The 144,179-nt window shown below is 39.2% G+C and overlaps 2 protein-coding genes across 2 annotated transcripts; both read right to left on the bottom strand.

Moving 5' to 3' along the window:
- Positions 1-47,489: 47,489 nt before the first annotated feature.
- On the bottom strand, positions 47,490-49,716 carry SLC35D3 (solute carrier family 35 member D3). Its single transcript, XM_054568946.1, has 2 exons — positions 49,278-49,716; positions 47,490-48,295 (listed from the first exon to the last, which is right to left on the bottom strand). The coding sequence occupies exons 1-2, from the start codon at positions 49,714-49,716 to the stop codon at positions 47,490-47,492; spliced, it is 1,245 nt and encodes a 414-aa protein (XP_054424921.1).
- A 6,890-nt stretch (positions 49,717-56,606) lies between these two features.
- Positions 56,607-128,338, bottom strand: PEX7 (peroxisomal biogenesis factor 7). The gene is made up of 10 exons (XM_054570021.1): positions 128,122-128,338; positions 126,263-126,320; positions 125,268-125,418; positions 111,917-111,994; positions 111,418-111,526; positions 102,677-102,783; positions 100,924-101,037; positions 99,408-99,463; positions 78,586-78,685; positions 56,607-57,708 (listed from the first exon to the last, which is right to left on the bottom strand). The coding sequence occupies exons 1-10, from the start codon at positions 128,249-128,251 to the stop codon at positions 57,640-57,642; spliced, it is 972 nt and encodes a 323-aa protein (XP_054425996.1). The 5' UTR covers positions 128,252-128,338; the 3' UTR covers positions 56,607-57,639.
- Between the last annotated feature and the right edge of the window lie 15,841 nt (positions 128,339-144,179).

The following is a 144,179-nucleotide window of genomic DNA, read 5'->3' as shown; positions in this document are numbered from 1 at the left end:
CTCTAAGGGTCTGAATTCTGAGAAGTTAGAGACGTCCGCTGAGAGTGGGGAAGAATCGTGAGCAGCTGCAGCCTCTGCCGCCTCCCACCCCCAACCCTGTGGATCTGCTTCAACGGAGGTGGGTGGTTCAGTGCAGGGAGAGGAGTGGAGGGAGGCAGCACACAGCAATTATGTCGTCTTTGAACTGCTGCAGGCAAAGCCACTGACATTTATATCCAAAAATGGCTCTTTCTGATCCCACAGTCTACCCAGAGGAATGTCTGTCATGTCTTAATCACCTTCCACTAAGGGCAAGGATCTGTTCTTAACAGGAGAAAACCTTATCAGTGGTCTGCCTTGCATTCGGAAATAGGAGAGGGTTAGTCACTGCGCCTGGCACTTGCCCACCCAGATCCTGCTGCCCCCCACATACCTCCTTTGCTGCCTCTCTTCAGGGCACTCCTGCACCGAACTCCCAGGGACGGCTTTGCACTGACCCAGTCTTCTCATGGTCTCATGGCACGTGAGTGGGGCCAGGAAGACTAGGAAATGGTGAGAAATGCCCCATCTCTCCATGGCCCTCCCTCTGCCCCCAGGAGCTAGGCTAGGCCCCCCTCCCAGCTAAATTCTCCCAGAATGATCTCTCCACAAAGAGGTGGCTGAAGTAGGAACCAACTAGCCAGTACCACTTCCTGAAAAACTTTCAGGTTTGCAGAAACTACGGATGCTTCAGAAGGATTCAGATGGAATAAGAAAACATGGCTCCTCCAAGCAACAGTTGTCACCTTGGACCAGGAACACCCAGTGCAGTTTTAGTTCTTGGACCACGAACACCCTTGTAACAGGATGTTCATCAAACCAGAGATTTTGTAATGACAAAATCTGCTATTTGAACTCACAAATTTGGCAATCTGATCTAGTAAGTTATGTTTCACATGCAAGGATGAACATTCTTGGAAGTGTTTTGGAAGCTGGTTTAGCTTGTGCAATTTGATTCTTGTTTTATTCTGTTTTCACTCTGGCTTTAAAGCCCAATGAGATTTTCAGACATATCAGCCACGACGCATAGCAATTTGCTAAAGGTTAAAATACTTCTGTTTCTCAGGCTTAGCTGTCAAAATTAAGCATTCAAGTGAAAAAAAATTTATTACTCAGGTAGAAATTGGTGATTAAGTCTATGCAAATGATTCCTTTCAGAGAAGCTCCATGATGCATCTAGACTGATTTTTCTCTTTGTCCAACTCTGACTTAATTCAGAGCTTTTCTTCTAAGTGCATCTTGATTTAACAAACTGTTTACAAGTTGCCTCTCAGAGATGAGCTTCATTTCTGACTAAAAACCCTGAGTAAACTTCTAAGGGTCAGGGAGGTCTTGGGAGACATTTTGCCCCCTGAGGTTAACAAAATGAGGCCTCCTTCCCTGTCGGGAATGGCAGGCTTCTCCTGTGCACAGTCCCTGGGCCTGAGAGCAAACAGAGCACCTGTGAGAATGCAGGAGGCTCCCAGTGCCCTGGGGTGCCTGCTGCTGCCGCCCTCCACACTGTGCAGACTCAGGGAGTAAACTGGTGTTTGTGACTTCTAGAAATCTGTTGGAAACCTTAGAAAATGGAAAGGCTGCTTGTCAGGAGCTTTAGGAGATCTGATCCAATAAGACAATATGGACTTTTCAAGTGTCTTAAGAAAAATTCTGTTTGGAAGAGACATCTCTCTGGAGCCAATAGCTGTCTGCTCAAGGACAGAGGACATCCATAATTTCCTCAGTCTTACCTTATTCCCTAAAGGGAGAGGACTAGAAAAGGTCAACGCGATTTTAATTGGTTTCTATAAGTCAAATAAATGAATTAGTCTTAAGGTTCCACCATATTTGGGCACTGGAGACACATGGACGAACGATGTGTGCCCTGCCCTCAAGGAACTTCCAAGGACTTCTCTGTACATTGTTCATTTTGAATGAAGTATTTTATTCCCCAACAGAGAAAATCACTACTAAAAGGATTTCACATTTCTCTGCCCTTTTGTCAGGAATTCTAAGTCCTCACTTTAAATGTCAGCCTAAAAAGATGATGCCCTGCAGGGAGACCGGAGCCTCTAACCCTCTTCTCCACACTAGCAGGAAACTTGATAGACGTGTGTGACTTCTCCTTCCCCCTCACCCTTCACATCCCATCAGCCCCCCTGAACTAGTCTCACACATTGCTCTGTTTCTCCATTTCCACTGCCACTGTCTAGTTAGGGCTTCGTCCCATCTCTCCTGGAAGACTTTGAATGCATTCTGGCTCATCATTCTGACTTCAGTCCTATCTCACACTTAATCATTCTCCATACTGCATTCTAACTGCCTTTTCATATGCCAACCTTTATGCTAAATTGTAAGTCCTTGAAGGCAGGCACTGAGTTTTTAGCTCTGTATCCTGGGCACCTAGCACTGGGTAAGCTGATAAGGAGGCATTGAGCCCACGTTTATTAACTGTGCGTGAGAAAAGTAGAAAGATAAAGGTGTGCATTCAATGTTTCCAAACTACTGTGAGTTTAGAGTTTCTCCTCTTTGTTTTCCTCTCCAATCACTTTATATGGTTTGGCAGCATTAGTGCTTCTTATTCATTTCTTTTCAGTACCTTAATAATTTGTTGGTTTTGATCTACTATGAGCTGACAAACCAGATCATCAAAGTGTTTAGAGGGTGTATAAAGTGAGGGTGGATAAGCTGATTGGGTCCCTCTTCTGCAATTAAAGCAAATAATCTCCGGTTTTGTGAGCGCTGTTTCAGCACCTCAGGGAACTGTGTCCCATTGCTGGGTTCCAAATTGTAGAGGCTGTCAATGAGCCTGAATTAAATCTTTTGGTAGGCGGCGATTTTAATTTTTGCTTTTATTTCAACAGAAATCTTTCAAGTTTGCTTCTGGGAATGTACAACAAGACTCTTGATTTTTCTACATTTTTTAAATGGTAAATAATGCATCTTAAAAATGTTATCAAGATTTATCTCACTGGAAAATATTAATGTTGCTATTTTATTTACATCTTTGCTATTTATCACTATCAATCACATTTTAATATGAAGTGAGACAGTATATTAAAAAAATCCATGTTAAAATAAGTTGAGAACCCTCAACTGTAAATGCATGGATGTTGCATTATTCTGTTGGAAATCGCCACCTATTCCTATCCCTAATGGGCTCTTTGTCAACGGAAAGCTAAGCAACACAGCCCTGAAATACTTCTCGGCACAGAACATTGGTTTCTGCTTTCCCTTCTAAAACTGTGGTTGGTTACATTTGGAAATGGAAATGCTGAACACTCTTGAAAAAAGCAGTTGAGCTTGGAATTGAAGCTAGTTTATCCTCCATGAAAGTATCTCAAATGCCTCAGTTGAGAGCAGAGCCCAGTGCATACCACCTCCTTTGAAATTGCCATCCACCTAAACCCCTGCAAATGTAGACCTAGACAGCCAAGTACATATGTGGTCCTAGATAATTTGAACACACGGACACCTGACACTGAATCAACAAACCCACAGGCTAAACTATACCAACTAGATTCTTTCTCCTGGAAATGTAGAGCCCAGATTCTAAAACAGAATTAATGGGTTGATGTTGAGCACTTGACCTGAAAGATCATGTAGAGTCAAGATGGCAGTGGCCTTGTTGGGCTGTTTGCAACCAGGAAAAGCTGATCTGAGGAGAGAGGAAGCAGAGAGAAGAGAAGAGCTTTGAGGCCCTGGAGAGGCACAGAGTGTGACCTCAGTCCAGAGAATGCCATTTGTATAACTTGGAAGGCCTAGTGTAGAATGAAAACATGGAGCCCCTTGTCCATAAGCAACAGGAAGATGCCATTAATGGTACTAAAATATAAAGATTTTCCTTTTAAAAATATATTATGATTTATAAAGTGCACAGGTATATATTAGTCAGCTCAGGCTGCCATAACAAAATACCACAGTTCTGGAAGCTAGAAGTCCAAGGTTTCTAGTAAGACAAGGTTCCTGGTTTGCATATGGCTCCCTTCTTTTTGTATCTCACTTACTTTTATTTTACTCTGTGCAGAGAGAGAGAGAAAGAGATATAGTGATTCTTCCTCTTTATTTTATAGGCTGTGAAAACATTGGAACAAGTTTCTGATTAATTATATTAAAATACAAATATTATTACATCTACAAGGTCTGTCTGGAAAAAAATCCACCATTGTTAATATAACGAGAACAGCTTGCATGACATCCAGGTAACCTGGCAGCCAAGGAGAGTGGACTGGAATACATGTGTGTGAACAATGATGACTTCATTCACTGTACTAGTCCATGGGAGGAGTGGGTGCCATTGAGTGAGCATGTGTACTGTATGGCCATTCGAAATGACCAAACAAGTAGAGCAACGAATCTGCATCAAATTTTGCATTAAGCTTGAACATTCCTCCACAGAACCTATTTGGCTGATTCAGAAGGCTGCAGTTATGGGCAACTGGTGCCTGGCAGCTTCATCACAACAACGTGCCCACTCATGCATCACATCTCGTGCTGAGTTTTTTGGTGAAACATCAAATCACCCAGGTGACTCAGGTCCTCTACAGCCCAGATCTGGCACTCCGTGATTTCTGGATTTTCCCAAAATTGAAATCACCCTTGAAAGGGAAAGTATTTCAGACCATTGATGAGACTCAGGAAAATATGATGGGGCAGCTGATGGCAATTGGGAGAACTCTGTGAGGTCCCAAGGTGCCTACTTTGAAGGAGACTGAGGCATCACTGTCCTATGTACAATATTTCTTGTATCTTCTTTAATAAATGTCTCTATTTTTCATATTACATGGCTGGATACATTCTGAACAGACTGCATAGGTTTGATCTATTATATAAAACAGTTTCATGCAAGTTTAAATTTAATTTTAAATATTAATTTGTATAATAGTATTTTAATATTTCCTCCTATATTTCCTGTACCTTAATGGAGGTTATACAAAAAACTGACTTCATGATTTATATATAATGAAAACACCCATTTACACATCTTTTCACCTGTTTACACATTTTACCACACAAGAGAAAAATTAATTTTAACATTATCTTCATTAATAATTGGTTCATCGATGCTTCCTGTGAAAATAGTGTTGTTCTTTTCCATAAAATGTGATGACCTTTAAATTTAATTTCTATTTCTAAACCTGTGTATATTTGTTTTGCAATGTTCAAAACCAGAGACTTAAACTATGAAGAATTCTACTAATTCACTGATAGGCTGTATTGCAATGTCCATGAGTACGTTTTTATTTTGTAATAATTTACTGACAAAGGTTTACCACTGGAGCACCAACAGCTCCTGGCAAACTTGAAGATTTGTGATGATGCCCCAAAGATGGACCCCAAGGACAGACTAGCAAGGACACCTCCCGCCGGGGGTCATTATCCGCACGTGGGCCCCTCTTTGCTCACCAGGACTATGCTGCTGCGACCGCTGCCATCGCCATCATCGCCACCAGTCGGGCTCGGGTCCCAGCCTTGGCATGTGCAGGCAGGCTACCTGCTGCAAGCACTTTGCCCGCTGCTCCCCGTGCCCCAGGACTAAGCCAGCGTGTGTGTGTCTGTGGGGCAGCACCATGTCTCCTCTGCTCCCATGCATGTTCCAACCAGACTTAACTTACAACACACAGTTCTGGCACCATCCCTCAGGAACCTAAGCTGTGCTTGTGTCATGTTCTTGGATGCTCGTAAGATAGCCCCTTGTATTTTTACCAAAAAATCCCCCATTGGGTAGACACAGCTGGATGCCTGGTCATTGCCCATTCTCTATTCTTTTCAGGGGAGCCATGTGCCACCTTCCCAGAACTCCTCACATTAAACTAATTAGGTAACTTAGAGCCAGTAAAAAACAATCAGAAATATGCTAGAGATTGCTGGGAAATGTTTGCTTTCCTGATATCTATGCAGCCTTCTTCTTCCTGCCAAGAATGCAGGCATAAGGCTGAAGGAAAGAGCAGTCTTGAAATCATGAAGCAACAAGCAAGAAGCAACTGTTCTCTGATAATATCAGGAATCAGCTACACCATCCCAGACTGCCAGCCTCGGAACTTCTTGTTATATTAGAAGCATAAACTTTTTGGTTAGGCTCTGTGTCTGGTTTCTCTTACATGCAGCCAAATACAATCTTAATTGAGAAATCCCTTTACTTAAATTAGCTTGGGTGGGTTTTTGTTTCCTGTAACTTGCCGTTTGTGCTCTGACCATATCCCAAGGGACTCGTTTAATGCACAGAGGCCTTCCTTTAAAGTGCTTTACTACTACTGACCAGCATCTGCAGCTCTCTGTTAGAGGGCTGCTGAGGGCCTGTTTAGTCTTAAGGACCATAAGTACATGGGAATTTACACAGCCTAGGAGCTATCCAGACCCCTTCCCCGGATTGGGATGATCATACTGCCGGATTGAACAAGAGGTATGCCCCGTGGAACTGGAATATAACACTCCTTCATGACGGCACTCACCCACCAGTTTCTTCTGGGCATGTTTCCTCATAAGCTACCGTCACATGATTCTAAATCTCAGGGTTCACTTCTAGGAAAGCCAACCTAAGCTGCAATCCAAAAATCCCTGAATAGAGTAAATGTTACCAGGCACTATGGACCCAATGCTTTGTCCCCTCAAAACTCCTTTGTTGAAATCCTAGTCTTCAATGTGAAGGTATGTGGAGGTGGGTTCTTTGAGAGAAAATTAGGTAACAGGGTAGACTACCATGCGGGGACTAATGTCCTTATAAAAAGAGAAAGTAAAAAAAAATAAAACAACTTTCTCTTTATTGTGTGCATCTGCCAAGAAAAAGCCATGTGAGGGCCTAACCAGGAAGAGGAACCCTCATTAAAAACCTGAGTGTTCTAATACCCTGATCTCAGTCTTCTAGCCTCCAGACTATGAGAAATAAATTGTTTCAGTCACCCAGTCTATGGGAATTTGTTATAACAGCCCAAACTGACTAAGATACTAGGGATTTAAAAGTAATTTACTGTAAAAGTCAATCAGTTTTGACATTTGTTGTATATTCAAGGCTTCAATAAAAATAAAGGCATCCTCCTTTGCATCATGTACAATATAAGCTCTGAAAGAAATTCCTCTCCCTCTTCCCATATCCCATCTGATAGCAGTGCAGCGATATTTTGATAGTCGAAATATAATGTGATACTTCGAATAAACATAGATTGATTTGTTTAAAAAGAACACAAATATAATCACATAAGAAGAGGATGCTACTATCTCAACACCAAAAATATGAATAAAATACAATATATGTCAGCCAATGTGTTGATTGAGGGCTGCCTTTTACACCTCAGAACAACCTCAGTGGGAGGAATACTCCAGTGTGGCGCTGACTCTGTGGGACCACAGGCTGTCACTCTCGACCTCCTCATTGCCTCCCAACACTGTACTTCCCTCATCCTCAAGTCCTATTTACCTTGCTACTTTTATCTGTTGGCCACATAAAACGTACATGTCAGAGTTGTGTGTGTGTGTGTCTATAAAAAAACTTAACAGCTTTATTCATAGCATGATTATCTTTTATCCTGATGCTATGAGCCGTCCCCTTGATGTCAGCAGGGCTGGGAATTATTTTTAAAGGCTTAAATCAGTACTTTCATTGAGGAAATTGGATCGTACTGGCTTGTGAGCTCAAGATGAAAAGCTGAAGCCCCTTCCAGTGGCTCACTTCTGAGGGCTGAGAGCGGGGCAGATGGCTCAGTGTCCCTAGATATGATTTGATTACCTGTCACCGCCAGATGCCCAGTCCGAAGTACGTGAAGAAAAGCACAGACAGACAGCTGTGGCTACAGAGTTTAGGAAACAGAGGTGCCCTTTCTATTCAATGACTGAAAAGCAAAATTCCCCTTCAGATTTTAAGGAAACATAATTTATTGAAAATGGGAAATGTCTTCCTGTCTTGAGGTCTGTCTAAACAAATTCCTTTCTGGCTCTTAGTTTTCACTGAATCTTTGTCATTATACTAGAGTTATGCCAAGCTGGGTTTAAGAAATGTCCCAATAAAAAAGCACCATTGATTTCAGAGACTCATAGAGCTATAGGGCTGGAAGGAAACGTACAGATCATTCAGTGCTGAGCTCAACCCATTTGTTTTTCAGAAGGTGACGGGGGACCTGCTGGCATTCCGGTGGTGCGTAATCATGCGCTTCACCCAGGGAGATGACGTGTGCGTGTCGGCTGTGGGTGGCCTAAATCAGATACCTCCAACTGCCTTAAATAAAGGAGAAGAAGGTATGTAACCGAAAACACCTGGGGAGTTCTCACAAAATCCAGGGGCAGAGAGTGCATCTGGGCTCATTGGAAACGTGAGAAACTCAAGGGTCCTCAGAAACCCATGCTGAGCATTCCACAGGGTTTTGCACATGACCCAACACACCTGCAGCTCAGGTGCCCCCCGCTGACTGGCTGACCGTGTGAAGGAAGTCCCCAAAGGGAAACCGGGTTGATACCACTCACCGTCATGCCAGCCTGGTCACTGATGAATCTACTGAGGGAACCCTCTGGCCAGGTGTCCAATTCTAGTGCAGTCACCTGATGCTTGGCGTAGAAAGGTAGGGTCACCTGCCCAGCTGTGGAAGAATCCCCAAGGCAGGAAACAATTGGCATCTTTAATAACATGAAATGATTTGGTCTCCTGAGAAGTACTGTCAAATTTAAACAAAATTATGTCTTATGTCAAAATTATTCCAGAGTTTCTGGAATATGAAGACAGTCCAACATATGGTTTATCTTCATTGCTGCAGTATGTCACATTTATCGATTTAAAAATAAGGAAAATTACTAATAGGTATCAATGTGACATTCGGTAAAAGTCAATAATCATTCGTAATGTTTAAATTCAAAAAAATTTTAAGACACCATTAAAAAGCATATGACAAGCTAATGATATGATGTAATAAACAAGGGGGTAATACTTTAGTATAGAAAGACTGACACACATACAAAATAAAAAGCAATTCTAGAATAGAGAATAGTTAATAAATTAATAGGACAGTGCCTGAGTACTTACTCCTAAGTACATTTTACCTATCTAATGCTCTCTCTGGCTTCTTCATCAACATCTAGTTCAAAACCTAATGTCCTTCGTGCCTCCTTAGGTGTATGTGTATGCCATGGCAAAAACCAAACTGCTAGGTTTGAATGCCAACCTCACCACTCACTAGCTGTGTGATTCCCAACAGATTGCTTTGTGACTCATTTTCTTCATCTAAATTGGAGGGAGTGCTATATTACAGGGGTGCTATCTAGCATCCACTTATTTTAGAGGGATGCTAGAAAGGTTTGCAAGATAAAACAACAAGGAAGTCACTTGGAAAGTGATCAATACATAATGAATGCATCATAAATGGTGTTTTTTAAAGTAAAATAATGTGTTGTTTTTAACATTATACTTTGCACGTTCTGTAACATTACTGTTCTAAGTAGAGTGGTATAAAGTAACTTTCACTCCCTGGGATTCCTCTAAGGCGGTGCTATATATTTCTTTGGAAGAAATATTTTGATAAACTGATTGAGGTTGAGTATAAGGCCTCAAAATCATGCTTCAAGTGACAAAACTAGTAAATTGAGATTCAAGAGGAAAGTTGAGGAATTTGTTTCACTTCTGAGAAAGGGGAAAGAGAAGGAAAAGCCAAATGGGAGGTAGAGAGAATGAAACTCCAGCATTTCATGCCCAGGTTAGCTAACCAGGCACACATGCAGAAGAGGGGACCAACAGCTGGATGATCTGGTCTAGGGGGAAACTGTCCCCTTTGGGGATCTTAGAAAGGATTTTTGTATAGTTTTATGCAGTTCACTGATTTTGCAGAGGGACAAATGACAGATCTGGATGAACCATTTCTTCCAGTCTACAAGGTGGACCACCAACAAGATCTTGTCTCCAGAAATACTGATAGAGCCACGTGAACTCTGAAAGTACTGGCATGGGAAAGGGTACTGGCTTAAAATACCCACTTCTCAATAGAGATGGCCAGTATATTTTGACTCAGTACTTTCCTATCTTTCCTCTTTCCAGCTCCCCAGAGACCTGCCACTTCAGGAAAGTTAAGGCAATGTAACAAGTGCACACACCCCATTAGTTTAAAGTATGCCTGGACTGTGCCCTCCTGCATCAATTTCTTCACCCCATAATATTTTCTTGATTTCAGAACACAGGCTTAGCTTTTGCCAGTTTAATTCTCTTGCCATATCAGGAGGGCCGATTTGAACAAACCAGCCTGTTATTAGTTTACATCTAACAATTCATACATGGCCAACAAGCCTGGGGATGCCATTTGACTACATTAATTATATTCCATCAAGACAAGGACAGTGCAACTCATGAAGCAAATATTAACTAAAGTGTTTGAAATGAAATTAAGATCTTCCTCAACTGCAGATAAGACATTGAAGCCCAGGGGGGACTTTTTATTTCCTACGTCAGAAGGCGTAGTATAACATGACTCTAAACACATTACCTGTAACACACGGTCATAGATGTTCACCACCCCTGTTCATTCCCCAAGTGCTGGGCACTGTGAACTGAGGCAAGTTGTCCAAATAATTATTGACCATTGTTTGAAGAGTAAAGGGAAATTAGAAAAATGGTAATGAAGATTACCAGAAATTTTTTTAACCTCAAATTAAAAAAAAAATTCCCTCCCCACCCTATGCATACACAGCAAAAAATTCCCTTAGGTATGCATTTAAGATAATATCAGTGATCCTACCATTGATTAGATGACTAATTGGTTGGCTTTTATACTCCAGCCAGATGCACTGAAAAGGCAAGAACTGAAAGTCGTTTGAAGAGAGGGAGAGGAGAGCACCTTGGAGAATAGAAAGAGCTCCCAAGTTGGGGGAAGTCGCCTACAGGAGAAGTGGAGGTAGGAAAGGCCTAGTTGACCCGCGGCCTGGTGCCCCTGTCTGCATCTTCCTGACCCTCATTCCCGTGGTCTGAGAATCTCAAAGGGAACTGCTCTTGGCGAGCTGAGCCACATAAAGGGCCCATTTAAGGCATCAAAATTAATGCTGGCATGTACTGTTTGTTCTGAAAAGGACATTCAGAATATTCAGTTATGCAATAAAGCCGAAAAATGGTATTACACACATCTCCGACAGGTAAAGTGTCTCTTGAACTACCTTCGTGCATTTTGAACTTCTATTATATCATTTTTGAAAAGTAACTTAGCATACTAGGGATATAAATCTACATTAAGCAAATTCAATTTTAGCCATCTATATTTGAACAAACCAATAAAAATAAGTAGGTTTTTAATTTTTTCTCATTTATAAAAATAATACATGTGTACTGGGTAAATACAGAAAATATAAGGAAGAAAATCAACAATAATCCCAGTACCAAGGGAAAATCCTTTTAACATTTGAGGTATTTATCCTCAATTCTTTTCTATTTATATATTTAGAAATACTTTTTATTGTTATCCTTATTATGTTCAGGTTTTATATTTGAAATTATTTTAATAGATAAAACATATATCTGGCATTAAATTCAAAAAGCCATACAATAAAAATAAGACTCCAGTTACTAGATTGCATTTTCCAGAGGCAATTAGTTGACAGCTTATTTTAGAATTTATTTTTAAATTAAAAATAAAGAATTTATTTTTAAATTATTTCAGAGAATAATACATATATGAATATATGTATATAATTTTAGTACAAACTATAGCATACAATATACACTGTTCAGTACTTTATTTGATTACTATCAATTAGTAATATACTCGAGAAGCTCTGCCATATCACTACATAAAGATTTTTCATGTTTTTTAAAGACTGTGTAATATTCCATTTTTTGGATATTGCATGTTATTTAATCAGTTCACTACTAATGAGTGTTTGTGCTAATTCCAAACTTTTTATGTCTTTATACTTTTTCCTAGTATTATAGCTTTCAATTTTCCATGTCATTATATATGCTTTACATATAAGATTTTAATAAGCTGCATACTATTAATTGTAACTACTTATAATTCTTTAATTAATCCCTAGTGGACAATGATCATTCTTCTGTACCACTCTTGTTCCCGTCTCACTCAAAATGTTTCCTTGTGATATATTCTTGGACATGAGCCCAAAGGCTACATACCTATTAATGTTCTTAACACATGCTTTAAATTATTTTTCAGGTAAAAAAATGATGCCAATGTATCATTCTGCCAGCAGCCCCTATCAGCACTGGGTATTGTCAATTATTTTAAACTTTAAATTTTGCCAGTTTCATATGTAAAACACAACTTGTTTTCATTATTCAGTTCAATTACTACTTATGAGTGCCCGTGTTCACTGGGGGTAGACGCATGCCCCGGGCAGCCAGTAATAAGCAGAATAGCTCTCTCATGGGGCTTACATTCTAAGTGGGGAAACAAATAACAAACAAATAAACACAATCTCAGGAAAGAGGAAGAGCTGTGCGGGAAAATAAAGCAAGGTAAGGGGGAAGGGTGCCAAGAAGTATGGGTAAGACTGCTAAATATTTTAAAAGGAGGATCAAGGAGAGCCTCTCTGATAAGGTCACATCTGAGCAGAAACCTTGAAGAAAAGGAGAGAAAAATGGGGAGTGGGCATTGCAAGTGCAGGGAAACAGTGTATGTGAAGGCCCAGAGGAGAGGACCAGCCTGTTGTGGTCAAAGAGCATCAAGAAAGAAAAAAAGAAAGACACCACCCCCCCGCCAAAAAAAAAGAGTCAGCTGAAAGATTGCTCAGATACTACTACAGCCTTTGGAGATACCACCAGAGCACAAGGTATGCTGGGGACTGTAGTTCCTGATAAAGAAGCCCAAGGTCACTGCTACTGTCACTCAATAACCATGATCACGGGAGGGTCAAACATCAGCCTCAGCTTCACTTCGCTTCAAAATATGCCCTAAATGCCATCTGTTTACAAGGAGGGCCAGCATGACAATGAGTTACTATCTCAGCAAGGAATCTTAATGGGGACAGTGAGCAGGTCTCTGGACACTGAGAGCTAGCCCATCATCAACTCTCTATTACGTGATGAAAATTCCCTTAAATGCCTCTGCAGTTACAAATGGAGAGCTGGTTAGAGAGATTTGAGATCTGAGCATAACTTGTTTAGAAAGCTCTCACAGATGACGGATCCTGTCCAGGTCTGGTCCTCTGAAAAAATGGGGAGGTGGGGGGAGGGCGGCCAGGGCCAAAGACCAAAAGAACTATCTCTGCACGGAGTTTGCGATTCCTAGGGAGGAGCCCAGAAACTTGTTTTCAGGAGAGTTCTCATCGAGGGAGTCAAATATTATGTGATGCTGACATGCCTCATCTTCTCAGGACTTTATATCAAGTTAGATCTCACTATGTAGGAAGGCCTTTGAAAAATAGGTGTTTTGCCAAAATGTCCTATGAGTGAACATCTTGTAAATATATGCAAGCAGTGTGTCTAAAAATCAAATTTTTCTTTTAAAGATCTAGTTGTAATGTTCAAGAAAGATGGAATAAAACAGGATACTGTAAAAATAAGATGATGATGATGATTGTAATGTTTCTTGAGCACCTTCTGTGAATAAAGTCATGACCTAAGGGGGGAAAAAAAGCATCAAGAAGGCCAAGGAGCCGGTGTGAACTCTGGGCCTTGGCCAGAGCCTTGCAGACTCTGGGGATTTTATTCTAAGTGGGAAATCATTAGAGAGCTCTAGCCAATAGAGCAACCTGATCTGACTTAGATCTTTAGAAGATCATCCTAAAAAAGCAAGATGCAGAGCACTGTATATAGTTCTCTGCCATCTGCATAGAAATAAGTAAATATGTTGGTGAATGTATAGGATAATTCTGGAAGGAACACAAGAAACTGGTTGCCTCTGTGTGGTTGGGGGATGGGATCGAAAGAGGCCCTGTTTTTATTTTATTCTCTTTAGAGAATTAATATTTTAAATTTTAATTTTAATTTACAAAAATTTCAAAATGTTACAAATTGTGTACCTTGTGTCCGTATTCGCTATGGGAAAAAACAACTTCCGGCAGCTTTGTGAAGACTTACCTTCAGGGAACACCACTGGAAGCAGGAAGACCAGCTAAGAGGCTGTTGCAGAAGCCCAGGAGAGAAGAGGAGAAGTGATTGGACACAGGATATGTTTTAAAGAGAGAGAACTTGCCAGTGGACTGGATGTGGTCATACACAAAGTAGAGAAATCAACAATGACCCCCAGGTTTTTGGCCAGAGCAAACCATGTGGAAGATAGCATCATTTACAGAGCTAGGAAACGCTTGAGAAAGATGAGGGATGGTGGACGGCCTGGACACAAACCGAGAGGGTTCAGTATTCCAGAGGCAAAGCAAAGAGAGCATTTCAAAGAGAATGGGATCAGCCCCACATGCTGAGCATAGATGAAGGGAGATGAGGGCGCTGGTCACCCTGCCAAGACCAGTCTCCATCGGGGGTTGGAGATAGAACTGGCTGATTGGAATATATTTTGTCCCTTTTTATTCTACTGATGTGTTAGTGTTAGAATTTGAAGAATTTGGCATGTTTGTCATAGTCATTGTAAATGTTTACCCTGGTTTAGCATTTTTTTGTTTATTTTAATTTTTAAGGGTTTTTGGACAAATTTGGATGTTTACAAATATCTACTACTACTTTATACTTAGGGTCTTTGATCTTCTAAAAGGCAGTAATTTTTCTTCTATTTTTCTCTTTTACTTTTTCATGTTTTACATTTAACTTTAATCTTTTGAAATTTATTTTGGGCTAAAGTGTAAGAGGTTCATCCAACTTAATGTTTTTCCCCTCAACGAGTTAACAAATTGTCAGGTATTGAGTAATCCTTTCTTTCCCTACTATTTTATGTACTGTCTGTTATGGACTGAAATGTGTCCCCCAGAAAGATACGTTGAAGTCCTGGCCCTAGTGTTTCAGAGTAACATTTGGAAAAGGGTCAGGGCAGATGTAGCTCGCTACGCTGAGGTCATGCTGCAGTAGGGCGAGTCCTTAATCCACTATGACTCTCTTCCTTATAAGAAGAGACACAGAGAGGAGAAGGCCACGGGAAGGCCGAGACACACAGGGAGACGATGATCATGTGAAGGTGGAGGTAGAAACTGGAATGATGTTGCCATCAGCCAAGGAACACCACGGACTGTCGGCAACCACCAGGCGCTCAGAAGAGGTGAGGAAGATTTTTTCTTGGACTCTTCAGAGGGGAGTTCTACCCTGGCGACAGCTTGATCTTGGGCTTCCTGACTTCAAAACTGTGAGAGAATAAACACCTGTTGTTTTAAGCCACCCCGTTTGTGATACCCCCCGTACAGTAGTCCTAGGAAATGAACACCCTTTTTATAATATGTATGTCTATTGTCACATGAGTATTATGCTATTTTATGAAGGTTTAGAAATTTATTTTAATATTTAGTACTTTCCCTCATTACTTATCTTTTCTGAATTTTCTTAGTAATCTCATGAATTATTCTTTACAATGTTTTAATTTTAGAATGAATGTAAATCCTGTTTCCTCTAAAACACAAATCCAGTAATTTCTAGATAAACAATGATTTATTTCTTAACAACAAAAATTCACAATATAATTACTTTAAATAAAATTGACTTTACTTAACAATGTACATTTATTCAAGAAAATTGCACCCATATATATTTTTAAAACAATTATAGATCTTAAAGTATTATAAAAGTTTTGTATTGCATATGATTGAAGGAAACTCTAGTTTGGAAATAATAACTTTGTAAAATATTATTAATAATAATGCATGTTTCTTTGATTTCCGCATTATTTAAAATGTTTAAAAACTCTTTCCCATCATTTATTTCAAGTAAATGGTGTAACAGACAAGCTACATCAAGGATGTTTCCATCGCTGCGCACTCAGCCTAGAACCCCAGCTGTAATCACAAAATCACAAATGCTTTTCCAAAATCCGCCCCCACCCCCGCCTTCCCCAAAGGCTTCCTATTCCTACAGCAGGAGTGTTTGGACCCCTCCAATCCTTCAAAGCCCACTCAAGAGTTGCTGATACCTCCCTTGTAGCCTTCAAGCTACCCTAGTTAGAAGTCATTTTTTCCCCCTGTTGAACTTGTCTATAGTTCATTTTGTATGTATCATGTATTGTGTAATAATGTTACCTTTTATCTATGTTTTGGGTTTGAACTATGGTCTATTAAGTCACATTTGTTTGAGCAATATATCATGTTCCATTGCATACTAAAATGTTTTTGAAAATCAGGTTGGCGAATTCTACCTACTCCTCCTAGGTTTGTGCTTCCAAATTACCTGTTCTTTGTGTAGAACTGTCCTCACCTAAGACATGTTTGTACAGGGGAACACCCAGCACTTAAAGTGCATCGTTATGTAGGTCAGGGTTGGTCCTTACAGCTACTTCTCCGAACACTCGCTACAGTCATCAGCATCACACTGCTGTTTTCCAACATGCAGCAGTTTTCTCAGTGTAATGAAATATGCACAGGGCAAAGGGTCAGAAAGGCTGGATTCAAGTTCTGATTCTGTTCTACTCTGTCACTTCTCTGGGCCCATGTCTTCATCTGTGTAATGATGAAGAAATGTACTACGTCACCAGGAGGATTTTGTTGTTTTGTTTTTTTCTTTGTTTCATTTTGTTTTACTTTGTTTAATTGCAGCAGCAGCAAAGACTTCTTTAAAATTCAAAGTGGAAGGAAGGGCAATAATAGATAACAGGGAAGCTTCCCTGGGAGAAGCTGGGAGAAAATGCTGGAAGCCTGCCTCTTGACCACCACGCCCCACGCCCCACCCCCCACAGCAGTCAGAGAAGCTCTCCTGTGGCTCGAAGCCCCGAGTAGTTCCTGAAAACGCACTCTGAAACCATTAAACTAAGTCAGGGTTTTCTAAGCTCTAGGCATCCATATACCAACTTACAATTTTATCCAGAATCAGCATCTACTATGTGCTATTTATTCCTTCATTTATCCAATCAGCAAAGATTTATTGAGGCTATATTCCCTGCCCTGGCCTCAGCAAAAACAGAGCAAATTTGCTGGGGAGCGGGGTTGGAGGGTGAGGGGGTGTGCAGATAAGATTCTCTAAATTCAGACAGACCTGGTTTGTCTGGGTTCAGATAGTTCCTTTCCGTATAACTGTGGGAATCTGGGCAAGTTACACAACTTTTCTTTGCTTCAGTTTGGTTTCCTGTAAAATGGAATCCTATTCAATGCATAGGGTGGTTGTGAAGATTAAATGAAGAACTACATACACAGCCCTTAGTATAATACTAGGCACACAGCACTTAATAATAACAGCTGTTATTTTTCTAGTCTACTTAACTTTTTAACTTAAGTAATTTCTTTAGCCGCATTCTAAGCAAATAAATTTAATAGTCTATGTATTTCTAACACACTTAAAGATATACGCACGACAATTCCATTTAGAAACATTCTTCCCACCGTCAGCTCAGCGCCCTTGCGGCAGGCGCGGGCGGAACTGTCCTCCTGTCTCCCAGCCGAGCCCTCCGTGCTCTGGCCGCAGGCTGCAGAGGAGCCTGGCTTTCCTTTGTGCGCTGCTCTCCTATCCCATTTAAGAAAACAGTCATTAGGTGCTTAATTAACGCGGATTTCCTAGCTAGAGAACAGTCGGCACCCCTTTCTTCATCATCCAGACAACGATCAAAGCCACAGGAAGGTGGGATGAAATCACATGCCAAGTCATGCAGGCACTTTGACAAAGACAATCAACCTATAAATGGAATAGCGATAAAACATTTGTTCATATCCTGCCTAAGAAGGACTTTTCAGAAATGGAGACGAGAGTGAAGTCCTGAGAGGGAAGTCGGCAGTGGGAGCTCCACAGTCAGACGACTCGTCCACCCGTCCGCCCTGCGGCCCCACTTCATCCTCAGGAACTTGGCTGTTTCCTGTGAGAAGCCTGCAGTGTTCCCGTCTCCTTTCTCCATTTCCCCGGAGGCAGAGCTGGACTCTGCCAGGGCCAGGTCACTAGGAAACCCCAGGCCAGGGACCTTGTTAGCTTCCTATTATGCCACCATATAAACGCGGCCCTTTCTGATCTCCAGACCTTCCCTAGGGCCTGCCTTCCCAATGCCCACTGCTTTCTGGTGCCGTGAATTATCTGTCAATTACTAAAAGAGTTCTAAGGCAGGACCACCAAGGTGGGGACTCTCAGAAGAGAATGCAGAAGTCATCGGGTGCCAGGGCTGAGGCAAGACATCTGTGCGACTCAGGAATTCTCCCTATGAACACCCAGTTTCTGCTTCCCCCCAAACAGAGGCCATCACCGTCCCCATCCCTCCAGGTACAGCTTACAAACTGATTGGTGACCATATTCGGGCACGGTCAAAGATCTGTGTTCAAGTCCCAGCTCTGTTACCAGCCAGTTGTGTGATACTGAGCCAGCATCACCTCTGCAAGCCTATTTTTCTCTTTCATAAATGGAGGAGTATGTTTGATGGGGTTTCCAAAATCCCCTCCATAATAACGAGCACTTAACCAGTCTGATCCCAACCATCTCTCTTCTTCATGGCAGCCCTTTCAATATTTAACTGCCAAGTTTGTGTAAGCTCTTCCTCAGCAAACGTTCCCCTTCTTTCCCACACATCCCTGTCATGCCTGGTCTCCAGATCGCTCTCTGCTCTGGTCACCCTCCTCTGGAAGGGGGCCAGCTCGTCAGCTCGGTTCAGATAAGGGGCACAGCAGAGATTGCCTGGGACTTCCTCCAGAGCACCTGCTCATTGCCAGAACCAAGACTGCCTGCCTCAATTAGAACATCTGGTCACCTTCCCTTGTCCCTCTAATCCTATTGCAAAACCACTGGCTTCACAGATACATGGGGTTGGATTTGTAATAATGGCTATTAGGAAAAGACCAAAAAACAAAAAAAATTACCTGCTAATGCATAACCTCATGTTCTCTAAGAAATTAATTTAAAAAAAGAAAAACCCTAATAAAAGTCCTTGTAATAAGTACTGTGACACTCCTCAGCTTCTCAAACAGCAACTTATTTCTGAAAGTTCTAGCAGGAAGAAAAACCATTTCTTCTTCTGCAGGCACAGAAAAAGTGCTCCCTAGGCCCCTGAACACAGCCGGGAAGATACTGCTGCCACCTCGTGGCGACAGCTGTTATATAATATCTGTCCATCAACAGGACATAACTGTGAATCACTGAGTAAAAATTGGCTGGTTTTCATATTAGGAGTCCCCAGACAGAGAAAATTAATGGGGGGAGCGTACTTGACCAAAACTTCATCTAGATTCATTCCCCTAGGTCCATTATTCTCATCCATCCGACCACTGACCTTTGTCCCAGCCCTCCTTCATATCAGGAACCAAATACGCTCAACAAGCCCCAGCCGCGTGGTGTTCACTCCTATGGCACAGGCTGCAGCATCTGTGACTGCCCACCTCTGAGTCCCAGGGTGTCTGGCAATTTCCGAACCACAGGAGCTCACTCTCTCTCATCTCCTTGCCCCTACTAGAAAGACGTGTAAACAGTGGCAAATTTCTCCGTCTTTCTCCACATCCCTTTCAGCTATACCTCCCCGTCTGGTACCCCAAATAACACCAGCGTAAATGTCCTCCTCCAAAGTCTGCTAGGTGCAGCATGATAGCCCCTGAGGCTGACTTCCATTTCTGGCGGGAAGATGAGTCACCCCCCCCAACCCCTTAGCATTATTGTCATATGATCAGGGTCGTGTATGGTCTCCACCCAGAACTTTCTCTGGAGATCTGCATGCTTGATGGGGGCTCTCAGGTCCACGGTCAGGGCCCCAGGGTGGGTGGGGACGCTGGGGTGCACAGTCACAGAATCAGACAGTTGGTCCCTCTGGATTCCAAGCTCCATCTGCCTGTCTCCATGAGGATCTACAATCCCAGCTTCTCCTTCTCATAAACGTGTCCCCTTTCCTCCCAAGCGTCCTATTGCAGGGCCACGGAGGGGTGGAGACACAGCATCCAGGGAGCAGGGGTGACTATGTCTGTCTAGTCTAGTAATAATCCCAGAAGGTGATTTCAGGAACTTTGTCAACCTTAAAACAACTTATTTTTCCCATCACTAGCTCACAAGTGCTATGAACTGAAGAAAAAGGTGCAACGAAGAAGAGAGTCAATTCATCAGTAATAGAAAAGCACTATATTAAGCTTATTTTATAGCACAAACTGATATTTACCTAAGTACCTTTCCCAGGCAGCCACAGAAAGAACTTTGCCCTCTTAAAAGGCAGAAAAGGACCCATGTGTTCAGTCACAAGGCGATAAGGAAAAATCATGTAAGGGGGGAGGGGCTGGAAACACAAACCAGCTGGAACCTACCAAGTATTTGCTGCATGGTCTGGAGCAGAAGATAGAGCCACCTGCACGTCATAGACCCGTAGTTTATGAGGAGAAGGATTTGCAGACCGAGCAGTTACCAAGTAGAGCCCCTGGGCCTACGCTGGGGCGCCTGAGAATGTTGTATTGGTCCCTCCAGTGCAGTGGGGCACAGACAGTTCTATGAAGTACCTAAAATAAGATCTGGAAAGATCCATACTGACCCGTGGCTGTGGTTGCCTTTGGGAGTGCGGGTGGGGAGAAGAGGAATAGAGATGGGTGATTAAAAGGAACATTAACTTACAGTACTGTTCTGTTTTGTTTTGTTTGCAAAGAGAATGTATTCTTCTATCACATGTGTAATTTTAAAAATACATTGAAATGTGTTACAAAAATCCAGGAGAAAATCATGGGTGTAAGTTCCACACCTGGGTTTAGGTGTCAGCTCTCTCTACATCTTACTAGTACCGAGCTTTGGGTAAGCCACTAAAATGCTTGAGCCTCAGTTTCCTTGTCTGTAAAATGGAGGCATTAATACCTAACTCACAGGGTTACTGTGTTGACTGGAACTTTAATAGGAGGTACTTGAAAGTCAGTGGATCCTAAATAAATAATTGAGAAAATAGACTATTGCTCAGACCAGAGGTAATACAGGCATATGAGGATGGTGGCAAAGAAGATGCAAAAAGAAAAAAGAAAAATGGGAGAAACATTTCAGAGACATGACAGAAAGTAAGATGATTTGCCAGCCAAGCTGAGGCTTAAGGCCCCCAGGCTCCTTTCCTGCCCCCCTCCTCATCCCTGGCCATCCTTTGTTCCGCTTCCCTCCTCTCAGGCTGCCAGGAAGTTGCTGTTGTATAAGAACATGAAGGGAAAAGAGAGAAAAGATTATGGAAGTTATAGAGGTTTGTGGGATTCTACTTATATTTTTGCTTTTGCTAAATATTTTGGGTACAAATAACAAAAATTATTTGTTAATAATTTTTCCGATATTTTGAACAGAAGCAAGTTCTCAATTATAATGCCGTTTTGATAAGAAATCCATTTAACTATGGACTATGACACATCATATTTCCAAAGGAAATATTTCTACCAACAGAAGAAGCCTGTTGTACACAGTTTTAAACAATCACACCCAATCTTTTGGATGGATGGATGGTTGGATGTATGAATTGATGGATGGATGGATGGATGGATAACTAAATGGATAAATGTTCTTGCTATCTAATATTAGGTATAATTCACAGGTGACAGCAAGGAAATTAAGTGGCAGGTGTATGTCTTTCAGTAATTAAGCGTGTTGGACATTGTCCCTATTCTAATAATAGCCCCATGGATGGGTCTGCAGCTTGTGTTTGCATTCGCAGCACAGTATCTGCCAGCTTCCCCAAGGGCTCAGACTTTCTGCTTTCTTCCTATTGACACATCCGAACAACATGGTGCCCTTGCTGAAGGCCAGTGGCCACGCAGAAGTCTATAATGACAATGAAAATCTCTGGTGGTAGATACATCCATTTGGCCCCTTTTCCCTCAAGAATTATGACATTTATAGGTTGCAACTAAAGAGTCAGAGTATGTTTTCTTTTTTTTACAATATCTAAAAATATATATATATATACACACATACATACAAAAGCATAAACACCACACACATCTTGCACCACTTACAACGTCAGTAAAAATGTTAAGGTATCAAGAGCAGCGACAAACTGTCAGCGTTTCTAAAAGGAAATTTTCAATCTAGAAGGATTTTTTTTTAAAGCAGTATTCTATTTTGCCCCAATGAATTAATACAGCCAAATAGCTCTTGTCTTATTATTTAAGCATTCCCAACTAATATTTAAAGCCCAAGTGAGAAATGCGGATTCTAACACCCAGGCTGAGAAACCCCCTGCGTGTGCTCCCCTGCGTCTCCCACCCGTGGAAGACCTCCACTGTCGACCTTACCCTGTGACCCGTGCCTTAGCGGCCTGGCTGCTTCCTGCAGCTGCCACAGGGCTGATTAGAAGGGGTAAAGGCCTGTGGTGAGGAGCCCCCAGGGCATTACTCCAACTCTTTAGGAAACAGAAGGAAATGCTCGGGACTCTAATTAGAGACCCTGGAACCACTAATAAATAGCTCGAGAGGCCTCGAAGAGGAGCGTGTGTGGGTCTGGGAGAAGTTCCTCCCTTCATGTGCTACATAGTCCACACTCTCCATTAGTGCTCTCCTTTCCTTTTAGAATAGTTTCTGTGCTTTATTGTTTGTTTTAATTACATATCTGAGTGTTCCACCATGACCCCATCATTAGGAACCTAAGAATTTCCTCCGTGCATTGGGCCTACAAGCAATCCAGTCACTCATTTGTATCTATTATGCACCAGGTATGGAGTTAAATTCTGGGATTTCAGGACAAGTAAGATAAAATCTTGTCCCCAAATTATTTAAAAACAGTCTATTATATACTCCCTCCCCACTGCCCTATGTTTTTCTTTTTCTTCCTTTTTCCTTCCTTCTTTCTCTCCCTTCCTCCCTTCCTTCCTTCCTTCCTCCTTCCTTCTTTCCTTCTTTCCTTCTTTTTGAATTTTTCATCAATACAGCCCAGAGGTTCAGAATGCAGCTGTATTCAGAATGCAGGCTCTGAGCCCACACTCGATTAAAATCCCAACTCTACTTTTTATTGGTATGTAACTTAGACAAGTCACTTAATATTTCTGGGCCTCGGTTTCCTTATCTGCAGAGTAGGGGAAATGACAGCTCTTACTTTGTAGAGGTGCTTAGAGGATGTTAAATGAATAGGAAATGTTAGCTATTATTAATCATACACCATTTTCTCTGGTTCTGTCAATAAAGGCATTATCTTGTCTTTCATCGCCATAAAAAAATTATAACTGAGATCAGAAAGGCAACATTGGAACTGTCGATCAATGTCAGCAGGTAGCTGAAACACACTAATTAGAGTTCTGATTGTTGCTTTAATTAATAGAGAAGTTGAATGTTTCTTTACACATATCGCCCCTTGTGCTAAGGGAAGGTTTTCAGAGTCCCTGGATGTGGGTGTTTCTTATCATACAATAGGGGATATCCAAGCAACCTTTTTGTCTTTTTTAGAGAAAAGGAAGTTTGTGTTTCCTTTAAAAATGGAATTACTTTCATTGTTCCCTCTGATTCCAAGGGTTAGTCATGTTTATTACAAAACTTTTGGAGAATATAGTAAAGAAAAAAATGACTTAAAATCTCAACTGAAATAACACGTGGGAGTATTTTCATACATATCCCTCCATGAATTCTTATGCACATATATTTAATAAAATAGTAAAGATAACAGTTAACAATGGTGAGAACTTACCATGGACCAGACACTATTCTAAGTGCTATACACATACTGATGATCATCACAGCAACCTTTTGAGATAGGCTCCCAATAGTGTCTCATTTTATAGCAGAAGAGACCCAGCCACAGAAATAAGTACTGTAAGTAAAATGCCAGATTATTCACTTTTTAATACTGTTAATGTGTGGTGCCAAGTTGCCCTCCACAGACCTCTATCCATTAGGGTATGAAAGTGATTCCCCACACTTTTGCCAACACTGATAAAATTTTCCTCAGTCTGAGAAGTGAAAATATCATTGTTTTTTCAACTTTCTATTTCTTTGTTTAATAGTTGAACATTTCTTTATTTGTTAATCACCACTGGTAATACTTTTAAGAATTGCCTTATTCTACTTTTTCTAATAGAGTTTTTGGATTTTTCTTATTGATTATAATTTTGATTAATCATTTTGTCTGATATTAGATGTTGAATATTTTCCTTAATCCTTAATGAGCTTGGTAAAGGAGTTTTATTTTCTCCATATTTTATATATATATATATATATATATATATATATACTTCTCAATGCCAAGATTATATGTATATTCACTTATATTTTTTAATCCTTTTAGGACATCTCCTTTTAAAAATTAAGATTTTCATGCAACCACCACAGGTGTGGCTAGAATGGCCGATATCACTAAAGGGAAGAATACATTCCTTAACCAAACGAGAAAAAAAAATACTACTAAAGCTGAAAACCTGGGTTTATATCGTTTTAAAGAAAGAGGAAAGGCAAACTACCAGGCAAACTATGTAGGGGAAACGATTTCACGGAAGAGGAGGATGTAGCTGTGTCTGCACAGTGTGATGAAGTGAACTGGAAACAGGTTTCCGAGCCCGAGCTCTACACCATTTAACTCCTCTGAAAAGGGGAGCCACCTCCTCCATCCTCACACTCCCGTGGCTCTTGTTCTCGCCAGTTTATCACTTTGGCTCATCACCTCGTGATTTCCTCATTGTCCCTCACTCTGGCCAGAGAAACTTCGGATCCACCTGTGGAAGTCAGCTCGTTTTACTCTGGGCTTTTTTGGTGAACAGTGGGCTTGGTTATTGAGTCACCACCCTGGTCCCAAGGGCCCCTTGATTTACAACAATAACAAAAAGCTTTTTCCTTTTTTTTCCCTACAGTTTTTCTCTTCTCGCTTTGTGGTGTTCTGTTTTGTTTGCTATTTAATGCCACACTTTCAATGAGCACATGGATACTCACAAGGCGATTCCAGCCCCCTCCCAAAGCTCCTGGGATCCTGACGGTGGCCGCACACCGAGCATGCGCGCGTGACTCCGCGCTCAGGGCGCTGTGGCCCAGCCTCGACGTGGATCCCCGGGGCCTGGGGAGCCAGACCCTGGCCTCCCAGAAGGCAGGGAGGTTGCGGGACGCTCCAGGCTCCCAGCCCATGCGCCATTGTCCCATTGGCCTTCGCTTAAAACACGCAGATGTAAAGATAAATCAGAATTGCAAGAGTGCGACCAAAGAAATTGGGATGTAGGGTCCCCTTTTGGGTGCGGGCCGGGTGTGACGGCACTGGTCGCTCGCCCAGGCAGCCGGTCCTGCCCTGGCTCCTCTTTCTCAGTTGGAGCATCTTCTTCCTCCCCGAGCCTTGGTCTGCGCCCGCTGGGCCACCGTTATCTCTTTTCCTCCTCTCTTCACCACGCCAGCCCAAGACCACCAAGCTGGTTGAGATAAGCAGGAGCAGCCACAAGGACAGCCAAGATGCCCTTCCATGTGAGGTCAGCGAGCACACCAGAGTGCATTCCACTTAATTACCAGGAGAAATTCTCTAGGATTGCTTTTGATTCTATTCCCAGAACCAATTAGCCAGAACCTTTCATTTGGAGGCAGCGTGAAGATACAAAAACAAATAACTGTGGTACTGTATTTTAACAGCTTAAACATCTCCATTTGTTTAGTTTAAACAGATGAATAGCTTTTCCAGAAATACACAGAAGAGCACTTCAGGGCCTGATGAATGCATACCAATGACAGCTGGGAAGTCACAAAGGAAGTACCACTTAGGTGGCATTTGCTAGTAAGCTGTATTTGGGGAAAGAAAGAAAAAAGTTGTTAAAATAATGAAAGTCAAAGCCAAAATAGAAACCTTCTTCCCATCTAATTTATTTTATGAATTAACAGCTGGATTAATTGTTTGGAATAGGATCTGGTTGTCATCAGCAAGGAGCAAATTAAAACATTTAATAAGGAAAGGCTCTTTCTTGGGACTTTTTTTGACTTCACTAAATACAAATCATACACAAGATACTTTTATAATTGTGTGAACATAACATTTGCTTTTTCTTTAATACAGATGTGTTAACAATTTGATAAATACAAATACCTGAGTCATATTTAGAAAGAACAATCTCTACAAATAGGTAAATGAGTTTGCAGTTTCAGGAAATGCAGTTAAAAGCAGTGCCAAAAAAATATGAGACTAATTTTCAAATATTTTCTTCAATTTTAAAGTTATTCTAAATAAGTTAAAAATTTAATGAACTTTGAATTGAAGCAAAGATTTTAAAAATCCATTTTATTTCTTTCTTCTCATCTGTCCCTTCAAAGATGGTTTTTAAAAATTAGCTTAATTGCTTTTCCACCTGAACAGCCTAATCTTAACAGGGATGATTTTGAACTATGTTGATAACAGTGGAAGCCTGGTGATCGCAAACATCCCCTGAATTTATACAAACCCCGTAGCTCTGTGGATTAATAGAGTGATCAGAGAAATGGCCCGTTTCTGAATGACACTCAAAACATTCATGTTTATTACACCCCAAATAAAAACCCTTTGTAGTACTGAAAGTGCTAAGAGGTACTAGACCCTGGTTGAAAGATAACTGAACCGGATTATTCCAACTCTGAGGACATTTTTATCTAATTTGGGAAGAGTAAGCAACATCTGCTGCTAAAACAGTGCTAATGATAGAATCCAGGGACACAGAATCAACCTGCAAAGTATTTGTCTTAAATCCTCTCTTCTTCCAAAATGTATCCTTTTTATCGTCTTATCTTGACCTGTTTTATAAACCTCACAATCTAATCTTAATTTCTTTCTTAACTGAAACCCTGAATAAAAATCAGCTCATCCAACACACACAAGACAAAAACCCTGGATTCTAAAACCTTGTGCTCATAGCAACCTGACGTGAGGTGGAGTCAATGCCCTTTTATAACACAGAGGGGCCAGCCGAGTCAAAACAGGAATTAACTCCCCTGTGCCCTTTTGGTTCCTCCCTGTTTTCCTACGTGACTGGCGCTGCCTTCCTCCTCCCCGCTGCCCTCCCACCCTTGTCCATCCCAAACCTTGAAAAGTGTTTTTTACCAACTTTTTCATTTTGAGGACCTATCCAAATGGTCCTTAAAGTGGGCACAGGTAGTTTTATGGAAATCAGTCCCCAGATCCTCAGCATATATAGGTTTTTGTTTTGTTTTGTTTTGTTTACCAAAAAGAGCCTGTGGTCCAGGTGTTTGGCTGGTCTCCTGTTTCCAGCTCTGCGTTCACTGGCACTTTCTCTGGGCTCCTCGGTCAGGACTCACTACAGTGCATTTCCTTAGGCCTTAAAACCCTCGAGGTGTTGGTATTGAAACTGTGAAGGACTCTAATGACTGGCTAACAAATCCTTCTACAGTTCAAATGGCTTCTGAATTTTTTTTTAAAAAAGAGCTGATTAAAGCATTAAAAATAATTTTTCATGATAGGTTAGTATGGAACTGTTACGGCACATCTTCGAGAAGTGAATGACTTCCCTACATCCAGACTCTTTCCGTTAATTACCATGTACTTATTTAGTGAACAAAATTTCTTAACATATCTATAGAAAGGACAAATGTAATTGGATCTGAGCCTTGTTTTTTTTTCAAACCATAAGTAACATTCCTCCATGAATATAAGAAATAACTCTTAAATACCTTATCTATCTTATTAAGAAATGCAGTTCTAAATAATGTCATTTTTGTATTTAGTAACTATTAACATTTGTAGCATAATGATGTTGAAGGCCTACTGAGTACGAATAATAATTATAATGATAACTTGATTCCAGAAGAAAATCTTTAAATATTTAGGGTCCTAGGGTCAATTTATATGCATATTTTTGTTTCAGAAAAATATTTAAAACTTTCAAGCTTAGAAAACACTAGGATAAAATTTCTATCAGGGAATGTAATAGAAATATGATTTCAAAGAGATTAAGGAAAAAGGGGGATGATATAAAATTACCCCTCATTTTGCCCATGTCTTTCTTATGACTATGGGATTCAGATCTGTTGAATACATTAGTAATTATGTATCAATTTTATTTTAAATAAAATAAAAGTGGAAACTACTTCCTTTGCAACTACATAGACTTAAGTTGAAACTTTTTAGATATCAACCTAAACACGAACAAAGAACATATAACTTTTGAAAAGGCCTCTTTAAGAAGATATAAACAAAAAAGTTTGAAGGCTACCGGTCTACCACATTCTATTCTACACGTCTTACCTTCTCAGCATTACCATCCACAATATTCTGCTTCCAGTTATGGTACAGTGGTCAAGAGTGTGTGCTTTGGAGTCAGGAAGACTGATGCATAATTACAGGGGCTAGGTAGGGTGAGGCAGGTGAAGAGCCCAGGGTGCAAAACTTGAGACACTCCCAGGTCCATTCAAGCATCAACCTGCCCTTGCACAAATCTGAGAGTTTGCCTCCTTAAATTTTGCCCCCTAGGAGCATCTCTTGACTCACCTTAGTATTTTCCACTTATTACTGATTGATCTCAGTAAATTATTTAGCTTTTCTGAGCCTCAATGTCCACAATAATACATGGGGGAAGCAATACCAGAGGATGAAAGTAGAGAACGGGCAGAGCACTTAGCGATAATCACTAAAAAACTCCAAGGATTATTATTCCCAGATGGTTTGACTTTAGAAGGCCCTTAGAGAGGCAATCTCCTCACACATGAGTGCACGCGCGCACGGGCACACACACACATACACACACACCTTGCACAGCCAGGGTGGTGATAGGTGGGGGCTTCCCACCTGTTCTCCTTTTTCTCCTCTCCCACTGCCCACTCGCCTCTGCTTAGACTTACCTGTGCCCTCTCTGTGCTCAGAACCATCTCTGTTTTTTAAAATAAACCTGAAAAGAAGTTGGGCCTTGCCTTCCCTTTGCAATGAGCACAGATATAAGCACTTAGTCTGCACAATACTTTAAATATAATACAATATAACCTAAGAGCATAGTCTCCAAAAAGTCATTATTAGTGAAAATACTAAAATATGCAGGAAGAGTTGGTTTCCACATGGGTGCAGTGGATAATTTTGTGAGAAGCCTAGTGAAGATTTAATGAGCCTCCTTTTCATCTCCTGCCTGTCTTACTCCATTTGGACTGCTTTAACAAAAATGCCACAGATTGGGCAGCTTATAAACAATAGACATGTATTTCTCACAGTTCTGCAGTCTGGGAAGTCCAAGGTCAAAGCACCAGCGGATTCAGTGTCCAGTGAAAGCCAGCTGCGTCCTTGTTCATATTCTGCATCTTCTTGCTGTCACCTCCCAGGGTGGAAGGGGGCAAGAGAGCTCTCTGGGGTCTCTTTTATAAAGGCACTAATCCCATTCATGTGGGCTGCACCCTCATGATGCAAACACCTCTCAAAGCCCCCACACTTCCTCACACCATCACAACAGGCCTTAGGTTCCAACACAGAAATTCTGGGGGGACACAAGCTTGCAGACCATGGCACCGCCCACCGTTACAGACCTGCCGCAGGACTCAGGTCCTACCCCAGCACCCAGGTACCGACACTGAGGATTATTCAGGGCACAGTTCTGGGGCTGGACAGAGTGCACAGCTGAATGAACATAATGCTGACCTTCGGTTAACTTAAAATTGAAAGGATATATTTGATTTCTTCTCTTTGTTTATTATTTTCTAGTCTCACAACACCGAAGCTGATATTTGATATTTTCATTTGTTTGCAAACAAACAACAATATTCTGAGTCATGCTTAGAGTTACAGACCTACTAAATGTTCACTCAGCCCTTCTGTGTAAGATAATTTTATTCACTGAAATTTTTATCCATCAACAAATATTTTGAAGTGCCTGGTGCATGCCAGGCAACTGTGTGGGTGCAGAGGATACAGCAGAAACCAAGTAGGAAAAAAATCTTGCTCTCAAGATTTTCTTCAGAGAAGTGGGGTAAAGAAGGTGTCTCTAATAAAGTAAAACCCAAACTCTTAAGGTTCAGGCAGCCAGGGAGAGCCCAGCCTCTCTTCTCAGGTAGCTGCCGCTTAGGCTCCATTTATATTATTATTGTTTACAGACGGTTCTGTATATATATTGTCCTCGGGAATATACAGATTACCTGAGGAAATCAGAGCAGCCAATAATCTGAGAACAATCTGAGCAAAGTCCTCATGTTGAATGAGCATGGGTATGAATGTAGCTGCTGACGGCTCTGGAACCAAATTATGGCCAGAGGAATAGGAGAGAGAGGTGGAAGGTCCCTTCGAAGGGATGGAGCTTGGATAAACGTGGGATAAGAACGGGCAGGGAAGGCCGTGTTACTAAGACCACCCTTCCGCCCCAGCCTCTCCCTCTCCATTGTCTTCTCCCTGGTAAATTGTCTCAAGGCGAGTGGTCACAGCCACTGAGGCATTGATTGTTGTGTGTACTGAAAAAAAACAAAAACTAATTGAAGAGATCTGTAGAGAACAGTAGGCTTTCTAGTGATCAGCTATGATCAGCAGTCTGCTCACAGAGTCTCCCTTTCACTCTCCTTTTATTAGTAAAACGCTCACTAAAAAACCCCCGAAGCATAGTAACTAGTGACTCGAAAAGGCTTTCTTTCACATAGGCAAAATGAACTTTTGTAATTGTAAGGTAGCTGTTTAAGATATTGATTTCTAAAAAGATACAAAATTTCTCCAGTATTGTAGGTTCCCACCCCACCTTCTCACCCAATAATTGTTTTTTTAACTCAATGATTTTCCTTTATTATAAGGTCATGGAATAAAGGAAAAAGTATTCTTTTCCTTTTAAGATACGTTTATCTAGACTTTGATGTAAAATAACAATGAAGAGGCTTATTAGTAAAGATAAGATTAAGTTTCATCATTCGCCTTTGGATTTTTATCTTCTATTCCACACTTATATTTCTGAGAACAAAGAGATGAGGTCAAAAACATAACTAGCACTTACTTTACTTCAAAGGAACAAAATCTTTGTTTCTACGGGATTGTTGGGACCCTGCTCAACATCAATTTCATTCTAATGGACAATCTGTGTTCTGTTTTACAAATTACATATGAATTCCAAATATTTCCCTTTGATGCATTTCCAAAGTAAGATTCAGACAAATTGTTTGTTTTTTTTTTCATTTCTATACCACTCCTCTATCTGCCTCATTGCAATTTTAAAGCTACCTTTGTTCTATCTGTGGAGGTTTATTGGAGGAGGTTTATTGTAGGAGAGGGAGGTTAGAACAGGAGGAAGGAGAGGTTTCCGTCGGAGGAGAATTGTTCCAGGAGGAAGAAGCCCGCAGGAATATGTAATGCGTCTCAGAGGAGTTAAGGAAGAAAAGGCAAAGGTTGGGAGGAAACTGTTCCTGTGGGTGTCAGACCCACCGGAGAGACTGTGCACACCTGACATGTTTCAGATCATTTGACACGGTCATGCAAGCGACAGAAAGTTATATGGTTTTTAGTCTTGAGGTAGCAGTGAAATGATAATGTGGGCGGATCAGGAAAAGAATGAACTTCTCATTTTTTTTGTTTAAATTACTTTTGAGCTAGTTCTAGACTGTGGAGGAGTTGATAAGTCACCAAGTTCACACATACTCACCTCACCCCCCCTCCACAGCCACACCGAAGTTTCCCATGGACTTGCTCTGGCCGATTCATCACTCACTCAAATTGCATTTACGGAGGGATTGGTACATGTGCGAAAGCAGATGAACACATCTCCTGCCCCTAATGTAAATGTCAGACAAGTAGACAAACAATCACAACACAGAGTGGGGAGTCTACTTGTATGAGCAGAACACTATGAGCTGAGCACCTAACCCGGCTGGGATGGCATGTGGAAGGTGAGGGAAGCCTGCCCAGCAGAGGACCTGGTAGCTGACTGTGACTTTGAAAGATGGACAGAAATTGTTCTGAAAAGGAGAAGGACATTCCTGACGATCCCAGCTGCATAGTCTCAGGGCATAAGACATGGAATAGAAAAGTGAAGTTTGCAAAAGAAAACAGGGGCGACCACAAAAAGTCTCTGAGACTCTACTGAGTTTCAACCTCATTCTGAAGTAAGTGGAATTACTAGGATTTTTAAGAAGGGAATAATCAGATTCACATTCACAGCATCAGTATTGTGCTTAGGGTGTTACCTCCTCTCTGAATGATTCAAATCAGGAAAACCAACAAGGATAAGATAAGAGGCAGAGCCAGAGCAGTCAGTGTCAAGACAAAAAAAAAAAAAAATACATGTGATTCAAGAGGATTTGTAAGAGAGAGTTGTACCAAATGTGTTGATGGATTGAATGCCAATGGAGTATGAGAGCTAAGGAAGAAGCATAGGTGGTGATACAATTCAGAGCTCAGGAGCAAGGGACCTTATAGGGGAGGAGAAAGTGGATGGAGCAACAATGATGGGCACAGTTGATTGAGAAATGTCTAATCAATGGAAACATCCTGTGGGCGATTGATACAGAGATCTAGAGCTCAGGAGAGAGGGCAAGGTAGAAAGATACATTGGGGTACAATTGAGGGGGTAGGAGAAGTCACAGGTAGGAATGAGATGGTCAAGGAGTAACAGGGAGACCTGAGGAACACCTGCATTTAAGGGACCCTGAGAAAGAAACTGAGAAGGAATGGGCAGATGAGCAGAATGGAAACCTTAAGAGCCACGTAAAAGCCAAGGAGAAGGAAGTGTTTTAGACACAGTGATCGAATGCCATGGAAAAGTAATAAGATCAACCTAAAAATGGACTTGGGTTTTGAAATCATAACATCCTTGAGGATCTCGGCAAATGGTTTTAGTGACGTGGTTGAAGTAGAACCCAGTTCTCAGAGACTGAAGACTAAGTGGGAGAAGGGAAAGCAAAGACAACAGGGCAGACTCCAATGTCAAGAGGCTTGACATCGAAAACAGGTGGGAAGCAGGGACAGGAAATAGTTAAAAGATCAAAGGAGTGTGTGTGTGTGTGTGAGGGGAGGGGGGAGAAAGCATGCACCTTGAGCTTTGCTTTAAGAATGTGTCATCTCCTTTTATTTCCTGCTTCTTGAGATCTCTGGGACTAATCTAATCCAATTCTCAGGTTTGAAATAAAAAAAAAAAGAAAAAAGAATGGTGTGTATCTTGCGGGAATTTATAAAGCGCTTACTGCATGTCAGAAGCTTTACGTGTTTCTTCTTTCATCACCCCAGCAGTGTTGCAACATGGGCATTATTATATTGACTCCCATTCAACGGCTGAGGAAGCTGAGTTTCCTCTCAGCCCACTGCATGTAAACAGTAGAGCTGGAATTTGGTTCCAGGCCTATGACCCTAAAGCACTGAGGCCCTGGGAATGAGGAGGTCAGCCATTCTCTAGTAATTTCACCTCGAGGAGACTAGGAGCCTGGGGCATCGTCTGTGAAATGAAAGCTTTGGACTGCAAGGTGACCACCACCATTCGCATGCTCTCTCTGGTGCACCACGCAGTGCAGACCCAAGTGTTTCATTGGGGAAGCAAACTATCTGGTAAACAAACCACATGAAAATTTGTCTGTTTATCTTCTTGCCACCTTAATTCCCATCAATGCTCCTGCACACACAATTCTATTATTTTCAAACTCTAATTTAAGTATAGGAGAAATCGGGTTAGTTTTAGTACCTTAATGGCTGGCTCAGCATGCATGGCAAAGGCCCATTACGCTAGACACAAGTGTCCTTCCTGCGTAATTTCAGAAGAGCTAATCTGTCAAGAAGATATTTCTTCTTTATACCAGGTTTCTTAAAGTCTATTTTTTAATTTTAACTTTTAACTGATATGTAATATACATTCACAATAGTGCACACAACCTAAGAATTTAGCTCGATTAATTTTTACAAGGTGAACACATCCGTGTGACTGGCACCCAGATGGTTGACTCTTTCTGAAAATTATTTGTTCTTTGTTTTCACAGTTTTAAAGCTTACTTGATAATTCAACTCTCTACCTCACAGTGAATTTAGAAGGGCTAGCTAATTATAGCTTTAACTGTAAAACACTTTGACAAACTTCAAGTAGTTAGAGAGCTTCTTAAATTGATTATACTGTCACATGGCTTCTACTTAAATTATTTCACCTGAGAGAATGTCAAACTGTCCTCATTAACAGATCATAAGAGAGATATGTTTGAATTTCAATTTAATGGAGACTTGTGAATTTTTTAAACTATTGGCAGATTGTAACCTGAAATATTCCTGTTTAAGTTCTCTGAGTCAGCCTCCTTCCCTTCCCATAACTCTCTCTACATTCCTTTTTCTGTAACAATAGGAAATTTTATGTTTGAAAACAATGGTGGTCGCCAAAACCTCTGCGTATTACAAGTTGGTCATATGATTGGCTACCACTGCTTCTCAGCCTCAGTTCCTGGTTTTCAAACATTGTTAATGATGCCGTGTATAAAGCGATATTCGGATTCTAACCTTCTGCAGGCACGGGTCGCCTTTCAGAGCCTCACCATATTCTAGGTCATTTCTCATCTAGAGGGGCATGCTTAGAAACAGTTCAAGGCGACTCATCTCAGCGGGGGAGGAGCGAGCAGGCAAGCCCCTGTGAGGGCGCAGGGAGAAACCTCTACGTGAAATCCAGGGAATCCCAGAGTGGACAGCAAGAAAAAAGGTTGACTAAACTGCAAGATTTTGATCCCAGAAAGTCTGTTATTCCACCATGACATGAACCAAAGGATAACAATGCTTCTTGTAGCATATGTGAAGAGATCTCATTACTGCTATTTGTACTTGCTCATGCTTTGTGTCCAATCATTCCAGCATGACTGGAAATTGCTGGGATCATGGGTCTCCTTTCCAACAATTACTTTTATAAATCTAATCATTTTAAATCATCTCTGGGAAATGAGGGTTTTTTTTTGTATTTGCTATGTGTCCAAAAGATTTGACTCACAATCTAGATTTGTAAGATATATGTAGACAAATAGGTCTCCTTCCCAGATTATATGCTCCCAATTTTTCAAGTTTAGAGAGACTTACCTAGGGAGTAAAATGTAGCCCAGCTTTGTGGTTACTAACTTTACTCTGCCCCGAAGCAAAAATCCATAGTTTGCAAACATCCACAGTCTGTTTTCTGTTGTTTGTTTGTTATTTTTGCTTTTGATACTATTTGCTTTCTGTACTATTTTAGATTATTAGGTCTCTTGCCATGTATATATGTCTTATCTTCCCAAGGAGAATGTTAACTCCTTGAGAGCAGGAATGAAGTCTTACACTTCTTTGCAGGCCCAAAATGACCTACATAGCATAATACATAATAAATATTTGTTGCTTGGATGGTTGGTCAAGGAAAATGAAAAAGCCTCATAAACCATATTTAAATTTAGGAATATACTACCTAACTTTGATTTGTCATATTAGTTGCATAAATTCAAAAAAAATCTTTTTTGAAATTTAAACAAATGTTGTAGACAATTGACAAATCAGCCATATGATAAGGTTGAGTATCACTCAGAGAGATCAACACCTTTTCTTTGATAATTCTAATAATAGCTTCAGATAAGGACGAATCATAATCCATCTGAGAAAATGTAAGACTTGTCTCCTATAAGCAGCTAACAAAACCATCACAAATGAGCTAAAAGCTTCCCTACAAAATGTTTCAAATTATATACTTATTCTTAGCTTTGCCAATTAATACAGTCTCAGGAAAACATCATTTTACATATTTGACAATGAAAATTATTCTCTCAGCAAAGGGCAATATCCCTATTAAGTAAATCCACAAGAATGACATGAATAGAAGGAAATTAAAAAGGTTCTTGGGGATGACTGTAAATGAACAATGTAGGGATTTTATTGACCTTCTCAGAGAAGACAGTCTTTATACTCCTTGAATAGCAGTATTATTAAGTACTTCAAATGCAAAATGTGAATATATCTGTTTGGCCAATTAAGATGTCTGTTCAACACAAGTATTCCACACCTCATTTAAATAATTATCTAGTAGGGTATATTGCATTTCTGTGCTGTATAGTAAGAGTGTCCAATCAGGAGAAATTTTAGCCTGCTTAGGAATGTTCGTTAATTAAAAGATTTGGAGATTTAAATGAAGCACCTCCAGCTTTGGGAAAATCCTCAAAGTTAAGCCAATAAAAATTATAGCTCTTACTGTTCGTCCAGAACTAATAGCATGTTCTGGCAGACATCTGAATGCATCCTCAGCCACACAGAAGTAGCTCCATCGAACGGGCCACTTTTAGGAAGCCGTCCTTACTGTCCTTGTGCAGCTGGGCTCTCCCTACCTGTCCAGCTTTGCTAGTGTCTCCAAGGATCTTTTTCCATTCCTGAACCTGAAAACAAAACAAAGGGTTGTGGGGGGTTTTTGTTGTTGTTGTTGTTGTTGTTGTTTTTGCCTCTAACTGTCCAGCTTACATAACAATGACTTGCCCAGGTTTGAGAATAACAATTTACAAGTAAGAGGTTAACGGCCAGCATAATAAAAAAAGAAATTAACTGGATGTCCATGGTATAACTTGGTTTTAAATTCTGATAATATTACAACAGCAGGAAGTTCAGGGAGGATTTTCAAAGCCTCATCTTTTTTCAAGGCCTGCCATTAAAGGGCCAGTGAATTCCTTCATTATGAGTGTTTCTTTGATTTTCATGATGAATGTGCTTTTGAAATTTAAGTTATTTTTTAAAAATAGTTTCAATAAGCCAAAACCTATTTTCAATGCACCAGAAGGGATTCACGCATTGATCAGGCACTTACTAAATGCCTACTGCGTGCTGGAAATCAGCTAGGAGGCACACAAAGCTGAACAAAGCCAAGTCCTGCTCCTTGACAACTCAGTTTGGTGGGGACACAGACACACAAATGGAAATAATACTACAGCACAAGGCAAAGTGCTTTAACAAGGCTGAAGCAGACCCTTCCAGGGTAGCCTTGAGGAAGTTGGCCAGGCTCCTTCAATACGGTAACTTTCCAGCTAAATGAAATGTGTTTCTAACACTTCTGTAGAGCAAATCATTTACTTCTTTCTTTAGTTTTGTTTTCATACATTGAGCTTTTAAAAATTACCTGGGGTATACTTATTACTTTTAAAACAAAACAAAACAAAAAACCTTATTCCTGAAGCTCTTTGATCATCCCACTTTTTAAAAAGAGAAACTGAGGCCTCCCTTCATAATAATGAGGACCTGCTGTCAAGTATATGTTTACAGCTTGCAGTTCTTTATACGGCTCTTTATCTTCCTGCTAACACGACTGGAGGACTTTGCGAATTAAATCTGGTTTCTATTTCAGCAATTAGTCCACTGTCTTCTAAAGGAAAAGACCCCTTTAATTTTTCTTACTGGAACATTAAATTTAAGAATGCACCTAGATCCAGAACTTCTAGTGGAGTCTCAAATAATTCCTCTAATTATATGCCTTTTTCCCGTTGCAGTTGAGTCAGTGACTACATATTTTCTCTTTGCCATTGTCTTTTAATCACAAGTTCCCTTGGGTTTGACTTAGATTGTGTTAGCACTGGATACATACCCCATAGCACTCGTGCTCCTACAATGCATCTTAGACCTCTTTGGGGTCACTGGCGCACTCCCCAAACCAGCCAACTCTCCTATTGTCCTTAAAAAGGACTCCTTTCTCACCATTAAGAAAACAAACAACCCCATGAAAAAAATGGACCAAAGACCTTAACAGACACCTCACCAAAGAAGATATACAGGTGGAAAATAAGCATATGAAAAGCTTCTCCACATCCTATGTCCAAAGGGCAATGCAAATTAAAACCACAATGACATCCCATTTCATACTGTCAGAATGGCCAAAATCTGGAAAACTGATAACACCAAATGCTGACAAGGATGTGGAGCAACTGGAACTTTACACATTGCTGGTCAAAACACAACATGGTACAGCCCCTTTGGAAGACAAGTTAGCAGTGTATTACAAAACTGAACATACACTTACCACACAATCCAGCAATCACACTCCTTGTTACTTACCCAGAGAAGCTGAAAACTTGTGCCCACACAAAACCACACACACATTATTATAACCTCTTTATTCATAACTGCCAAAACTTGGAAGCAATTGAAATGTCTTTCAGTAGGTAAATGGGTAAATTGTGGTATCATCCAGGCAATGAAATACTATTGAAAACTAAAAAGAAATCATGTCATGAAAAGACATGGAAACTTAAATGCATGTCACTAAGTAAAAGAAGGCAATCTAAACATTACATATTGTATGCTTCCAATTTATATGACATTCTGGAAGAGGCAAACTATGGAGACAGTACAAATATCAGTAGTTGCCAGGGGTGGAGGTGGAGGTAAGAGGGAAAAGGGTGAATAGTAAGAGCACAGAGGATTTGGAGGTGCAGTGAAAACTCTGTATGATACCATAATGTTGGATATATGTCATTAAACATCTGTTCGAAGTCCGAATGTATAACAACAAAAGTGAACCCTAGTGTAAAATATGGACTTTGCGCAATGACATGTCAATATAGGTTCAGCAATTGTAACAAGTGTACGGCTCTGGTGGGGGGTGTTGATAGTGGGGGCGGCTGTGCCTGTGTGGGGACAAGGAGATTATGGAAAATCTCTGTATCTTTCCCTCGATTTTGCTGTGTGTAAAACTGTCATAAAAAATAGTAATATACTTTTTTATTTTACGAAGTGGGGGATGCCTTCCTGGTTTTTGCTTCTTTACTCTCTGTTATGGCTCCTTCTTCCCTCACTCATTTGGTTCACTTTCTTGCTATCTGTTTTGCTTAGTGTTATCTCTGGATGTTGATCAGCTTTCCTAAGATAACTCAGAGCTAACTTAGCAGCTGCTAACTGTTCTCTTCAGACCCACATTTCTCCAAACGCTGAGCAACTGGCAACCCCAGATGTCCTCTATTATGGGGTCCCATTAGGGAGACTGCTGGCCTCCACTGGGCTCAGTCTAGTCATTTGCTATTTATTAGTTATATTGATTACCACCCCCAGAGGGAGGACGGAAATCCTAGCTCAGATATTAAATCCACAATACAGAACAAATTTGTTCATCTGCCAGGAACTCTTCAAACGCTGTTCAAAAGATTAAAGAAAGGCCAGGACAACTTCACCCTTTATTTTTTGTCTGACCTATTTTCTCTCTTCCCTGTCTGAATTGTTAACAATGTTCTGTGTTATTTTTCAAGACAAGCATCCTAGCCAAAAAATAAAATAAAAAAAAGAAAGTTTCTTTATGAACATTTTTATTGGATTGAGCCAGAGCAAGTCTCCTAAAATCTGGCTGCGCGGAGCCTCGGGGCGCCAAGAGCGCCAGGCCAAGCTCTCCTCTCTGAGGAGACTTCCTACCAGCCTGCACTAAGCCACCCTGCCTCCCTGCCTTTGCAGAGACTACACAGCCGGTCCCTTCTCCAGCAAACTCAATTTATACCATTTTATTTTCCAAAAATGGCACTACAGGGAAATCAGACTAACCTAGCAGGCCATCTTAAAAGGAGCTTATAATCCAATGTAGTTTCCAATTGAATGAGAAAACTGAAGCTGTGCTTTGATTTCATGGCTTGGATTTCTTTTGTCAATCAGCAAATATTTATTGAGTGCTAGACCATGTTCAAGGCACAGTGCTGGGCAGCAGAAAGCAAGAGAGCAGATGAGACAGAGGAATGCCTGCCTTGGCATGGTGAACCGTCCAGCCTGTCTCCCTCTCTGCAATCATCTCTCCATATGATTATGGAATGAAAGGGGGTGGTATTTGCTAACAAAGTCATTCATCAACTGTAAAAGGTAGTGCCATCCTGTGATTACAGCAGCACTCTGGAAGGCTTAAGTAATACTAGGCAAAGTGAATTTCCCTTCGTACCATAGCAATGACAGTAAGTGCTTACGGAAATGGCCGCTTACCAAGTCAGTAATAACATTTATAAAATATATAGCAGATTTTGGAAGACAGCCACTAGGTGAATTGCAAAATGTAAAACTTTTCCCTATTTATCTACCCAATTCATTTGAAAATTGAACGTTATCCCTTAAAAAAGCCCCAGCCAGTGTAGCTCAGTTGGTCTGGTAAACTGAAAGTTTGAGAGTTTGATTCCCAGTGAGGACATATGTCTGGGTTGCAGGTTCTGTCCCCAGTCGGGCGCGTGTAGGAGGCAATTGATCCATGTTTCTCTCTCACATTGATGTTTCTCTCCCTCTCTTTCTCCCTCCCTTCCCCTCTCTCCGGAATCAATTAAAAAAAAAAAAAGAAGCAAACAAACGGGAACTAACCATTTGAACTGGGTTGCTTATTATGGGCTGCTTTAAGGGTAACTGGGCACAGAAATTATTGATGAGAAAGAATGGTAGCCCTCTGGAGGATTGGGCAATCAGTGTGAAAGCCCTCCACATACAGCCAGGAATTGTGAATTTCAGTCATGACCTGTGTCGGCTCCCACTCATCCAAGGCAAGGGTGCTACCCAGCAGAGATTTATAACTGGTGGCATTTTACTAAGTCACACAATAGATTAACACCCTAGGCTCATCGTATATGTATGGAAAGCCAGCCCCAAGAGCAACAGCACCTCTCATTTATTAAGAAACTTGATACAAGGAAACACACACATGCATATGCACTGCCTGCATAAAGTCAGTCCACTGTCCATATATCTCTAAGCCAGTTACTCCGCGTTGAGATACAAAAACATCGAGATGTTCGAGGCTTTAAAATTTTTCAGTCAGGTATTTTGGCATGAAATGTTTAGAGTCAAAGTTTCTCTCTTCTCCCACATCAAAGGAAAAGGTTGATCAGAGGCAGGAGTGCATCAAACACATTTGGAATTACGTCATGTAGAGAGACAAAATCAAAGGCATGCCCTTTGCTAATAAGTTATTCTTTCTGTTGTATTAAGCTTATTTCATGAATTATTTTCAGAACAGATCACTGAGATGACTCTATTGTCACACTTTTGCAAACTTCGAAAATGCCAAATTAGTTTGCAATAAAGGAGAGATTTGAGAAAAGTGATGGTTTCTAGCCATTTGTTTTCATGTTCTAAAATCTTTTCTGCAGTGAAATAAAATGAACAAACAGGCATTATTCACATAGCTAGGAAGTATATTGATTTTGCTCTTTTGAATATAGTTGATATATTCAATTGAGTCTCAGCATAAACCACAAATTAACTTTTCAGTTCTACTATAGAATATTGTAATTTATCGAGACTCTCTACCAGCTGTTAATGAAATCAGTGAAGAACCTGAATTGTTGTAGCTTACTCTTATATAGAGTGTTGGCCTTTCAGCAGTTCTGTAGATGAAAGATGAAATTATGCAGATGTGCTGGGAGTATGGAGGCCTGGGCATTACCGGTCCCAAGCTGAGTGTCGGATAGGGTAACAAAGGGAAAGAGTAGAAGAAAGAGGGCAGCAAGAAGGCTGTCCCGTCTTTTTCAAAATCACTCTTTCTCACGTGAGTGTTTTGGTCTGAATACTGGCTAAGCTGACAAAATACAAAGAACCCTGAGTACAAAAACCCAGCACACAAAGCGCATTCTCTCCCACAACAGTCTGAAAGTAGGGGTGGGGCTGGTATGTAGAAAGCCTCACTCACAGGATTCTTGGGGGCCCCAGTTGCCTTCTGTCTGTGCTCCGACATTCCCGAGTTTTACACTGGCTAGGAAGTGCCCCATCCAGAGGGGAGGCCTGGGACTGGAAAGAGAGGGAGGGAAGGATAGCAGGTTCCTTTTCCTTTTTAAAAAGTTTTATTGACATACAATTTACATACCACACAATTCACCCATTTATCCAATTCAGTGGCTTTTGGTACGTTATATTATCAGTTTTTCTTAAAGTGGGGTAAAATATATTGCTATGAACTGAATATGTCCCCCAAAATTTCCTATGGTGAGGCCTACTTTCCGAAGCGGCGGTGTTTGGAAGTGAGGCTTTTGGGAGGTGATTGGATTAGGATGAGGTCTCGGAGGTGAAGGCGCATAATGAGACTGTGTGATCTCACCTATAAGCGGAACCTAACCAACAATGCAAAGAAGCAAGGAAAATATGACCAGCAACACTGAAAGGAAAAGAAATCAACAGAGACAAGAGGGAAGGGGGGGGCAGGGAAAGGGAAGGGAAGGGGAAAGTCAAGGAACATATAGCAAGGACTCATGGACAAAACCAAAGGGGAAGAGCTGAGGGAGGGGAGGTGGGAGGGGGCAAGGGAAAGAGGTGGGGGGAAGGCAGAGACAAATGTATTTAAAAAGTAAATAAATTAATTAAAAAAAAAAAGAAGGGGAGGAAGAGCCCAGAGAACACAGCGAGGAGGTAACTGTCTATAAGATAAGAAGTGGGTCCTCACCAGAACCCAACGATGCTGCACCCTGACCTTGGACTTCCAGCCTCCAGGCCTATGAGGGATAAATGTTTGTTGTTTAAGCCACCTATATAGGTATTGGCAATACCTTTGCATATCAAAGGGAGTGCAGGAGCAGGTTAGGAAGTGCAATCTTAAAAAAAAATGAGTCCAGGATAGCAAGAAGCTTCGATCCAGAATAGGCAAATCCACGGAGGCTGAAAGTGGATTAGTGATTGCCAAGGCTGGAGGGATTGGGGAGCAATGAATAGTGACTTCTCATGGGTATAGGATTTCCTTTTGAGATAATGAAAACGTTCTAAAATTAGAACATTAAGAGCTGGTTGCACAGCTCTGTAACTATACTAAATATAATAAAGATTACTGTGCACTTAAAATGAGTGAATTTTATGGTACGTAAATTACATTTCAATATAGCTGTTTTTTTTTAAGTGATCAACTGCAGCTGGGAGCAAGAAATAATCAGCAACACTCTGAACATGCTCAATGAATCCTCAAAAACACTAGTAAATTCTGTACTGTCCAAAGTTATATAAGGTGGAGGAGTAAGTTATTTTATTTGACTACTAAGAGATATCGGCCCAAAAGGCTGGATAGCTTGGGGATACTTGGTTATAATAGCAAATGCGCCCCTTTTTCTAGTCCACTGTTTACTGTTCCCAGCTGCTTTCTGAAAGGCCCCCGAGTGCGCACCAGGGGAGAGCTCGTCATACGTACATCCGTGTGTAAGTTGTGTCTAGAAATAAAGTTGTATCCCTTTACTTTCTGAGAACAGCAGAAAGGCACGATGTCTAGAGCCTGGGGCCGCACGGAGCTGCAGCACTGACCAGCACTGGAGCTGCCCACCCAAGGCCACTCCCTCCTCTCCAGCCTCGGGGCACCAGGCCGATGCCTCTCGCCAGGAGGCAGGCTCACAGAGCCATGAAACATGGGCACTGGAGACGGACCACCTGGCTTCCCTCTGATCCCAGATCTGCAGGTTACTGGCTCGGGGACTGGGGCAAGTTACTTAGCTTCTCCATATCTCCGTTTAACCCTTGAATGATTGGGATAATATTAACACCAGCCTGTAGGAGTGTTGTGATGCACGTCCCTCATCCAGGATATTTTTTTTTAGTAGATGTGGGACAGGGTGAGCTGGCTGTGATCATCTTGAAGCCACTGAGTGACATTTCTGTTTCCTATTGTCTGAAAAGATGAGTTTGTTCTGAGAATAAGTACACGAATATTTTTAAAATTATATGAATGAGTACATGTAAGAAACACTTAGAATTGCACATAGCAAGCCCTATAATAATATACTCTGGGAATTATTATTTATAACAGTGTGCAATACGCAACATTTCTTCCATATCCAGCGACTTTGTGAAGCATGAAGGTAGGAATCGACTGAATTGTAAACTGGAGAGAAAGACAATAGGTAAAACCATGAGTTGTTTAAGACCATGGGTGATACATGCTAGATGGTAATTTGCAAGAGACCAGCGAGGCATATCCAGTCCCTCGTAGGGTACAGAGGATAACAGTTTATGTGGTAAAAAATCAAAATCAAAAACAAACCAAAAACCTCTTTTAGTCCTTCACCCCACCCTGCTGGCCGAGAACCACTAATTTAGATTTGTGTCACTTGGGATTCGGTGGGCTGTAATCAGCAGACATCACAGCTCGAAATGCCTTAAGCAAGTAGCAACAACAACAAAAGGCTTTGCTTTATGTAACTGACAATCCGTGGGAGAATACTAAAAAGTAAGTGCAAGTCAGTTTAATACCAGGGCCATGGGAGGTCACCAGGACTCCATTTCCCTCTCCCCATCCCCCGCCACCCTCCCTGGTTTGCTTTCTAGTACATCTTTCCCTGGTGGCAGATGGCAACAGCACATCTGCCCCACTCTACCCCATCCTCCAAGGTTCAAGTCTAGTAAGAAAAAATATGGCCACTTAAGTCTTGCCAAAGTATCCTTGCACCTCATTGGCTATGACCAGGTCCCATGACCAGGCCTGAACTAATCAAGTTTCCAAGTGGAGGAAATGCTTTGACTGGTGTTGACCAATCATGAACACATGAACTCAGCAATAGGGAGAGAATGGTTCCCCAAAGGGGATCTGGGACTCCATTTTACTAGTGTGTTCTGCCTGTCTATGTTTTACTCCATTCTGTTTACAGGCTCTCTTCTGAACCCTGCATCTTTATCTCAGGAACAGGACAAAGCAGATGCAGAGAGGACTATAGCCATAATCAGACATACTTGTTTGTGTATAAAGGGTGAGGGGCCAGGGGCAGAGAGTGGCCAGGGAGGGGGCTCAGTTTCAGCAGATGCTGTGATTGAACTCCAGCCTGGCTGATCTAAAATGGTCTCTAAAAAAAGAGGCTCCAGGTGAGTCAGGTCAACAGTCACCACTTAGAGGTTAACAGGAAACTTAGGGGCATCATAGCATGTAGTTGGCCGACAAAAAAAAACAAAAACAAAAACCCCGAAGTAGAGGAGATGTCTGTTATGCAGAAGTGAAGCACCCCAAGACAGAGAAGGGGGGATTCACACTAGTGACAATCACACGGGCATAGCAATCTCAGAGTGCATTGACCCTTGCTCCCAATGCCCTTGGACTCAAAGGCTGCCCAAGTGCACATGCGCGAATCGCCACGCTGGAGTGCAGCGATGGTCAACACTCCACGTGAGGGTGGGAGGGCAGGAGTCACACGGGCCAGTAGCTTTGGGTCCTTGTGTTTTCTTTTGGAAACTACCTTAGGAATGTCTAGCTTCCCTTCACAACTTCTATCTTTACAGAAATCGAGCTGGCTTTTCCAAAGTCTTCAGCCAGGACGTCTAGTTCCAGCTTCAACATGTAAAGAGTTTGGAAGTCATTATGTCCACTCTTACAAGAAAGAAAGAAAAAAGATAAACTAACTGAAAGTCAGCAACTTTTCTAGGACCCATCAGGGAACTGAGGTTGCAGGGCAACAACTTCCCTCTACCCACTCCCACCCTACCCCCTACCCCCGTCAAATCTGGATAGGCTAGTGAATGCAGAAAGTTACAAGGAAGACCTTCTTGCCAGGAAGAAGGCTGGCACTGTACATTGGTACAAATGCTTAACTGGTAAGTCTGATAAATTTCTGGAGACCAATTATGGACCACCAAGAGAATGAGAAACTCCCAGGGGCACCCACTTTTTCAGAGGGTAACTTCCAGGAAATCTCGGCACTTTGGGAAAGAGTAACCATTGTAAACCCACCCAGTGGGTTCTCCACAACCAAGACCCACTCTCCAGGGGGAAAGCCTTCCCAGGCTTTACCCTACCCTGGGGAAAGGATGCTCCTCCCACTCTAGACCCTTCTGGCCTTCCTGTCTCATCTAAGTCACAGCCCAGAGACACAGGCCACTAAAAGCCTGTAGAACCCTTTCTAACCCTGACTCCCCAGCACACCGACAAAGCTCCGGTGTAATAACAGTGGATTACAGCTGAAAGAGTTGCAGTGTGTCAAACTATGTAAGCAGCAGTTCTTAAAGAAGCCCAATCTTCTTGGTTCTGTTTCCCTGGAAAACTCTAACTGATGCAGAGCCTACACATGTTTGTTGACAGGAAGAAGTTACTGTTTTTGCAATAAATACAAACCCACAGCTTTAACCAAAAGGAATTTTTTTCAGTGAGAAACAGTCATCCTATCCATTTATCTGACAGTGGTATTAACAAAAAAATATATTTTTATATACTTCAACTTTGATGCTTTTTATTAATTCTCATTAATTTCATTAATTAACTAAATGCTTATTCTTAAAGAAGTCATTGTAACCCTAGCCAAGCATTTCTAACTGCAGCCATGTGAGGGCTCCTACATCTTAAATGGCTTGTAGAGGTGCCTAGGGAACCTATCGGTTGCCCCTGAAAACCAGGAAACCAGGACCAATCACAAGCCACCACAATCACGCTGGCTCACCAGCTTGTAGAGCCAAACTGATGGAGCCGAAATTTCATTTCTGCTTCTGCTTTTTGTTTTGTTTTGATTTTTGGAAAATAAAGAAAAATATAGGATGCTACCATTTGAGAGTTTCAGGAACTTACCAGCAAATAATAAAAGTGCTTTTATTGTCAAAGTATGTTCCCTGGATGGGGCTGACAAGAAAACTCTATTATGTCTCAAACCCCACACTAACTGAGGTCAGCTGTGTATGGCTTTCATACTGCAGCAGGCCGGCAGTATTTTATCTTTACTTTGTAACAGTTTCCTTGGATGGCAAATGAGAGTTGTTTTGTTCTATCAAAGTAAACCACCATGTTAATTTAGGAAGTTCACAGGAGATATCCCTGCATCCCAGACACTAGATTCCACACTTTGAAGGCAAACGCAAGCTACACAGCAACCATAGAACATATATGTGTCTCAAACAAATTTCTAACAATATGACTTTTAGCAGATAGACTCATACTTTATTTTGACAAATTTAAGATAGAAAAATATCAAGTGAATATAGCAGTTGCTCTTTTTGTAACATGGTTTGGGATGTGCAATGTGATTTGCAAGGACTAGCTTAACAGGAAGGTTTCACTTCTATTTGGGCTTCTTAATACTGAATTCTATTTCAGCCATTGCATTTGCTTGAAAAAATATTGGACATGGTAAAACTGGTTTTTAGAAAGGTCATGGCATTCAATAATAAATATTATAAAGCAGAGAACCAAAACAACTTTTTAAAATATTCTTATAGTAATTACTAAAAGCCAAAGTTACACTTCATGATTAAAGCTAAGAACTCATCATTTCAAAATAAATTTGACATGTCTTACCAATATATAATAGAATACTAGAGCACTTACTTTTTAAAAACAAGTAAAGGAAAATTAGAGTAAACATATTTCAGAGGACTATAAACAGTAAACATCCATTCAGTGTATTTACATATCTTTTCAATAATATACTCTTTACCCAGCTGGCCATAGAAAACTGTAGATCTATCATCAAAAATGTGCCTCTGGATGTAATCTTTGAGCTTATTATGTGCTGCCACCATTTCTCTACCCCATCTTTGGAGGAGGAAGTTAAGAGACCCAGTATATGCAGACATTTGGTTATGGTTATTGTGTCCAAAAAACAAACGTGTCAGGAGTCTGCAGCTGAAACCGCTGTCTTTACTTTGTTAAGCACCTTCATATTCTTTTGTCTTTGTGATGCCTCAGGTAAACTGATGCTAAATAATTCATTCCCGTGTTGATTTGGTTGCTGTCCATTTCAGATTCTTTCTTTACATCCCTTCCCCACTCCTCAAAGAATACGGTCGGGAAGCCCCTCATTAAAATGTTATCTTTAACATATAAAATAAGTATATATGTACATATATACATACATGTGTTTCCTTTTCAAGGACTGGGTAACTCCTCATTTTCTATCAAATAATCCTTCTTCATATACTTGGTCCCCCTGACCAACCTCCACACTACCAGGTAAGCATCCTTTAATGACCTCTTGCTAGCTTCTGCAGAGCTACCAGCCACCAGCGGGACTCCTCTGCCCCTCGCACCTTGCCCCCTTCGCGGAGCGCAGCAACCTGCTGCCTTCCCACCTTCTGACCCGCCACTTTCATCTTCCTCTGGCAGCTGCTCCATGACGAACGGCAGCTGGTCGCCACCTGACTGTGCCTCCTCTCCCCTGGGCTGCGTCTCCAGGTCCTCGTAGTTGCTTTGCTTTCTGGTCTCCAAGAATTTGACAACACAGTAAATGATGGAACCCAGAGTGTTCACCACGACTCCGGCAATGAATAGAGAGGTGGGCTCCACGTCGCTGAAGGCCACCATGCCCACCGTGATGGTGGCGATGCTCTTTACCACCCCCACAAAGCTGGTAGTCACGGCCGAGTTGATGTAGGTGCAGTGCAGTGTGGTGAAGTTCATGGCGCAGCCGATGAGAACGCAGGCCGCGAAGATGCAGACCATCGCCGGGTCCTTCCAGCCGGGGAAGGCCCAGGCTTGGATCGAGTCGGTGCTGGCGAAGGAGAGGACGACGAGCAGCGGAGTGGCGGACACGGCGATGACATACTGCGCGGTGAGCGGCCCGTGCTCAGTGTCCGCGCTCGCCTTTTGGATGAGCACCAGGTAGGCGGCGTGCACCAGCACGGCCAGCACTCCGGTTACGTACCCCATGGGGTCGCCGGTCAAGTCGCCAGCTCCTGAAGCGCACGTGGAGAACCCAGAGCAGGAAGGAAAAAGACAAGACGCCGGGTTGGCACGGGTGGCTATCCCCCGGGGAGACACGTCGGGGTGGAAGGTAGACGGGGTTCCTGCCCCAGCTCTGCCCACGGGTACAGAATGGCCAGTGAGAGCCCACTGCGAGGCAGGAGGAGAGGCGCCTTCCCTGCTCCATCCCCGGGGAGCCCTGCCTACCTCTGTCCAGACAGAGGCCCTGGAGCGCGCAGATGCCCTCAGGGTTGGCACAGCGGCTCCCGGAGCTGGCACAGATATTGCCCAGGCGCTTGGCATCCTTGCCCCGACCGTGGGGTGCCAGAAGGGAAAGGGATCCCCAACGAGTAGCATCTAACCCCGGCAGGCTGGGCGTGGTGCGCGTAGGGCGAAAAACTACCTCCCTAACCCCCTTAAGGTTTCCCGCTCCCGCCGCCTCCCGTCTCAGTCAGCCAAGCCCCTGTGGGTCCCAGTCCGGCCCTTTCTGCCGCGGGCCCACAGCCCCCCGTGAGGCGCCTGAGACCTCAAACTAACCCGGGAGGTCCAAGCTTTGCTCCCAGCGCCTCGTGCCCCCTCCCCATCCAGCCCCGCCTGACCCAAAGAAGTTCACGGCCCCCTCCTTCCGGCGTGGTCTGGGGATTCCAGCTCCCGGGCTCGGGCGGCTCTCCCGCCCCTCCCGGAGGAAGGAAGAGGGGATGGGGGGACGGGGGTGGCGGGAAGGGCTCTACAGGGTGAGGCAGGGGCGGGGGTGGAAAACCAGGATGGGGGTGGGGGTGGGGGCTCCGAAGGGGGCGGCTGGAGCTCTGGGGAGGGCTCCTCTGGGTCTCAGAAGTCGCGTTTTCGAGCCGAGCGACCACATTCAAAGCTCTCCGCCTGTCTCCCCATCTGGAAGTGAGGACGTTGCCCTAGTCACCCCTGCCGTCTCTGCCCGTGGGTGGGGGTGGGCTGGGGGTCGGCGCGGGTCCCGCTCACCTGCCAGGGCAGCGCCGCAGGTGGTGATGAGCACGGCCGCGAGCACCCCCGGCGAGGGCGCGCCGTTCTTGAGCACCAAGACGCCGATGAGCATGGTGACCAGGGGCAGGCAGCGTTTGAAGACCACATACATGGGCAGGCTGAGGCCGCGCAGGGACCAGAGCGTGAGGCTGGACTGCAGTGTGGAGAGCACTGCGACCCCCGCGAAGGAGCGCGCCAGGCTCAGGCCGAAGGGGGGCACGGCGATGAGCCCAAGGCGCCGCAGCAGCTCCAGGCTCAGCGCCGCCGTGGAGCTGGTCAGGCACTGCACCAGGGTCAGGAAGGAGAACTGGTAGCGGCTGATGAGGAACTTGAGCAGGATGTTGAGGGAGCCCGAGAAGACCCCGTGAGCGATGGCCACCGAGATGCCCAGCAGGCGGCCCCGACACAGCTGCCGCATCGCGCCGGCTCCGCCGCACCCGGCAGTGTCGGAGCTCCGGGACCTGCGGGAGGAGAGCGGGGAGGAGAGCCGGGAGGAGCGGAGCGAGGGCGGCGGGGGAGCCAGCCCCACGCCGCGGGCGGAGGGCACGGGGCGCCGGCTCAGCTGCGGAGGGCAGCTCCAGCCAGGCGTCCTCGCGGCTCGGCGGCTCCGCGTCCGACTGCCCCGCAGCTCCCAGGAGGCAGGGACGGGGGCGGGGGACTCCGAAAAGTGGCAGGGCTGGGGGGGCTGGTCTGAGAGGAGTGGCGGGAATCCTAGCGACAGCAATTTCTAAGTAGGTGATGAGCTGCGATGGGTGGTGTCCCGCGCGGTTTCACCGCCAGGGAGAACACTCTGCGGCTGGAAGCCCGGGCAGCTGCGGCAAGCGGGACCCGGCCCGCGCCCCTCCGGCACCCAGCGCCCACCGGAGCGGGCTCTCGGGGCGCGGACCTCTCTCCTCCCGCAGTGCCAGCCGCTCCGGCTAGCCCCTTTTTCCCGGCTCTGAGTCAAAGGACTCAGGTTCGGGGACCCCGGGCCCAGCTGAAGAACATTTTTAGAAACACCAGCGCCCCAAGGTCGAGCCCCGTTTATTAGCCGCAACAAGTGACAGCGTCCAGCCTCCTTCCCCACGCGCTGCAGAGGGTTTTCCACCCTCGGTCCCTCCCGGTGCAGCCGCGGGGTCCCCGTCCAGTTGCTCGCCAGGGAGGGGAAAACGTCGGTGACAGCGGGCTGCTGAGTTCCCTGCTGCTCCGATTAGGGCGCTGAAGCCTGGACATTGAAGGACCCCACGGCCCCGCGACGCCGCCCCGGCGTGCTTTAGGGCGCGAAGGCGGGTCCCTTCCGGTCCGAGGCACCGCTCACCCTGTCCGTGCGCCATCCTGGGAGGGACCTGTAATTACGAGCGCGGCTCTGAGGGAGCTTCCGGGGGCGCCCTGGCCTCCGGCGGCTGTGCAGCCTGGGGGCGGGGGCAAGGGCACGTGTTCCAAGTGAGGCAAGGATATGAAATGAGCCAAAGAGCAGAAACTAAGTCTTTGGAGTGAGTAGCGTCTCCTGGTTCCCGAGGCGTGCCGGGGCGACCGTGGCCCGGGCGAGAAGCGGGGCCGCACGACCGCGCTGGGAATCTGGGGGCGTCAGCGGGGGCAGGAACTGGGACCGAGACCGAGCTGAGACCAGGTGTAGCCACCGCGAACCTTCCGCAGCCTGCGGGGCTGCGGTGAGCTGCTTTGGCGAGCCGAACACCTCTACCTCCTACCTCCCAGGCCAGGGCACCTCTGCGCCCCGCGGGACTTGTGAACTGTTTACTTCCCATTTGGCTAAAAGAAAAAGAAAATTCTCATTTCCTGCAGCGCAAAGGCTTTTGTGACCCTTTTATCTGAATTTTGTTCCCTGGAAAGTAACGCCTAGACCCGTGAACGGGGCACCAGTAAAGTTCGCTCAGCCGAGGTCACGGTTAAAAGCCAGACACCGTTTGGTTTTAGCGCTACTTAAAAATGATGGGCTTGGTCAGGGTTTAGGTGCGAGGAAGAGGGCTCGACATTGCTGCGCTCCGCCTCTCCTTTCGTTGGCTTTTTTTCTCCAGCCACCGCCACCGGCATCCCAACCTCCTAACCTTCAAATGCTGCACCACATTGCCCGAATACACACGATCCGTTTCTCTAGTGGTTCTCTTGTTTGCCCCTCCATATTTCCACCTCTATGCCGAACGCAGCACTTCCAGCCCAGATGGAAGCCGCGGGTATTACCGCAGCAGAAAAATAAGTTACTTCAGGGCATCGCTTCTGCCCTTCACGGGCCAGTTTTGCATCTGCTGGGAGCCTGGCTCCAGGAGAGAGCGCACGGTCTCGAGTAAACCTCCAGCGCCGGTGCTGAGCCCCGTGTGGGGAACCTCCCTGCCTCCGACAGGTGGGCACTCAAGAAAATGTTTTCGAATGGTCCACTACGCCAACTTTCCAGGAATAACACTGGAAAGCATTACACCGAAACCCACGCTTCTGGTGCCCTGGGGAACTCTCGGGTTTTGTTGCTAAAAGCTGTGGTTACACGCTATTGGCTTTTCAAGGACTCTGTTTTTCAAGTGTCCACGTTCTTTTTTTAGAAAATAAGGAAGTCTGAAGCAACAGTTCAAATTGGGTGTATGTGTGCTGGATAAGCATACATTCAGAGTACTCTCAGATTAAAAAAGTCTCTTTGAAAATTAACTTTTGAAAGCCATCAGCAAATAACATCTCTGTTTCTGGGGACCATTGCAATTAAAGGATGGTTGCTTTAAGCCATCTTAAGTGAATATAATAAAGAATTGTCTGCACAGACATAGTTTTGAAATGATTCATTTCTGCCAGCAATTATAATTGCTTCCATTTGTGATACGAACATTAGGTAAAAGATTTGGGGCTGATTCAGCTATCTTACCCTTCTCATTTAGGCAAGAATATTTAGTTTAATATTTGAAATCTACCTTGGCATGAAACAGAGTACATTTTCTCCACTTTATTGCATGTAATTCTTTTCCATTAGGGTTTTCATTTTTAAAAAAAATTAACAGATCTCCAACACCAGTTACTAGATAAGCTCCCAAAGAAAAATGAGAGAAATGAGAATACTGTGTTTAGCAAAGGTAATTGAACAAGAATGTAGATCTGAGGGTCAAAAAGCTATTTGACCTACTGGTATCAAGGTATCAAGGGTCTAGATTCACCCTCGATTATCTCTGGAGTGACTCAATAAATATTGATGGCATTATATATATTCATTCAACATACATGCAGAGCAAGTATTTTATGCTATGCAGTCTGTTAGCCTCAGAGGAGTCGAAGGTGAGCACCCATCTTAGTCCTTAGGGTTCACAGGTGGAGGTGAGGCAGCTCATGCAAGGGTGGGGTCTTGTGGCAGAAACCAGAGAGCACTGAGGAGGGCAATAAAATCAGCCTGACAGGGTATCAGAGAAAGCTTCCTGCAGAAGGAAGGAGGGCCCTATTTCATTCTGCTTAATTACAAAAATAACACATCCTCACCATACATAGTACGTAAAAACAAACTTTATAAATAAGTGAACATGCTATTTTCAATATTCCCCATCCCTGACCCCATACCAGCCCCGCTACGCAGAGCTGGCTACTGTTAAAATTTTGGTGTAAGCCATTCAGTTTTTCTTGTATATATATTGTATATATATACATACTTAAATCCCTCTTTTAAAAAACAAAATTACAATATAATACTCATTTGTCTATAACTTGCTATTTCTGAAAGCCTATTGTGGTAACCAGTCTCTAAAGTAGTCCCCAAAGATCTCCCACTTCCTGGTATTCACACACTTGGTTAACCCCTTGCACACTGTGCCGCGGTTGGTCTGTGTAACCGATAAAATACAGGGGAGTGATGGTGTCACTCCTGAGACTGTGTTATAAAAGACTGAGGCTTCCATCTTGCTTTTCTTTTCCTGTATCACTCAGTCTGGGAGAAGCCAGATGCTATGTTGTAGGGATGCTCAGCCTCTGGACAGTCCCACATCGTGAGTCTTTGAAGCCTGTTGACAACCTCGTGACTTTGGAAGCTGATCCTTTAGCCCCAGTTGAGCTTCAGATGTCTGTGGACCCAGTGACAGCTTATCTGCAATATCATGAGAAAACCTGAGCCAGAATAAGTCAGCTAAGCCACTGCTGGATTCCTGACCTATAGAGACTGTAAGATAAATAAATGTTTATTGTTTTAAGCTGCTAAATTTTGGAGTCATTTGTTACACAAACAGATAACTATATCAATAGCAATGTGTTTTTCCATGTCAGGCTACATAGTTCTACCTTATTCTTTTAAATGACTCTTCTACAGTACAATCTTTCTTCTGTAGACAGGTATCTATCTAGGTTTTACCAAACAATGATGTAATGAATGTCTTTGGACATTTGTACTTAATGTACTTCTGTTACTATTTGTGAGGGGTAGGATGGGGATGGGGGGAGATGGGAAGTGGGATTGGAGAGTAAGGCAGGGGATTCTAAAAATGGAACTGTTTGGTCCCCTGGTAACTTTAAATCTCTTATGTCAAATTGCCCTGCAAAAAAAGTATATAACGGTGCTTTTACTTTAACCACTATTGAATATTATCAATATTTTACATTTGCCAAACTGATAAGCAAAAAACAGGATTTCACTTTAATTACTTTAATTTGCATTTCTTCATCATCAATAAGACAAAGCCTAAGTATCTGTTTTGAAGTGTACTAAATATTTGCATTTCTAAACCTGTGAACTGGCTGTTGTTAAAAGTGGACAAACTTTTATGTTATCAATTCTGGATAACCATTTATTACATATGCTGCAAACATATCCTTCCAACATGTCTTCTTTTAGCTTTGCTAATGGTGTATTTTATTATTTTAATTTTTGTATGTTTTTAATCTTTTCCTTTAGTTATTTCACATGATTTCAAATAATGGCTAAGAATTTGCCAAGCCAAGAGCAGGACAATCCAGGCCCATGGACTAACTTGAGCAATGAGAGAAGTGAAAATGTGCACTATTTCATGGGGAGCCTGTGAGCACCCGGGTGCTGCTGGAGCACAAGGCGTGTGACAGCGTGGAGAGAAGCAGACCTTGGACGTCTGCTGAGTGAACCTGAACTTTCTCTTGTAGGCAATGCTATATGCGGAGAAAGGTTTGACACTGAGGCTGATGTAAGCAGATTGCATTTTAGACCTGTCTCGGGCAGCTGTGTTGAAGAGGATGACTCCGAGGGGTCATCGAGAAACAGATGTGTCAACAGATGCGTCACTTAGGAAGCTGCTGTGATCATCCAGAGAAAAGCTAAAGATGGACTGAATGGGGCAGAGGTGGTTGGATGGACGGGAAGAGAAAAAATGGAGAAGTATTTGGGTGGCAAAAAGGAACATGACTTAGGGATCTATTTGATGTGTCTTGGAGCGGAGAAGTGGGGGAAAAGGGAAGGAACAGGGATGGCGTTTAGGTCTCTAGCTTGAGTGCCCTGGTGGACAGCACTGGAAGAACAAAAGAACACGCTTGTGCCAGAGAAGCTGGTTTAGCAAACAAGATGAGTTTGGTTTAGAAGAACATGAGTGCAAAGGCTTGTCGGAGACCCAGGTGGAGAAGGCAGGAGATGCAGATTTGGACGTCCTCAGTAATACATGGAAGTAAAAAACATTTAAGTAGGTTACCTCATACAGGAAGAGGCATGTTAAGTAAGATATTAACGAGTTCATTTTTGGAAGAGCTGAATCATAGCTAAGACATGCAGTTAAAAAGTGCCAAAGAAGGTGACAGACCCTAGGAGAGTCATTCCAGACCCAGGGTCATTTTCATAGCTCTTTAGAGTTGGAAGGTCAATTTTGCCAGTTTTCTCAGAAATGGCCAGGATCTAGTCACCAGAGAGCTCCGTCCGCATCTTTACTATTTCTCAGGGGGCCGATTTCTGTCATTCTGAGGAAAAGGGGGCCGTGTGGCAGGACCAGGGGTTTGGATATCAATCCGAGCAGATTCCAAATTCCAGCTCCACACTTCCTGACTCCTGATGGCCTTCATTTTCTTGTCTGGAAAAGCAGGAGGCTTCCTTGCAGGGACGTTATAAGGATTACGAGGGATAACTTACAGAACGCATCTCACATAGTGTCCAGATCACAGAAGATGCTCAGCGACCTGTGTGCCCTCAGTGACTGTAGTGCTGTGCGGTCACCACACACAGGGGCAGGAGGAGCGTGGGGAGGCAGACGGGAGGGTTGGCGGGGAAGCTAAGAGCTCAGTAGCTGGAAGACAGATGCATTTTCCCAGCCTAGAGGGAATGACTCTTGCCCTCTTAAAATTCAGAGGCTGCTTGGCTTGTGAACCACCAACAATGAAAAAATCTTGCCCTTTCTCTTTCAGGAGAGAATTGAGCTCCTTTCCTTCTAGTTTTCCTGTCTAATTTTTCCAAGCTCCAGGGAACCCACTGGGTAAATGTTCACCCACACTCGTTTATATTGAGAGACTCCACAAACCTGAGCTAAGTATTATAAAGTTAGTATTCTAAAGATCTCTAACATCTCCAAAATAGAGGGGAAAAAATAAATCAAGAAAGATGTTAGCTTTTAAATCTCAAATATTTGTCTCAAAAGATAGATGGCAGATTATTTTCATAAAATCTCTTCCATTCTAAAAGGAAAATAAGTAATTTCAATTAATTATAAGTATGATGTGGGTTAGGTATTTTTACAGGTCAATTATAAATTCTGCTGATACAGAGAACACCCAGTGTGAACCTGCTTTTATTGAACTGGCTTGGTGTGATGCCATTAGTTCTTGCAAAGGGAAGCAACAAGAAACAGCTCTATGAATCTCATCATCATGACAGCTCGAAGGATGAGTTTGAGCTACTTGTTCCTTACAATATATTCATGTTAAGCAGTGTCCTCTTTATGGGGCTTCTTGAAAACAATTAGTATTGATTTATCTAAGCACTAAAAAGAACTGTACTTTCCCTGAGTCCATTCATTCACTTAACAAATATTTATTGAGCACCTTCCATGTACTAGGCATGATGCTAGGGCCAAGCCTAGGACTAGGACAAAGCTTTGCCTTCAGGCCTTTGGTATTGAATTCTGTCCTTGACCAGGCTTTCCACGGATGCTGCCAGTAGCAAATTTCTGATTCTGAGGCACATATTTTCAAGCCCTGCTCCTGGCTCTGCGTTGTCTCCTTTCGTTCTATCTTTCACTCATTCTTATTTTTTGTTTGTTTTCTGTGTGTGTGTGTGTGTATGTGTGTGCGTGCGCGCACCTGTGAGCAGTCCTAATTTTTTTGGAACAAGTAAACAAAGAAATACGTAAATTAGACAATATACATATATTTTATTTTTTTTCTGATTACCACAATATATTTTGCTCTTTAAAAATTCTCATTAACTTGTTAAAAATTTAATGATAATTTTTGTCATTTATAACACATTTTATTTTAATATTATATAAAAACATAAATGTTATGCAAAGTTGTTTGTTTTACTAATTTTTCCCTTTTAACTCATTTTTTTTCAGGGCATCAACACCTAAAGATTTTTCAAGGAGATGCAGGGAGGTAGTACAAAAGGCTGATGGCATTATTTAGGGCCCATGTCAAGGGTAATAGCTTGAAACCATAGTAGAACCTCAGACTTTTTGCCCAGTAGCCAGTTTTTTCTCCTGTTGTTGTTGTTTTAAACACTTGATAGCAGGGAAGTAGGAAGAGAGAAATATAGGGTCATGAAACAATATCTAAAAAGATTTGAATAACTAAAAAAGGAAAAAAGTAAGCTCAACTCATAACATCCCATGTTCTTAAAGCACAGCACCAGTCCTTGAGCGAGTCATTCAGTCTGTGTGTCAAGCCCATGGCAGATGCACAATAAATACCTGCTAAACAAACCAAATCTATATTAGAGCTCTGTTACTAAATCAAAGATACATCTGCATTACGTACAGTATTGTATTCATACAGGTACCACATTAGAAAAAGCAATCTTGCTGGGGATGTCATTTAATAATAAATGATCAAGAGATGCAGTTTATTCTAATTTTTATCAACAGCAATGATTATATTTTACATCAAAAATGACACATTAAAAATGAAATATGTCACTATATACTCTATGCATCTCCTGTATTTTCTTTCATTTTATAATACAGAGGTTATATTTTAATAGATGCTATAAGATATACCCTAACATCAATTATTCCTTAGAATTTTAAGAAATATGGTATATGTATCAGGCTTAAATGGTTAGCTAAAGTCTTTATCAGCTGCCTCAAAACTGATTCAGGGTAAATTTTTAAAATTTGAAATCTAAATAGCATGTAAACACATAATGACTATGTTATCAATAGAATTGATTTTCTGGTAAGTAGTTCTTCAGCCAATATTCTGTTTCTGACCAGAGTAGTTTGTCTCAAGCAGGCACAGTAAGACAAACAGGATCATATATCTTTATTGTTTCATCCCAGGCACAGTCAGCCACCTAGAAAACAAGAAGGAAACAATTTACAGAAATTAAATACTGCCAGCAAAAGCCTAAGTCATTTAGAGTGTAGCAGATCATGCACTACTAAACATATCTTTAAAAAGGAAGAATACAGGGTATGTTTTTGATAGAAGGTCTATTTTCCCTTTCTAAGACACGCTTCAGGGATTGCTTCCAATTGGCTAAAGGTGCCTGTAAGGATTTCCCCTTGCCCGAGCCTACCGCATCCCAGAGCTACATAATTTCCTGGACCTTCTGAGATAAATGTTGGAAAGATGTACCCCTCAACTGTGAACAAAGGCATCGTGCTAGGTATTGTGGGGATGGAAGGGGAGATAAAGTACAGCTCTTGACTTCAAAGGATGGCTCATTCATTCAGTGAAAAATGCTCTAATAGAGGCTCTCCTAGGAGGAGCTATTTGAATCCAACTATTAGGTAAGATGACTTCACAAACGACAAGGTGTTCACACTGGCCCTCTTTTGGGGCAGACATGAGAGGCGAGGACATTCAATTCTAAAAGCCATGTTAAAACATGAAGGGAGGAAAGTCGTTGGTGCTCAGGAACTGTCAGTTAAAAACTTGGTAAGTGTAATGTCTCAGGGTATAAGATTAATATATAAAATCAACTGTATTTCTATATACTACCTAGAAAAAATTTTAATAAAAAAATTAAAATCCATGTACAATAACAGCAAATAAAAAAATTCTTAGAAACACATTTAACAAAAGACATGCAAAATGTCTATACTAAAAGCTACACCATTGCTGAGAAAAATTAAGAAGGCCCAAATAAATGAAATATATATACCATGTTCCTGGGTTCAACTTTGTTAAGAACTTAAGTCTCCCCCTAAATAATTTATAATTCATAATCCTAGCAAGCTTTTTCATTAAAATGAACAAGGTGACTTTTAAGGTATATGTAGAAATGCAGAGGACCTAGAATAGCCAAAAGAATATTGAAAAATAACAAGAAAGTTGTACTATTTATAGCACCCATCTCAAGACCTACTATAGTAATCAACATAGTGTGATACTGATGTAAGGATATACAAGTAGATCAAAGGAAAAGAAGAGAATTCAGGAATAAACTCCACACTTGGACAACTGCTTTTCAATAAATGTCGTAAAACAACTTGAGGCAGGGAAAAAGTCTTTTCAATAAATGGCGCAAAAATTGTATATCCGCAGGGAAAAAAAATGAACCTTAACTCCAACTTCACACCATAAACAAAAATTAATTTGAGGTGGATGGGCCATAGTCCTAAATATATAAGCTGAAGGTACAAAGCTTTTAGAAGAAAACATAGGAGACTATATCCTCAATCTGAAGGTATGTAAAGATTTTGTAGACAGGACACAGAAATCTATAATCAAAAACTTTGATAACTTAGACTCAATAAAAAATAAAACTTTTGCTCATCAAAAGATACTATTAAGAAAATGAATAGGCAAGCTACAGAGTGGGAGAAAATATTAACAAAACATACATCTCACAAAGAACTTGTATTTAGACCAAGTGTAGAACTACTGAAAGACATAACTCAATAACCGGAAGACAACCCAATTAGAAATGAGCAAAAGACTTTGTTAACAAACTATCATACATGAATGACCTATACGCACACGACAAAATGTTCAATGTCATTAGGCATCAGGGAAATGCAAATAAAAACCACAATGAGATACCACTACATAAGCATGAGAATGGCTAAAATTAAAGATAGATGATATCAAATGCGAGAAAAGATGTATAGCAACTGTACCTCTCATACACTCTGGCTACAACCACTTTTGGAAACTGGCTGTTTTATTTTAAGGTTAAATATGTACCTGTCCTTATATCCTGTAATTTCACTCCTAAAGGCTTACCCAACAGAAATGGAAACATGTTTATGAAACAATTCATACAAGAAAGCAACTTCATTCACAATAGCACAAAATTAGAAACAACCACAGTGCAAGCCCTGACAGCTGGCTTTTCTTTTGGTAATGACAAGCGCCTGACAAGCGACTGAGAAGGCATACACTTCAGAGAGGCACTGCTTCCTCAAAGGCTATCCCAAATGAATGCATTGCCAGCCCCAAGATAGATACGTGTACCCCGCGAAGTGCCTTGTCCATCGCAAGGTCCCACAAGTAACAAACTCTGTTTTCTTCAAAGCTCCTTCATGTTTATTGTTGAAGGGCATATTGCGATCATAATGAAAAAGCGTAAGGTTCAGTCAGGCCATAACACCGGTACAGAAAGGGGAGACGTCTCTGGGAAGCTCAGCGGGGCCAGGTGAGTGCCCCCAGGCACTTCCGGCTGATCACATTACTACATAAAGGCTGAGACGGGTACAAAGCAACCAAATGCCCCTCCACAAAAGAGTGGATAACAAATGTAATAAATTCATACAACAGAATGCTGCTCGGCAATACAACCAAGGAAACTACTGATAAACTCAACAACATGGACGAAACTCAGATAATGAGCTGAGTGCAAGAAGCCAGAAACAAAAGAGTACATACAGGACATTCCATTATGTAAGTTCTAAAACAGGCAAAACTAATCTAAGGTAAAAAAAAAACAAAAACAAAAACAAAAAACCTAGGACAGAGAGAGAGAGATTGATTCTAGCTGAAGGTGGGATGGGGATGGGGAGAAACTGGGAAGGGCTAAAAGGGAATTTTGGAGGGAGATGCAAATGTTTTTTATTGCAATGGGAAATAGATTACACAGGTGTATTTGTCCAAACATATATCTAAGATTTGTACCTTTGACTGTATGTAAATTTTACCTAGAAATAGTAAGAACAATAGAGGACAATAACAATAATTGAATGAGGGGTAGGAAGTGAGTAGAGGAATAAATAAAACAAGAAATGTGGTAATTGCTGAAGCTGAGTAATGTGAGTCCATTATCCTATTATGTTTACTTTTATACATTTGAAATTTTCCACTATAAAAAAAAAATGTAGGCAGTAACATCAAGGATGGAATAGCAAGACTGTGATTTTGACCAAGGGCATTGGCACTCTTTTTCCCACCTTTTCATGGTTACAAAGGCCAAAAGTTATACAAAAGGGAACATGCAGTTTTGGTCGGTCTAATTATCTGGCTGTCACGAATTATGAATACAATAACCACTCAAATTAATCACAATATATTAACTCTTACCACTCACCAGTAATATTTTAGATCATAATCCAAGGTAGACAGAACAGTAGCGATCATTTAGTTAAAACTTTTTAAAATTAAATGTATTGAGGTAACATTGGTTAATAATATGACATAAATTTTAGGTGTATAACACATTTGACATCTGCATTCTCTGTGTGCTCACCACCCAAAGTCTAGTTCCCTTTCTTTACTGTATATTTGACTCTACCTACTTTATCCTCTCTACAACCCACGCGCCCCCACCTCTGGTAATTTAAGCATTAAAAGTCAGACCCCTCCATATTTGGTTGCGACCCTCTCTTTGTCTCTCAGTGCTCCAAGCTCACACTCAGACCCAGGCCACTTGTCCAGGCCTCCAAGCTCCTGTCTGGTCACTGCGCCCCCCCCCCGCCCCGAATAACCTCTCTTCCCCCTCCCCTTGTACTCAGCTGTACTTGCTTACAGGCATGCGTGCTGCTGCTCTTTGAGGGCATGGATTAGGTCTTCCTATAACATAACAATGTCTCCATATATATCAGCTCACAGAACGTATTTCATAGATTAAGACCTCAGAGATTAACTTTTTCTCCTGTTCACACTAGAGTAACAGAGCTGGAACCTGAACCTCACACTGTTGAGTCTTTCCCCTAAAAACAGTGCCTCATAAAAGGCAAACTAACATTCATTATTTGTCTAATCCTGCAGTTAAGGTTATATCTTGAAGTTTTAAGTTTTTATACCATGGGACACAAAGATCATTATATTACCCTTGTTTCATGTATGTATATTTATCCATGTGTTGGGCGAATGCTTGGTCCCCAGGGTTGGGGGAGGGCCCTCACTGATTACTGCCACCACCCTGATGGCCTCAGGAGGCCCTGCTTGCCTCTTCCTTCTGTGAATGACAGTAAATACAGGGCTCTTTCTTCATGTCCCCTCTACACACTTGAGGCCAGCCTGAAAGGCATTAAAAAAAAAAAAAAAAGACTTTGCTAAAAAATAAGGGTTAACAAAAAGACCAAAAAATAATTAAGTAAATGACCTGAAAATAAATAATCTGCTTTATAGGATAGATCCACTCATTCTTTAGCTAGTCAGACAAGAATCTTGCTTAGCTCCCATCCTGCTTCTTCAAGACAAAAGCCATCTTCCCCTCCCATCTCTAGGAAGACGCTCCTGGCCAGGAAGACGCCTTCAAGGCCAGCCCAGACTCAGGATCGTGATAATAGGATATCTCCTTTCTCATCTACGGAAGATCCTCTTTCTCAGTTTCAGCCTCCTACGCGAGGACTCCTTTGCTCATTACCTTGCTGTCAGGAAAAACTGTAAAAGATTGCCATCAGCAAAAAAGATTGTGAGGTGTTCTTTCAGTGGAATGCTGGCATTGTCCTGGGGCCCCTCAGGGTTACCTGATTCTATAGGGGTCTATGCCTTTCACTGTCTTTGACTGGATTATTTTACAAGTCTGAAAGCTATAGAAAACTGATAGTAATCAAATGATTCACATCCATTAAAGTTGCAAATGAATGTTGTCCTATGAAGATGGAGTTGATGGCTCCCTTGCTCTCCAAGAGATGATTCCAACTTTACATTTTATTGCCCTATGGATATTGACTAGCTTTGTACCTATTTCTAAATTCACTTCAGCATTCAGTGACTGCCTATATGTGTTTGTTCTCTGGTTCCTTTGAGCTAGCTGTAAAATCTTTCATGAGTTGCGTAAAATCTTTGACACGTGTTAATGCTATAATTGTATGAGTCATGATTGCCATTTTGAAAATTATCCTTTAACATGGGCACACACAGGGATATAGCTTATTTGCCCCAGCAAGGTAATAATTATTTCCATGGAACATAATAACCCATGCCTTCTCATAGGAGGCAGCACAGTAACAGAAGTTATTTCATTAAAAGAAGGGGCGTTAATTATGCTGGAAAAATTAGACTAAGAATAACGGCTAAAATTAGACATGAAATTAAGCCCTACACCTCCTGGCAGCAAAGGTAAAAAAAGCCCAACCATAATATAAGGTGTACAAATATCATAATCAATTTACCACTTCGTCAGGGGAGATACAGTTTTTCCTAGCACTAAAGAGAAATATATAATATTCCTCCATTACAAAAACATTCACTAACAAAAGAGTGGTTTTACAGGAGATACAAAGTCACTCTTCAGATGGCTATCTTTTTTTAATAAACAGCCCAACCCTCAAATAAACCAAAAGGATAGTATTCAGCTGTAGTTTTCTGATGGCGTTTCTGTAGGGCAGTGGTGCTCAAGCTTTGCCTTGCTCTTGAATCACCTCGAGGGCTTCTTAAGACACAGATCACTGGTCCCCAGCCTCATGGCCTGGGTACTCACAGGGGGCCCCGGGATCAGCTGTACTGGCATTAAACCAAGGCCCACAGGCAGGCTTCAGAGTCCCTAAATGCAACCCTTTGTGTGTATAAACATTGTCGGAGGAGGAGAGAGGAAAATCAATCATTTCCTTCAGATTCTCAGCCCCTGACCCCAAAAAGTTAATCCAGGACATTCTCCAGCTGAGCATTAGCACCGCCCAGGGAGCATTCTAACACTCAGCCGGAACGGAGAACCTCTGATGTTTATCCACTTTCTTAGCTGGGCTATTGTCATAGGTACCAACCTTGAGTTCTTTGGGAGTACTTTATACGCAGGACTATTTGTTGTTGACTAACAAGAAATTCAAAATTTAGCAGGTGCAAAGCTACCTAAAACATAACTCATATATACATACGTACTTCAATTCATCCATTTTTCAACAAATATTTACTGAGTGCCTCCTCTGTGTCAGAATTATGCTGAGGGTACTACAGTAGACAAGATGGTCCAGGTCTCTGTCCTCACAGATCTGGAGTCCAGCAGAAAGATGGATAAGTAAACAGACGTGTACAACATAGAGTGAAATGGACAATAATTGGGACATTATGGGGTCCAGTAGATGTATAACCAAATGTGAGGAAGGTGCGAGCTTTCAAGAGGAAGTGCTACCTAAACTGTGGCTCAAAAGAGGAGTACGCCTCAGCCAGGGAGTGTCTGTAGTTGTTACCGTTGGTGGGGTAGGGCCGTGGTGGAGAGGAGGAAAGAGTTCTAGGCAGTGAAATGAATAAGAATAAATGAAGAACTAAAAGTTTTAGCTTTAAGGTAATTAAATAGCATTTTACCTCCTCTGGTAAAATTCTTAATCTTTTGAGAGGGGCTTTTTTCTGACTTCGGTCTGACTCCCATCTAGGGTTTCTTGAAGGCTGGTTGCCAAAGCCCATCTCGTTTGATCCACTTTCCTTATGGTAAGCGCGCAAGTGGACACCCCAGGGTGTGAGTCTCAAGGTTCTACCTCTTCTGCCCAAGGAGAGGCCAGAGGAAAATTCACTTCCTAACCTGCAAAACCCCACCACAGTGCATTCCATCCCTGTGCCTGCTGAATTTCTTTTAATCTGAGATCAACATAAAATCTTTTCATTAAAACTGAACCAAAATTATCAACATTATAGGAAAAATTATTTATCAAGATGTTATATTTCTTAATTAAAACTTCTAGAATCAATCTTCATTGCTATCTTTTAGGGCAGCAATTTTCAACCAATGTTCAGCCCAAAGTTTTAAAACATGCAATATTAAACTATTTGGTCAGGGGCACTGACCTCCTTTTCCTTAGATTGTCAAATTATAAAAATGTCAAAAGCCAACACAAAAACAGACATCAGTGTGAATCAAAATTATACCTTTTTTGTCAGATCGGCAAAAAATATATTTTTTGGTATGGCACAGAATTTTAGTGATTAGTTTATGTGTGCCATGAGATGAAAAACATTGAAAACTGCTGTTCTAGGATAAAAAAATAAATAAAGTAATAGGGTAAGATTTCATAGAAGTCCTATTTTCAGTTATTTCATTTTCACTTTTTAAAGTAAGCTTTTAGAATCCCAACCCAAGCACACATTTTTATTGATTTTAGAGAGAGAGGAAGGGGAAGAGAGAAGGAGAGAGAAGAACATTTATCAGTTACCTTCCACACACCCCCTGCGCCCGGACCAGGGATCAAACACACAACCCAGGCATGTGCCTCCACCAGGGATCGAACCAGCAACCCTTCTGGGGCACTGGATGATGCTCCAACCAAATGAGCCACCTGGCCAGAGCCATTTTCACTTTTAACAGCTAACTAGAGATTTCTAAGTTTCAGTAATGAGCACACTAATTTTTTGCTACTGTTCTAATATGTCAATTTCTTTAAAATATATTATGAAGCATTCTTGAAAAACTGGATCTTTATTATCAAAATAGCCTATTAACTTCTAACTAGAGTTATAGCATATACATCATAACATTGTCAGACATGGAATGCTTGAGAACAGCTGTATTAAACAAATATTTCAACACTTCCTATGTGCAAAGTACTAGGCTAGATTCTACGGTAGACTGAGGATATTAAAGAAACACATCCAGTCAATAAGATGTTTATAACAACAATTTATCTTAGTGAATCAGATAAGATTTGTTACAGGACATGCTCAATAATAATGGTCCTATAAATTTTGGAAAAATAAACATAATGAAAACACCAGATTTTAAATACATATGTAACTTAGAAAATGGATTTCTATTCACTATCAATTATTTCCATTTTATTAAAATGTTTACACATGCCTCTGATAAGGCAATTTATTTCAAATGATTTAATATGCTGTTAATATATAACAAAGAATTCCTACTGATTCATTAAGAGTCTTTATTGACAAGTTTTCCATTTCCTATCTATCATTATATTCTTTTCTCTCAATTTTATGGACAACTGTTTTTGCCCTTGGGAAACTTGTTTAATCAGCTGTAATTATCTATATGACATATGGCCTCTTTAGCAAAAATGAACAAGAGAAAAATGAATAATAATCACTAACAGTCAACTCTAAATTTTGAAAGTACAGCCCAGTCATCATGCTGCATTCTATTTCCTTATCAGCTGAGGTAAGAACATGTTTTACTTACTCAACCAGTAGAAAGTAACAACAGAGAAGAACACGGTTTATTGTGTCAGTTTTTATAGAGTTTAAGTAAAAAGGAAAAAGTTAACTAAGTCTACTAAAATTCTTTTCATTCATTCATTCACACATTATTCATTTAATATTTATTTTATATATAAGTGTGTGTGTGTTTATGTGTGTGTGTGTGTGTGTGTGTGTGTGTGTGTGTATATATTAGCTTCTGGTATATAATTAACACTCAAATATTTACTGAAGCAAAAAAGGAAAGGAGTAAAAGAAGAGAAAAACTTATTCTGGACTCTGAGAAGCAGAAATACTTTGTATAGGCCAAAGTGGGAAGAGTGAGAAAAATAGTGGCAAAAACATGGAGATGACAAGTAATAAAATATAATTGGTATGTCATAGAAGGATTACATAGGATGGTAAGAAATATGATTAGAAAACAATACAGATTATATCGAATCTTGAAAGCAAGATTAAAACTTCAAACTCTACCCTGAAGGTAAATGGGCTGTCTAAGGTTTCTGAGATGACATGATGATGACAATTTAATGGTAGTGATTTGTAAATTAAAACTTTCACATAACTAGTATCGTTGATAGTCACAGTAGACAAGGAGCATCACAGGAGTGGTTGACTGTGTTTATAATATTTGCATTAGATGAGAAAGACCTAAAAAATGGTAGCAATAATAAAAAGAAAATGTATTCTATTGAAGAGACATGATATCCTTTTGAAAAGTTATGTAATTTTCTTTACCTGCAGTCTTGCACATTTTAAAAATTTTATTTCTCTATGTATTCTACACACACACACACACACACACACACACACAGAATGTTGTGGTCATTTAGTGGTAGTTTTTCCCATTTTATTTTCTAACTGATGATTTGTGGTATCTACACAGTGTTCATTTTTGTATATTTATTTTTACTGATCTTACTGAACTCTATTTTTACTAAGTTTAAAGTTGATGTTCTTGGGTTAGAACATTTGACAATCATATGAAGTACAAATAATCATAAAATTTCCTACATTTAAAAAAATTTATATTCTATTTTGTCTTCTTCTATTACTAATTGGCTACAATTTTTAGAACTATATTGATTAACAGCTGTGATGGTAGCTAGCATTATGAAAAGCTCTCCCCTGAGGCAATGTTGAAAATCAGTGGAATGATGGCAAGAGCTGAGAGATTAGTTAGAAGATTACTGCGGTAATCCATGGCAGAGATACTAAATAAATGCTTATCTAAGTCCTAGAGCTAGAATGATATGATCCAGATTTCAGAGGTACTGGTAAGAATGAATTAATAAATTTAATGTCCAGTGAATTTAGGGTTGCAGAAAGACAAGAAAACTAGGATGACTTTCCATGTCTCTGGTCAGGCCTCAGCATATAATCAACTGACCAAGTTAGAAATGCTGGAAGAAAAAGCAAGACCTCAATTTAGATTAATGGGTCAAAAATCACTAGAATATAATTGAATGATAACTTCAAGGGGGAAGTTGCAGTACCTAATAACAGATGACAATAGAACTGCAAGGGGAAGTTCTAGATGTCTAATAATAGGAGAGAAACAGAATTTACTGATGAAGAGATAAGATAATAGGAAAATTTTCCTTCACTGTTTTTTCAAAGAAGTGCCCCAATCTGGTGAAGTAAACAGACATGCAAGTCCAGGAAGCTTAGAGAATCCCAAAGAAGTTAGATTCAAGGAGAAACATACCAAGACACGTCATAATTAAATTACCCAAGATTAAAGATAAGGGGAGAATCTTAAAAGCAGCAAGAGAAAATGAGACAGTTACCTACAAAGGAGTTCCCATAAGACTATCAGCTGATTTCTCAAAAGAAATCTTGCAGGCAAGAAGAGGCTGGAAAGAAGTATTCAAAGTCATGACAGCCAAGGACCTACATCCAAGATTATTCTATATAGCAAAGCTATCATTTAGAATGGAAGGGTAGATCAAGTGCTTCCCAGGTAAGGTAAAGTTAAAGGGGTTCACCATCATCAAGCCCTTATTATATGAAAGGTTAAAGGTACTTATTTAAGAAAAAGAAAGAGACTAAAACTATGAACAGTAAAATGGCAACAAACACAACTATCAACAACTGAACCTAAAAAAACAAAAACAATCTAAGCAAACAACTAGAACAGAAACAGAATCACAGAAATGGAGATCACATGGAGGATTATCAGTGGGGAGGGGGAGGATGGGGGAAAAGGTACAGGGAATAAGAAGCGTAACTGGTAGGTATAAAATAGGGGGAGGTTAAGAATAGTATAGGGAATGGAGAAACCAAAGAACTTATATGTATGACCTATGGACATGAACTAAGTGGGGGTGGGGAATTGCTGAAAGGAGGAGGGGTACAGGGTGCAGGGGAATAAAGGGGAGAAAAAATATGGGACAACTGTAATAGTAAAATCAATAAATATAAGAAGAGATAAGATAATGGCATTAAGTGAGCTTTGAAAATAGAGGAACTAACTGAGGATCTAAAAAACAGTGGTAACTGTGGAAACAAAGCCCTGGATGAGGAAGCCAGTGAGAAAATTAGGAACCTACTGGAAAGGGGAAAAATAGAGAAAGAACATAAATATTTTGAGGGAATAGAGATGGAAGAAGATAGTCATTCTTGGCTATTTTTACAGTAAAGTAGGAGGTAAGGTCAAATGTCCAGAGTGTTAATGATAGTGTAGAAGGTTGAGAAAAGATACTGTAGAGAATGGACTAGAAAATCAAAAAGACTTTAAAGGCAAGTTGAGTAGGATCAAGAGCCCAAATATAGTTTTTTTGAAAAGTAGTTCATAGTGTGCCAAGTTAACACTTTTGCTTGTTTTTTGGAAGCAATGCTCCATAGTCTAGAAGAAGAAAAATGAGGAAGAGAGTGGATGATTCAGGAATGGGAACTCAGAGGCAGAGGCACCAGGGGCTCAGGTGTTCAAAACTCTGGAAGCTCTCGCTGCAAGGGCTGCCCACAAGGGAGTGCACAGGGTAGTAGACACAGGCTAAACGCAACCACCTTAGGAGCGCACCAAGGTCCTGCAGAGCTGGGTCTGGGGAATGTTTGATGGCTGGGAGAAACAAGCTCTTGTTATATAATTTTAAGCTAAATATTATACAATTATGAAAGCATCAAAGAGGAAACAACAGAGACTACCGCCTGAGGACAGTGGATGTTTCTGGCATATGTTCTTTCCAATTCTAAAGCTGGCCTGTGTGACAGACAAAGAAAATCCACCTCAGATAAAAAGTGCACAGGACACAGATATCCTAACTACCAATAATGCTCATCTCCTTCTAAAATCTCATTTTACAACCTTAAACTGAGAAATTTAAAATATTTTATCCATTGTTAATCTCTAAACCTGGTATCTGAGATTGTGACAATAGGGATTTGAATCAAAACACAAGCTGAATTTCAAATAAACAATATTTTTTACTAAAACACCAACAAAGCCAAAGATAACTCTTAAGAACACATCTAAAGAATTAGTTTAAATCAGAATCAAATCTAAGCATCTTCCACCAAACAACATGAAAATATACAAAATTTTTCCTACCCTATTCTAAGGGTACTACAAAGATACCTACATGTTCCTAGCATGGGTAGACTAGGACGTTCATTCATTAAAGATTATGTTCACCAAGTATTTTAGGAGTCCCAGAAGAAAAATTCTTATGTGTAGTGTAACTATAACTATGAAAATATGCACACATCCAGAGCACTCACTTCTGGGGAGCAGCAAAGGGTAGGATCCGGGAGGAAGCCCAAGAGGGCTCCTGGAGGCCAGCCGTGCTCTATAGCTTGACCTCAGTGACAGACACATGAGCATGGGTCACTTCTTGATGACTCACCTAGCTGCACATTTAAAATCTGTGCATTTTCCAATATTAGCATGATACTTAAACTAAACAATTTCTTTAGAAAGGACTAGAAAGACACAATAATATGGAATAACAAATTCTTTATGGAGTGGTAGGAATCTTTTTCTTTCTTTTATATGTAATTTCCCAGTTTTATCCTGGGAAGAAAAGATAATATTTATTAAACATAGAGAAGCAATATCTTGGAATTAACTAATAATTTCTACTTTAAAATAGAAATAACTATCATCCAAAAGGGAACGTATAACAATATGTAAACTTGTACCCAGCTTATAAATACCAGACTGAGTGTCAATGAGCATTGGAAAGAGCGGACTTGTTACTGTAGAACACAAAGTCAAGAATTCTAAAAATACATTAATACAAGAAATCCCAATTATACAAATGGGTACATTACATGTCTAGACTCATAAGCCTAAAAAATAAAAAAAGGGTATCCAATTTAGAAATAATAAGGATAAAAGAGAAAAGGGAAAATGCCAGGACTGTACAAATCATGATCAGAGGGAAAATAAATCAAAGAAAAATTTTTGAAGTGAAAGATAACTTCAGACTGGTTAACAAGTGAGGGCACAGAGAATTTCTCAGCAATTATTCTTAAAGAATGACCCCAGACACTTATTTGTCAAGTTTTAAACCTTTAAAGACAAGATCTTACATTCTGTCAAGAAGAAAGGAGGTGTAATTTAAGAATGCTTTAGATCTCATCTTTCAGATCTCTAAGAAGGGAGAAGCTAAAAAGAAAAAAAAGAATTATAAATACAAGAACTCAGATAAATCTCCTTTTAAGACAGATAATATATTAAGACACAGAAGCTCTAAAGTAACGTCAGCAAAGTCCTACAGATGTTCAGATCACCGCAAGAGACAACACATTTTTGAAAGGAGATTGAAAGGTACTTACTTTCTAAAAGGTGAGAGAAAGATACTTTTTAAGGGAATAAACTATGAACAAAGGGTGAAATAAATTAACATGCAATCCGTAAATTTGACCACATACTGTGAGAATAAAGGATCAATGTCAAAAATAAATTAAACTATTAACTATACCAACAAAAAATTAATGTGGTAAATTTTAAATGGCTACAAATTCTTTGTGGCTACTCCCATTAAGATGTGAAGTCTCTTTCTCACTCTTTGAATCTGACTGGCCTGTGACCTGCTTTACAACAGAAAGGATGTTGTGTGACCCCCAAATCTACCCTTGGAAACACCTTGCAGTTTTTATTCTCACCTTCTTGGAAATCTACAACAGCTAAGTGAAGAAGCCTGGGCTCATCTGGGGACACATGGCTCAGAAGAACCAGCACTACACCCTAGGACATGTGAACGAGGCCATCTTATACTACTCAGCTCTAGTTAAGCCACCAGATGGCTGGAGCCCCCGGTGAGAACAAGAAAAGAACCACTCAGCTTAGCCCAGCCCAAATTACTGACACACAGAATTGTGGGTAAAGGAAATTGTTGTTTAAGCCACTAACTTGTGGGTTAGTTTATTATTTAGCAATAGATAACAAATAAATGGGAGAGAAAGAGGGAGGCGCTGCAAGAACTTGATTTTCATCTCCCCTAGAAAAAAGTTTAATGTTTCTTGGTAAAAACATAAATTATTACTAAAAAACAACACGAATGTCTGTGTTAACATATGCTAATGTTAAGTATATGACAAAATATTTACTAAAATTACCACCTTAGAAGAAAAAGAAAGCTTAAAGTCCAAAACAGAAAATAAATAAAATGGAGGGAAAAAATACACTTTTAAAGATAAATTTATAGGGAGAAGCATAGTATAAACTCATCACACAAAGTAACTGAATCCTAGGATTTGGAGTTAGAAAACCTCTTCTTCAAAGCCTCCATCTAAGAGGTCACAAAATCTTGACTTACTGAGTTTCTCAAAGTCTCATACATGTGTCACTTTTAATGTCTTTTAATTTGGATGTTTTAGACCATTTACAAGACTATACTTGTTGAAATGGTTGAATTTAAAAGTTTCCACATATAAGATCATACACTGGAGAACAGAGATCATTTACTTCTTTCTTTCCAAAATATCTTCTATTTCATTTTCTTGACTAATTGGTCTGACTGGGTCTTCTAATACTATGTTGAATAGAAGTGGTGAAAGCAAACTTCTTTGTCTTATTCCTGATCTTAGGGAAAAAGTTTTCAGTCTTTCACCATTGGGTATTATATGGCCTTTATTATTAGTATGAATTGGAGAAAATATTTGCAAATTACATATCTGATGAGGGGTTAATATTCAAAATCTATAAAGAACTTGTACAAATCAACAGCAAAACAAAACAAAAATTCTAATTAAAAAATGGGCAGAAGGTTTGAAGTCATTTTTCCAAAGAACACATACAGATGGCCAACAGGTACATGAGAAGATGTTCAACACTACTACCCATCAGGGAAATGCAAATCAAAATCACAATACGATATCACCTCATACCTGTTAGATTGGATATTATCAAAACGACAAGAAATAACAAGCAATGGCAAAGATGGGGAGAAAAGGGGACTCTTGTGCACTGTTGGTAAAAATGAAAATTGGTGCAGCCACTATGGAAAACAATAAGGAGGTTCCTCAAAAAATTAAAAATAGAACTATCATATGATCCAGCAATTCCACTTCTGCGTATTTATGTAAAAAAATCAAAAACACTAATTTGAAAATACAGATCTACCCCCATGCCCACTCCAGCATTATTTACAATAGCCAATACTACAAGGAGGGGACCAAAAAAACCCCATGGAATTTATTTTTTAAAAATCGTGTACTTATTCTTACATGTTTAAACATCTGTCACCTTCAAAGTGCTCTCCATTTGATGCAATGCACCTATCGAGACTTTTTCTCTCCACTGCTCAAAACAGTTTTTGAACTTGTCAGTTTTGATGCCTTTTAGTGCTTATGCTGCTTTTTGTTTTACATCTTCCACATCAAAAATGTTTCCCTTTGAGAACTTTTTTCATCCCGGGAAACAAAAGAAAGTTGCTCAGGGCAAGATAGGGTGAATAGGAAGGGTGGGGCACAGGGGTCATGCAGTTTTTGGTCAAAAACTGCTGAACACTTAGCATAGTATGGGCAGATGCATTTGTAAAATGCCCATCACGAAATGGGCAAATGTGTTGAGTCTTCAAAAAAAATTCACTGAAGCTGAACACAGCCTCTCACAACGCCAGCTGGTCCACTGATGTAGATGGGCCCCTAGAACACTCACATAACGGGGGAAGCCTGTACTACAAGGGGCCCGCCTCCAGAAGATAATTTCGGTTTTGGTTTGTTTGTTTTTTTTTGGTGCCCCCTCAGAAGTATCCATCAATGGATGAATGGATAAATAAAATATATATAGCCTTCCAGTCAAGATGGAGGTGTAGGTAAACATGCTTTGCCTCCTCACACAGCTATAGCAAAAATTACATCTAGACTACAAAATAAATATCATGCAGATTCATCAGAAAATCAAGCTGTATGTAAATTCGATAACCAAGGATTTAAAGAAGCCACATTCATCCAGACAGGTAGGAGGCATAGAGACGCAGAGACACATGGAGAGGCATGCAGTGGGTAAAAATCAGGAGGGATACCTTGGGAGCCAGGGATCCCAGCCCCAGACCAGACCACCCAGCCCAGGGTTCCAGCACCAGGAAGATAAGTCCCCATAACTTCTGGCTGTAAAAACCAGTGGGGGTTGTGGTGGCAAAGAAACTGCAAGATTCTCAGGAGACTCCTCTTAAAGGGTATGCAATGGTCTTAGGACTTACACAGACCCACTACCCCTGGGATTCTACACCGGGGCAATAGCTGGAGGGGCACCAGTGGCATATGAGGAGAAAGTGAAGTGCCTGGCAACAAGGGCAAGTGCCCGGAGACAGCTTCTTCTGGGTAAATCTCCAGAGGCCAGGCAGCAGCACTGTCCTCTCTCCAAGCCCTCCTCCATACAGAGCCACAGAGCAGGGACATGGGGTGCTCTGCCCTGGTGATTATTTAAGGCTCTGCCCCATACAACTAACTGGTGTGCTATTTTACAATAGGCCATACTATTAAGTCAGGGAGTCAAAGCAGCTCTACCTAATACACAGAAACAAACACAGGTAGGCTGCCAAATTGAGAAGATAAAGAAATATGGCCCAAATGAAAGAACAAAACTCAGAAAAAGAACTAAATAAAATGATGATAAGCAATCTATCAGATGCAGAGTTCAAAACACTGGTTATTAGGATGCTCAAAGAACTCACTGGTTATGCAACAGCATAAAAAAGATGAGACAGAAGTGAAGATTACATTAAGTGAAATAAAGAAAAATCTACACGGAACCAATAGTGGAGGACATGAAGCAGGGAACTAAATCAATAATTTGGAACATAAGGAAGAATAAAAGCATTCAATCAGAACAGCAAGAAGAAAAATGAATTTTAAAAAATGAGGACAGACTAAAGAACTTCTGTGACATCTCCAAATATACCAACATCCAAATCATATGGGTGCCAGAAGGAGACGAGGAAGAGCAAGAAAGTGAAACTTATCTGAAAAACTAAGGAAAGAAAACTTCCCTAATTTGGCAAAAGAAATAGACATACAAGTCCAGGAAGCGCAGAGAGTCCCAAACAAGTTGGGACACCAAAACACACCATAATTAAAATTAAATGTTAAAGATCAACAGAGAATCTTAAAAGCAGCAAGAAAAAAGCAGATAGTTACCTACAAGGGAGTTCCCATAAGAAACTTCGCAGGCTAAAAGGGACTGGCAAGAAACATTCAAAGTGAGGAAAAGCAAGGACCTAAAACCTAGATTACTCTCCCAGTAAAGCTATCATTTAGAATGGAAAGGCAGATAAAGTGCTTCCCAGACAAGGTAAAACTAAAGGAGTTCATCAGTATTAAGCCATTATTATATAAAATGTTAAAGGGAACTATATAAGAAAAATAACATAAAAACTATGAGCATTAAAATGGCAACAAATTCACAGCTATCATCAACTGAATTTAAAAAAACAAACTAAGCAAACAAGCAGAACAGAAACAGAATCACAGATACGAAGATCATTTGGAGAGTTAATAGCTGGGAGGGAGAAGGTTCGGGAATTAAAAATACAATTTAGTAGGTACAAAATAGACAGAGGGATGTTAAGAACAGCACAGGAAATGGAGTAGCCAAAGAACTTATATGCATGACCCATAGATATGAACTAAGGTGGGGACTGCTGGAGGGAATGGGGCACTGGGCAGAGGGGGGCGAAGGGGGAAAAATTGGGACAACTGTAATAGCATAATCAATAAAAATTATATATATATATATATAAATTCAGCAACAAAAAAAAATAAAATCTTGCCATTTGTGACAACACAGATGGACCTTGAGAGCATTATACTAAGTGAAATAAGTCAGAGAAAGGAAGATAAGCAGTATATGATCTCACTTGCATGTGGAATCTGAAACAAAACAAAATGAAATACCAAAGAAGGTTCATAAGTACAGAAAACAAATTGGTGGTTCCCAGACACAAGGAGTTGGGGGTGGGCAAAGTAGGTAAAGGGGGTCTAAAGGTAGAAACTTCTAGTTAATAAAATAAGCCATGGGGATATACTGTACTGCATGGTGACTATAATTAATAATACTGTATTCCTTATTTGAAAGTTGCTAATAGAGTAGATTTTAAAAGTGCTCACAGGAAAAAACCTTTTTTTGTAACTATGTGTAGTGACAGATGGTTACTTGACTTATTTCAGTCATCATTTCACAATATATACAAATACTGAATCATTATCTTGTATACCTGAAAAAAAATATGTCAATTATACCACAATAAAAATCAATTTCTTTCATTCTTTTGCTTTTAAATCTGTAATAGGTTTGTAATACAATTACAAGAAAATCCAACACAGTAGGGTCTACAAGGTCCTACACAATTTGACCCCCACATAATTCATCTCACTCTTTCCCTCATTCATTTGGCTCCAGCCACACAGGCCTTCTTTCTGTCAATTAATCATACCAAACCCATTACCATTTCAAAAACTTGACATTTGTTGTTTCCTCTGTGAAAATCTCCTTCCCTTAAATTTTTGGATGGTTGATTCCATATCATTATTTGGTTTTTCAGCTCAAATTTCGCTTCCTGAGAGAGCCTTTCCCAGACCATTCAAGCAAAAGTACCCCTTCTGCCATCTTCCTATAAAATTGCTCCAATTCTGAATAGTATTTACTGCTATATGAAATCATCTTCTTTGCTTACTTGTTTATTATTTGATTTCTCCCACAATATGTAGGCTCCATGAGATCAGGGATATAGTCTGTTTTGCTGGCTGCTTTTTCTTAGTACTTAAAACAATACCTAGCGCTTGGTAGGCATCTGACAAATAATATAAAAATATATATATAATGCATATCATATATGAATCAGTGAATGTATATTTGCCCAATGCATCATTTGCTTCCCTCTATTTTAGTATTTATCATACTACACTGTGATTTCTTTTCCCATACAACTGTAGTAGATGTTCAACAAATATGACAGCATGAAAGAATGAACCAATGAATGTCAAAAGGGCATTAATAGAAATGGTAACTATTTAATAATACTTTGAAAAGATTAAAAATACTTTCATAGTAAAAGGTGCGTCAAATAATAAAAACTCTTCAATATTTCATTTGTATGACCTAGAACACATAGCAAAAAATTATATATATATAAACTAACACTGAAATAAACAAAAAATTTAGTCAATCTCAACACTCTGTTTTTTTAAATATGACAAGTCAACAAACACATTTTCTTAAATTCTAATGTTGAATAATATACCATAAATAAGAAAGAACTAATTTCTTTCATTTTCAAGTACTATCCATGCTCCATCCCATCACAGGGTCTGTAACACACTGTTGCTTTTTGCCTGTTTATGGTCCGTCTTCCCTCTCTCTCTTCATATAGTTAATGCCTGCTCATCAGATCTCAAGGGATCCTCACTTCCTCACCAATTTCTTCAATAGGTCAAACATCTATCCTGACTATGGACGCTTGAGGAACAACGTCCTTCTCCTTCATAAGCTTGTCATGCTGTCACTTACATTCATTCATGAGAGTTTTTGATATAACAGTGGACTAAGTGCTTTATGAAGGCAGGTTCCATGTTTGTTTTCATTCCCCACTAGATTCCTAGTACCGAGCTCAAGGTCTGGCATATGAAAAGTATCTGTGGAAAGACCGGCATGTATGAGAGGGAGGGGTCTTGTTTCTAAGGTCCTTCTTTCTCCCAAGACTCTGTCCCACTATGAATTATTCAGTGGAGATTTCCAGCTGACTGTACATTATGCCATTGACCCTGCTGCTTATTTAGAGCTGGAAGACCCCTGCTTCTTCTCTCATATTTGCTCTCAACAGCATCTATTTCCTTAATACAAATGGAATTTGTTTGTTGAACTGGAAGAGATGGGTGGCAGTCACCAGAATACACACAAAATATATGACCTTGTAATAAATTCTCTTATTATTTAGGATGCATAAAATTTAATTAATAAATCCTCCAAAAGCAAAATTGCTTTTAACAGGTGGTCTATGAGTGGAGGATTTAGAACACGCTTGGCACTTCTCAGACCTGGGTGAGGAGCGGCCATGACTGAGGAAGCCAAGGAGGTGCGTGCGCTGCCTGAGGCCACAGTCTGGGACTCAGAGAAAAGAGGTTAACAGAAACACAGGAGAGGAAAATACTTACTTAGGGTTCTTTGTCTGGTATTGCCATGTCTCAATAGGTACATCTTTTTTTTTTAACTGGGATTAAAAACGGATATGAATATTTTATTAAAAATCATCTATAATAGATTTATTTCTTGGAAAAGAAACTAGTTCATTTAAAGCTCACTGCATTTACATGAAAGATAATGCCATTTCATCCATCACTCTTTTAGTTTCTTCTCTTCTTAGTTGCCATTGTCATTTTAAAACAACTATTCTAATGTTAATAAGACTATTCTAATGTCTATTGAGAATATTTTAAACTCTGAATTATGTCTTACAATCCTAAAATTAAAAAAAGTATATTCATTTAAATTTAAGAACGCAGGAATGAGAAATGGGATTTGTTTTTTTGTCTAACTTCTAAAATTTGTTGTGAAAGCATAATTTCTTAGTCACATTCCAGAATTTCCACATATATTATTTCATTGATATGCTAGTGTTTTCATATACTCTGTTATCTGACCTGAGTTTCCAAAACTGAAACAACTCTAAAAATAACCCTAAATATGTAAACCCTCCAGTCCTCAAGAGAACAAAAAGTGGGAAATGAAAAGTTTATTAATGAAAACAGCAGGCGTTCTCTCTTACTTCGTTCTGCATCCGAAGCCTCTCTTTCAACGTGGGGCGTGGAGATGAGGGTGACAGGCCCGAGAGGGAAGTGACCTGCCCATCATCTCAGGGCTGCGGGGCAGCTTGCTCAAGGACCGCGCACTCTTGGCTCCTACCAACGTCTGGGGACAGTCCTTCCCCATTCCATTCTTCTCTTGTCACCCTTTCCATTGGGAGAGATCTACTCAAAGCCTTCAACATATAAGGTACAATATTTTGGGGAAAGATTCCTTTCCCTCTCAGAAAAGTCAGTCTTTCAAGAGGAGGGAGGTATGTCAAGTTTCTGGATAACTCTCCTTCCCTGGTATTTCAAATGCTCAAGTTTTACAGCAAAAGAGATCAGGAAGATTGAGTAAACGTACCTTGCTCTTCTCTAAAGGCAACAATTTTGTTCATAAAAGCAATGCATGCCACACACAGGGGTTCTGTGAACTGTATGGGAAGAAAAATGATCAGGAGATCGCAGCCATTACCTGAGTAGGGCTATGAAGACTTAAATCTAAACCACAAGTAAACTCTGTATGATGGTCCACTATTTCAAGAAGAGGGTCAGGCTTAGAGAAGTTCCAGAATCTGTGAATATAAACAAAAAAAGTAAATGAAGAACTAAAACTACAAAAATTTACTTGAGAAAAAATAGATATTTAACATAGCAAAAATTTAATCAAAATAGGCTCAACCAATTCATAAATGCAAGAGTCCCATTACTGATCTACATTAAAAAAATCTAATAAGGAAAAATATGTTACATTCTATCATATAAAAACAGAATTGGTAATCAATTTACCCTTGTAAACAATTATTATATTTCCATTAGTAATCTTCTAGGGTGAAACTTTACTTTCAATTAATTTTTTTTTAATATGGCACAAGGACATTTGCGATGAGAGACACAAGGCTTTTATAGCAATTTCTAAAAGCATTCATTGCTGTAAAATAAGGATACTGAAATGCATGCACTCTAATATTTCATGATTTTAAATACTACTTCATTTCTCAATGACTGACATGAAAAGATCTGAGGTTTAATTTACATTTCAACAACAGCAATTCAAATTCTTTAAAAGTATCTGTTCTCTTTTGAAAGTATCTCTAATTCTGAAACTATCTTTTTCTTTCTTTCTTTCCTTCTTTCTTTCTTTCTTTTCTTTTCTTTTCTTTTTCTTTTTTTTTTTTTTTGAGGCACAGCCTTTCTTAGGCACATAGATTCCATGTCAGTGTAATTTCTAGAGTCAAGAAAACTAAAATGCATTTTCCTGGCCCAATAGTAAGTATTCTATTTATCCTCTACAGACAAGGAGTTGTGATGTTTACCATCATATATCTGATTTCTACTGTTCAGGGAAGAATTTGGCATTATTTTCAATACACAAAGTAGTACTCCATTTGTAAAGCTTTATTCACTCATTATCTTTCTTATTCTAAAGACACCATTAAAATAGCATGGTCAGATTCATAGAGTCATACTCCAATTCAGTATCCCTAATGATGTACAATATGGAACACACTGAAGGTTTGGCCGATCTCTTTCAAAGAGAGTAAATACACAAAACCAACAATCAGTTTGTTTAACCTGGTGGTATTATTTTCCTAATAAATACAGAGCTGGTCTTATTAAGTTTGAAAGGGTTGTTGCTATGGATAATCTACTGTGTGGTACTAGACAGACAATGAATAAGTAGCTCATTTATCAGCTTACTGAAAGCTACAAAATATTTAAGGAGAGTGATTTTTACTTTTGAAAATCTGCCTGTCCAAACAGATGAGGGAACAAGCCGCAGTCCTCAGAAATCATAATAGTGGTCTCCACCGTTTCTGCACATTCGTTCCTTTGGGTCTAGAGACAGTGAATTTTACTGCAATCTAATTTTTAGATCTTGATAACGTTTATATAAGCAAAAGTAAATACGTAATTGTGTAATCTCATTTCTAAAACTTTGTTATACACTGATTTGCAATATCTGAAATTATCAAATGGTTTTGTGTATACCAACTATGTTCCAAAAATATTCAAAATGGTTTTAAAAATATGTATTTAACATGGAAAAAATGTTAAAGGAAAAGTCAGGATAGGAGAGTAAGTTCAAACCTGCAAATTTTATAAACAAAATTATATTCCATAAAGTTGTATATGCTTGACAGGGGGTGACCTCTCAAGATGCTAAGCTTCCCAGTTGCCAAAGAAAAAAGGGGCATGCAATGGGGCCCTGAATTCATAGTGTCTACACCCAAACTGCTCTTGGAACTCTCATGGGGACATTCACCCTTTGGAATTCACAGAGAAGCAGCCCAGTGCTTATGAAATGAAGAACACCCTGAACATTTCTTGCGGAAATATGGAGATGCTGTTTCATGGGCCGCTGCTCATCAGTCAATGGTATCACCCCAAAGAGCAGTCTGGTAGAATCATTCTATGGGAAGATTCATCCAATCCAGGTATTTGGCTCTCTGACTTCATTTGGGATTCAGCTTTTATTTCGGTAAAATGGATAGGCTAAATGCTCTTTAGACAAACCATAAAAATTGGTTTCCTTCAGAACCATTTAAGTATAATAAAAAGCAACAAGGATTCGTTTATACCCCCTTGATCAGTTCCTGGAATGCATTTTTTGTTGTTATTTTCTTACCGGAGCCAGTTAAGGATAAGGCCACACTGAGGGCAAGTCAGGCGGGCCTTGTGAAGATGAGGAGGCCTACCAAGGGCACAGAGGTGAAACCATCCCATTTTAGTTTGAAAGTGTGATCAGGGGAGTCTCATATGCAGAAAGGCAGAGAGTGAATTCAAAAAGTCAATTTAAATTTGATCTGTTACATAGCTTAGTGGGCAGACAAGGTTCCACACCATAGTCACACCATCATAACTTTAACAGGGGAAAAACTATCAATGTTTATTTGCATTTTGCAAAGAATTCACCAAATAAAATACACACTAAAACTCTAAGGATACTGTTTGGTGAAGGGAAGGTTCATCTAGTGAATGGCATACAAGCAACCATTAGCTATTACACCATTTCACAACTCTGACAAATTATGTCATATGCAAAGTGTATATTATGTGCAAAAATTATGAGATTCAATTCCAGAATGGCTGACTAGGTACTTAGACCAACATTCTTCCTTAAAAATAACTAAACTTGCTAGATAAACTGTGAAAACAAACAACTACCACAAAACTTCATAAAAGCATCAATGAAGAACACTCAAGTAAAAACTAAGTGACATCTAAAACCCAAAGCAGTAAATGGAATGATGAAGGCTGCTTTTACCCCGAGAGGATTTGCTAAATAGGGAGAATCTGAGCTTCAATTTTCTTAACCTAAAGGGGATCAGGAGCCAGTAAAATAAGTAAAAATTAATATTAATACGTATAACTTTTAAATATTTTTCAGTAAACTAAAATATCTTGTCAAAAACATCATGTCAAGACTTGGCCAGGTGGCTCAGTTGGATGGAGTGTTATCCCAGGCACCAAAAGTTTGCCGGTTCAATCCCTACTGAGGGCAGATATCCAGGCTGTAGGTTCAATCCCTGGTTGGGACACGTACAGGAAGCAACCGATCAATGTTTCTCTCTCTCATCAATGTCTCTCTCTCTCCCTCCCTCTCTCTCTAAAGGCAATAAATATACCCTTGGGTGAAGATTTAAATATATATAGATATATAGTCAAATGCAGTAAGTTGCACAAGCCAAAGAGTTGAGAAAATCAAAAGTTAATGTGTCTGTAAACTGTTTCTTTAAATCACTAATGGCTTTTTTTAATAACAAAAGAAATGTATTTATTTCTTCATTTCTTCTTGTTAATGGCAACATGTTAACAGTTTGATGTGTATAGTTCCAGATTTTCCTATGTATCACTATTCAAGTTCCACCAGGAATGGTTAGTTGTAAAAAGGAAGTGGCAGGAGGGAAATGAGAGTTTTTCCAGGTTTTCCTGCATTTGCAACTGGGGAGCTAGCAAGGCCTCTCTTTGCACTCTTCTTCTGGACTCAAATATCCCATAAATTCTACATATCTAAGAGCCTTCATGCATCTATCACACAAGCAAAATGAGCTCTTTTTTTATTGGGGGAAGTCAGGCTACATATGTCATTAAGCAGTCAAATAAGGCACATTATTTTTAAGTGAAATGGTGTTTTGGTCCAGCATATATATTACTTGGTGCCTTTTTGTCTCTTTGCTGATGAAATCACTGACAATTTAAGCTCTATCATGGGAAGTAAATATACTGGCTTCCAACGATTAAAAATATTATAGAATTGTAGGAACATTTTTCATTTAAATGGAGAGGGAGAAAGAGAAAATTTCATCCTAGTACAATGTCTTGGTTGAATCCCTTTTTGCCTTCTGACTCACAATTCTTCAGCAATGCAAGTTGCAGTACTGTGTAAAATAAAAAAAATCAAATATCTATTTCAAAAATTAAGCTAAAATTACTTTTTTTACTTTATTAAAATGTAATTTGAAATTTCTATACTAACACTTGTAAAATTTAGCCATCAAATGAATTCAGTGGAAAGTTTAAAATATTTTTCAAAGTTCTTCCTTTTCCTTTTCTGTTCTCAACTTATGAATTAGTCAGTAATCCTTTGTGAGCCCTTCCTAACTATAAGGAGCAAAAAAATGTCACAAGAGCTTATTTTCTCCTCATTTAATTACTCATTAATTCAACAATTTGTGAGTCCTAAAATGTGCCAGCTATTGCACTAAGCACCAGAAGCAAGAGACACAGCTCTCCTGTAGCTCCTAGTTCGTTGGGATAGACAGGTTTTTTTTTTTTTAAAAAACCACAAAAATACAAATGTAACTGCAGTTGACAAGTGCCCCAAAAGACAACACAGGATGATGTGAGAACGTCATTTTGAGGAAGTGACACTGAGCTGAAACCTGAAGGTTGAGTTTGCCAGGTGGAGAGCAAAGACAGCAGCCTGAGCCTTGTCAGCAAGGAGCCTGCAGTGTGTGACAGAGAGGGCTCGTGAGACCGGGGCAGGGCGACAGGAGGGCGTTACACAAGGTAAACGGGGCCGGATCACACAGGTGTCGTAGGCCATGAGAAGGTTTTTGGATCCTTCTTTTAAGTATAAACACACGTGTGTGTACACACTCACAATAGTGAAAGTTTTAAGCAGGTTTATTCATTGTTTTGCCTTCTTAAAAATTTTTTAAAAAGATTTTATTTAAATATTTTTAGACAGAGGGGAAGGGAGGGAGAAAGAGAGGGAAAGAAACATCAATGTGTGGTTGCCTCTCACGTACCCCCAACTGGGGACCTGGCCCACAACCCAGGCTTGTGACCTGACTGGAAATTGAACTGGCGACCCTTTGGTTTGCAAGCCAGCACTCAGTCCACTGAGCCACACCAGCCAGGGCTTAAACATTTCTTTTAAATGAACTTTTTTATTTTAGAGTACTTTCAAATTTGCAGAAAAATTGTGAACCTAATACAGAGAGTTCCCACACAGTATGGTCCCATGTAGTTCGAGCAGCTTTGCCTTTTAAAGGTAACTCTGATCAGTGAGAAAAGAATGGACTTGAAGGCTCAAGAGTGGATATGGGGATACCAGTGGCCTAAAAAGAGATGATAGCAGCTTGGGTTGAAGGGGATAACAGTGACAATGAGGAAAGGTTGATGGGTTAGGGACATATTCAGGCGGAAAAATTAATAGGACAAAAGAAATCAAGATGATTAATGGAACAGAGAATACCAAGAATGATTCCCATATTTCTGGCTTCTATTATAGCACTTCCATGTGTTTATTTATTTACTATTTATTTATCTATCTATAAAAGCAACTAAGTTCCTTAAATTCAGGAACAGTATTCGATTTTTTTTGTATGTCTTGCGTGTATAAAAGTTAAGTATGTATATTAAGGACAAGATAAACAAATAACAAAGGCCAACCTCACAACTAAGGTCACTTTTAAGTCACTTATACAGACATGGTTCCCAAACGGTAGACCAAGGCTCATTATATGTGATATTCATAAAATACACATTCCTCAGCTTTGCTGAGAAATTCTTTCCTAAAAATTTCAACTGAGTAGATCAGTATGGAATCCAGAAATCTATTCCTAGGAAGTGTTGGTGCTCAACGATCTGGGTTTGGGAACACTATTTAAAGCAGTACTTCTCAACCTGTATCAATATACATACAGGTTACATAAGTTCCCATTAGAAGCAATAGTGATTTTAGGAAGAAGGGAGAAAAAAGGCAGTGTTTCTCAACCTTGCCTACATTGGAATCGACTGAGAAACTTAAAAGAATAATGATTGTGTGAATGCTCTCCAAGGAATTCTAATTGGCCTGGAGACTGTCATGGGAATTGCGAGGTGCTAACATTCTCTGGGTGACTGTAATATGTAGCCAAGGTTGAGAGCCTCTGACCTGGAGGGAGGGCACCACCCATTTATTGAGAATCACTGATCTAGACCAGCAGTTTTCACACTTAAGTTTGCATCAGAATCACTGGAGAGCTTGCTAAATGTGAATACAGATGTCTGGAGCGTGGCTAGAGAGCTTACCTATCTTTTTATTCTTTTAAAGATTTTATTTATTTATTTTTAAGAGAGAGTGGAATGGAAGGAGAAAGAGAGGAAGCGAAACATTGATTTGTTGCCTCTCACACATGCCCCAGCCAGGGACCAGGCCTGCAACCCAGGCATGTGCCCTGACTGAGAATCGAACCATCAACCTTTTGCTTTGTGGGATGATGTTTAACAACTGGGCCATGCCGGTCAGGCTCAAAAACTTATTTTAGAAACAAGTCCCCAGGTGATGCTCATGTTGCTGGGCCCAGCGCCACATTTTCAGAACCCCTGATCTAGACAGTTGTTAAACTGGTAAGAATTTATTACTATACTATGGCTCTAACCACTAGTGAATTAAAACTTTAGGAAGAAACAAAGATATTAGAAGCAAAAGATAGGAAAACATTTTCACAGGAAAAGTAAAACTATTATTTCATATAATTTTTATTAACTTCACAGACTAGGATAAAAGGCTGTAAACAAACAATAGAACAGTATCAATGTTAGTTCCAGCTTCCCAATAACGAAGAACAAAGAGGACCCGAAACTGAGGTTCTCGCTTTACCCAAGCATCCTCAGAAAGAAAGACTTGGACAGTTTACACAGTCTTCCCCATTATCTTTTATAGCATTTGATCTGCACAAAAAATTTTCAAGGTAGATACAACGGGTATACAGTAGTCTACGCTTATCTGCAGTTCTGCTTTCAGTGGATTCAGTTATCTCGAGTAACAACAGACAGAAAATATTATATGGAAAATTCCAGAAATAAACAATTCATATGTTTTAAATTGTACAATTGTACACCCTTCTGAGTAGCATAATGAAATCTCGCACGTTTCTCACCCCGGCCCACTCAGGATGCGACTCATCCCTTTGTCCAGCAAACCCACACAGTATATGCTCCCTGCCCGTTGGTCACTTCAGTAGCCCTCTGTGTTATCAGACCAACTGTCGCTGTATCACAATTGCTTGTATTCAAGTAACCCTTATTTTACTTAATAATGGCCACAAAGTACGAGAGTAGTGATGCTGCTGACCATTCAGATATGCCAGAAAGAAGAACATAGTTATATATAGGGTTCGGTGCTGTATGCGGTTTCACAGATCCACTGGGGGTCTTGAAATGTATCCTCACTGGTTGGGGGGGGGCTACTGTAATCATTCTCATTTCAGAGAGGAGGAGAATATGCTCAAGGCAATTAAGCAACCTGTGGTAACATAGCTAATAAATGGCAGCCCTAAAGCACAGCCTCTACTGGCATCATGTCCAGCACTTCTTCTACTGAAAGATGCTGCCATTCACTTTTTCTCTACCCCTGGGCCATGCCAGGGAACCTGGAATATAGACTGGCAGGGTATGGGAATCCTCAGGTAGTTTTGATTAACAACCTGAAAGTTTGGACCTGGACTAAGGCAGGTTTCCCCCAGACTCTTCAAACTACATAGAAAATTCCATAAGCCGAAGTCCATGCCAAGATTCCATTAGTCTGCCAACTTACATTCAAAACCAATACCCTAAGGAAATTATGAGTAGAATAAATCTGCACTCCTGTGGCAAGAGTTCAGAAATCATCCTTTCTCTCTTCTCAAATTTTTTTTAAATGCACTTACGGCATCCTCTCATCTACTTTGCCATCTCCTCCTAACTTCGGTGGCGCTCAACTGATCAGCTTTTTTAACCTCAGAGATTCCCATCCTTTAAAAGCAAATACCCACTGAATAGAACATATGGAATCATGGGCTTATTATTTTATCATCTGTACTGCTTTTAGGGAGGAATAAGAATAGAAATTGTAGAAAAGCAAAATTTTGTAAAGAGCTAAACTTTCATTAACTCAAAAATATTTATTGAGTGCTAATGCTCATTTGTTTGCATGATTGAGTTGGAGAGTTATCTGGGAGTTTTTTGTTTGTTTGTTTGTAGCTGGTAATAATACAAAGTTTAAAGCAGAAAAACACTACTTGTCTGCTAAACACAGAATATATGATTAATTTTGAAGAATTATTGAACAATTCAATGATGACTTGGAACACTCAAGGGCAAATATCAGAAACCATACCATATTTACAAACTTTCAAGGTTAACTATAATAAAATTCTAGACTTAAGCTTCTCCAAAAAAATGATTATTTCTAATATTTCAATTAAAACTTTAATTAGATCAGTATTATAGAGGGACTGACCCTACTTCATTGCAAAGTTACTTAATAAACATTAAGTCCAGGAACCACATAATACAAAGCCTAGAGTACTCTGACAAATTAAAGAAAACCATTAGTTGATGGAAGGCTTGTTCAGGGGGAATTTGTGGCTGCAATCCACAGGGATGCAGGATGACTGTCTGAGGAATGTCACACCTCAACAAAAAGAGATGAAGTAAAAAAGAAAAGCTCCCATAGAGTTTGTTTACTGCTTACTGGCACAAAATGAAGAACCATGAAATGATTTTTCAATAAAGTTTCAAACAAATATTTGATTAAAAAATAAAAATGGTAAGAACTCTACTCATGAACTAGCATCATTATCTCAGGAATAAGAACAGCCTATATAAATCTGAATTGTAACTGGCACCAAAACATAACTACCTAAAGCAAAAGATCATTTCACAGAAGTTCAGATGATAACGGGATCAGATGAGGCTGCAGTATAACTTCATTCCACACCTAAATGTTGAAGAACATTAAACTTACAGCAGCTGCATGGCTGTGCTTTGGTCTTGATTAGCGACATCACCATGACATACTTAATGTCCTCACCTCTGCAGCTGAGCATTTATGCATAAACCCACTCAGGGTGTCAGGTCGTAGGATGTCGGCACAGCATACAAGGACCTCTTATTTAACAACTCTCTCCCCATCGGAGCACGGATACAGTGGTGGGAGTGCAGGGGAGAAGAAGCCAGACGTGACAAAGGTGGAGAAAGAAAAACAGACGCAGAGCAGACTAAATAAGTCTGCTACCTTTCTGGTGACTGGCCATGAAAGCTTAGAGGGAAATGAAGAAAACCAGTCTGCAGAAAGAGGAGGCAGGATGGAGCAGGGGCTTAGAGTAAAGTCCTTTCAGTGCCTTCCTCAGGAGCTGCCACACTGCCCGGGGGCAGAGGAAGCCCATACACAACCCGAGAAACATTTCCCCTTTTTCTTTTTTTAACTTGGATAAACTTTTTGTTTGTTTGTTTTCTCCCCGTTTATTTCCTCATGAGAAAAATATACCTTAATAACATTTCTCTCATATTTTTTTAAAATCATGTTTATTCTATTACAGTTGTCTCAGTTTTTTCTTCTTTGCCCCTCTCTCCCCACAGTCAATCCCCACTCTGTTGTCCATGTCTATGGGTCATTCATACATGTTCTTTGTCTAGTCCCTTCTCCTTTCCACCATCGTCCTCTTTCCCCAACCCCTCTGGCCACTTGCAGTCTGCTCCATGTTTCCAGACCTCTGGTTTATTTTGTTCCTTAGTTTATTTTGCTGAATAGATTCCACTTATAGGTGCGATCATATGGTATGTGTCTTTCACCGGCTGGCTTATTTCACTTAGCATAATGCTCTCCCCTTTTTCATTTAAGCTCGCTCAAGAGGGGTTTTGTTTCGCACGCTAGTGTGCGCACGTGCATGTGCACACGTCCTATAAGATACAGTCGGGAAAGGTAAGGGACACTGCTGAATTTTATTTAAGATGAAAACAGATTAATAATTAATTGTTTTTATTTTCTGTATGGTTCATTCATTAGGTTAAATCTTGAAGAATTTGATATTAAACTATTTATTTAGTGTCGTCACAGTCTAGGTGGGGGTTTTGGGACAGACCTCAATGGTGAAGTATTTATCCCTTAGTTCTTAGGGTACAAAGTAAATTGTTAACAACTGACAGGTAACACCCAGTTGATCTGAATAAATAGGTTCACTATGTGTGCAAATAACTAGGATTGGGAAACATTGAGGCTCTGCTTCTTAAAAACTACTAAGGCACAGATCGAAGTCCACTAATTCTACAAGGCTCACTAGTCTAATAACAAAGAACAGCAGCTTTGTGCTGCACCACGCCATCTTTCACCTCCAAGGCAATCACTTTAAATTCTTTAAGATGTTTCTTTTGATTTTTTACTCTATATTTCTAAATAATATGCTCTGAGAATTCATTGATTACGTTCATTTGCAGATATTACCTTCTTACTTCCTACTATGGAAGATGAGGCAAAGCAGTATCTACATTAGAAAAGTCATACAACAAAATCCACAGTTGAAAAACCTTGTTGAAAATGCACAACAGAATTTTTAAAAAATTATACTGCAAAGTAACTGACAAACTCCATAAATTTTCTGTTGGGACTAATCAGCACAATTCAAAGTTTAAAGCAGTTACTTATACTGCATTAACCTAAGTCTTATTAACATTCCTTACTCCTTTTAGATATTTCTTCATGTGCTTGCATTAGGTTGTGAATTAGACACAGATATGGTTTGATTCTTAAAGAACACTGTTAGCACTACAGAATTCTGAAAATGTTCTGCAATTATAAATCAAGGTACTTAAAATCAAATATCTTATAAGTTTCTTTCTAATTAATGTATATTGTTTCATTTTATAGGAAATTATTTTCATTTTTCAGCAGGCAGTTGACTTGCAAAATTATGCTTCACTTCATCAAAAGATCTTTCCAGTATGACAATAATCATCACAAGAATTTTCTTATTTAAATAAGTCAAGTGGAAAAACTCTTTTAAGACATGTAATAAAAAAAATCAACAAACTTAGAGAAGTTACTGCCTCATAGATAGAAATATCTTAACCATTAGATATATGAAACTCATAGATCTATAAACTCATAGAAACTCATAGATTTATCCATAAATCACATAATACAATTAGTTGTAGGAAAAAAATATCTATCTGTAACTTTAATTAACAATCAGGCTACCAATCCAATGGTTCCAAATTTGTTAAATAGTAAAATGCTGCAGTCAAGTCAGTACTGACTTAAACAATAGAACAGCAAATTTTCTCCTTCAAAAATACCATTTTTTTATCCCAACAGGACTTTCCACTTTAAATTCAGTTTTATTAATGACTACTTTGAACACAAAGTGAAAACCATATTAAAATATAATCATTTTTAGGCTTTTACAGTCAGTGACCAAAGGGTATCACAATTTTTATATATAATTTAAATTCATTTACATTTATAAGTAATGTATTTTGAATATCCATGTCCCAGATGCTAAGGAAAAAATAATGAAACAGACAAGTCCTACTCTGCAATCAGGCAATACGCATAATTATTAAGGCAAAATATATTCAGTACCAAAATATCCTCGTAAGAATTAAACAAATATGTGGATGCAAATATTCTCATTCTTAAAAAGAAAACTAAAGACTACTACTTAAGATGCTTTCATAATCCTGGCAGGTGTGGAACCAAAGGGTCTCCAGTTTGATTTCTTATCAGGGCAACATGCCTGGGTCGCAGGCCACATCCCCAGTTTGGGGTCTTGCAATCTATTGATGTTTCTCTCTCTATCTCTGTTTTTTTCTCTTCCCCTCTCTCTAAAAACTATAACTAATATTTTTTAAAAAGGATGTTTTCATAATATCAGTGGTGAAGTCTGGTGAACTCTGCCACAAAGCAAAAATACATGGTAAGAGTTACAAAGACATTTATATCTTAGACGTCTGAAAGGCACAGAACATTAAGTCAGTTTTTGATCATTATAGTTCCTGCAAATATTAATTAGTATCATATCATTAGCCGCATAATTTCTTGTGATTTGACAAACAAATGTAAAGGAATTAAAAATAACTATCTTAAAAGATGAGGTAAAATGATCATTTGAAATTGCATATGAGCTTACCTTCAGCCACATTTCTTATCTATTTACTTTTACTGACCTTTTTTTTCTGTAGGTAAGGAGGACTAGGTAAAGCCGAAATGAAAGGTTTAAGACAGAGTACATATTCAGCTATACTATCTGTTTACTTTGCTTGACCTTTTTTTATGGGTTAGGGGAAGAAAGAGAAGTATCTGCTCATGTAAATCTCTGTGTTAATAAACATAAGGATCAAAAAAGTCCATCAACCACACCAAAGTTAAGACACTTAGTATATAAAGGCAAATCCCACTAGAGTAAATGGGACAATGATAAAAGGTATTTCTGTATCTGTTGCTTTGTAAAGATTCTATGTTTACTACAATTTGATTAAAGACCATTTTCCTGCTTATGCAATGAAATAAAGCTATTTCTTATTTTACAATTAAACAACATATTAAATATCACATTTATTAGAAGGTATTAGAAATGTTTTCAGTGTTTTATTTTACAGAGCAAATACAGCCTACTTTTTTTCCTCAAATGTTTCTATTTTGAAAATTACTAATCCACAGAAATATTCAAAGAATCATATGATGAACACCCATACACTCTTCATCTAGATTTACCAATTGTTAAAACTTTGCCATATTTCCTTTATCCTTCTCTCTCTATACATATACACATAAAATATTTTTGCTGAACCATTTAAAAATAAATTGCAAACATCATCAAGAGCATACATTTATAGGAATACGGTACTAAGTATAAAGTTTGAGGAACATACATGTTGAATGAAAAAAAGAAGGAAACTAAAATTTACTGAGTGCTTGCAATGGGCCAGGCACTACGTGAATAGCTTTGCACCCATTAATCTTTAAATCTTACAATATGTCTTACAAGTAAGGAAACAACAGCTCAGGGAGATTAACTGACTTTATGAGATACTAGTATAACACTAGTGAGTACTAGCAAATTCAAGACTTTTAACTATATCTCTTTTTCTATTACATTATGCTGCCTTACTTGTTAAAATAATTTTTAACAAATCTAAAGATAACATATAATCATTTAGAAAAAGTACAGGTTGAATTGAAGTAGAAGTGGTCACGTGGTTCTGGGTTTGAATAAATAGACCCATACATACATTCAACTTTGTATAGAATATCCACTATTCTGGTTCACGCTATACCGCATTCACAAGGCACACTTCCTCCACCTCACCTTGACAATGCAATAGGAACTCTGATTCACAAAGCTCCTTAGTGGTTGTAAGCAACATAATTATCGTATTATAGTTATGCCAGGTAAGGCACAAATAATGACTGTCTTAACTTGCTCTATGGTACTTAGGTTTTAAATTTTGAAAGTTATTAATATTAATATTCTCATTTTAAAGTATCTTCTATTTATTTGAGCACTTATTATGTGCCAAGAGCACTTACAGATACTTTCATTTAACCCTCTGAACATCTCCAAAAGACACATGTCATTTCCTGTATTTCACAACTAGTAAATGGAGGAGCCGGCTTTTCACACAAGTCTGATTGATGCAAAGGTCCATATGCTCACCCCACCACGCAATGGTCTAACCCACAGAACTTTCCTAGGTGCCTCCAGAAGGCAAGGCATGGGGCAGGACAGGTTGATTCTAGATAATCCTACCCGCACTTTTTACTTCTCTCTCACCTCCTTGTTATCTGGAATTTCATTAAATTAAAATTTTTGAGTAGATATTTAGAAAAAACCTATTCTATTGTATCTTGCACTTAAATATTCTTTTTTGAATGAAATAGTTACCAAGTCTTGGTCCTAGGTTGTCTAATCTCTCCCCCCAAAACCTTAAAGTTATATAATTTCAACTTAAACAATATTGTTTTCTTTCCCAGGAATATATCCCACATATAACTTGGGAATCTAATGCAGTATTTTAATAACTAGTTATATTATTCAGTTTATAATAGATCATTTAATATATATTTACTATAGTAACATTGCACGTTTTTAGGAATATGGCTTTTGGGAGGAATAATAACTCAAGTAGAGAGCCCAAAAATATACAAAAGTGTGTATATGTGATAAATGGTTATTTTTAAGTCTTAACTTTTATTAAGTGAACAGATTAAAAATTATACCCACAAAAGCAGAATAACATGACTGCTGGAAGTGAAGCAGTATAGGGAGAAGGTAAGAAGTGAAAGAAAAAAACCTGTAAGGTAAAACTTTCTGGGGGCCGCAGTTCCTCAGGGCAGTTATACATAACACAGAACACTTACTACTTATTTACTGAAACATAATGAGCTATATACAGCTAAAGAACTTAAAGCTTTTTCTCTATTAGATATGATAATATATCCACATAAAACAAAAAAAATGAAACATTTCATAATGCTAAAATATCATCACATCATCAGTTTTATATAATTCCCACCATATGAAGTATATTCAAATAAAATTTTAAAAGTTTACAAAACTAAACAAAATATAGAAATGATCAAGTGAAAACATATTTGAAGAGCTATATTACAAAAACTAGTCATCCAAAACCTACAGGTCATATCTGCATAATTATCAGTACTAAAAATGAAAGTTACTGCTGGTCATATGCCTTAAATCTTTTTGTTAAAACGGCTTTTCTGGCACTAAAGATATCATCAATCCAAAGAGATTTAAATTTCTTTAAAGGATTAATTTAACTCATATCACATGGGTTAAAAATCCACCCAAAATGCAACTTTGTCTGACCTTTCCAATGAGTGGTCACCACACACAAATAATGAGAGACTAAACTCACAGAAGGCATTGGTACAATTGAAGCCATATTCGCAACACATTTTGAGAGTTACAAATATGTATACATATAATACATATATTCAAAAATATATTAAAAAACCTTTTAAAAATGATTTTGTTTTCCTTTTCCATTTTCTTTTCATATGAAAGTCTTGGATAATCCTATACTGAAATACACAGTTATTTTGCCTGTGAAGCAATTTGATTTCAGTTTTACTCTACTTCATATTGGGAAAATGTTTACCAATTTTGCAGAAAAAGAATTTCTGGCTTCAGGCTTGACTAGAAATAATATTCCAATTAACTGAGACAAAAAATATAGATAAATACGTAAGTTTAGCAGAGGAAAGGAAGGGAAGAATTGAAGTTCAGCATGAGACGCCTGTCTGGACACTCAGGTGCCTATGGCCAGCACACAGCTGAACATGCAGGCCTAACCCTCTCAAGAGAGGTCAGAGCCAGAATAAAAGGAGGTAGGGAATTACCATGAGAATGGATATGTCAAAGAGTACTAAGCCAAAGACTATCAAGTTTAAGGGGAAGAGAAGGAGATTCCACGATGAAGCATGAAGTCAAAGAGAATGAGAAAAACGAAGATGAAAAAGATGGAATGGCTGGGATAGGGAGTTTCAAGAAGGAAGATTTGATCTACAGTGTAAAACATAGCAGTAGCAAGGTCCAGTACGACAAGTGCTGACAATTGGCTGGATCTGCTATCATGGGGTCAGTGGAGGCTTTGCCAGAGGAGTTTCAGTAAAGAAGTCGGAGATGAAGCGAGTTGTACATTTAGGAGTAAATGGACTTGGAGCCCTAAGTACCTAGGACTATAAGGTTCCGGGGCCTACAGAAATGCCTAAGAGCTGAAAAATCAAAATTAATTTTCAATTAAATGTATATAAATTAACAATATTAGTTTACAAATTTCATATTAACATACTTCATTCCATCTGGGAAAAATTTCTAGATTAAATATTTCAATTTCACAAAAATTCCTAAATAAGCATGATTGCCAGGCAATCATAATGAATTAAAAGTGAGTCACCCATTGCCAGGTCACTTCAAAAGCAAAAGTATAAAAATCTTATCAACATAATTAGCCCCATTTAAGCAGTGATGCGGATCCATTTTACAGATTCAAATGGTATGGAGTAAGGCCTTCTGAGCAGAACATCCTGGGACTGTGATGGCCTTAAAATGGCCCTGGTGAATGGAAGTGTAAGGGACACTAAAAGCTTGGCTAGGGAGGAAAGAAATATGTAAGAGAGCAGTTAAAGGAAAATACAGGAAAAAGAAAAAAAATTACAGGCCGAAAGCCAAGAGAGACTTGGAGACTGATGACAGAGGAGGAAGAAGAGGTAATTCCACAGAGTAAAGGAAACAGAAGTGAATGGGATGAAGAACATCCATGTCCAAGGGTAGCAAAGGAGAAATGGATACAGATACAGCGGTAAAGGTTTAGATAAATTTTCAGGCCTAGGACAGAAATTGAGGTAATTTGAGCTTGAGCCCTACAATTGTTTTTTAAGAGAAAAATAAGGTCTTTTACTGAAAGTGTAGGAAATAGGGTTGAGAATAGAAGCAAAGGTTGGGAACAGTGAAAAATTAGCACTGTACTTTAAAGTATGTCCTCTTACATAATCTTATAATTTTATAATCACTTTATGAGCTTATGAGGACAGATATTACTAATTATGTTTTACATATTAAAAAACCTGGACTCTAAACTATACATTAAAATTGCTTATTAGAATGTCTTTTTCAACTATATATTAATCTCTTACTATTTAGTTATAATTTGTTTTTCCAAATGTTTATAAACACAGCTATAACACTTTCATCTTGTAGCATGCCAAGGAACCACAGAACCATGACCTAAGCCATTTCTCTTCTCAGAAGCATTACACATCTCTTCCCTGTCTGCAGTCCTCTCAAAAGTCAGGACAGAAGCAAAGGCAAATACTTAAAAGTGGAGAAAAAAATAAGACTGTGAGCCATAAATTGTGATAATTTGTGAACATAGTTAGGTACCTATAAGATTTTAGAGTAGTGTAGTCCAGATTCAGAAGTCCAGTCTTCTGAGACAAATTTTCCTGAGACAAATCTACATTTACAAAGGTATGGCATTTCCTAACTCAGTGTTGAGGGATACTAAAGTGTACAGATAAAACAGGGAGTGGTCATTAGGGTTAAGAAAATAATGACAATTCTGAAAAGAAAATACAGATTGTCACTAGATCTCCCCCTTTAATCAGTAAAAAAAAAACAACAGTGAAATGGATTTAAGATGTCCCTTGATCAATGGGCTCCAAAAATCAGAAATACTCAATTAAAACTGTTAAGGATACTAAAAATAAGATCAACAAAAGATCAGTGACCCATCTCAGTTGGACAAGTCTCTCATGATCACCAGAAGGTCTGTGAAATCCAAGGACTAGATTCTATATCCGAAATCCCTTTTGAGCCCGCAGTGACACTTTGTAAAGAGGTGATACAAAGTTCCCTCTTCATAGGACAATGGTGGAAAGAAGGGGAAGGAACTAGACAAAGAACATGTATGAATGACCCACGGACGTGGACAACAGAGTGGGGACTGACTGAGCAGGGGGTGGGGGTGGGATGGGTGGAGGGGAATAAAGGGGGGAAAATTGAGACAACTGTAATAGAATAAACGTGATTCATAAATTTAAAAAATATAATGTTAAAATAAAAAATTTTAAAAACCCACGAAGTTCCCTCTTCATTCTACGCAGCCTATCTGGAGGAACTGCTACGTGGAAGATCTGACACTAGCCATCTGCATGTGGTTGAAATCCTTTCCTCCAGTTTCTGTGACACACTGAATGCTCTGGGGTCTCCTCCTATTTTAGGTAGGCTGTTCCATTCTCCCATCCAATGTTAATTCTTTCCTCAAAAAGATAGTCTTTTTGCTTTTTCCCTAAACTTATGTCCCTTTGATTTATTTGTTGCCATAGATAGTTAGACAGATGTTAATAAAGGAAAGAGAGCAAAGGGAATTAGACATCAAGCTTAATAAACTGGGGAGCACAAACCTGTTTCCTTCACCATAAAGCTACAGCTTCACACCCCATTTCTCTGCAAAGGGGATTAACACCCCTCTCTTCCCCACTCTGGTCCTGGATTGTTGGAGGGTACAGAGGGAGGTGCTGTGCCTTATAGCCTGTCAGGCTGACTAGCAGGTATAAACCTACCAAAACCTGTGAAAGCTTGGGAAGTTGATTGGTTCTTTTGAAAAAGCACCCGGTCCATTACAAGTCTAAGCTAATATAAACGTGACCATGTGGGTCTAGCAGCTGCTGGGGCCCGTGGCAGACTGCATGAGCTCCAAAAGAACTAAGCTTTATTATGAAACAGAAACTCTGCACACCGGCTTTTGTTTTGGCCTTGCTGAAGACATGGTTGGACTTTTTGCATGGTGGAATGGGGGGAGATGGGACGCTGAAAACCCAGGGGGCAGCTTCTATTTCCACTTGAATAAACCACCTTGTCACACCACAGCTTCCCATGTGTGGGTCCTTATAGGGGGCCACTTTGAGAGGTATTGGGGACTGTAGTCCCGGGCAAGCTGGGGCCTGGGAGAGGACCCACAAGACTTGGCCAGAACACTGGTAATGCAATTGATAGTCAGGACCCAGTAATAACTCCGAGGGCCCCTGGGGGAAATCAGGCCTGGAAGTAAATTACACTCCTTGAAGCACGCTTTGTTTCTCCCTCAAGCCCTGTTGATCTTATACCAGGTAACCAGCTCAAGGCTGGGAAGGAAATTTACAAAATTCCTGGACCCTGACCCAAATCCTATCTGGTACCATAATGTTTACTCATCTCGGACCCAAGCAATGCGGTGTATTCCTGCCATTGTCTTCTTTAAACATCGCCTATTCTCTGTAAACTTAAGTTACTGATGTAATTAGATTCCCTGTACATTCCTGTTACCTATCCCCGGCTTGTAACCCTCTTAATAAAAGCCGTTGAGCACAGGGGCTTGAGGCATTCTCCTTGAGAGGGAACTGCCTTCCCCTTTTCTTGACAGGCAAACAGTGTCTAGAGCGACTCTTTCTTGCATCCTCAGCGAATTGGGGGACTTCGCGAGCTGAGTCCCCCATAGGTGCTTGGAATGCTTTCCTCAAAATCCCATGGAAAAGCCTAATTTCTACTGATGACATATTCACTTTTACAGAACGAATTATCAGCAATTTAATGTCTTTCAAATCCACATTTATAGCTCTAACCTCTTGCCAATGATTTAGCTTCAAAGTTTCAGTATGGAAATACTTGGGGTGGAGAACTGCTGTTGACGTTTTTTCTTTTCTGCCATATTACCATTCTTTGACTCCCATGCTAAAAATTCTATAATCACTCTTTCCTATTTTATATAGAGTAATAAAAAAATAAAAGCTGGTTATGGTATCACTTTAATTGAGAGCTGGAAGTCTCATTGTGATTATTTACTGGTTTCTCTCCCTGCTTCTATTAGATCAGTCGAAAAAAAGAAAAAAGTTAGGGCATGTAATTTCTCTCAAGGCATTGTAGTTTATTCTATTAGTAGTCTACACAAACAAAGTTATATAGCTTCTCCCATATCAAATACTGACTCAGAAGTAAAGGAGAAGGAATTCTGGGTAGTTGAGGCAATGAGGTCAACAAAAAGAAAAATTAAAACTCTATAAAACTCAGGCCTTCGACATATCCAAACTTCTAATTACATGTAAAAAGAAAAAGAAAAACAGAATGCCAATAAGCTATCTCCCATGTTCCAGCGGCAAGCCTCTGAGGACATTGAGGGTAGTTTAGGTGAAACTGAAGTGAACAGAAGAATACAATTGGTAGGTCAGAAGTACAAGAGACAACATGAACCTGCCATTGGCATCTGAAGTGGGGCAGTCTTGTGGAACTGAGCCCTTAACCTGTAGGATCTGATGTTATCTCCAGGTAGATATCCAAAATGAGTTGAATTCGTAGGATATCCAGTTGAAGTCTGCCAAAAACTGGAGAATTGCTTGGTATGGGAAATCTCCACATACACTTGGTCTCAGAAATACTGGCAGTGGAGGACAAAAATAGAGTTTTCCCCTTACAATTGGAAATTCAAAAGCAAAGAAAAGAAGTAGAAACACAACAGAAAGTGAAATATAACTGAATGAAGACAAGAAAGGAATAGAAGAAAAAGGCAAAATCATACTAGAAATGAAGACAAAATTACATAGTGCCCGAAGAATACATTTACATGAAAAAAAAAGACAGCAGAAAAACAAAAGAATGAAAATGAGATAAAAAAGTGAAACAGAGAGAAAGCACTTGATATAGAAGACAGGTAAAAGAGATTCAATTTATGTAAAATTAGAGTCTGCAAAAGAGAAAATAATGTAAGAGAACTCATATTTCAAATTATAATCCTAAAAAGCTTTCTGGAAATGAAAGAACCCACTGAACTCTCTGACCTGTAGTATGCAAATGGCACTGTAACAGAGTCCCCAGAAAAAAGGTTCAAATAACTTACATTAAGTTATTTGGTAACTTAAGAGCATTAACTGTCATCAAAATTCTCAAAAACCGTATAAAACAAGGCAAAAATGAGGTAGCATTTTCAAAACACTACAGAAAAAAAAATATAAATTTAGAAGTTTATATTCAGTTAGGCTATCCCTTCAAGTAGTGAGGATACAGAGAAACAGTTTTAAACATGCACAGGCTTAATCATCAGCCTGTCTTAGGGAATCTACTAGAAGAAAAACTTCACCAAACCGAGAGATAATGGGAAAATTTCAGGAAAAAAATTGATGATGAGCATTTAAGATATTTACTTACATATCTAAAAGCAAAACAAAGGTAGAAATAAGAGTAGAAAAATAATACATCACATGAGAGTGCTGTATGTTATATGTTCTAACAAAATATAAATAAAACAACTCAAAATTTGATGGAGCAGGGAGAGCAGAAAAAAGGAAAGTAAGTGCATTGGCTATATATGCAATCAATAGGAATTAAAATAAATACCATTAAGAACTCACACAAACCAGTGGCAAATTTTCAAATGTGTCCAGCTCACATTTTTTCATATCAGTAAGATAAATACATCAGCTTCCCTAAAAATTGCAATGATGCAAATGCTACTTGGTATTTCACAATGAAACTTAATAAAAAACTACTGTACCTTACAGTAAAGTCATAGGAGCAAGAGGCCAGTACAGAAGCATGAAATGGTGAAAACTGCAAAACAAAACAAAAAATTTTTTGAAGTCAACAATAATTATAACGTGTCACTTCACATGGTCATTCCCAACACATTATAATAAATTCAAGTCTGGTCAGGGCTGTCGCTTAAAATTATGCGTTCCTGAACCTTATGTACTTCAAGGCAAAGCATTTATGTTTTTACATTCTCCAAAGTCATTGCTCAAGCTTTTTTAGAGCTTATTTATAATAAAATACTCCCAAAGTATTTTGGAAAAATTAAATACAATTTCATGTTGGCCATCTAAAAATGACTCCTAGAAATATAGGGAATTTAAGTATCTGGTGGTAAAAATATAAACTTATTATACCTCACCAATTTCATTAATATACATTATGATGGCTATAAGCACAAGTATCGAATAAACATTTAAATGTTAAGTAAAATATATTTATCTTAGCTAATGACAAATAATATGAAGGACAAAAATCTGAAAATTTAAAGACTGTATCTTTTACATAAGTAATAAATAACATATTTTCATAAGCTTCCCTTTGCAATTACATTTCTGTTGTGTTTTTCTTACCAGTACTTTATTAGTTACATACACATAATAACTACATTTGCAAAGTTTCCAGCTTGCAAAATACTTTCACATTACCCTATTTCATTCTCAGAAGCACTGTGAAAAAAATAGAAAATATGTTCAACCACTAAAACCTGTGTGCCATTAAAAAAAAAAAAGCAGAGCACAATGTCTCATGTTAAGTTGAAGGCAATACAATTTTAAATATTAATTTAATTGAAATTAAAAAGTTTTGAAATAGAAATAACATCTTATTGAAAAAATCAAAAGGTACTTTTCCATATTGACATAAAAAAATGAAGACGGAAATTCAGAGATGTGACTTAGTAAGATGTTTTCCACAGTGACTTAGCAAAACCTACCTAAATACAAGCAGGAAAACTAGATTACGGCTCTGATAAGCAGGCAAATTTCTTAGGAGCAGCCAAAAAAAGTTATCTCATCCTCTGCTGTTTACAGAGTGGAAAATTTTCTATACCCCAAATGTTTGTGAAATTTATATTTATTATCATGTTAGGGAAAAGAAAAAATTAACCATTTCTTTATATGAGTTAAAACAATGTAAAGAGACCTTCCTGCAAATGGAAAATTATGAAGAATATAATACTAAAAGTAATTATTATAGTTAAAAAAGTTAAAAGGAATATTAGATTGGGGATAATAGAATAATAAAACATTTTTATTTAATTCTAAGTACAAATTGGCTCCTTTGTCCCAATTCATTCAATAATTACTCATATATTTTACCTAATTTTAGCTTTCAATGTTCATTATCATTAATTGGGTAACAAAAGCATGCACAAAAAAGAATCAATAACCCAAACCCATAAACACCTTTATATATATAGATTATATTTATATTTTGATTATACTTTATTCTACGTATAAAAAGAAAAGATAAAAATTTACCTTCACTCTCCTGATAGCATACGTATGGCCAAGAAGTTCAAACACTGGTTGTCGAACATTCCTTAAGTCCCAGCCTCTCAAACTACAATCAACTGCTCCAGTCACCAGCAAATTCTGAAAACAATGCAGAGATAAGTTAACCATGACATCTTTTCAAGTAAGTAGTGTCCAGGCTTCCTACTAGAAACAGTAACTATTTCCTGATAATTATTTAATTAGAATCCAGGAATCATTCTTGAGAAGTTACATTACAAAAATAGAAAGGAATCAAACTATAGATCATAAAAGCAAAAGTCAGTACGACTTGAGAGAAAAGGAATTGCATATGCTTTATGTATGTGATGGAATACTACACACAATGGAAAAAGGCATAGTTCCCTTCCAATCCACCTTCAGTAGTAGTATTAATAAGTACATAATGGATTAAAAACTATATCTGACAAATGAGCCAGCCTTTCTCTTCAGGCATTAAAAGGCAAAAGGCCTGCCAATTTATAAATATTTGAAAGAGCAAAGGGTATAAATTAAATCTTTATATATTTTTCTAAATCTAAATCAATCATTATTCCTAATTCTTACAGGCATGTCTCAATGTAGTATCTAATCATATCTGAAAATCTATGCAAATAATGGTAAGCCTCCTCCTGTTGGGTTTTACGACTTTTGCTGTCCACAGACCCCAGTGAGTTCAGAGTTCCTGGATGAATAGGCCCAGTTGGGTTCACACTCAGCCCCATCCCACATTACCCAGAGTGATAATTCATTGTCTGAATGTGTTGGGCTTCAGTATAAGCTCACTTAATGATAAGTTTCAGTGATTCCAAAAAAAATTTTAAACCACTCTCAAGTGTACATTGGCATCTTTTTTTAGAATTTCCAAATATATAGTTCACAATTTCATTTTCCTATATGAAAAATTCATTATGATGCAAGAGATTGAACTGTAGTTATCAGCACTGACATTTTTTATTTTGATCAAGTATTGCTATTGAATAGGTACTGTATTTTCTTTTAATCTATTTTATTTCTTTTTATTTAAAAAACTCTGCCAATATAATGTTCTCCTAGTTTTCATTTATTAATTTAAAACTGGGGAAAAAGTAAGGCTTAAGTTTTATCTCTTCATCACAGTCAACAGACCACTTCAGATATTTATGTGTGTGTGTGTGTGCATGTATGTATTGATAAATACCAGCACATATTTGATACGTTGACATTTCTAACTCATAAGTTTCTGTAGTTAAATGAAGCTTTGTAAAAAGCTACAAATAGACACTGTCCCCTCTTCAGAAGAAGAATGAAGTTGGGTTAGGCATATAGGGAAAATAAACAGAAAATACAAAGAATTGATGGACTGTTAAATTAAAAATCAGTCTACAAATAGTTCAGCAGCCTGCTTACCAAAGTAAATAAGAATGGAAAGCAAAAGATGACACAAATTGGCAGGGTTAAGAACAATAGAGAAAAAAAATACCGCATAAATTGTAAAGCAGTTTCCCAAAAAAACCAGTAAGGATGCACTGTTGAACTTTGAGAATTTCTGTTCCTTATTCTGCCTGTTTTATGTGCACTTAAATCTGTTTAATGCTATTGCAGGTCACTCACAGTCATCAATTAGAAATGAGAGGGACTGATTTTAACTTAATGGTCCATAAACACTAATAAAGTCCACATAAATAAAGATAAAATAAAATCTAGAACATTTCAGCATTAGGAAGGGCTTGGCAAATCAGGACAGGGCCAGACAGGGTACCTCATCGTATTTACACCAGTCACAACTCAAAATTTCTGCCTGATGTGCAGGAACCACAATTCTGACTCCTGCTGCCTTCACGTCCCAAATTCTCAGAGTCTGATCACCTGGTGAAAGAGGAAGACTTGATCACATTCCATCACACCACCTGGGGTGCTCGGTGACATGTACTCATGACGATAGATCATGGGTAATACACTGAGAGGTTATTGGCATCTGTAAATCATATATACATATATATCGTTTTAACTATAATAATAAGAACTACTAAAAGTGATGAACTACAAAAAGTAATGCACCATGACAATGTTTTTTAGATCCACTCAAATATGGAAAATCTGAATCCTACACTGAGAAAAGCACAATGGTGACTAATCACACATCTGGTGCATTTTGCTTCAGGAAACGGCCCTAAAAATCCTCACTTCTAATAAACTCAGTCCCCTGTACCAGCATATTCTACAAGAAACAAAACAGTAACAATTTTACTATTAAATATAGGTAAAGTCTACCAAGCCAAAACAAAGAATTTTTAAATTTCAGCTTTTATGTTTACCACAGTTTAATCAGCTAGCCAGAGGGACTTTTTCCTCCTTGGAAAGGAACAAGTTGGAAAAAAAAATCTAAGATTTATACTTTATATTATTACAAAATTGGTTTACATTGCTTAGCTGCACAAAGTCACCCCCAAGTAATGTTTTATATGTTTATCTTGAATTTTTGTAAACTAGAAGGAAACAACAAAATGACCAAATGAATAAAACCAGGAATAAGTATGTACATTTGCATCAAAAGTAAATTACAAACAATAACTGATCACGGAAGAAAGCTAGTTCATCTTGATGATAAGGATGTGGGCTATGGCGTGGTAGCCGTCACGGTCTTGAATTCCATTAGTGGTTGTGCGACCCTGTACCAGTTATATAATATATATCTCTGAGAATGATTCCTCATTGCTAAAAAAGAATGTTCATTTGCAGGGTTGTACAAGAATTTAGTGTAATGAAGTTTCTGTTAAGCACCTAGCATGGCTGCTAGCAGAGTAGACATTTTAACATATGGTATATAAAAGTGCTGTTTTTACATTATTCTTTACTTATCTACAAATATTTTCCTATACTATTTAAAATTCTACATCAGATCATTTAGCTAAATTTAGCTATTTAGACAATTTTTTTTTCTGATTTCCTTGGACATTGCTCAAGAAAGATAAGAACTGTCGGTGGTAATGAAAGGTAGAGGTTAAGAATGAGGACTTTGGAGTTCGAGAGCTTGGTTCTACTCCAGTTCAACCACTGGGTAGCTACTGATGTTTAATCAAGCCTGATTCTTCTTTTTCAGACCTATGATAAAATATCTTCCTCATAAAACTGAAAGAAGAAAAGGTTTAAAGATATAAGATAAGAAAACATACCCATGATTAGAAGTCATTCCTGTTAATAATAACATGAATAACAAGCTAATATTTATTGAGTGCTTACGATGTGCCAGATGCTGGTCTGGGAATTTATTGTAAACATGTTAATTTATTTTAAACATCACAACAACTGAGGTAGAAATTTTGATAATATAAAAAGTAATTTTTGTAGTAATGTACAAAATGAAGCACATGAATTTAAAATAAACCACTCAGGAGAGCAGGCAATGGAATCAGGACCTGAACCAGAGCCCAGGCTGCCTGGCTCCCCGGCCTGAGTCTCTACAGCTACACTAATGTGCCTCCTACGTTCTAGAGAAGTATTGTAATCAGGGTTGGCTGATTCTTGAGGAACTATTCTTTTACTGTATGTATTATTCATTCTATAAATTGGGGAAAACACATTTAATCATACACACGCATATACAAACACATATATAACATTCTCTCATATTTGCCCCAGATATTTTAGAAATAAAATGATGAAACATTGCAGATAATGCTGAACCCTCTGTTGTACTTCCAGTCGCAGGCCCCGTCTCCTCGGCCAGAGGCCGCCACAATCATGGATTTGGTGTGCATCTCTTCAGTCTGTATTTTTGAAATACTTTTACTACTTTTTATGGATCTATAAATACGAGCTCTTACTTTCTGTGTGGGTTTTTTTAGAAATTTATTTAAAAACACTCTCCTACTATTTTACAAAACATTGAAAATCACTCCGACAGAAGAGAGTAACTAACATTTTTGGATCTAGCTGCAGATAATAGGGATGAGAAGGAATGATGAGTTTGAAAGAGCCAAATGGAAACTGTTGAGAACTGGTACAGATTACAGCTTCAAATATCTTCAGAGGCGCTAATTATAATGACTGTCTGCATGGTCTAGCCACCAAGCAGTGGAGTTTGTTTCAGAATTCTAAATGGCTTTGATAAAATGATCTTTCATGATATTTCTTAGCCTTCAAAGTACAGTAAGTCCTCACTTAACATCATAGATAAGTTCCACGATTTTTAACAAAACAACATATAATAAAACCAATTTTACTGTAAGCTAATTGACATAAACAAGAGTTAAGATCCTACGTTGTCTCATCAATGTTACAATGACATGATGTTGAATGGAACTTTATTTGAGGACCTGCTGTGTAAAGCAGGGTGGTGCAAATGTCTATGTTTGGTCTGTCCAGCAACACTCTTCTAGGAACAGCATCTGCTTCTGGGCATGTGATTCCAGAAAAACATGCATGGTTCAAAACAGCTGACCAGCTGCCAATGGCAGGTCTGCAACTTATAAGAGAAGCTAATCAGACAGGTCCAAGCAAGGCCAGTCATAGTATCTTATTCCCTGCCCTGACCACAGTTGGCAGGTCAAAGGTAGGTACTTGAAATTTTTCTGAACTATAACTGAAAATAATGTCAGTCCCTCTCTTATGATAAAATTTACAGGTTATAAAATGAGGAGCTGCTGGCAGGGGGCATGTGTCTCACTGTAAATCCAGCCTGCAGAGTCAAGTCAATAAGCAAAGAAAAGCCCAGCTTAGAAACAGAAACTGTGTCCTTGGGACATTCAAGCATCCCTTCCCTCTCTGGGGCTGCTTTTCAATAAATTCTACAGAGACCTAAAATAGCTCAAGTTCTATCACTTGTGGGCAAAGGAAAGCACTGATCATCCTGAAGGGAGGTAGGAAGTTCACTTGAAGCTTCAGTCTCTAGAAAGCCTAGGCCCAGACAAAAACATTTGATTTGGCACAAAGCTTCCACTAAAACATAGGAAATGCCTAAATGATGTACATGAGCTTTCAAAAATTTATATTTAATATTAGGCTGAAACTTTAAAGTCTTCTATAGCTATGACTAAAGTATTGTCTAAAGTTCAGCGAGCTTGTGTTCACCCTAAAAATTACATTATATGGCTATGTGAATGATTTAAAGTACCAAAACATTACAATGAATGTTGACTAGGAGATTGAGAACTGTTATTCTAGTAACAATATGAATGAATCCCACAAATAATGTTGAGCAAAAGAAACCAGACACAAAAGTATAAAAACAGGCAACATTAATCTATGCTATTAGAAGGCAGCACAGTGGTCACCCTGGGGCACAGGGGACAGTAATGAGTGGAAGGATGTGAGGAGGCCTCTGGAAGCACTCTGTGTCTTGATCTGGTTGCTGGTACACAGACGCATTCATTGTAAAAACTCATTGCCTTGTGTACTTTAGATTAAGCACTGTTCTGTACGTATATTATACTCCGCTGAAAGATCAAACAAAACGACAACAAAGCCCAGGTGGTTGGTTATTCTAAAATTCTCTGAGACAACATTTTGGTTCCTCACTATCATACTCAAACAACCTTTTTTTTAAAAAAAAAAAAAAGAAGAAGAAGAAGAAAGAAAAGAAAAGAAAAAAGGCACCACGTTTGTCCCTCTTACAGTTCATTTAAAGGCCAGAAAAAAGTGAGAACTCTTATGTAGAAGCTAACATCCACTTCCATGACAGTTGTTCCTGCTGCACACAACTGACACTTCTTCCTCATCACTCTGTTTTCCAAATGGCACAATGACTCACACAACTCTGAGCTACCCAGACATCTGTATTTGTTGGTTTGTTTTGTTTTGTTTTAATAATTTTTAAAGTCCTCAGCTGAGGATATGTTTATCAATGTTAGAGAGAGAGGAAGGGGAGGGAGAGAGAAACATCAATATGAGAGAAACATCAATTGGTTGCCTCCTGTATGTGCCCCAACTGGGGGTCAAACCCACAAACTAGCTATGTGCCTCGACCGGGGATAGAACCCACAACCACTTGGTACACAGGACGATGCTCCAACCGAGCCACCCAGCCAGGTGGCCCATTTGTTGTTGTTTGTGTAATCGTTCTTCCCAGACAACTGGCCTTTCATTGTCAGCCAGACATTCATCAGGGCCCTGTGATGGTGCCCTAGACCCACGTGAATTACCAGTTTCTCTTTTCAGTTGCAGATCTGACACTGGCAGCAGAATCAATGAATTTAAATGCACGATGTGGAACAGGAAACGTTGGCCGCCACTATGCCTAATTTCAAACTGCAGCAGGTAAGAGAAAGTTGGGTAAGGAGAATGAGTATAAAGGTTAAGTCTGAAATCGTGAAGTGAACTGAGTAGAAAAAGGATGGATATTGGGCCCAAATAATTCAATTTAATTGAAATACCAGATGCCTATCAGATGTCATATGACTTCTTCTCAGAGTACAATAAGGTTTTTTTAACTACTGGACCCAACATATTCACACATGGCTATCACTTATGCAATTATACCGGGTCTGTCATAGTAGTAACTTAGTTTTCATGGTTCACAAGAAAGTTTACTTCACATTAATCCTCCTTCTGTACAGAGCTCAAATGTTCTTCCCTTCTAGCTCATATAATTTAGAAATATGAATTCTGTATTAATACAGCTACCATGAACTAGACAAAATGCAGTGTCCTTAGAGAACTCTGGTATGGAAGGTAAATCTAGATCTAAATCTCTAGTAACTCGCTGTTTTGGTCCTGTCTTAGCGAATGATAAATTTAGTTCTAGATCCGCAAATACCATACAACTTTGAAGGTTTCTAAATTCTTGGAGTAATTTTTTTAAAGGAACATATTCTATAGCACACAGGCCCAGTGCTTGATTTTCGTCAAATCCCCTTAGATTTATTGTAAGCCTTGAATCCGCAGCCCTTTTAGTGAATATTGGCCTACTCGAATGTACCCGTCTACTTTCACCTAATCAAAATTCACCCTTTTCATCCTCTGTGTGTGTAGTTTGTGTGCCACTCTCTCCCATTTCCCATTCCCGACTGCAGGAGCTAAGCCGGGCTGAAGCCAACGAACACATTGCATGGCCCTCTCCAGATACAGTGATTAGTTTAAGAGCATCCACAAAGTCCCTGAAGAGCCAATGAGAGAAAATGAAACTTTCCTAGACGTCTGAAAACTTCTCACTTTCTCCTAACACACAGAAACCAGAAAGATTGTGGGGATTAAAGCCACTGCCATTTTGCTATCACATGGTACCTGATACCGAAACCAACTCAACAGAAGACAGAACAAAAGTGAGGACAAGAATATCGTTTGAACCCTCTATCCAGCCATGCCTCTGTGAAGCCAGTTCTAATTCTGGACGTTTAAACTATGTGAGCTATGTGAGCAAATGAATGGTCTTCCTTCTTAAAGCAGTTTGGATCAGAATTTCTTTCAATTTCAACTAAAGAAGTCCTGGTTGATATGACTACTACGTATATTCATTTCTAATATATATTTTTAATCATTTTTAATTTTTCAATTATAGTTTATATACAACGTTACATTAGTTTTATGTGTATACCTCAGTGATCAGACATTACCTCACTTACTAAGTGATCATCCCGCTAGGTCTCGTACCCATCTGACACAATACACAGTTATTAGAGTATTACTGACTATGTTCCCTATGCTGCACTTTACATCCCCGTGATTACTCTGTAAAACAATCCGTACTTCTTAATCTTCACCTTTTCACCCATCTCTCCTAACACCCCTCCCACCTGGCACGTCAAAGTAATGTCATTAAACAGATGTTCTTTTTTTCCTGCTAAAGCAAATAATCACTCTGGATAAAAGAACTGTTTTTATACACTACCTATTTACGACATACAGATAGTTTTAAAAGATAAGTTTTATGATTATACAGCTAACTCTCTCTACCTAACCAACCTTTTTCCGCTATTCAGTCTCAACTGAACACTCCAAATGTAACATCCGGAGTCAATATTATGTATACCATGCTCCACAAAAGGCCAATGAAAGAAGTGGTGCATGACTCAGTCCAAATAAAGGGCTAATATACACAATTTTGCCTGACATTTAAATACACGCAGCTGTATTAGTTCATGATTTTGTCACTGTCAGATTTTACCTTTGGTCATGGGCATAAAAAGAACAACAATTAAAATCAAATGAAGACAATTTTAGAAATTAAATAATAATATAAATTAACAAAATTATATACAACAATAAGGTAAATAATTTTTTAAGTATGTAGTTCAAGGTGGTTGACTTACTAATATTTTCCTAAATATGTAAAATTATACTCATTATTAATTCTAGTTTATTGTGAATGATGACAATCAGAGCTCCCAGCAGACATGTCTTCACTGGTTCACTAGGGACACATGTTTCAGTTCACTGGTGGTGCACCTATTCTCTACCACTAATTCCATCCAAGAATTTGAAATGTCTCCTTTGAAAGTGGAGATACAAGGCTAAAGGGCACACCTACTCGAAGAAAATGATGCTAATGTCAATCTGATTCACATTTTCATGAGAATTTCAATGTAATTGTACTACTACTTCCTGTGTTAGGGCTTCTCACTAATAGTGAAATTATAAAAATTATAACCATTACACTGAACTGTGGTCATCTTATAGATGTGATTCACTATAAACATAAAACTCATTAGCATTTACACTAAATTAAAAGCATAAAAGATTATTAAGTCAAGTTATATATGCAGGCTAAAGAGTTAATTTAAATTAGATGCATCAATATTGCTATCCATGACTTAATAAACACCTGTCCTACGGTAAGATGCACAACAGAAAGATAAAAGATTGAAAAAAGACATTTAGGCTTAGTAAAGGAAATGTGAGAAGAAAAATATATTATTTGTCCCCAAAGCCTTCATATTTTGAAAAAGATTCATTTCAGATTATGGATTTTAAAAAATTATGACAATTTATAAGTTTTAAAAAATAACCAATAATTGTACAAGTTTACAGAGTGTACCACTCTTTATTCTGGAAAACAATGCTGTTAATTTTAATCAGCAAACAAAGCATTTTTTTAAATTAACTGCACCTCTATACACAGATGAAACTAATTCACTTCACTGTTGTCTTGGGTTCAAAAAGTTGCACAATCTAAATGGACATACTTGTCTGTACACAATTTACCTGAAGGTTTTCACTTCTGATTGTCTTCAGCCAAATAATACTTAAGAGAATTCAGGGACATGGATATTTTTAGTTTTTAGAATTAAAACTAATAAACAAAAGACAAGTACCTTATGATCTCACTTATATGTAGAATTAAAAGCCATGTACATACAAAGAACAGATTGGTGGTTGTTGGAGGTTGCGGGGAGGGTAGGCTTTCATGGGTAAAGGAGATCAAAAAGGGCAAATTTCAGTTATAAAACAAGTTGTGTGAATATAACATACAACATGGTAACTATAGTTAGTAATCCTGTATTGTTTATTTGAAAACTGTTGAGAATAGGTCTTAAGAGTTCTCATGAGAAAAACAATTCATAACTATGTGTGGTGATGGATGTTAACTAGACTTAGTGTGGTGATCCTTTCACAGTATGTATATCCAAATATTGAATAATTATGTTGTACAAATGAAATTAACACAGGGCAGGGCAAAAGTAGGCTTATAGCTATTTAAATGGAAAATAATACAATAATAAGTAATAGAAGAATAAACCATTTTGCATATTCACAACTGTAAGTCTACTTTTGCCCAGAGTGTATAACAGAGTGCCATTATACACTCTGTATAATGTTATATGTCAACTATGTCTCAATAAAAAAACAAGTTGAAAGGATTTCTGTGACATATTTCTTATGAAAGCAACTTGACATAATTCAACAACTCAGGGCATTGATATAGTTTATTAGCAAGAAAGGAACAATTAACTTATTGATTGTTTATCCTTGGGTGTTGGATAATTAAACAAGGAGACAACACTAGAAGAAGCACTCTACCTCCTTCTGTCGTTATTGTCTTCTGTCCCCCACTAAACAACCAAAAGAGTTTCTATTGTTTTATCCCCACCCTACACACGGCTCTATACCAGCGAACATTTTTCCATAAAGGGCCCAACAGTAAGTATTTGGGGCTTTTAGAATTGCTGACATAAATCAAAAGCAAACAGTCAGAAAAAAAGATCATACTAAAAAGCATCCTTGCTATAGTTTAGTGGCAATGAATTACATCCTAAAGAGAACATCCTGTAAGAAGGGTGAACATGAATGAAAGCAAAGGCTGATGCCAAAGACCTCACTTGCTCTCTGTCCCACACCTCCTATTTCACCAGAAAGGAACATCTTAGTCAAATGGTTAGAATCATTAAAAAGTAATCCAGGCCTGCCCAATTCAAGTCTAGAGGTTGGTAGACAATGAAACAGTCTCAAGAGCACAAAGAATCAGGGTCCTCCGCCCTCAGACTCTAAGGTGCACAGCGCCACCTACTGGGGAAAGCAAGACCACCATTGACTACAAGTAAGACTAGTAAAGGTCAAATTATTTACCTGAGGCTGAAGCAAAGCAACCAGGAATGTGGGGAGACCAGATTGTGCTATAAATGACATTTTCATGGCCTCTAAAGGTGCACAAAGACTTCCCAACAGTTGGATCCCACTACAAATAAATTAAATAGATCAATTACATAAAAATGGTACATTCAAATGTATGCTTTTAGATATATAATACATAAAATATATATGTAATTTTATATATGTATATACACATACTATAGACACATGTCTCAAGGACTGTTTTTTAAAATTCTATTTTTTCACAAAGCAAATGTCATTTAAGGGGCCAAAATAATCAATGCTGAACAAATTATTAATGTACAGACAAAAGATTAGAAAATTTTAAATTCTAATAAATGCTTTAATATTTAAAAAAATATATAATTAGCTACCTAATTTAAAAGCTACAGAAGCGTTTTCTGGAAGAGAAAAAAAATCAGTGGAAGCTTTGGGAAGGGAATATTTATTTTTAAATACAGTAATGCCAACATACCAGTTTGATGGTTTGATCCCATGAACCAGACACCACAAGCTGTTCACCTCTAGTTTGGCTCCAATCAACACTGTATACCTAAAGACATGTAAAGTGCCATTTAGAAAGCAAAAGAGCATCAAGTTCAGTGTTATAATTTATCTCTTTATAACAGTGATAGTCAGTTGTAACAACTAATATACTTTGTTGAAACATCAAGGGAAGTCCTATAAATCTCAACATGGTGTCCAAGAAATGGAAAGTCACCTGTCCACTCCTCTGGACTTATTCCTTACAGACTCTAATAGAATTCTACAGAACATTTCCAAATGTTCTTCACTAAAAAAAAATTACAGATTTTTAAACCTACCAGCAAATCACGGTTTGCAGCACCCTGAAGAAATGTCAAATCAGATTAGAAAATCATCTAAAAAAGCTTCCTGGGTCAGTGTTTATCAGAAAGCATTAAAATTCAACCAATATCACTCTCTGGCTTTTCTTTGAAAAAGCTTATAGGAACCAGGTGATCCTTTCAGATCTCTTGGTAAATAGCCTTAGTTCTCCAATGGTGCAATTCTAACCTAGGCTTCACTGCTCTCGATAAACCATTTCAAACAAACTATTTGGATACTAATGGAAATATTGTTCATTTTGTCATTTTCTACAACAGATTATATACAGATTAACTACTATGAGCTAAGATCAACAAACTATGTGCATAATTATACTTTATGAAAGTAGTCCTGACATGGATATATGTCATTAAATGTGATCAGCAGATTACTCTGAATCTAAAAACTCGAACTACCACAGTGATGTAAGAAGTATGACTGACTGGGGTTTGTAGTGGTTTCAGTACAGGTTACCTGTTCCCAGCTGCCTACTGTGAAGCTGAGCCATGTTAGAGCCTAAGTAAAAACAAAAAATCAGTACTACTGCCTTTATTTAAAACTGATATTTTGTTAATCATAGATTTTTACATTAATTTTGTTTTTTAAATCACTGCATTAAGACTATCTATTTTGGCCACTAAGTTTTTAGAGACCTCCCTTAAATTCAGTATTCAAGGTAAGCCAGCTCATTCTAGTCCTAGCCCGGCTGCTGCCCAGATCCATGTGAAAGAGCAAAAAGCAGCTGGAGCACTAAAGAAAGTACAATCCAGTAAGAGAGCCCATACAGTATACAGAAGCGGAAGCAGAAACCAAAAACTGCTACAGCCATCTGTTAGGTATAGGTGGAAAAGATGTGTTTGGAAGCAATCACTGAAGATTTTGAGAGCTAAAGAGTTTGATTTTTATCCTCTAGGCCAGAGCTCAGCAAATGTCAGGACCAAATAAATATTTTAGGCTTTCTGGACTATTTGATCTCTGTCACAACTAAACTCAGCCTTGTAGAGTACAAAAGTAGCCGCAGGTGACACTTAACGAACAGGCATGGCTGTGTTCCCATAAAACTTTATTACAAATCAGACAGTGGGTTGGGTTTGGCCTTGGCCCAAGCAGACAGAGTCGTCTGCCAATCCCTTGCTCTGGGCTGCTGTGAACAGTTAAAAATAACCACAAAAGCAAATCTTTATGGAGCACCTACTGCACGCACGCAGGATGTTGTCATAAGCACTTCGTATATTTATTTCACTTAATTTACACTTCTATGAAGTAGATACTATGCCAAGGCCCACAGAGATTCAAATTCCCAAAGCTTGGAAACTGCAGAGCTGAGATCTGAGTCTGGGCAGCCTAACTGCAGGTCCACCCTTCATCACTTTGCTAGGCTGTCTCTACAGCCCACTGCTTGAGGGTGCTGTTGAAATGGAATTTCTTGGTGACCCTGAGTGGTAATATTAAGGAAATAAAGTACTGCCCTTGTTGGTATCATGTTTCATTGGAGTTACATTGGGGCCCAGGCTTATTTCATTTTGTGTCCATGAATTATACGTATCCAAGAACTTAAAGCCCCTGTCCGCCCAGTGAACTCCTGCTCAAATGTCATCTTGGTCTCATGATGTCCTTCCTGAAAGAAGCATCCCCTGACAAGCCCCTCCATGACTTAGATGCTTCCTTCTGTGCATTGCAACAGCATCTTGCACCTACTTCTGATTCGGCGTTTACCATATTTTACTAAAATTCGTATTAAACATCTGCCATACATCTCGTACATCTATGCTCATTGCAATAGATGTGAATTCAAAATAAATGTGAATTCAAATAATTAAACCAGCCAAATTTATCCTCACAACCTGTAAGCCTGTTAAGAAATTATAAAGAGCTACCGTTTTCATTTTAAAAGATATCTGAATACAGCTAAAAACTAACAACATGAGCTCATGCTCCCCTGCCTCTGCACACTTGCAGTACCATGCAGGACTTGAAACTTTATGCCTTCCCTTCCTTTAAGACGGCGAGAGCCTGCACAGGCTCAGAGAGAACCCAGCCCTAATGAGAACAAAAGATAGGAGGTAAGACATCTGTGCTGATGGCAGTGTCCTGCCAGCTGTCTTATCTGACCCACAACATGGCAAGCATTAGGGCTCCAGGACAAAACTAAGGACAGGACACACACAATGAGGTTAAAAATGGAATAATAGAGGAGGAAGTAAAGGTGGCTCAATCAATAAATACTTTATTTGCTTTACATTTAAAATATTAGGACATGTAACTAACAGTGCAAGTCAGAATATTGTGTTAATAAAAACAAACAAAACCTACAGACGTAAGTACAAAAGGAAGGAAGTGCTAGGAAGGAAGCTTCGGCTGGGTGCCCCGAGGAGAAGGACTCATGCAGGGCCTTGAGGGCGGGCCACGGGGCCAAGAGCAGGAAGCAGAGGTGTAGACGCTGACCAGAAATCCTCCCCCACCCCAGAGACATACATGGGCACAGAAAGCACCCAGAGACTAGGACTAGTGAATGTTGCAAAGTAACACGAAGGTTTTGTGCCTGGGGGCTGTCAATAATGGTGGCATTAACAAAACTGGAAGACTGGAGGAAGGAAGTTAAGGTATAATTTTAGACACTCAGTTGGAGGTGACAGCAAGATAGTCAAGTGGAAATGTAGAGTAAGAATGGGGGGTTTGCATTTACGTCAAGCTCTGTAAAGTTTATAGCTGTAAGGATGTTCGGGAGACAACCAAAAAGGAATGACTGGATTCCATTATCCCAGCCTTAAGTCAGTTTACTAATCTAGTCAACAAATATTTATCAAGTACCTACTATATACAAGGCTTATATTTTAGTAGGGAAAACAGTTTGTAAGTAAGTAAAAATATAATTTCATGTTGTGATTTTTCAAAATTACAAAGCAAAATAAAGCAAAGTAAGGGAACTAGAAAACAATGACAAGGATAGCAGGTCACTTCTCAACAGTGGTCAGGGAAGACCTCTCTGAGCACGTAACTCTGTGCAGTAAAAGAAACCTCTACAGATTTGAGAAGAAAGGCTTTCTGTAGAAGAAAAGACCTTGAAGCAGGAAACAAGTGAGTTGTGTTTGAGGAACAGCAAGGTCAAATGGGAGGGAGAAGATCCCAAAGGGCCATGGTTACAAGGTTTTATATAATTTCTTTTAAGAGGTTACAACCATCAACCACAAACTACCACCTGGATTATAGTACCTTCTAACTGCTCTCCCCATCCACTCTTGCTCACCTTCAATCCATAATCTACACTGCATAAAAAATAACCTTTATAAGACACAAAATAATGTCGCCTCCCACCCCCCATGGCAGAAAGTGCTTCAGTCATTTCATACTATATGGTTCCCGCAATTTAGAATCTTCACTCAACATGGAGATTCAGCCATGCTGTTGCTTACTACCTAAAAATCAAAATCCTGTAAAACTATGCACGACTTAGGGATACATACATGTGTAGTAAACTGAAAGGAAAAACAAAAAACATATAAATAGAAAATTCAGGCTAGTGGATGCTCCCGGGAAGAAGGGAAGAAGGAAAAAATAGGATCAGAAAAAAGGAGATAGAAGGACAGAATTATTAACCAGTGGCTCCATGGTATCATAAGGTTTTATTTCTTCAGCTAGATGATAAATATACAAGTGTTTGTTATATATTTGATGTATATATTTCATATGCATGAAATGTTTCACCATAAATTATTGTTTTCAATGTCTTTCCACTGATCTTAACATAAGGGCCAAAACGCTAACTGCTGTGGGCACGTAGGCTGAGTCCTTCCCGTTCGAGCAGGAACCCTCCTTTGCCACCAGCATTGCTCCTCTGACTGCTCCTAAAGTCAATTCCTACTCTCCTGTCAGACTCAGGGATGCCCCTCCCCCGTCCCTTCCCCATCCCTAACCCAGACGAAACCTTCCCCTCTTGTAGCACTCTGCCCAGTCATAGCACTAACTACATCATGCACTGGAGAACCGGCGGCTGAAGCCTCTCCCGCTAGATGGGGCAAGGACCCTGCCTGACTTGTTCATCTCCCCCACGAGGCCTAGCACAGTCCTTTGCAGACAGGAGAGTTAATCAAAGTTTTTGGAATTAATGAAGGGGCAGAAAAAAAAATCTGAATGGAAGGCACGTCTCCTATTCGTCCACTCTTCCGTCTTTTCCCTATATTCAATCCCCCTTTTCTACCACTCAAACAATAGACATGGCGAATGGCCAGATAAAAAAGAAGAGAAATACACACGTATGTTTTTAAAAGCAGGGTCCTCTAAAGGCCTATCTTATTAAATTATTTTTGGCAGTGGTGAAAAAAGTTAATGAAAAAACTGCAAAAAAAGAAAAAAACACTGAACAATATTTTGTGCTGCTTTATGAAATCTAAACCTAATAAAAACCACAGTTTGAGAGGACAAATTTTCTTACTGAAACTAATTCTCGAAGAGTTCATTTTTAATCTACTGTACGATATTGCCCTTTTTAAGTTGTTCTAGTTAATTAAAAATCACAAAAGAAAAACTATGTCTGGAGTGGTCATATTTATGTGTATCAATACAAGGGAAAGGAACATTGACTTTTAATTACTGAGCGATTAGAAAGGGCTACACACTTCTTTTAATGGGAAATGAAATTTTTTAATTTGTCATGAATGAAAAGTTTTAATATGAATAAAAGTAAACAAAACAGCATGATAAATCCCCAGGTATCCAACATATACCTTCTATAATAATCATCATTTTGCCTACCTTGTTTTACCCCATCACTCACAGATTGATTACAGGAGTATTTTAGTATCAGACAATTTCACTCATAAATACTTCAGTAGATAAGGATGGTTTTCTTTTTTACATAAGCACAAGGCCACCTGCACATTGAACAAGGTTAACAGAAGTTCCTTAATATAATCTAATACTGTTTATATTCATATTTCCCCTATTGTCTCAAAAATGTCTTTTTCCAGTTAATTTGGATCAGGATCCAAAAAATAAAAACCGGTATTTTACACGTAGGCGCTGTCTCTGAAGTCCGTTTTCATCTAAGACAGTCCTCCCCACCTTACTTTCCCTGCCCTCCTCTTCCCATGACTTTTATTGCTTCAAGAAATAAAGTTAATGGTCCTGTAGAATCTTCTACATTCTGGATTTGGCTAATTGTTTCCTCATGGTGGTGGTTAATTTTTCTTCTACCCTTCCTACTTTCTTTAAATTGAAGTTAGATCTAGAGGTTTGATTAGATTTAGTTCAATCTTTTTTTAGTTTCCTATTATATTAGAAGGTATAACTTTTCTGGTTGACCCACTTTTAGTGATCCTAAAATTGTTCAGGAGATGTATTTGTCTTAAATTAATGGTTTTGGCATCCATGCATAGCCCTTGCTAAAAGTCATTATTTCATTTTTCTAATTCTGCTTTTTCTTCTGCATTTATTAGCTAGAATTCAGTTATAAGAAATTTTCCACATAACAATTTAATTACCCCACAATAAAATTCATACAGGAAAGGCAAGATAAATGCCTTGATTCTTAACCTTGATTTATCAATATTCAGAATGAGTCAGCAATCTTCAATGGTGACCAGTTGGGTTTTTCAATAATAAGCGAAAATATACACATAAGTGTATCTCTGTGTGGGTATAGTGTTTCAATACATTGCTGTCATTCCTTTTGATCTTCAAATTGTCACAGCACGGGTCAAGGAGTGCCTCTTCAGGCTGTCTCTTCTAAAGTTTTCACATGATCCCAGTGGCCATTCACAGCTTTCTGATACAAGAAGGTATCTTAGATTTATCTTGTTTGTTTCCTTCCCAGTCTTGGAGTTGACTATTTCTATAAGGATCCCTGTTCCTTTTAGTAGTAAATAGTATTTAGAGTTTGTGAAATGGGCACTAAGAATATTCACTGGGCCCTAGCCAGTATGGCTCAGTTGGTTGGAGCATTGTCCTGTAAACCAAAAGGTCATGGATTCCATTCTGGTCAGGGCACATACCTAAATTGCAGGTTCAATCCCCAGTTGGGGCACATATGGGAGGCAACCAATTGATGTTTCTCTCACATCCCTCTCTCTCTCTCTCTCATTAGTGAACATATGCTCAGGTGAGGATTAAAAAGCTAATCATCATTAGTTTTCACATTATCTTTCTATTGTTTCTTTTTAACATATATATAAAGTATACATTTATAATATATATTATGTAAATATATTTAAATATATACAAGACCTGTTCAGAAAGTATCCAGCCATGTAATACAAAAAAATAGACACATTTGTTGAAGAAGATACAAGAAATATTGTACATAGGACAATGATGCCTCTGTCCCCTTCAAAGTAGGCACCTTTGGACCTCACACAGTTCTTCCAGTCACCTTCAGCTGCCCTGTCATATTTTCCTGAATCTCATTGACAGTCTGAAATCTCTTCCCTTTCAAAGGTGATTTTAGTTTGGGAAAAGTCAGAAGTCACAGGGCACCAAATCTGGGCTGTAGGGTGGCTAAGTCACCTGGGTGACTTGATGTTTCAACAAAAAAACTGCATGAGACATGATGCCTGAGTGAGCCCACTGTCATGATGAAGCTGCCAATCACCAGCTGCCCATAGCTGCAGCCTTCTGAATCATTCCAATAGTTTCCATGGAGGAATGTTCAAGCTTAATGCAAAATTTGATGCAAGTTCGTTGCTCTACTCGCTCAGCGATTTTGAATGTGACGGCCACACACTAAACATGCTTGCTCAAGGACATCCACTGCCTTCATGGACTAGTACAGTTCATGCATGCGCATTCTAGTCCACTCTCCTTGGCTGCCAGGTTATCAATGTCAAGCAAATCGTTCTCGTTGAATTAACAATAAGGGGACTTTTTCTCGACAGACCTCATATATGCTTGTATTCCTCCTGGTCTTACATAAAATGTAAATTCTACATATATTTAATTAGTTATATCAGTAATTCCTTCATAAGATATCAGCTTGTAGCTAAACTAAAAAGAATTTCTCGTTTCATATGATTTAAAATTATCAAATAAGATTGTATCATTCTCTTACATATGTTTCCTAATAGATTCTAAAATAGGAGATCTGGTGTTCTAATTCTAGGTACAATTCACTTGTCAGCTTTCTTCAGAGACAGGCAGAGGGTTTGAGACCTGCACTGAGCATATGAGAGAAGACTACAGACACAGTAGCAGTAGCCATGCATAAAAGTCATTCTCTACCCGAACATATTCCATTACAGTTTCCATCTATTTAAAACTATTGTTTTCTCTTCTTTACAAAAAATATTTTAAAGCTTTGACATTAAATGAACTATAAGCTACCACTTTGCAAAGTAAATAAAATCACTCCTTTTATTAAGTATTTTTTTAAATCTACCTTTTGAATCTACAACTCCCAAAATATCAGACAACACACATATCAAGGTCATTAGTACTGAATGCCTGTTAGGTTAAGGCACTGGTTTCTAAACATTGCTGCACATTGGAATCATCTGGGAACCTCTGCACAATACTGATGACTGGCTCTAACTCGAGGCACTATGACCTGGGTGTGAAGATTTTTAAAAGCTCTGGAGGTAATTCTAATATGTAGCAAAGTTTGGGAACCACTGAGTTAAGGCAACCATTTGTCTACTTTGTCTCATTTTAAACACTAAAATTTCAAATACCTAAATTATAGTTTAGTCCTACCTAACATCTGGAAGGGCAGACTACGTTGAAAATGAGTAACACGTATCCATCCATGTATGTTCTACTTTCTGTCCACAGTGTATGGCCCCAAATCTACACAATCCATCCATCTTGCTCCCAAAAGTTCAGAGCATTAAGTCCCACCCCCAGCCAGGTATTTTAGGCCCATTAGGATGTACCCTGTATTCATCTTTCCTGCGTCACCTCCCACTGTTCCACTGCACACACCCTAAACCCCAATCACCCCAAAGGACTCCACGTTGTCTGAATACGTCAAGCTCTTTCACTGATCTGCACCTTTGCGGATGCTCTTCTCCATCAGAAATGCCCTTTTCCTTTTGGGTTGCCTGGCAAACTCTTCCTCCTAGTTGCCCAAGACTCAGCTCAAATAGCAACTTTTTCTGACAGTTCTTAGTCCCCCTCTCTCTGTACCTTCTAGACACTTCTCAACATTACCACATTGTATTACATGGTTTTCTTGCACATCCCAGAACTACTACCAGAGACTAGCCCCTAAGTATTTGATGACTAGCACATGCCTAGCACATAATACCTGCTACCAGTACGGAAAGGTCTATCTCTTTTAATGCAAGTTCAATCTTTAAAATACTAAACACAGCCAAGAAAGGGTGAATGCTTTTAAAACAAGAGGATTAAAATGTGATGAGAAATAGTATACCCCATTGACAGTAAAATCCAAAGGGAGAACTGATTCAACTGACATATAACTGGAAACTAAGACTTTCTCTACAATCACAGTTTTAAGGGGGAATGTTTTAAAAGGATATTTTAAATTATAATAAAATCTTAATGCAGTAATCTATTCGAGAATTACTGGCTGAGCATGACTAATATGCAAAAAGAAATATATCAAGTTCAATTGTGCCTTTTGTTTTAAAAGAAAAGAAGGGAAGGGAGAGGAAAGGAGGGAGGGAGAAAGAGAGAGAAAGGGAGAAAGGAGCGAAAGCAGGAATGAAGGGAGGGAGGAAGGAAGGAAGGAAAGGGGAAAAATACCATTTTGAATGACAAATCTGTTGCAGTTTTAAACATAAATACATTTCTAAAGAGAAGAAAATGGTGTTCAACACATGAGTGGCTGTCATTATGCATTAATATTTTTATGGGTACCTGTCATAAACTTTTCAGCTTCTGTCATTATCAGAGGGGTAAAAATTTATTCATTTTTTTTAAATAAGCAAGATCTTAACCCTATGGCACATCTTTCCTATAAAATTACTGTTAAATACATTTTATCCATAACAATATACTAATTGTTGGATACTTAATTCAAAGATTGGTTTTTATAAACAATGATCAGAAAACTTAAAATGGGTCAATGTCTTTTAAAATTTTTCAACAAATTGATAAGCCTTGGTATTTGACTATAATGATACATTTTAACTATTTTTAAAAATGGTAATAAGCACACTGACAACTAGATCTTAAAATAAACATCGAGTCTATGTCATCTTTGAAGTGAGTGCTAACTCTCTCTCAACAGCACAGTGCTGGAAGTCATGAAGTAGGGAAACAAAACTCTCCATTCATCCTCTTTTTTCCCCGGTTCTCCCACTCCTATTATATATTCAGCAGCAGTCTAAGCTAAAGGCATTTTATCGGGCTCAAAAGACATAACAGCCTCTGCCGCTACCAGTTAAACAATATGAAGAGTCTGATTTCTGCTTTGGTGCTAAGTTTAGAAACCATGCAAAGGAATGATGTCCATGATTTTCTTTCATTTCACCAAGACCTTCATTCCTCAGGGCCTAAACTATATCTAAGTCTTAGATTTCTCTTTTTTGCTTCAGTACTTATCAGACTATCTGAAAATTGACTGTTGGATATTTTTCACATAGTCATTAAGTGGTGAAATGGGTACCCTGGGGATTCCTGGCTTGTTCCGTGCTTTTCTAACCTTATTATAATAAGGGAAAATAATAATAATAATAACTCCTATTTATTTAGTGCTAGCTTTGCTCTATCACAACAAACCTAAGACACCAACTATTATTCAAGTTTCTAAGTAAAGAAACTAAGTTTAGGAAAAGTAAGTAACTTGCCCAAGGTTACAGAGCAGGAAAGCTATAGAGCCAGGATTCCGAAACACTGCTGTTGTTCATCCTCATTCTAAACTCTCTCCCATGGGAGAAAATGACCCATTGTGTGCTATTCTGTTGTGTAGCATAGCTTTTCTGAACATGCTGGGGAAAAAAAGGGAATCGGCTATGCTCATGCACCTACTAATTTATTCAACAAATATTTATTAGCTCCTCAAAACTCCCTTGTTTGATCGTACATCCTTTCAAGTGTTTCTGAGTGTTTGGCATAAGAGACAAACTTTGAATAAATGCTGTATTTCACTTTAATGAAAAATTCCAAATATTTGGTATTATAATACTGAGCTTTAAGCTGATCATCAGAAATTCTTAACAATCTCATGGAGGATGAGCTTTATGAGATTCCTACAGTTCTCTCTTCACCTCTCTGCTTGGTATAGTTTTTACTAACAATTGTGAGAAAAATAAGAAGCAAGGTTGTGGCACTAGAGATGACTGGCTTCCCAAGGGTTTGATCCTTGTTCATAGAAGCCTAATTTTGTCCTCCAGGGAGAGCTCTGTCCCTTCTTTAGGACTGGCCATGTGATGTTCCTCTAGCAACTCAACTGTGAAGAGGTATCTGCTGTGGGGCTTTCGGGAAGCGTTTCTCAGTCTTACAAGAAGTCCCAAGATAGGGACACCCATGTTTTTTGCTCTTTGACCTCACAGGATGATGAAATAATAGCTGAAATTTTCAGGAGTGCAAGAAAAAAAGACACCCACTAAGGATAACAGAGTGCAAAGACCAGAGGAACTTGAGTATTTGACGACATGGTCAAGCCCTGAATTACCTAAGCCCAGCCCATTCCACTTCCATATATGTAGTTATGTGAAATAATAAACTCTGATTGTTGAATACATTTTGTTGGGTTTTCTATTACACTAACAGCCAAGGCATCCTAACAGAAGCAGTTATCAAAAATTGCCTTTAAAAAGGAAATGAGGAAGGACAACCTAGAATAACAGACTGACAAAAAAAAAAAAGAAAAAGAAAAAAAGAGCATATCTTTGTTTCAAAAAAAAGAGTTACATAATTATAGAAAGATGGAAACCTAGTTTAACAGCAGTCCAAATAACAAAGATCTAGGTACTTTACTATTGGATTCAAAGTAACCCAACACTATGACATGGCTGAAGAAACTGTACAGTCATGTTAGGTGCTATTACTAACTAGACCTAGGGGTTCAAGGTTATGGTAGCAAAGTCTTACAAAACTCAACACTGATCATCACATTTCTGGACTAGATGAGGTATAGATTATTAAAAGCAACACTAAAGAACAAGAGAGTATACATTTTTACCAGGAGGGTGAAAAATGTAGAGACCATGTAATCTGAGGACAGGCTGAAGGAATTACAAATGCAGAGTCTGGAAGAGGGAAGGCTAGAAGGGGGCACGATGGCTATTCTCAAGGGTTCTCCTGGAAAATGGAGATTGGACTTAAGTCTCACCACCTCAGAGAAAGGCATTTGAAGCAACAGTTGGTTGCCATGGAGAATAGATCTGGGCTTAAAAGAGCAATTTTCTAAAACAGTACAGCAATTTAAAAGTTAGGGAAGTTGTGTGAGATAGTGAAATTCAATTTCACAGAGATGAAGACTGAGAGACCATTATGGGGAACATTCTAGAATAATATTTTCCAGAAGGTAGTACATACAGGGCGGGACAAAAGGAGGTTTGCAGCTGTGAGTATGAGAAACATGGTTTATTCTTGTATTATTATTTATTATTGTGTTATTTTTTCATCTGAACTGTAAGCCTACTTTTGCCCCCCCTCCATACACACACCTCTGGTTGTATGAGGTGACTTTAACTGGTACGTACACTTTATTCATTTTATGTTTATTTTAACATACATTAAAAATTAATAAATGCACATACTAAGCCATAAATCCCATAGCTTCATGAATATAACTTTTTAGGATGAGTGAAATAACATAAAACTTATTTCAAGAAAAACATTAAAGCTATATATCCTAATTAACATAACTAGATATTTTATCATCTGTTAGTTACAGCTCTAGAATTTGTATAGATAAGCAATACACAGCATGAAAGATTTAATAAAAGAAAAACATGAGAGGTATATTAAAATTTAATGTTTTAAAACAATTAATTATAATATAAGTAGTATAAGAACCATGAAGCAAAAACCATGAAAGTATCACAAAAATATCTGAATTTTGGACATTCTGCTCTGTGGAAATTCTTGCATTGAATATCCTGAAACTGAAGTTCCTTCTTTACCAAAGTTGTTTTAATTTTCAATAGTTCCATGAAAACATGATCATTTACAGCTATACTTATTCAAAGAGCCTTCACAATAAAGAGGAACTAAACTTTTCCATTATTTTCAATCACAATCCTAGAGGTACTGATTTTTAATAACTATAGCTATAAAATGATGTCTGGAATCCTCATAAAACTAACCTCTTATCACAAAAGACTAACATTCTTACATCTGAGAAACAGTTACAAAAGGCCCTCTATGATAGGCCAGGCCCTGTGGTAAACACATATTTGAAAGTATTCCAAGTTTTCATTTGAAGGATCTATTGCTACCTCAAGAAAAATTTTTAAACATTTAAAATAAAATACCAAATGAGAATGTCTTACCATCATGTTTATTAAAAACACATATGTATTTTAATATGACTTAAGGTCAAACTATTTTCTATGCTACTCCCCCGCCACAGACACAATATCTAGACAAATGAACCAGATTTAAAGTCTCTTCAGTAAGCTCTATCTCATATTCAGTATTTGATGCTTTTGCTCCAATATATTCTGAAAATCCTTAGGAATCCTACTGAAGACCTAAAGGCAACCTTGTGATGTCTTCGCAAAAAGCCCGCCTACCTCTATCTTGAGGCAGAGTATGGCAGGCACATTCCTAGAGAGTAAAGAAAGCAAGGGACTCTGGAGGAATTGGTGCCAAAGTGTGCTTCTACTGGCGGTGTTTTTACTGACTAATGAGAAGGCAGAGTTTTTACTGACCCTTTCTTCCTTCCCAGCTCCTTAGGCCAAGAGGTACATCTAACTTGTATGACAAACACTAAAGCTTCAACTTCTTGTTCCCTGAACAAGAAGTCCTCATGAAAACATGTCCTCATGTTTTCACCCCCAAATGCGTTCCATCCAAAAATAAAAATAAAAACAGAACAAAAAAACCCCATAAGCCCAGAAAGACTCCCTTCCTACCTCCTGAGTGTGTTCCTTGTAGACTTGCAGTGGCCCTGCAGCTTTTGCAGTGTCCCAGAGCTGCAGCGAGCCATCCCCACTACAGGTGACCAGGACATGTTCATTGTTCTCACTCCAGGTCACGTCAAACAAACCATCATTCCAGTCAAAGCTACGACAGAAAAAAATCAAAACTAAAAAAATCTAGTTGCATGTAAAATAATAATAACTACAGTTTTTAAAAGTTTATCACATTTTAACACATTATCTTGCCTGGTCTTCCCAACTATGAGAAATAAGCAGAATGGGCACTTCTCATATGCAGAAACAAGTTCAAAGCAGTGAGGAGAACAGCCTAAGTCATACAGCTAGAAAACCACAAAGCTAGACTCAGATGAGGTCTCCCCACTAGAGACACAGCACTGTTTACATGAAGGCATGCTGCCATACCTGGGTGCTCACTGCTTTTGTGATTCAGAGGCAAGACCAGCAGCCACTTTAAAATACTAACTTAGGGCAATAATTTCAACCTTTCCCATAAACCTTTTGCCTGAGCCAAGAGGAGGCAGTTATTTTCTGACAGCATTTCCTTTCCTCTCTCTACCTTTGACTAACTCTGATGGACATATTGAGTCCAACAGCCATACAAGCAAGACACGCATGGGAAGAAAGGGAGTCACAGGGTAATCTACAAAATGGATAATTAGCTCCTGAATGAGTGATGCTAACTACATTAAGAGGACAGCAAAGACAGAAACATCACACAGCAGTACATTAACTAGTTCATTTTTTTATATTTACATTTTATAATTTCTAAATGGACACTAAGAGACAAGAGCTTTAGAAGAAAATTGACAATCAAACTTAATGGCACATGCAAATGCTGAAGTTTCTTTTATATTGCAAATTTAAAAATTAAAAAAATTATAGATAAAAAAGATTCAAAACCTAATTCTACTGAGGCTCTAACAGCAAAAGAGAATACATATAAGTTACCAATTAGAGAACCACCTTACCTTCTAAAAAGCCTAAGCCCAGATTCATTTTGATCCACTATTAGCAGGGTTCCACAGCCTAAGGACAAAGGAAATGGAGGTCATGCTGTTGAACCTGCCAGGGGACCACCTAAGGACAAGAAGGGATTGAGCACTGAGTACCTAACTTATGACCATGAATTTCCCCCTAAAGTTATTGAGACCATGTACACAAAATGGTCAGATTGTGTGCTCCATTTCTGTCTTTCTATATTGTGCTTCAATCATTAAAGATGACACTTATCATCTCGCCTATGTGTGGAATCCAGACAGCCCTAACAAAGGAGATATTTGAGTTCATATTCTGTGGCCAGACAGGTGCCAGGCACATAAAACTCCCAGAGAGGTGTTATCATCCCTCTTTACAGGTAACAAACCTCTGGCTTACAGACCCCCAGGACTCTGTTCCTCCTCCATTTCACTGCCTCACCAATAAATCTAAAACGTGTCAACATGGGATTTTAAAACAAAATACCTGGTGGAATAATTTGCCACATACTTGGTGGTAAAGTGCTAAACACAATATATAAGTTATCTACCAAATAAGCATTATTTTTCTAAGGAACCAGCATATTTTAAAAGTTCCATTTGTTATAGGAACAGTGTGTGTGTGAGGGGGTTCTGGGGGGTCTTTTATTTAAACATGACCGATTTAAAAAAAATACCAACTCCTTTAAAGCTTTTGTAAAGGTTTTCATTCAAACTGTCACAAACTCATGGGTCTTGAATCTAACTGGCGGGCAATTATTGTAAATCTAAAAGTGCAAGCTCTACGAGCTAATGGCGAAAATATAAGAAAGCAAATATTTCTCTCCGAGTTTTAAAAGTCGCATTATTTTTTCAGCTGTAGGACCAAACAGAAAACTACTACCAAAAGCTGACATTATGCAGTGATTTGTTTCATATATCTTCAGTGTGTACATAACAGCTAGGATATTAATTAAAAGAAGAAAAAATCAAGAATGGAACACTGCCTCATACGTAGAATCTAATGAACAAACTGAACAAGCAAAATAGCGAGAGGATTATAGATAGAGAGCAGGATGACAGCTGTGAGGCGAGTGGGGTTAGGGAGTGGAGGGGATCTGGCGACAGTGTGGTGACTGCGGGAGTGGGGAGATACCCTGCCTTTCAATCTATACCATCACAGACAATTGACTTAAACCCCAAACAAATGCTTGCAAATGTACTCCTCCTGATACAACTAACGATGAGAGCACAACTTGGTAAGTTTCATAATGGCAACTGAGAGGAGACTCCAAGTGTCTGCTCACGGGCACCCGATATATGACTGACAGCCCTAATGCTGACTGTGGGGAACGTGGACGAAGTAGCAGGTCCTGGGGTGACCCTGGGGAAGGTCTTCCACGTGCATTGGTCTAGTCCGACCTGTTAGAGCCGTCAGATGAGCTACACAGGCTAAACACGCTCTCTCTAGGGCGGCGTGTGCTGGAAGGTGGTCGGGGTGGGGAGGCGGGTATCAACTAGCCCTGGAATCAGTGCGCTCTTAAGGAATGAGAACACGGACCGCTAAGCGTCTTCCATATACTACTTCCGCACCGTAATTGGGCGGCGCTGGGGGGGGGGGGGGCGGGGACGCGGAGGGAGCGGGGAGGGCAGGGGAGAAGTTGACACTGTCGCCAGACCAGCTCCCCGCACTGGACAATGGAGGGAGCGGGAGCCGACAAGTTCCTCTGCTCCCCCTGGCGTTCAGCTGTGGCGCTGTTTACTGTCGAAAGTGCTTTTCGACACGGGGAAGAAGCCGGGTTAGGCTGCAACCCACCCCCCGCCCTCGCCCCGGCCCCGGGGGCGCGGCGCGGCGCGGCGCGGCCCGGCCTCACCCGCGATGCCGTAGTGCTGCGCGGCGGCGCAGGCCAGGCGGTTAGGCAGGTACGGGGAGAACTCTGCGGCGTAGCCATGGCGGCCGGGCACCCGCAACGTCCGCACGGATCCCCCGTGTCCCGCGTTCATCCCGACCTCCGCCTCCGGACCTCACCGCCCCGGCCACCGAATCCGCTAGGAATACGAGGCGGACTAGTCTAGAGAAGTTAGAGACCTAGGAAGGCGAGGAGGAAGTAAAGACAGTAGGTGTCCTGAATGCTGGATTTCTATTGGTCCGCAAATGGAAGGTCACCGACTCCAAAGGAATTCATTTTTGTTTTGGGCAAAACAAAATCGCGCCTATCGTAATGAGTTAGGGCAGTGTGGTTTAGGTGGTGATTCTGACACCTTTTGGTTTTGCCTATCAGCCTCCACTGCGTGGCTATCTGATTTTTATTAAGCCAATTGAACTTTTGAAACACTGGCATCAGTAAATGTCCCCAATGATTACAAAACGGGCCAAGATACAGAAAACTGAACTCTTGAAGCAAGTCCCAAAGACGATTGAGTGCTGTGTTGCCCAAGATAATGTGAAGCAATATTAAATCAGGCGGGAGTGAAGCTAAGGAAAAAAGACATAATAAGCAACTAACTTAAAAAAATTATCACTACATATATTGTATAGTAATAAGTGCTCAAATACAGGGCTCATTAAGGAAGACTAAGGTTTATCCATTCATTCATTCGTTTGTTCATTCAAACATTTACTTAGCATGCATTATGTGGAGGATGGCCATATATAATTTATCTGCCAACAAGACACTTTTGAGAGTGTAAGAAGGCGCAGTTTAATAAATAAGCCAGACGAACAGGCGCACACCTAGTTGTACGGTCAGCTTAACTATTCACCAAGTACAGTGCTAGGCACTTGGGATTCAAAAGCAATAACATGTATTCTATGCCCTCAAAAGATTGTTCTAGTAGACATGTCATCAGTTAAGTTTAATTAATGTACTGTGGGTGCTATGAGAAATATATATGGGGTATTTTTTTAAAAGGAAATTGTGCTGGGGGATGGAAGGAAAAGCGTCAGAAAGGAAGTGAGATGGTTGTGGTTATTAAATGATGATGTTTTCTTTAAATAGACAAGGAGATGGAGGTGATTGCAGAGGCAGGAATAACATGAACAATCCAAGAAATCTAAGACAGCGTGACTGTGGCTGCCAGCACGCAGCTTAATCAAATGAAAGGGGGATGGTGGAGAGTATTGATGGAGGGATTATGGTACTGTATTGGGGCTGGATCATGAAGAGCCCATGTGCTGTACCAAAGCAATTGAATTTCTACTGTAATTTAAACAATATGGAACCATTTGGAGTTTCTACCATGAGAAAACAAATGATGGAGTTTTCATTTTAAAAGATCTGGGCAACATTAATCTGCAGGACAGAGATTAGAAATGGGAGAGCAGTTAAAAGATTTTTAGCAATATGTCAGATAAAAGGAAAGATTTTAAACAAATGTTATGGTAATGAGAATGGAAAATAAGAGTCAAATGAGATTTTTAAGGCAATAACTCATAAGATATGATTTGTGAAGAACAGGGATGAGTCAAAATGGCACCCAGATTTCTGACTTACATGCCTGGATGAAGTAGGGACTGTTCATTGAAATCAGGACTATGGAATGAGGAGCAGGTCTGGGAAGAAAATCAGCTCCAGTATTAACATGTTGAATGTGAATTTCATATTGGACATACCAAACAGGAGCTAAGGGAGTTCTTATTTGCATGTAAAAATATGTAAGCCATGGAAAATACTGCCCTCACTTAGGAGGAAAGTGGTATGAAAGAGAAAAGGGCCAAAGACAGACCTTGGGGAAAACACCAGATGTAAGAGTTGGCAGAGGAAGAGGAGCTAGGAAACAGCTGGGAGGAGACAAACAAGATGTATCCTATTAATTAATTAATCTGTTCAAGAATACAGCTCAAGTTTGGAGAACTTGCACACTACACTTTGATGCATATTTAGATGGACAGGTTAATTTATTCGAGAATACAGCTCAAATTGGGAGAATTTGCATACTACCTTTCGATACATAGTAAGATGGGCAGGTTGAGAGTAGGTCCTATATAGGGAAAATGATGCAACAGAATTCAGATAATTAGGGAATATCAGACAAATCCAAATTGAGCAACATTCTACAAAATAACAGGCCTGTACTCTTCAAAAATATCAAAGTAATGAGAGACAAAGACTGAAGAACTGCTGCCCATTAAAGGACACTAGAGAGACATTGCAACTAATATTACATGTGATCCTGAATTAGATTCTGGACGAGAAGGATAATTTTCTTTTGCTGTGAAGGACATTAAAGGACAATTGGCAAAAGTTGAAAAAACTCTGTAGATTAGTTACAGCTTTTTATCTATGCTAAATTTCTGATTTTGATGACCGTATTTTGTTTATCTGGTTTTGATTTTAGGAAATATATACTGTATCTCAGGCACTTAAAAATTATGTAGGTAGATAAATGAAGCACATGTGATAAAATGTTCATGCTTGGGAATCTGTATAAAGGGCATACAGGACTATTTGAATTACTTTTGCAACCTTTCTGTAAGCCTGTATTTTTTTTTTAATAAAAAGGCTTTTTTTTTAAAGTTCAAACTTCCAATTTCCAGTTTGCATGTCAGGAGCTTGGAAGTCACCACTATCCCTAACAACAAATAGAAAGCTGAACAGACTGAAAATCAACAACTATAAGAAACAAGAGGACATACAACAAACCTCTGCTACCAAGATTAGGGAGACAGACAGGTGGATATAGGGCAGCAAGGGTTACCAGAGCAGCGGCTCACTAGCAGAAAGCGCTGCAGGAACCAGAGAACTAGTAGGAAAGCCTTAACTGTAATTGACAAATTGCTGGAGGCTCCGTGTGGCCAAGTCTAGCAGGGCCCAGTCATAGAGGGGACCTCACAGTATTGTGAGATTTACCTCCAGGAGACTAACCAGGTTCCCACAGTAAACACTGGAGAAAAATAACCTTGTGCTCTCAGCAGAAGGAAGACAAAAAGCAACCATTTTGAAATATGATAAAGCACTCTGTTCTTCCTTTTTTCCCCCAATGCAAATTTTTTTCTTAACTTTTTCCAATTATAGTTTAATCAATAACATTATAATAACTATGTGTGATACCAGGTGGGTAGTAGAAATAATGGGGGGGAATACTTTGTAAAGTACATGATTGCATAATCACTCTGTTTTTCTCAACAAGTCCTGCCCTCATAGCATACTCCTTAACCTGCGAGGATGTTGTCAGAGACAGAGAATTATAAAATAAATGTGAGAAAGTATTTCTCACAGTTTCTTTATAAAATGAGGCTTCCTGAGAAGGGCAACAACAGTGAAGGATCTGGAAATCATATGACTTAGAGAATGGTTAGGAGAACTGGGTACCACTACACACCTATAGGAATGACCAAAATCCAGAACACTGACAACACCTAATGCTGACAAGGATGTGGAACAGCAGAAACTCTCCTGCATTGCCGATAAGAATACAAAAGGGTGCAGCCCCTTTGAAAGACAGTTTGGTGGTTTCTTACACAACTAAACATCCTCTTACCATATGTCCTAGCAATTACCTGCCTTGGTATTTACCCACAGAAGCTGAAAACTTATTTTCACAGTAAACCTGTGCATGGATATTTTTAGCAGTTTTATTCATAATTGCCAAACTGGAAGCAATCAAGATGTCCTTCAGAGGTGAACAGATAAACAGGTATATCCAGACAATTGAATAATATTCAGTGCTAAAAAGAAATGAGTTATCCAAAAATGGTCATACTAACAGGTGAAGTGTACAAGGTGTCAATGTGTTTTGTGTAGCTTCAAGAATTAGCTTGAAATTGCCAGGCACAGATTTAGTCTTGTCATTTTGTTTACACATTGGGGAAAAATATCAGTTTATTAAATGTTTCATGTAACTGCACCCAAGTTTTGCCAAGCTGGAAACTTGGACTTTTTCTGTGCACTTTTTTATTCTAGTTTTCGTTACATAGTGTCTCATGACTCAAGTTTGCTTTGTTTTATAGTATCTGTACTACTTGTATTTTTCAAGAGCTATTTTGTAAACAGATGATGTGTTTCTCCATTGAAAATACAATAAAAAAACAACAGCACAACACCCCCCACAAAAGAAATGAGTTATCAAGCCATAAAAAGGCATGACAGCTTAAATGAGTATGACTAGGTAAATGAGGCCAATATGAAAAAGCTACATACTGTATGATTCCAACTATCATTGTGGAAAACATAAAATTATGGTGATAGTAAAAAGATCCATCATTGCTAGGGTTTGGAAGTTTCGGGTGGGAAGATTGTTGGGAGAGACAAGTAGGCAGAGTACAGAAGATTTTTAGGACAGTGAAATACTCTGTATAATACAATAACGTTGGATACATGTCATTATTCACATGTACAAACTCATAGAACGTACACCACCAAGAAAGAACCCTAATGTAAACTATGGACTTTGGGTGATTATGGTGTGTCAATGTAGATTCAACAATTATAACAAATTACCAAAGAAACTCAAAAAGAGCCTGGAAGTTTTGTTGAAATAAGTGATATTTATTCAAGGGTCTTAGAGTTTGCAAACTGGAAACACAGCTGAGCAAAAGTCCAGAAGTGTTCCAAAGAAGAAAGAAAAGTTCTTATAGCAAAAAGTACGTTCTTGAGAATTATCAGTCCTGCATTATTTTTCCTAGCATTGGTCCCGGACGATTATCAGTCAGATGGTGGATGCCAGATGGTCCAGAAGATGGTGCCAGGAGGTCTGGTCGCCTCCTTGTGGTCTGGATAATGGATGTCAGGAGGATGTATATGTGATTCCTTTGGGGGTAGTCAGGTGAGCTGGTTACATGGGTCCTTCAGGGCGTAATTGGGTTACATGAAGGTCCAGATGTATATCTAGGCATTGAGGTGGGACTGGGAAGTTTTTTAAAAGTTTGTTCCCAGACTGGTTAGAACAAGAATGGCGCCTTCCCTCATGCTTCAACCTTTATAATATTAATAATTTTTGCAGTTTAGTTAAAGTAACTCCATTTTTTTTTTTATATTCCCCATCTTCACTCTTTCCTCAAAATGTAGCATTCTGGTAGGGGATGTTGATAATAAGGAAGATCACACGTGTCGGGGGGGAAGGCAATATATGGGAAATCTCTGTACCTTCCCCTCAGTTTGGCTGTGAACTTAAATCTCCCAAAAAATTGTCATAATTAAAAAATAAAAAAGAATGGTGCATTAAAAACAAAACTTAATGGCAATTGATGTTCTTAAGTAAATGGAAAGGTTTTAGAATTTAGTTTTATTCTCTACCACACTTCAGAGAGAAAACTCTCATGAAGCTAAAAAAGAAAGTGAAATCGCCCCTCCGCCACCTCACTAACATGGATTGCCTACAGATTTCTTCTGAAAGATCCTTTTGTTCTCTACACCCACGGACTTTTCTGGGTGTTCTTAGTGCTGCCCCCTACACAGGGAAAGTCTTTCTTTACCTTCTTATCCCACTAGCCAACTCCGTCCTCTTTCAAATTGTTCCTCAGGGTGGAATACTTTCAGAAATTCCACCTCATCTCTAAAATTTAACTTCCAAATTTGAAGAGTATAAGTGTAATACAGCTTGTAAGAAGTTTAATTGTTTCTCCTATTTTCCCCCTTTCGGGTGGTTATAGAGGTCATATCCTTTTCGTGACAAAAGTAGTGAGTAAAATACTTTTAAGGTAAGTATTTTACCTTATAATACTGAGTAAGGTAATGATAAGTAAAAAAGTAGAGAAAGCAGTGGACTGAGTATCAGGAGTCTCTGTTTTGTGTTTTGGGGCACGTTGCTTTACCATTTTGGTACTCTCTTTTCTCATGTGCAAAATAAGCACGGTAGTTTCTGATCCTTTTTATCTCCCCCTTCACTCCCCAGCCCCCTCTGTATCTGACTTTGCTTACTGTACAGACAGGCCACTTGGGCACCGATATTTGCTTGTCTTGTCTTCACAGATGTGAATAAACTGAGAGAAGCAAAGGGAACTCTGCTCCCTGCGCACCACGCCCGGGGCAGCACGGTAGCTGGGGGAGGGGGAGAGATCGGTGCACGTGTCCGCCCACGCAGTCTGCCGGGATGTGGGGCGTGGGGCGGGCAGCTCCAGGTCCGGAGGCTGAAGCCAGCTCCGGGCTTGCCTATGGCCTGGGGTCCCTCACTCTCTTTGTGGCCATTGGAAGCCAGTAGGAAGGCCTCACAGAGGCCAGCCGTCTTCCCCTGGCCCGCGTAGGCGTCAGTCACCACGAGACCCAGGGGTCACCCACGCCGTCCAGGTAGGCCTTCTTCGGCTTGAGCCAGGTGTGCGATGCCGGTGATCTGGTCCGTGTCCTTGGCGTCCCGAGAGGTGGAGAAGACAAACTCACCCTCTGTCTCCATGAAGTTCTGGAGCAGCTGCCTGAGTCGGGAAAGGAGCTCGGTACCCGGGACTCTCCATTGAGGTAGGTGAGGTCACAAGCTCATTGTCGCCTGGGTGGGGTGAGCTAATGCTGGTTGCAAGGGGTCCCCGGGACTCAGCCTGCAGTTTCTAGGAGCCAGGAGTCGTTCCAGGCTGCGGTCCTTTTCCTCTTGTAACACCATGACCTCAACCTTGTTATAAAAACAAGTTATTATACTCTAACGTTATTTTTATTCAAATTAAGACCACCAGGTGGTAGCCACACTTCACCCCAAATCTTGGATTATATATTTCATGGACAACAGAATTACATTTCCTTTTAGCGGTGAGTTGATTTGGGGTAGCATCACAATCCAAAGCTTAATTCAGGAAGTGTATGTTGCTAAAAAGTCACCTTCCTTAGGGAAGTAGGAAGTTAATGATGCCACAAAATTAGTAGAGAAGTAAAATGACCTTGAATTGGCTTTCTTCAAAATCTTACCACTTGTTTTTAAGATCTTCATCCAAATACAAGGGGAGACCCCCCAAAACCCCAAAATTATCTTCTGGAAGGTGGGGCCCTTGTAGCACAGGCTTCCCCCACTAGGTGTGTGTTTTAGGAACCCATCTGTACCAGTGTACCAGCTGGCGTTATTGCGAGAAGCTGTGTTGGGCTTTAGTGAATTTTTTTTGAAGACTTTCAAAGTGTTTGCCCGTTTCATGATGGAACCGGCATGACCCCCATGCCCCACCCTCCTTATTCATCTGATCTCCCCTCAAGTGACTTTTGTTTCCACTGTGAAAAAGTCCTCAAAGGGAAACATTTTGCCCAAGTGGAAGAGATGATGCAAAAAACTACAGAAACACTAAAAGACATCAAAATCAACAAGTTCAAAAACTGTTTTAAACAGTGGCCAAAACGTCTTGGTAGGTGTATTGCATCAAACGGAGAATACTTGGAAGGTGACTAAAGTTTAAATATGTAAGAATAAATACACAATTTTTGAGAAATAAATTCCATGATTTTGGGTCCCCCCTCATATTAAGAACATGCAGAAGCTATCTTATATGTATGTTTTGTAATTGAAAAAGTAATATGTGCCCATGGTTAAAAATTGTTTAAAGAGTATACAGTTTCGATCCTCTTCCTCAGAAAAAAGTACATTGTTTACTGAAAAAAAAGCAAAGTGCAGAATAGTGCTTATAAAATGCCACCATTTGTATTTTCAAATGTGTATACAGTAGTCTCCCTTATCTGCTAGGGGTTATGTTCCAAGATCCCTTGTTGATGCCTGAAAGTGTGAATAGTACCAAACCCTATATATATATATATATATATATATATATATATATATATATAGTGTTTTTTCCTGTAACTATGATAAAATTTAATTTATAAAATCAGGCACAGTAAGAGATTAACAACAATAATTAATAATGAAATAGAACAATTTTAGCAGTATACTATAATAAAAGTTAAGTGAATGTGGTCTCTCTTAGGGCAACTGAAATAAGTGCTATTACTGCTGTTGTTGCTGCATAAGCCTGTCTTCCATCAAAATTGTTTCTAAGGCAAAAATAAAGGGATACAGAGAGCATGAATTCAGAAAGCTTTCAAGAAATTAGTGATTATTCTAGCAGTTAAATAAACTGCTGTGACACTAATTGAACTTAATCACCTTCATTTTACAAATTAGGAAACTCAGGCCAGAAGAATGGAAGCCAGCTCCTTAGTGACCGAGCCCCAGCTGATGTTAGTGCAGGTGCCCACTGCTTTCAAGGCATAGTTCTCTTCCCGGTGCTACAGGATGTGGTGAAGAGAAGGGGAAGGGGGTGCTGACTGCACTCTCGCTACCTGCTGTATCTCTAAGAGACCAAGAATTTAGGGACACACACTACCTTTCCTGAACCCAAAATAGGACCTCTCAGAGAAGGCTTTTTCCCTTCTGTGTCTTATGTAAGAGTTCAGTGGTGATCTTTTTTATTCAGATTATAAATACATTAAGGAACTTGCAGATTATTTTGAAAACCAAGAATAGGGATTTCACTAAATGAAGTGAGTGACAGCACATAACCCACACTCTTTAAACACTAGCTGACTAGATGGGATAATCAGCACTCTAAAATTTGAAAGATGGGTAGAAGTCTAATACTTAGAATTTATAGATATGATTTTTTAAAAGAGCATGTACAACAACCCCCAAAGTACTACATGTATATGATTCCCCCACGTGATGCTCTAAACTTTCTTCTTATACATCTGTCTATCTACCTACCAATAGATACATACACACACACACACATGCACACACACACTTACATTGTGTTGAAGATCGGAATATCTGTGACAGTGGTCGTTGCCTATCCAGTATCCATTCTTCCTTTCTTCCTTCCTTTTGGTAACAAAATTCCTAAATTTTTATTGCATGTATGTGCCAGGTTTAGAGCTAGTTTCCAGCCTCCCTGGCAGATATGCCTTCTCTAAGTAGACATAGTTGGGTGAGGCTTCTAGGAAAGCTATTTTAAAAGAGCTGACTAGCATGCTGGCATGCCCTTTGCTTACATTCCCCTTTTTCCTGCTGCCTGGAATCTGGACATGATGGCTGGATGGCAACAGCCATTTTCTGATTGTGAGGTGACCCAGAGGATGGAAGCTATGAGATAAGGCTGAGAAAGAAGAAATGGCAAAGGAGTAAAGATCTTTGGTGACAGTGGAGCCACCAATAGAGTCCTGGACTGACTAAATTTGCACTTACTTTACATGAGAAAAAAAATTACATTATTTTTCTGAGCCTCAATTGTTCTAAATTTTTATTATGCATAGTAACTGGAATATATTGTACATTCCATTGAAGCGGGACTCTTTGTCTGCTATGTTCACTGATATATCTCAAGGACCTGACATAGGCATTCACATGTCTAAACTCTCACTTTATTTTATGTAGTACTACAAAGGGAAACTAAAAAAAAAAAATCTGAAGTTTTTTTTGTAATGTTAAAGAGAGGTTAACATAACATTGAAGTGAGCAAACATAAAGCAGCTGGAACCTTGACAAAAAATGGTGCAGGATTTATCCAATCTAAGCTAAAAATAGTGTAGTCTCTCTGTGAAGGACAGAGGCTGGTTCCAGCTGGGTAAACGGACCTGACCTGGTGATACTGACCACAGAAAATATTCTAAGGGGCTCTGAAATATTAGCCACTCCTTACCCAGCAATACATGACTCTAACATTGTAAAATATTTCATTGTGTGGGCAAGATTTTCTAGAATAAAAACAATTACTGCATTCCTACTGGATTTGGGTACCTTGAAGTAAAATCTAGGTCTAATTTGTCTGTGTCTCCAAATACTTGAAGAATGCTCATTATACAGTAAACCTTCCATAGATGTTTAACACCTTGAGTTCAACTGGAAAGGTGAAAATAAGAGACATGAAATATTTCTTATCTTCTGTCCCTCCTTTTACTTCCTTTTACACACCTCTCAATACCTTACTTTCCAAGTGGAGTCCAGGTTTGTTAGGGGTGACCATGAAAGTCAACCCTAAGGACATCATGACATTTCATTGCTAGACGTTTATTCCCTGTGAGTTTTTGGATTGATTACTTGAAGAGTCCTCTTTTAAATGCAATTAAGCAATAGGACAAAGAATACTGAGTTTTTATCTCAGTTTGCCCTTTACTTCCCAATTCCATACTTTACTTAGATTTTTGTTTCTTCCTACGTAAAATGGGCAAGTTTTGACTAGATCAATCATTTCTAGGTAGGAAGACTTGAGGACTAAAACAGAGTTAGATAAACTAATCTAAATATTGCAAAACCAAACAGGAATTGTACATTTATAATTCTGAAGCAGAGTCCTGCCTAAAATTCTAGTTTTCTTTGTTTTTATACTGAAATTATATGAATGCAGTGTGGTTACACTCATTATGTGATGTTGATATTAACTTCTGACTAACGACTTACGGAATCATGGAATTTCTGGGGCTCATGAAAGAAAAAAATTTGAAAAGATTTATAGGTATTAAACAGGTTGAACTCTAAGACACTGCACAGCCAACAGGGCTAAGGCGTATAGTTGCTGTCTGTCATGCACACCTTATTGTGACTTTTTTCCAGCTTTATTGAGGTATAATAAATAGCTAGAAGATAGATACATGTATACATGCTTTCATATATGTATACATTGTGAAATAATCCCCATAATTAAACTGCTTAACATATCCATCAACTCACATAATTACCTTTTTACATGTGAGGTGAAAACACTTAAGATCTATCTTCTTAGCAAATTTCTACTATACAGTGCAGCACTGTTAACTATAGTCATGATGCTCTACATTACGTCACCAGAACTTACTTATCTTGCATTACTAAGACTTTGTATACATCGACCGACATTTCTCTATTTCTCCTGCTCCCAACCCCTGGCAACCACCATTCTACTCTGTGCTTCTATGAATTCAATTATTTTAGATTCCACATGTAAGCAAGATCATATAGTATTTGTCATTCTGTGTATGTTTTTTTTCGCTTAGCATAGTGTTACAAATCACAGGATTTCCTTCTTTTTCAAGCTAAAGAATATTCACTTATTGTGACTTTTAGAAGTCTTGAAGAAGAGGACATTCAAGGCGCAACAGAGCATTCAAGGGCCAGGGCATTCAAGGCCCAACAGAGAGACCATTTCCACCATGTAGAGCATTAGCAACACCCTTTATGACACAATATGCTTGTTACTACCTGTCCTCATTATCATTTGAGGTTTCTTAGTTTTCCTTAATTGAGATAGAAAGCATTTTCACCAAGATGTTAACTAAACCTCAGAGTTGTATAACTTGTAAACTTGGTCAATGCTGTGGAAGGCCATTCGACTAAAATGATGCAGGTGGGCATGTCACATTTCTGTAAGGATCTATCATTATATTTAAAGTGTTTTACTTTTATAACTGCTATGATAACTTCACACAGAATCTAACTGAAAATATTTACCAACTCACATTGTTTTTGAAACTTGCTTATCTTTCTCACAGAGATAGAATATGGTCTTCCCATCCAAGTGAATCATTACCCTACGGAAATGGCCAGGTTGCTATGTTTAAGTTTCTTTATGTTCATTATGGAAAAGAATTACAGAAAAAGATGGGTTAATTTCTTTTTTTTCATTTAGTTCTGCAGCCTTGTACTGGGCTCATAGTAAGTCTTTCATCAATATTTGCTAGAGGGTAACATCATTATCATCCTAGCACTCTAAGCATTATCTTCAAATATGTGATGGGAAATTGGACTGATGTACTTTACAGGCCCTTCAAATTCTAAGAGTCCATAATTGTGGGCTAATTTTTTACATCAGTCATTTTATATCATTAATCACTTACTATTTTAGTTATACTTTCTTTAAAAAAGATTTTATATATTTAGAGAGAGGGGAAAGGAGGGAGAAAGAGAGGGAGAGAAACATCAATGTGTGGTTACCTGTTGCACACCCCGCAGTGGGGACCTGGCCCGCAACCCAGGCATGTGCCCTGACTGGGAATCGAGACTGCAACCCCTTGCTTTGCAATTCCGTGCTTAATCCGCTGAGCCACATCAACCAGGGCGATTTTAGTTATACTTTTCTGTTAAAATTTTCAGAATCCTGTGGGAATGTAAAATGGTATAGCCAATATGGAAAACTGTATAGCAGTTTCTCAAAAAACTAAACATAGGATTACCATATAATCCAGCAATTCCAATCCTGGGTATATACCAAAAACAATTGAAAGCAGGGACTGAAACTGTCATTTCTACACCCATTAAGATGTAGAAACATTAAGACCCTGGTTTTAATGCATTACAACAGTATTATTCACAATAGCCAAAAGGTGGAAGCAACACAAGTGTCCATTGACAGATGAATGGTGGATAAACAAAATTGTGGTATATACATATAATGGAATATAATTCAGCCACAAAAGGACAGATATTGTATGATTCCACTTATGCCAGGTACCTAGAGAAGTCATATTCACAGAGACAAAAAGTAGAATGGTGATTGCCAGGGGCTGGGGGGAGGGAATTATGATGAGTTATTATTTAATGAGTATGGAACTCCAGTTTCAGAAGATAAAGTTATGGGGATGGACAATGATAATGGTTGCACAACAATGCAAATATACCTAATGCAGCTGAACTGGACACTTAAAAATTGTTGAAATGGTAAATTTTATGGTATGTATATTTTGCCACAATAAAAAAAGGTTTTGGATCTTAAATAGACTGGTCTAGGGTATATATTTACTGTGCTTCTATGTATAGAGACAAAAGACTATGCAAGATTTGATATAATCTGAACATAGTAGAAAATGCATCTGATCATTTCCCTTGCCTTCTGAAAAGACAGAGCTGTTAAGAACAGTCCTTCAGAATCAGAGACGTAACACTGAACCCAAGCCTTGAGCTTTTTGACTTGAGTGATGACATCTATTTGTCCACTTGCAGTTCATAGGCAGGTTTACAGCACGTGTACTTATGGCCCTTTGGTTATATATTGGATAAGTGGGATAAATGGGTGGAATTATCCCATAATGGTTATTGGTTCCAGTGGATAAATGGCTAGATAAATGGGTCTCTTCTGTAGGTTCAGCTGCACACAACAGCATGAGGTATGATGAATTGTTCCCCCTAAATCTCCATAATGGTAACTACTCTCTCAGAGGGCTGTTGTGATGACTAAATGAGGTTAACATGTGTAACAGTAAGCACTCAGCTGGTACAGGTTATTATTTTAGTTGCACTTTCTAGCTTGGCTTAAATATTAACTTAAGTTCTCTAAGGCAGGAAATTTAACTATCTAGTTCCCATTTCAATCTTAATTCTTTCCCTTAATCTCTTTTCCCTATCGCTAAGAAATGAGGGTTCACCAATACTGTTAGGCCATTGCTAATTTTTACTCATGCACTCCCCAAAATAATTTAGAAAAATTATGAAACCCATAAACATTTTAGGTTGCCCTTTAAAAAGTTTTCTCATAAGCTCAAACAGCTACAAATGATGTAATTTCAATATTATTGTCATTTTAAACATGTCATTTTAAAACTCAAAATATTTTATCAATCTTAAATGTATCCAGTAGATTCTAAAAATAATAGGCATCTGACACTCACAATTATTGTATTATTTATCCAGCGCTTTGTAACAAATTGCCACTTAGCAGCTCAAAACAACCATTTATTTTGCCACAGTTTCCTGGGTCAGATTACTCAAGATCTCTCACAAGACTGCAGTCAGCGGGTCAGTCTCATCTAAAGCCCTGACTAAGAATAATTCACTTCCAAGTTCACTTACATACATGTTGTCAGGATTCATTTGTGTTTGTGGGGTGGAGAGGGAGACGGAGAAGAAGAGGGAGAGAGAGAACAAAAGAGGATGAGCAAGACAGACTTCACAATGTTTTTGTAACCTATTCTTGGAAGCTGCATCCCATCACTTCTGCTGTGTGTATACTCTTTGTTAGAAGCAAGTCATTAGGTCAGTCCCACCCTGCACGGGAAGGGATTGCACTGGGCATAAATACTAGGAGGCACAGATCACTGTGGTTACCCTGTAGAGGCTGCCTATCATTATTTTCAATTTTTAAAAAATGCATGAATAAGGTCATCTTGGACTGTTAGAAAATTTTTCATTTCCTTTTCTCCTTGAACTCCACCCTACTATTCTTCTCTGAACCTTGTTCTAGTGCAATATATACTTATGCTTGGAATTATTTTATTAATTTCCTTATCATATATCACTATAGGCTACTTATGCATATACAAAATTTTTTAAAAACAATATGGCTTTAGGAATTTTTTCTAGGATGAGCTATCATTGATTTATTATTAGCACTGGTAATACTAGTATTATGATCAGTAATTTTGATTAAAACTACATAAGCATTTAATAATATTTGATAAATAATTATTAAATACAAAAAGTAAAATGCTACTGGAAATATGTTGCATAATATCATAGGGCTGTTTATTTTTTTCAGTTAGCTCACTTATCTTTTCTTGAGTATGAGTCATTCTTATATGAGTCAGGGCCACTAATAAATGAGAGGCTAATTATGTCATTAGTGATAGTGATTAAATGCCTCATTTTCAGACAAATCCATTTCATACTATTAAACCAATCTGAACATAACCGGCACATAGGAGAGATAATACATGAGCAGAGAAATGGTTGATGAATGACGGATAGCCCAACTAAAAATTAATATGCATTTAAAGTATGCAAAAACTTTTAGGGAAAGTCAGTAAAACTATTTTCTTGCAAGTCTGACTAAATGTTTACATAAATATGAAACAACAATTTATGTACTAAAAAGACAAAAAAAATCTGAAAACCTTTCCTTTACCCTAACAGCACAGCAAAGAGCGTTTGTAGAGGGCACAGCAGAAAAAATTGTAATAGAGAAAAACCACATTGCAGCTTCTCTCCACCCCATCCCCACAGATTTGTAATAACTAGGAGGACTACAAATGATCAACACAATAGAAAGTACATTATTTTCAGAGTTCTCTTCGACTGAAAGTGTGCACTTTGGCTCAGTGTAGCAGGGATTCCATTCAGCAGACCTGCACTTGGAAGTGGAAGTGATGCAATCAGCATCTTGTTCACACGTGTGGGACGAAACTACAACTTCTGCATTTGGTTTTACATGGTCATAACTGGTGTGATAAACATGACTTAGCTCATTTGGGAATAAATGTAGAATGGTTTTATTTTCCAATCATTGCCACCAAATATTTCTTACCTGATCTCCTTCATACATGGTGGCAGGGCTATTGGTAGTAACAGTCTCTCTCATATAACTATGACAGGAATAATGCTGTGGAATTTATGCAAAAGCAGGTGATTCCTTTCTGTCTACAAGCAGTAAGTGTAAAGCCCTGCAGTTATTAATTTTATCTACACGATATGCCCTCCACCCTTTCTCGTAGCAGACTTCTTCTCTCTCTACCATCACTGCACAGGCCTGGGGGAAAGACTAAGATTGAGCTGCTCATGGTACCTTGATCACAGAATGGGTTCCAGAAGTACACGTAACACAAGCCACACTAGTGTAAGTTTCTCCCTGTCACTTTTCTAATTGCCTTCTACTTAGAGGAGAAGCTGGTCTAATATCCTAGTGAATATTTTAAAAATCATGGACTTAGAATTACCAGGATCTGTGACTTATAAAGGTGCTGTGCTCCAATGGACTTTGTTCCACCAATCTAAAATGGACAAAAGACACCTCCCTAAGAGAGGTCAGGTGTACTGAAATTAACTTCCCTATATTTTAAACCTTAGTACTTTGGAAATTAGTCATCAGAATAAGCATAGACTATACTGGTAAAGAATTGCCTGTGTGAATCCCTGTGAAACAAAAGGCAGTGAGAAGTTGCTGGATTTAAAATATTCACAAGCATTAAGACCCTGGTTTACGATGTAAGGTAATCTGTTTTACAGATACAAGTTTCTGTTCCTTTCAAGAATATCTTGGAGCACTGTGAATCATACAAATAAAGTAGAAATCTATTGAAAAAAGAGGTCACTTAGAGATATTGGGGCTCAGGAATGATGACCTAACATTGGCGTA

Source organism: Pteronotus mesoamericanus, unplaced genomic scaffold, assembly GCF_021234165.1.
Source record: "Pteronotus mesoamericanus isolate MK-2021 breed Mesoamerican mustached bat unplaced genomic scaffold, CSHL_Meso_final contig_20, whole genome shotgun sequence".
Lineage (NCBI taxonomy): Eukaryota > Metazoa > Chordata > Mammalia > Chiroptera > Mormoopidae > Pteronotus > Pteronotus mesoamericanus.
Note: the sequence above shows the minus strand (reverse complement) of the source record. Positions and strands in the feature narration are given on the sequence as shown.

Bases quoted from the DNA above. Each gene is read 5' to 3' on its own strand.
- PEX7 (XM_054570021.1), bottom strand. From the start codon at position 128,251: ATGAACGCGGGACACGGGGGATCCGTGCGGACGTTGCGGGTGCCCGGC. The intron at 125,419-126,262 runs GTAAGGTGGTTC...TTTCTGTCGTAG, and splicing joins GGGCTTAGGCTTTTTAGAAG to CTTTGACTGGAATGATGGTT. The intron at 111,995-125,267 runs GTAGGAAGGGAG...ACATGTCTTTAG, and splicing joins ACAAGGAACACACTCAGGAG to GTATACAGTGTTGATTGGAG.
- SLC35D3 (XM_054568946.1), bottom strand. From the start codon at position 49,716: ATGCGGCAGCTGTGTCGGGGCCGCCTGCTGGGCATCTCGGTGGCCATC. The intron at 48,296-49,277 runs GTGAGCGGGACC...CGTGCGCTTCAG, and splicing joins CTGCGGCGCTGCCCTGGCAG to GAGCTGGCGACTTGACCGGC.